The sequence below is a fragment of the Neoarius graeffei genome, chromosome 9 (genome assembly GCF_027579695.1).
Source record: "Neoarius graeffei isolate fNeoGra1 chromosome 9, fNeoGra1.pri, whole genome shotgun sequence".
Lineage (NCBI taxonomy): Eukaryota > Metazoa > Chordata > Actinopteri > Siluriformes > Ariidae > Neoarius > Neoarius graeffei.
Window position 1 is genome coordinate 77,963,105 of NC_083577.1, and position 144,179 is coordinate 78,107,283.

The 144,179-nt window shown below is 42.2% G+C and overlaps 2 protein-coding genes across 3 annotated transcripts in view; both read left to right on the forward strand.

Moving 5' to 3' along the window:
• The first annotated feature begins 484 nt into the window (after nt 1-484).
• trpm2 (transient receptor potential cation channel, subfamily M, member 2) lies at nt 485-80,292 on the forward strand. The gene is made up of 34 exons (XM_060930587.1): nt 485-922; nt 1,590-1,667; nt 10,846-11,001; nt 11,522-11,595; nt 11,825-11,993; nt 12,121-12,301; nt 13,371-13,537; nt 15,627-15,807; nt 16,545-16,606; nt 16,687-16,887; nt 25,288-25,390; nt 25,882-25,994; nt 27,980-28,318; nt 28,642-28,785; nt 33,987-34,119; nt 37,137-37,282; nt 37,385-37,497; nt 43,658-43,883; nt 47,339-47,457; nt 47,618-47,756; nt 48,026-48,197; nt 56,264-56,444; nt 62,031-62,212; nt 62,439-62,571; nt 64,520-64,607; nt 65,454-65,541; nt 65,747-65,901; nt 66,046-66,098; nt 66,230-66,259; nt 66,395-66,481; nt 68,452-68,521; nt 70,355-70,462; nt 75,747-75,866; nt 80,176-80,292. The coding sequence occupies exons 1-34, from the start codon at nt 485-487 to the stop codon at nt 80,290-80,292; spliced, it is 4,866 nt and encodes a 1,621-aa protein (XP_060786570.1).
• A 14,511-nt stretch (nt 80,293-94,803) lies between these two features.
• Nucleotides 94,804-144,179, forward strand: part of si:ch211-45c16.2 (mitogen-activated protein kinase kinase kinase 13) — a 178,107-nt gene continuing 128,731 nt past the window's right edge. Inside the window, exon 1 of one of the 2 annotated variants that reach the window (XM_060930328.1) lies at nt 94,804-94,925. The gene's annotated coding sequence lies outside the window, so the exon portion shown is untranslated. Of the gene's footprint in view, nt 94,926-129,908; nt 129,958-144,179 lie in introns of those variants that run through there. The other variant, XM_060930329.1, reaches the window with a different exon arrangement.

Consider the following 144,179-nt stretch of genomic DNA (forward strand, 5'->3'; position numbering starts at 1 on the left):
ATGCTTTGGTCCTGGTGGCAGGATGACAGCACCTTCATGGCTGGGCAGCAGCGGGGCGACAACGCCTTCATGGCTGGGTGGCAGCAGGACAATGACGTCATCATAACCAGCTGAGGCAGCTCCATCATCCTTGGATGCTGGTTCTGGAGCAGGCTCAGGTTCCAGCATGGACTCAGACTCTGGTGCTGGCACTGGTTCTGGAACAGACACTGGCACTGACTCTGGAACAGACACTGGCACTGACTCTGATTCTGGTGCACTGGTACTGGTTCAGGAGCTGGTGCTGGCTCTGATGCTCGTGTTGGCTCTGGCACTGGAGCTGACTCAGACTCAGGCACTGAAACTGGCTCTGGTTCAGGAGCTGACTTTGATTCTGGCTCTGATGCTGGAAGTGGCATTGGCTCTGGCCTTGACGCTGACAGTGGCACTGGAACTGACTCTGACTCTGACACTAGTTCTGGAGTAGACACTAGTGCAGGCTCTGATGCTGGCTCTGGCATTGGAGCAGACACTGGCACAGATGCTGACACTAGCATTGGCTCAGGCTTGGGTTCATGCACTGGCTCTTGCTCAGGCTCAGGTTCTGGCTCTGGTGGTGACAGTGACTCTGGCTGGTGCTCTGGTTCAGATACTGGCTCTGATGCAGGCTGAGGAGTTGGTTCTGGTTCAGGTGCTGGTTCTGGTTCTAGCTCAGGTTCAGGTGCTGACTCTGACTGCGGAACAGGCTGTGGGACTGGCTCTGGAACAACAGCCTCTAGGAGGGAGCTCTGGAGCAATGGCCTCCTCTGCTGCTGCTGCATCAGCCATTGGAGGGATCTCTGGAGCAAAGGCCTCCTCCGCTACCACTGCATCAGCCTCAGACATGATAGTCCCCTCCCAAAAGATTTCATGGGAGTCCTCTTCTTCTACTGATTCATATACAGTATGAGCGTGAGCATGTTTAGGAAAGTCTGTGAGCTCCGAATGCATGGGTGCTCTATACTGATGAGGTACTCCACCCATCAGCAAGCTCATCCAGCTATCCAAGTGAGCATGCAGCTCACCCAAATCAGTTCTGGTGGCTTGGGTTCTTCAAGGTTCTCATAGAACAGGTTACACTGCAGCCTGAATCCCCTAGGGTGATATATTCCATAGTACAGTGCCGGGAAGCCCATTCCAGAATGCTACCGGGAATAAGAAGCTTGGGGCTGAGATAAGGGAACCCGGTAGATGCGTGGAATGGCAAACAGTATAACTTCCCACTACATCCATTGCTGTCAAAGTATTCTGTCAGGTGTGAGGTAGGAGGCGGATATAAGTGCAGAAGTATATTTATTATGATAGTGTAAACACAGGTAAACAGTCCAAATCAGCAGGCAAACTCATAAACATTAAGACATGCAAAAAGTTGGGCGAGGCACAAACAGGCTATCACAGGCAAAAAGCAAAATGTAAACTGGGAATAGGCACAGAGATCAGGAAACCAGGAAATCAGACACAGGTAATATAAGGCTCAGTAATATGTGCTGATGTCACGTAATACTTCACACTAGGCATGCGTCGAAGCAGTCCTTATATAGATGCACATATTGTTCCTCAATCATGTGCAGGTGCGCATCATTAATGCCGTGCGTGTGAGAGGTCACTCGATGCGTTCGCAGTCCGGGATGTGCCAGAGAGTTCTTCAGGTGTGTGTGCCAAAGCGCACCAGACTGACAATGTCACTGTGTTGTGGAGAATAGACCAGTGACCTATAATATTTATAAATATAGCTGGATTAAAAAGTAGTGGAGATAGAGAGTTGTGATAAATCTGTGGGCTACAGAGAGCTGGCAAGTCATTAAAATGTTGTGGGAGACCTAATTTGTATACCGGTCATGTATCTGTTGCCTGTGTGTATTGGAGCAAGCAAAGTGTGAGCGACTCTGATTCTGGGTTAGCCTGGCAAGCTAGACTAAATGTGAATATTTAGTCTGGCCTCAATCCGTAGACATTTCCGAAGGGGGTGGGAGGAACAAACTGCTGTCTTTCAAACTGTCTCTGTGCGTATAGGCCAACGCTCTGACCAATCAGCGCAACAGTGACTGTGACGTAGTCAGAGCGACAGAAAGCAGTGGGGGAGACCTTGAAATAAATAATTTTTCAAAATGCGTATTAATTAATAAACAGGTTCTAGATATGGGCGGCACGGTGGTGTAGTGGTTAGCGCTGTCGCCTCACAGCAAGAAGGTCCGGGTTCGAGCCCCGTGGCCGGTGAGGGCCTTTCTGTGCGGAGTTTGCATGTTCTCCCCGTGTCCGCGTGGGTTTCCTCCGGGTGCTCCGGTTTCCCCCACAGTCCAAAGACATGCAGGTTAGGTTAACTGGTGACTCTAAATTGACCGTAGGTGTGAATGTGAGTGTGAATGGTTGTCTGTGTCTATGTGTCAGCCCTGTGATGACCTGGCGACTTGTCCAGGGTGTACCCCGCCTTTCGCCCGTAGTCAGCTGGGATAGGGTCCAGCTTGCCTGCGACCCTGTAGAAGGATAAAGCGGCTAGAGATAATGAGATGAGATGAGGTTCTAGATATTAAGAAGTTTGGAGATAATGACCACAAGTTTGGAGTCTGTACCACATACACTCATTTTTTTTCCAAGTGTTTTTCAAGGGATTGCTTAAACTGTTTTTGAGAGTTTTTATTTAGTGGTGTTTGGTGAAATAATTTCCCTTAAATTTCAAATAACGGGAAAATAAGAAACAATCAAAAAGTAATGTTTCAAAGCTGTTTATTAATTCTTCGTACTGCAGAAACTAGCCCCATCCTTTTGGCTACGAGCGGAGCTACAGTGGTGCTTGAAAGTTTGTGAACCCTTTAGAATTTTCTATAGTTCTGCATAAGTATGACCTAAAACATCATCAGATTTTCACACAAGTCCTAAAAGTAGATAAAGAGAACCCACTTAAACAAATGAGACAAAAATATTATACTTGGTCATTTATTTATTGAGGAAAATGATCCAATATTACATATCTGTGAGTGGCAAAAGTATGTGAACCTTTGCTTTCAGTATCTGATGTGACCCCCTTGTGCAGCAATAACTGCAACTAAACATTTCCGGTAACTGTTGATCAGACCTGCACACTGGTTTGGAGGAATTTTAGCCCATTCCTCCATACAGAACAGCTTCAACCCTGGGATGTTGGTGGGTTTCCTCACATGAACTGCTCGCTTCAGGTCCTTCCACAACATTTCGATTGGATTAAGGTCAGGACTTTGACTTGGCCATTCCAAAACATTAACTTTATTCTTCTTTAACCATTCTTTGGTCGAACAATTTGTGTGCTTAGGGTCGTTGTCTTGCTGCATGACCCACCTTCTCTTGAGATTCAGTTCATGGACAGATGTCCTGACATTTTCCTTTAGAATTCGCTGCTATAATTCAGAATTCATTGTTCCATCAGTGACGGCAAGCCATCCTGGCCCAGATGCAGCAAAACAGGCCCAAACCATGATACTACCACCACCATGTTTCACAGATGGGATAAGGTTCTTATGCTGGAATGCAGTGTTTTCCTTTCTCCAAACATAACACTTCTCATTTAAACCAAAAAGTTCTATTTTGGTCTCATCCGTCCACAAAATATTTTTCCAATAGGCTTCTGGCTTGTCCACATGATCTTTAGCAAATTGCAGACAAACAGCAATGTTCTTTTTGGAGAGCAGTGGCTTTCTCCTTGCAACCTTGCCATGCACACCATTTGTTGTTCAGTGTTCTCCTGATGGTGTATTCATGAACATTAACATTAGCCAATGTGAGAGAGGCCTTCAGTTGCTTAGAAGTTACCCTGGGGTCCTTTGTGACCTCGTCGACCATTACATGCCTTGTTCTTGGAGTGATCTTTTTTGGTTGACCACTCCTGGGGAGGGCAACAATGGTCTTGAATTTCCTCCATTTATACACAATCTGTCTGACTATGGATTGGTGGAGTCCAAACTCTTTAGAGATGGTTTTGTAACCTTTTCCAGCCTGATGAGCATCAACAATGCTTTTTCTGAGGTCCTCAGAAATCTCCTTTGTTCGTGCCATGATACACTTCCACAAACATGTGTTGTAAAGATCAGACTTTGATAGATCCCTGTTCTTTAAATAAAACAGGGTGCCCACTCACACATGATTGTCATCCCATTGATTGAAAACATCTGACTCTAATTTCACCTTCAAATTAACTGCTAATCCTAGAGGTTCACATACTTTTGCCACTCACAGATATGTAATATTGGATAATTTTCCTCAATAAATAAATGACCAAGTATAATATTTGTGTCTCATTTGATTAACTGGGTTCTCTTTATCTACTTTTAGGACTTGTGTGAAAATCTGATGATGTTTTAGGTCATATTTATGCAGAAATATAGAAAATTCTAAAGGGTTCACAAACTTTCAAGCACCACTGTAGCTGGTAGATCAGACTTTTGCCATAGCTGGTCGGCAAAACAGCAAAAATGTCCTTCTTGAAAAGGAATGAGTGGAGAGCCTCTTCCTGCTCATGTTTCAACGAAAACTCCAAGTCTAATTCTTCTAAAACTGATTCCAAAGCGGAGTCAAACGCGCGCTGTTCACTAGCCCGTAGCCATCTTTCCTGCTGTGCTTTCTCCAGCGTCGCGCAGCTTTGTCGTCACTCCTGCAAAAGCCCGCCCAAAGAATCCAAACAAAAACCTTGCGTTGTGATTGGTGGGCACAATTTGATGCCCGGGGTGTTTTTGTTTATATGGTGCAAGGCTAGACCCACTCGCTAGGCAAAAATATTTTTGGCCGCTAGGCGGGTGGGTCTAGTTTACTAGGCTAATTCTGGGTGTTAAAAGTAGCTAGAGTTGGTTGTGGTGGTAAAAACTTATGTTGAAAAGCAAAGTGCTGGTATAAAGGTCATAGATTTTACAGAAGGTGAATTTAACCTGGTCCTCTCATCCAAAAGGTGAGAAAATGAGAAAAGCTGAGATGTACTCTCTTTAGTGAAGCATTCAGAGAAGAATAACAGAACAACTTTATCATACGTACACTTAAGCACAGCAAAATTCCTCTCTGCATTTAGCCCATCTGAAGCAGTGAACACACACACACTCAGAGCAGTGTAGCCATGCTACAGCACCCAGGGAGCAGTTCAATGCTCAATGCGGTTAATCTAGCCACATGTCTTTGAACTGTGGGGGAAACCAGAACACCCAGAGGAAACCCAAGCAGACACAGGGAGAACATGCAAACTCCACACAGAAAGGTCCCCATCAGCTGCTGGACTTGAACCCAGAACCTTCTTGCTATGAGGCGACAGTGCTAACCACTATACCACCGTGCTGCCCAAGATTACAGCGGTGTGAATGTCTTGTCTTGTCTCATCTTCTTCCACTTATCCGGGGCCGGGTCGTGGAGGCAGCAGTCTGAGCATGGAAGCCCAAACTTCCCTTTCCCCAGACACCTCGGCCAGCTCCTCGGGAAGAACACCGAGGCGTTCCCAGGCCAGCCAAGAGACATAGTCCCTCCAGCGTGTTGGTGTGGGTCACTGGGGGCTGGTTGTAAATGGCCTCGAGAGTCATTAGGATGATCAGTGGATTGCCCGTTAGGGTGATCAATGGAATGCTGATTCTCTCTGTCCTCCTGTGAGTCACTGAAAACAGCTGGGTTTTGGGGTGCATTCAGTTGTCTGGGAAGTGTGCCAAGGACTGCATTGTAGGTGGCTGATAAATTATGTCTTAGACCCCCACCTCTGTTCAGTGATGGCCATTCCAGGTTGACAAAAATGGCTTCTTTAACTCCTCGCTCATACCAACGATCCTCTCTGGCTAAAATGCATATGTTGCAATCCTGAAATGAGTGTCCTTTGTTGTTAAGATGAAGGTAGACAGCAGAGTCCTGGCCTGAGGAACTGGCTCTCCTGTGTTGAGCCATACACCTGTGAAGCGGTTTTTTTGTTTCCCCAATATACGAGTCCGTGCATTCCTCACTGCACTGAATTGCATACACTATGTTGTCCTGTTTGTGTCTGGCTATTCTGTCCTTAGGGTGGACCAGTTTCTGCTTCAGGGTGTTACTGGGTCTGAAATGTACCAGAATGTTGTGTTTGTAGAAGATCCTCCTGAGTTTCTCAGATAGACCAGAAATGTAGGGAATGACAATGTTCTTGCTTTTGTTCCTGTTATCCTCCTTGTCCGTTATGTTCCTTTTTCTGCTCTTGAAGAAAGACCAGTTGGGATGCCCGCAGTTCTGAAGTGCTTTCTTGATGTGATTCTGCTCCTTCTCTTTTCCCTCTACCATTGTAGGGATGTTCTGAGCCCTGTGTTGCAAGGTCCTAATGACCCCTAATTTGTGTTCCAGTGGGTGGTGAGAGTCGAAGAGTAGGTACTGGTCTGTGTGTGTGAGTTTCCAGTAGACCTCGATGCTAAGGCTTCTGTCTTGTCTAATGTGTACATCACAATCCAAGAAGGCTAGATTATTCCCACTGACATCCTCCCGAGTGAAATTGATGTTGATATCCACTGCATTGATGTGCTTAGAGAAGGCTTCCACTTCATGGGTTTTGATTTTAACCCAGGTGTCCTCCACATATCTGAACCAGTGGCTGGGAGCAACTCCTGAAAAGTGGTCAAAGCTTTATGTTCCACTTCCTCCATGTAAAGATTGGCCACAATAGGGGACACCGGTGAGCCCATGGAGCATTCATGCTTCTGTCTGTAGAAACTTTCATTAAACTGGAAATAAGTGGTAGTCAGGCAGAGGTCAAGCAGGGTGCAAATCTGGTCCGTGGTGAGGTTCGTTCTATCCAGTAAGGTGTTGTCTTGAAGAAGTCGTTTTCTAACAGATTTGACTGCTTCTGTGGTGGGAATGCAGGTGAAAAGAGAAGTGACATCATAAGAAACCATGGTTTCATCTAAGTCTAGTTTGAGGTCTGCAACTTTAGTAGCAAAATCTTGGGAGTTTTTGATGTGATGTAGCGTATTTCCAACTGCTTCACAGGCATATGGCTCAACACAGGAGAGCCAGTTCCACAGGCCAGGACTCTGCTGTCTACCTTCATCTTAACAATGAAGGACACTCATTTCAGGATTGCAACGTACGCATTTTAGCCAGAGAGGATCGTTGGTATGAGCGAGGAGTTAAAGAAGCCATTTTTGTCAACCTGGAATGGCCATCATTGAACAGAGGTGGGGGTCTAATGGCCCTTTTCCACTACCCTTTTTCAGCTCACTTCAGCTCGCTTCAGCCCGACACGGCTCGCGTTTCGACTATCTCGGAGCAGCACGACTCAGCTCGCTTCAGCCCTGCTTAGCACCCAAAACTCGCACCGTTTTGGAGTGGGGCTGAAGCGAGCCAAACCGAGCTGAGTGGGGCTAGGGGCGTGAGGAGACACTCCCCTGTGCACTGATTGGTGAGGAGGAGTGTCCTCACATGCCCACACATGCCCCGCGAGCACGCTGGGATCTGTAAACACCGTAAACCCGGAAGAAGAAGAATTACGAATTACGAGAATTTCTAAAGCCTTATGCGCCTCGCCTCATCTATACACTCTTGCCAGTATCTGTTGGCGTTGTCAGTGACAACAAGCCACAGCACCAAGACCAGCAACACTAACGACAACATATCCTCCATGTTTATTGTTTACTATCTGGGTCATGAGACTACCGCTTAAAACATCACTGATGTCACTGTTTGTGCTGCCTAACGACATCACGTGACGTCCACCCACTTTCGCTAACTCCACCCAATGTGTCCACCCACTTCCAGCCAGCACGGTTCAGCGCGGTTGTAGTCGAAATGCAACCCCAACAGCCCCACTCAGCTCAAGTCAGCCCAACTCAGCACGGCACGGCTCAGCCCAGCTCAGCCGCGTTGGTAGTGGAAAAGCGGCATAAGACATCATTTATCAGCCACCTACAATGCAGTCCTTGGCACACTTCCCAGACAACTGAATGCACACCAAAACCCAGCTGTTTTCAGTGACTACGTGTACATGCACATCCAAATCGTGCTGCTGTCGGTAATCGAGCTGAAGGTCCCAGCAGGGTGCCAGAGAAATCCAATCCTACATGCACACAATGAAATCGGGCTATTGTGTGAGGTGCTTTGTGCACCCGAGCCACAGGTGGCGCAACACACCCCATCGTGTTGGTACACTTCCGGTTGTCGTCATGAAGAAGAGCTATTCAAGAGTGTAAACAAAGTTATCAGTTCCGTGTTCTCCATTGCGCGTTTTTCTCCCGTCCATGAATTTTAATATATTCAACTCCTTAAGCTGAATGAGCATGAACTCTGTCTCCTCATTGCTCCATAAGTGCACGTTTCTGCTTGCCTGTGGCAGTGGGGGCGTGGTCAAGCGCCGGCCTGTGACAGGAGGGCGGAGCCAGGGAAGGTGAGTGGCAGAATCACTTCACCTGACAGTAATTAACCTGTGTTTGTGTGTCTTCCCAGTAACCGCGCCCTATTTAAGGAGGCAGAGGGAGAGCAGAGGGGAGAGCTCATCCCAGGACTAGAACACAGCGCGCGTGTGTGTTTTTCTCTCAAGAATAAAAGTAGGCTGTTAAACTGAAAAGTCTGACAATAAAAAGCCTATTAGTACCAGAAGCTTTGTCCTGCCGTCCTCTGTGCTCCACCCACACTTCAGAGAGCTCTACATCACCATTTTCTCTTCTTCGTTTGTTCCTCCTGACCTCTTCTGCTGCTCGCTACTACTGTTGTCATGCCGACCGAGGCTGTTGTGTTTCCCGCTTGTGGTCTCGTCACTCATCACTTCCGGAAGTAGCTCGACAACTAGCTCGATAGGGTATACATGCACAAAGTAGCTCGGCAGAAATCGCATAAACTAGGTCGTGTAGCTCGATTCCGAGAAATCAAGTTCGGTTCAATTTCAGCCGAATTAAGGTGTATACATGGCATTTTGAACTTCGATTTCAGTCGAGCAACGGCAGAAATTCGATTCTCTCTATGTGCATGTAAACGTAGTGAGTGACTCACAGGAGGACAGAGAGAATCAGCATTCCATTGATCACCTTAATGGGCAATCCATTGATCACCCTAACGACTCTCGAGGCCATTCACATCCAGCCCCCAGTGACCCACACCAACAGGATAACTCAACGACACCTTAGATGAGCTTTTCATCCATGAGAGGATAAATACCTGATACTCCCTACTAGTCAGACAGAACTGAAGAAGCATGAAAATGTCTTCAAGAATCTTCAAGCAAGTCCAATTGCTCTCTTTTACCACCCACAGCTGTAGGTTTTACTGAGCATCTTGCAGAACCAGCCACAGTTGGTCTGGACACTTTTGGTGCTTTTCCACTACCAACGCAGCTGAGTTGGGCTGAGCCGTGCGGTGCTGAGTTGGGCTGAGTCAAGCTGAGTGGGGCTGTTGGCATTGCATTTCAACTACAACCGCGCTGAACCGTGCTGGCTGGAAGTGGGTGGACACATTGGGTGGAGTTAGCGAAAGTGGGTGGACATCACGTGATGTCATTAGGCGGCTCAAACAGTGACATCAGTGACCTTTTAAGCGGTAGTCTCACGACCCGGATAGTAAACAATAAACATAGAGGACATGGAGTCGTTAGTGTTGCTGGTCTTGGTGCTGTGGCTTGTTGTCACCGACAACGCCAACAGATACTGGCAAGAGTGTATAGATGAGGCAAGGCGCCATAATTTGTCGTAATTCTTCTTCTTCCGGGTTTACGGTGTTTACAGATGGTGGTTCCCAGCGTGCTCGCGGGGCATGTGTGGGCATGTGAGGACACTCCTCCTCACCAATCAGTGCACAGGGGAGTGTCTCCTCACGCCCCTAGCCCCACTGGGCTCGGTTTGGCTCGCTTCAGCCTCACTGCAAAACCATGCGAGTTTTGGGTGCTGAGTGAGGGTGAAGTGAGCTGAGTCGTGCTGCTCTGAGGTAGTCGAAATGCGTGCCGTGTTGGGCTGAAGTGAGCTGAAGTGAGCTGAAAAAGGGTAGTGGAAAAGGGCCATTTGACTGTCACACTTGGTTCTTAATTTTGCAGCAAAACCCAGTAGCCTTCATTGTTTTCTTTTTTAATCTGAAAAATGGTTTCTTATGTAATATGCTGCCCAGATACAAACATTTTTTTCTGAGACATTTAATTTTCATCTCATCTCATTATCTCTAGCCGCTTTATCCTGTCCTACAGGGTCGCAGGCAAACTGGAGCCTATTCCACCTGACTACGGGCGAAAGGCACGGTACACCCTGGACAAGTCGCCAGGTCATCACAGGGCTGACACATAGATACAGACAACCATTCACACCTACGGTCAGTTTAGAGTCACCAGTTAACCTAACTTGCATGTCTTTGGACTGTGGGGGAAACCGGAGCACCCGGAGGAAACCCACGTGGACACAGGGAGAACATGCAAACTCCGCACAGAAAGGCCCTCGTCGGCCACGGGGCTCGAACCCGGACCTTCTTGCTGTGAGGCAACAACGCTAACCACTACACCACCGTGCTGCCCCACATTTAATTTTGTGCTGGAAAACAAACTTTTGGAACTCTAAAATGTTTTTGTACTGACTCAATAATGTAGAAGTTATAAAATAGAAATCTACTGTATAACAAAATTTGTATGAAAAAATTCAGATGCCTAAGACTTTTGCACAGTACTCTATATGATTATGTGACTCTCATTATTAGCGTTGTACTGTATGTGAATTCAATTCTCTGAGGCATCAAAGTGAGATAATTCATAGCAACTAGAAATGAATTGTGTGTGCAAAAAAGAAAATAATCCTTGGAAGAGCAGTCCTTACTATTTTAGATGGAATTCTTCAGATATATTTAGTGGCTTTTGTCCTTGTTTGAGTTTTTGCATGTGGTTTCATTTCCTGTCATAATTATAAGCATGATAATGATGTTTATGCATCTCTGACTTCCAAATTTTGTGTAAATAACTTCACAGAACTACCCAGAAGAGAGAGTAAAGTACATCAAAGTAAGGTGGAAAAGCTGCAGTTAGGAAAAATAGAACTTGACACCCTGATGGCACAAATACACAAGGTGAGGCAATCATTTTATGTTTGGAAACTGTTTTTGAATATTTAATAATATGTGATGTTGAATTCTTATTTCATATCATTTGATTTATTACACAATCCTGACACAGAAACCTTTATTTTTCTTCATTTTTGTCTTTATATCTTCAAGCACTTTAGGTTCAGATTAATGAAAATGCTTTAAATGTCTTCTTTTGTAATGAAAATGTAAGTGAGCTCATTTTAACCAAGCTAAGTGCTTTCTCCATTTGGAAAGTTACATTTTTATTGACACATGAGACATTAATGGAGTGTTCTTATCCTGACCCGCATCGTTCTCCGCAGTCTCCTGCTGACTGTGCTCACATCTCATTGTAGTGACGTTATGACTGAGAGCACAGCTCGATGCACTCGCTCCACTGCAGTGTCTCTGTGTGTGTTAATGTGTCTGTGTCTGTGTGAGTATGCCAATGGAAGACGGTATACAGGCTCTAGCTACATGTGAGGCTAAAAGTAGATATCTCTCTCTGTCGTCTTATTTCCAGCGATGCTCGTTCTCCACCTGGATTAAAGAAAACATCAAGAAAAAAGAGTGCTGCTTCTATGTAGAAGATGGCAGGTATACATCAGCAAATATGCATCCCTATTCTGCTGAGTCAAGCCAGTCCTGTGTAGTTAGAGAAATATGCATTTTAGGCGCTAGATATATTATTATATGTACTACTATTTAAATTTTTCAGTCACTAACCATGTGTCCATATTCCTTCCTTCTCCATTTAAGTTTTAACTGTTGTGATAGTAGGTCAGTGCCTGACTATGAACGTGTCTTTGTGGGTTTTTGCAATCAGAGAGGGGATCTGTATGTGTGGCTATCCAAAGAACCAACACAAAGATGAAGCCATCAAGCTGAATGACTACACAGGGCAGCAGTATGACAAACATAGGCACATCAAAGAGGTTCCTACTGATGCTTTTGGAGACATTAGCTTTACAGGAATTGGACAGAAAACAAGCAGGGTAAATGGGAATTGGATTTCTCTGTGAAAGCATGTTTGTCTATGCTCTTGATTTATCATGGAGACATTGGAATTTGTTCTTTAATCTGTTTGTTTTTGTGTGATTCCATGCTTTTGTGTGGGAACAGTACGTCCGTGTATCCTCTGATACGCCTGTTGAGAAGCTGTACCAACTGATGACCGAGCATTGGAAGCTCCAGCCCCCTAACTTGTTAATATCAGTGACAGGAGGAGCCAAAAATTTCTACATAAACAATGACCTGAAGAACAAGTTCCGTAGAGGACTAATTAAAGTGGCCGAAACCACAGGTACACAACCTTTGCAAGAACACTGCTCTAGAACTAGTACCGGTATTAGAACAAGAGATGATGGGTATTATTATTATTATTATTATTATTATTGGCAGTAGCAATAGTATTACCTCCGCCAGCTTTGTTGGAGAAGGTTATATTTTCGCCTCCATTTCTTTGTTTGTCTGTTCCCAACATAAATCCAAAATGTAGTGAACAGATTTTGATGAACTTTTGAGGAAAGGTGACCCATGGGTTAAGGAGCAATTGATTAGACTTGGATGCAAATCTGGATATTCATGTGGATCCAAGATCCAGATATGGTGCCAGATCCAGGATTTATTTATTTTTGTCTGTTCCCAATGTAACTCAAAGTATTGAATGGATTTTGATGAAAGTTGGTGTACAGCTTTAGTATTATCCAAGGTTCAAGTGATTTTGATGTTGATAATATGTGGCTTGGCAAAGGCACACACTCTACTGAGTGTCCTTCTTGATGTTGTTGTTGCTATTATTATTATTATTATTATTATTATTATTATTATTATTATGCCATAGTTTCCCAGAGGAGGACTGATGTGCCTCTGCCTTCTCTCAAAATCTCTTGCTTATGTCACCTCATGTATGTTTTTACTTACTACTGTTGCCTTTGCCTTGCTTATTAGGGGTCGAGACATACATTTCTGTTAAAGCTGCTTTGGCTGAATTGCAAAATTATGCCACATTGTTCAGCTGGTTCAGCTGATAATTGATATGAGATGTTATGACATAGCAGTGTTACAGGAATACAAATGTAGATTTGGAGCCATTATGAGCAGGAAAGAGGTGACAGTGACAAGGCAAAAACCCCTGAGAGGACATGAAAAATAAACCTTTAGAGGAATCAGACTCAACATTAAACACACCTTCTTATAATCCCAGTAGTGGGATTATAAATCATCTACAGATTCTATGACTGTATATCGTAAAGCCAAAGTGTACTCAATGTGTGGTAAGAGTTTGTGAATATGAGTCCTGGAATGAGCACAACAGTCTTTATGATTACAGCAGCAGTTATACCAAAACAATTCAATTCTGTCTGTTACAGGTGCATGGATCCTGACTGGGGGAACACACACAGGTGTGATGAAACATGTTGGGAGAGCAGTACGGGACTATAATCTAAGCAGTGTTGCTGCAGGGGGGCAGATTGTGGCTATTGGAATGGCCACGTGGGGGGTCATTCACAACCGCCAGGCTCTGGTTCACCAAGACGTAATTACCTTTTCAATTCATTTGACAAGATTTTTGTATTTAGAGCAATTTCACATGGTGATGGAAGCAGTTAGCATGGCAGTTTCAGGGTCCCCAGTTAGATTCTGAGCTGAAGTTACTGTCTGTAAGGAGATTCTGTGCATGTTCTCCTCATGTCAGGTCATGTGACAGGGTCTAAAATCATCTATTTGTTTTAGTTAGACTTTTATAGCACATTGTTTTTTTTTTATTTTATAGACCATTATTTATTTTGGTTCCTGACAGGTCAAATGACCAGAATATAATCTCTGTAAAATTAATATGATTTAATTCATGACTGGACTACTGCAACTTGCTTCTGGCAGGTCTGCCTCTGAGTGCCATGCGACATCTGCAAGTGATCCAGAATGCAGCTGCACAATTTGCTTTCAACCTCCCTAAGTCCTCCCACAGCACCCCATTGCTACGCTCCCTCGAATAGCGTCGTTTAGCTGCCCGCATCAGATTTAAAACACTCATGCTTGCCTACAAAGCTAAAAATGGACCAGCGCCAATGTGGCAGCGGGGGCATGGTCAAGTGTTAGGCCAAGTTTACATTAGACCGTATCTGTCTCGTTTTCTTCGCGGATGCACTGTCCGTTTACATTAAAACGCCTGGAAACGCCGGGAAACGGGAATCCGCCAGTGTCCACGTATTCAATCCAGATCGTGTCTGGTCCGGTGCTGTGTAAACATTGAGAATACGTGGATACGCTGTGCTGAGCTCTAGCTGGCGTCGTCATTGGACAACGTCACTGTGACATCCACCTTCCTGATTCGCTGGCGTTGGTCATGTGACGCGACTGCTGAAAAACGGCGCGGACTTCCGCCTTGTATCACCTTTCATTAAAGAGTATAAAAGTATGAAAATACTGCAAATACTGATGCAAATACTGCCCATTGTGTAGTTATGATTGTCTTTAGGCTTGCCATCCTTCCATTTGCAAGTGGTAAGTGACTTGCGCACAGCGGCTCAGTCCCGAATCACTGCTCGTGCACTACACTCGCGCGCTCTGTGAGCTGAGCAGGGCTGGAGTGCACACCCTCCAGAGGGCACTCGCTGTTCAGGGCGGAGTGATTTGGAGCGCAGCCGCTGAGGAGGAAGCGATGAGCCGCACTGACACATTTCAACTTACGTGCCGAATTAGTCATGTGATTAGCGTATCCGTGTATTGGCGTTGCTGTGTGCACGCGAATCGTGTATTGGCGTTGCTGTGTGCACGCTAATCGTTTTTAAAAACGTTAATCTGATGATCCGCTGATACGGTCTAATGTAAACCCCACCTTAGCTGTAGGCAGTGAGGAGTCAGGTAGAACTGGCAGAGAGCATGTGATAAGTTTCACCTGTGTTTGATTACTGGCAATTTACTCTTGTGTGTTTACTCTTGTGTCTTGTGTGTTTAATTTGTGAGAGTATTACAACCAACTCAAAGCACTTATCACACCCCGCTCTGCACCACGCTCCCTCTGATCCTCTAGCAATGCTCAAATGGTTCCACCATTTCTCAGGGTACAAGAAAGGCATGCATCAAGACTCTTCTCTGTACTGGCACCTAGATGGTGGAATGAACATCCCCTAGATGTCCAAACAGCTGAATCACCAGCTGTCTTCAAACAATGACTAAAGACTGACGTCTTCCTGAAGTACTTAAATTAGCACTTAAAAATGTGTTTTGTGTGCTTTTCTTGACATATAACCTCCCCAACAGAGTTTTAGACTGATGGTATTCTTAGTCCATGACCTAGTGAATCAGAATCAGGATCTATTTATTGATCAAGACTTCAAAGCGCTTCTGTAAGTTGCTCTGGAGAAGGACATCTACCAAAGGTCATAAATGTAAATTTAAATGCATCTGTAGTAAGCACTTTATCCTGGTCGGGAAGCCTATCCTGGTAACACTGGATGCATTGGATGAGATACCAATCCATTGCAGGACACTGTGCATGTACACATTTCCACACTCATCCAAACCTAGGGGGCAATTTAGAATAACCAATCCACCTGACATGCTTTTGGGGAGTAGGAGGAAACAGGAGAGCTCTATTTCACTTTGTCTATTGCATTTTTCAGGGTCGCTTTCCTGCTCATTATTATCTGGATGAACAAGGTCAGGGCCGCTTATCCTGCCTGGATGTTAATCACTCTCACTTCCTGCTGGTGGATGATGGAACATCTGGCAAATATGGGGCTGAGATTCAACTTCGTGGGCAATTGGAGAAACTGATCTCAGAACAACCGCTAGGAAACTCAGGTGAGTGTGCAGATTTGTTTTGCTGAGTGACACACACACACATACATATATATATATGGACACAAGTGTTTTACTGGGAAATACACCACTCATAATTTTCATACGAGCTACATCCAGGACATAGAGAAGCAAAACCGTGACAAATCTCTATATGTCACTCGTGAGAAAATTGATGAATTGTTTTGATAAATTTGGGTACTTTGTTTGTGAATGTGTCTATATATTAAAAGGAAAATCATACGTGAGCTTGAAGATATGAAATTTATCTTCTCATGTTGAAAGGCTTGCGTTTTACATGCAAAATACATCACAGACCTGAGTGACATTTTTTTCCAATATTTGACTCCGATGATGTCACTCCTAGTGTTTTCCAGTTGGCTTGACAGAAATTGTCAAAATGGTTAACTGGTTCAAAATTAAAATTCTTTTGATGAACTTGCATTTTTTGTGGATGTGTCCATATAATATAAAGAACATTACACGGTGGTGCAAAGATATAAAGTTTATCCTCTTGCATTGAAAAGATTTTCACTCGTTTGCTTTGCTCGCTTGTGATATATATTCACCACTCGAAGATAAACTTCATATCTTCACGCAACTGTATAATATCCTCTATATATTATTGAGGTTCTTCGTTAAATGACTTTGTAACCTTTTAGCAAAGTACAGTCTTTAAATACTGTATCTAGTAGTGTTATAGCAGTTTTGCCTAATTGACTGATAATCATTCTTACCAGAGAGTGAACTGAAGATTCCAGTTGTGTGTGTGGTACTAGATGGTGGAGTTGGAACCCTAAATGTGAGCTCAAATTCATGTTCTCTTTCTAACCCAACATATACAGTCCATTTTATTCAGAAGCCACCTATCACTTCCCACAGACAATCTACAACTCCATGCTGAATGGCACTCCATGCATTGTTCTGGAAGGTTCTGGGCGCTTGGCTGATGTCATCGCCAACGTGGCTGGCCTACCTTCGTCCAAAATCACAATAGAGCTCGTCCAGAGACTGATGAAGAAGTTTTTTGCAGAAGAGTATGAGACCTTTTCTGAGCTGAAGATCATTAAGTGGACCAAAAAGGTTGGAACAAAACAATTCTGTCCCTAGACAGGAAATTACAAAATATACTGCAGTTTCTGAGGGTTTAAAAAAGAAATAAAATTAAAGCTGAGCTATAACTTACCACAAAAATAGTGATATTTCGGTTACAGCATAAAAAGTAGTTTTTTGCCAATGTGTATACAGTATTTATTATTATAGAATTAAGATCAAACTGGACTGTATTGGTTTTACATAGGGATATGGGGAAATTTAATTATCCATGGTATTGATTACTGTTTACATAACTGTGCAGGAACCTTAATTTTAATTGTTATCGATAATTGTAATATGAATTTACTGTTAACACACTATCGTCAATTTTTTCCATACCTGTTGGACATTGATAAGTGGGACTTATTAGTAGAACAATTTCAGTAACATTTTATTAATGATCAAAGAGTCAGAAAAAAAAAGCCAAAACAGCAGCTATTTTGGAGAATCTGGTAGCACCAACAATACAAGGTATGAACACAAGAAAACTAAACAAAGCACTAATAGCTGTAAATGTTGTTGAATATGAAAACATTAGCTACAAATTAACTTCTAATATGTGACACCATGGGGCAGCATGGTGGTGCAGTGGTTAGCACTGTTGCTTCACAACAAGAAGGTTCTTGATTCGAACTTTGCAGCAGACTGGGGTCTTTCTGTGTGGAGAGTCATGTTCTCCCCTTGCCTGCATGGGTTTCCTCCAGGTGCTCTGGTTTCCTCCCACAGTAATAAGACATGAAGATTCAGGCCAAGTTTACATTAGACCGTATCTGTCTCGTTTTCTTCGCGGATGCACTGTCCGTTTACATTAAACCGCCTGGAAACGCCGGGAAACGGGAATCCGCCAGCGTCCACGTATTCAATCCAGATCGTGTCAGCTCCGGTGCTGTGTAAACATTGAGAATATGCAGATACGCTGTGCTGAGCTCTAGCTGGCGTCGTCATTGGACAACGTCACTGTGACATCCACCTTCCTGATTCGCTGGCGTTGGTCATGTGACGCGACTGCTGAAAAACGGCGCGGACTTCCGCCTTGTATCACCTTTCATTAAAGAGTGTAAAAGTATGAAAATACTGCAAATACTGATGCAAATACTGCCCATTGTGTAGTTATGATTGTCTTTAGGCTTGCCATCCTTCCACTTGCAAGTGGTAAGTGATATGCGCTGGGATCACACACACAGCGGCTCAGTCCCGAATCACAGCTTGGCACTTCACTCGCGTGCTCTGTGAGCTGCGCAGGGCCGGAGTGCGCACCCTCCAGAGGGCACTCGCTGTTCAGGGCGGAGTGATTTGGAGCGCAGGATGCCTGCGGAGCCGAGCGTATCTGTGTATTGGTGTTGCTGTGTGCACGCAAATCGTGTATTGGTGTTGCTGTGTGCACACTAATCGTTTTAAAAACGTTAATCTGATGATCCGCTGATACGGTCTAATGTAAACATGGGCTCAGTCAACTAGCTACCCTAAATTGCCAAGAGGTGTGAATAGCCCCCAAGCATAACTACGTCATCACTTGTTTACCACAATGCATTATGGGTGATAGCCGGGGTCAGTAGTTGAGCGATATAGTGGATGTTAGATTAATTTTACATTAGAGTGATGGGAGAGGAGCAATTTTGCCGTGCTCTGTCATGGAAGACAATGAAATTGGTGATTTAAAGAGGTCGATAATGTCAGGGTGCAGGCACTTAAGGATGTATGTGCAGGGAAGAGCAGGGAAATCAAATAAGAAACGAAGCCAAAATGCTAGATGAGAATCATGGTCAAAATGCAGGCGAGGGTCGGTCGATCGGCAAACAGAGCAATGCAGGCAAGAGTAGAGAATAATGAAGTGTAAACGAGAACGAGGGTCGAAGAAACTAGAGCTAGGCAGGAAGGAACCAGCTTGGTATGACGGGGTAAACACTGAACAATACTTCAGAATGGGAGTGAGTGAGAGAGGGGATTAAGTAGCATGACTGATGAGTGGAAAACGAGAGACAGGTGTAATTAATAAGCAGGTGATGGAGGGTGCTGTGGTTCTTGGGCTTTGTAGTTTTGAGAAGCCATGCTTGTACACTGCAAAAAACTGAATTTTGAAGAGAAAATTCCTTAATACTAGTGAAATTATCATGCTGCATGGACAGATAATTTTACTTGACAAGACATCTTGGAATAAGTTGGTTACAATCTATGACCAGATTTAATAATCTCAGAGTTGGTGTCTTGTATTTTTCTAATAGGAAATGCTAGATCGTTTCAACTATATTCAATATATTCTAACTTATGATATAATTTTTGCAGTGGAGAGGACACCAACTCTGGTATTATTAAAACTAGTTCGAGATTGTAACCAACTTATTCCAAGATGTCTTGTCAAATAAAATGATCTGTCCATGCAGCAAGATGATTTCACTAGTATTAAGGAATTTTCTCCTCAAATTCAGTTTTTTGCAGTGTCGTCTGTTTCAAACTGTTGCTCTCAATACCATTACTGATAGAACCAACCCTCCAAGGAGCTCCCTCCAGGAGCTACAGTCCTTCTTGGATGCCTTCTCCCCCTGGGTGCAGGCTTGTTGGGATGTTGGATGTGGAACTCCTGTGTTAGGAGAGGGTCCAGAATGTCCTTAGCTCCCACCCAGCTTTGTTCCTCTGGTCCATAGCCTTCCCAATCTACCAGGTACTCTAGTTGTCCTCTTCTGCATCTAGAGTCTAGGATCCTGTTTACCTGGTAGATGGGTTCCCCTTCTAGGCTTATGGAAGGGTAATCTTGGGTGGGAGCGTTTCCTGATAGAGGACCTTAGATAACAGGGATAACAGGTTCTAGGCAAGAAACATAAAATGTAGGCACTATATGGCTGTGAGGTGGGAGCTCAAGTCTGTATGAGACCTCATTAATGCGCCAAAGTACCGTGTAAGGTCCGATGAAATGTGCCTGTAGTTTCCTGCACATGTTGGGTTCCTTGAGGTCTCAAGTGGGGACCAATACTCAGTCACCTGGAGAAAATTCTGGGTTGCTGCTTCTGTGCTTGTCAGCATACTCCTTATACTTTGCATTGACTGACTCGATGCATTGGTGAACCTCCTCCCATGTCACTTGGCTCTGAGAAAACCAATCCTCCACTGCCTGTACCCATGCAGGTGAGTCATTCCAGGGGAACAGGGGAGGTTGGTAACCGAGTGTGCACTGAAATGGTGTTAGTTGCGTTGCTGGATGCTTCAGAGAGTTCTGTGCATACTCGGCCCACAGGATGAAATGGGCCCATGAAGTCTCCCTAGTTCCTCATGCAAAAAATCCTGAGGAAACATCCTATTTCCTGATTGGCCCGTTCTACCTGACCCAGACGTGAGACTCACTGAGACTCCTAACCGTTCCATGAAACAAGTCCATAAACGAGAGATGAACTGAGGACCACGGTCACTGACTATGTCCTCTGGGATACCAAAGTATCTGCACACATACTGAAATAACAGGTCAGCTGTCTGGAAGGCAGGGGGGATGCCAGGTAATGGGATGTGTCTCAGTGCCTTGGAAAATCTGTCCACAGTTACCATAATGGTTGTGTTGCCTTGGGACGAAAGGGGTCTGTGATGAAATCTACGGCCAGGTGGGACCAGGTTCTCTAAGGTACTGGGAGAGGGCAGAGCTTCCCAGCTGGAGGGGTTTGTGGAACTTTGGCCTAGGTGCACTCAGAGCAAGAGGAAATTAAACAATTGGCTTCTGTCAGCATGTTCTCCCACCAGTACTTGTTTCTCAATATTTGGAGAGTTCAATGTCTGCTTGGCTGTCCAGTGGCCAGAGATGCATGCGCCCATGTGATGAGTTTTCCTCTTAGGTGGTTTGGGGCCAGGTGGACAACTCTCTAGAAGTATTTGAGGTTGTGACTCCCTTATTCCTTTGTCTAGGTCCCATGTAATAGCCTGGATGAAGCAGTCAGGTGTGAGAATGGGATGAGGTTCAGGGTTGTGAGAAGATGAGCGGAAGGTCCAAGATAGGGCATCTGCCTTTGTGTTCTTGGTGCCTGGGCAATATGATATCATGAAGTGGAAGCGTGTGAAAAACAAAGCCCATCTGGCTTGGCATGGGTTAAGTCTTTTCACCTTTTTGAGATATTCAAGGTTCTTATGGTTGGTTAATTTGACAAAGGGATGCATAGCTCCCTCCAGCCAGTACCTCCATTCCTCCAGAGCGAGCTTGATAGCTAATAGTTCTCTATTCCCAATGTCATAGTTTCTCTCTGCAGAGGTGAGTTTCCTTGAGAAGAATGCCACTGGATGGAGCTTGGGTCTATCCCCAAAGCGCTGTGAGAGGATCCCTCCTACACCAGTCTCAGAGGTTGACCTTGGCAATGAATGGTCTGGCTGGGTCAGGATGTTGCAGTATTGGGGCCGTGGTGAAAGCAGTCTTGAGTTTATTGAAGGCCTCTTCGGCCGAGGGACTCCAGTGGAGGCACTTAGGTCCCTTCTTTAACAGAGAAGTCAAGGGTGCAGCGATAGTGCTAAAACCTCTAATAAAGCTATGATAGAGGTCGGCGAAACCGAGGAAACGTTGGAGTTCTTTGACTGACATGGGTACCGGCCAGGACGTAACCGCAGACACCTTGGAGGGGTCCATACTGACCCCATCTGCACTGATGATGTAACCCAAAAAGGAGATCTGATGCATGTGGAATTCGTACTTCTTGGCCTTGACATAAAGGTGATTCTCTAACAGGCATTGGAGAACTTACCTGACATGCCTTGAACTGACCTGACAAGCCACCTTGGCTTGCGACCGCTCATGGGAAGAAAGTTCGGATTTAAGTGCGAGGAGAGATAGCAGAGCCCATCTCGTCAGTAACTAATGAAGAGGACCTAACAGCAAGTTGAAAACATGTCTGAACAAGTGACTTTTCAAACTTCGGTGCCTTCAGTAGTGGTTTTGTGTCGAGGTTGTTTTTAATACCTGGATCTGTACCGTCAAGACGATCGACCACCAGCTCACAAGCTGTAAGTAAAACATGAACTTTTTGTTCGAAGGGTTTTGTTACAAAATAGCATGTTCATATTCTCCACGTTAGCATGCATGACATGGTCACAAGCTAGGCAGGGATGAGAGTTTTCCGCTTTTCGGTGGATTTCCGCTTTTTCTGAGTAAAAAACGACCTTTTTTTTTGCCAAATCTGTTGATAAATTTTTTTTTTATTAATTTCAGGGGGTTGGGGTATCTTCCTTCATGCTGTTCAAACTTTATTAACTCCAACGATGTTTACACATTATTTGTAAGTCACCATCTTTAGTCACGCTTAAATCTCGTTGAATGTGATGTAAAATTCGTGTTATCTACATTGTTATTGGTCAAAACATTGATGTCGAGACCATAATAGCCAATCAAAACAGTTTTTACAAAGACACCCACATCCGCTTGTTCTGACCCACTGGAGGTAGCGTCACAGTGCTGTTAGCCAATCAGAGGTAACACGTTTACATGTCATGAATATTAATGAGTAAGAGCTGAAATCCTGTCATTCTCCCGCCACCCACTCCTCCACCAAACTAGAACAGCCTGAAACAGGAGAACCACAGCATTTTTTTCACCAAAACCGGCTCACAGGGCATTCATTCATACTAGAGACCACTGCACAATTAATGAAAAAACGATGCAATGAGACCTTTAAACTTAAGTCTAAATTTGTTTCTTTTAATCTTCAGTTATTCCTTACCATTTTCTAAGAAGGTTTGTTCGAATGAAATCTTCGCCTTTATACTTAATCTTGATCCAGCACAATGAAAGTTACAGATGCAGCAAGGGAAACTATTATGCAAAATCAACTTGTGACTTAAGTCTAAGATTGCTTTGTGATCCCGAGCCCAGATGAACAGTATCAAAACTTTTATAAATGAGTGATTAGTTAAAGAAAACTTGATATCAGGAAACATTACAGAAAAAAACCTTTGGAAACTCGCTGATCTGCTGTGTTAGGTTCAGTATAAAGGTATACTTCAATAAATGCTACTAGTGAGGTACACTGAACATTATACATACCCGAAAGAGAACCCTTCATGGTTTGGGAGTTTTATCGGTCCGACAGGCTCGTTCAGCTGCCAAGTGCTTCAGTATGTTGAGAGGCAAAGGCCAAAGAATGCTTCTTTATTTTACAGGCTTTGGAATATCACTAGTTTCAGATGATGAACAGTGTTGATTGTTATAATCTTCTATAACCGAAGGCCCTTCTGCAGACCATGGAAATATTGCTGGGTCACAGTTTAAGTCCATCTTTTTCCCACCAGAGAAATGTATGCTACTGTACAAACACTTGTCCATTTTGATTCAGTACAAAGGTTTTTGTTGCGGATTAAACTTACCCATTTCTTTCTTCTCTTCTTCTCGACTGGCAAGTGATAAAAGCTTGAATTAGGTGTTTTCTTTGTTGTGGAAACACAGTTACACACAGCAATTCACTTTAGGCATGGTTAAAACCGGTGAGACAGAACAATGCAGTGTTCAACAAAGGTGAAATTAAACAATACAGCAGAGCTGACCCCTGGTATCGCCCATAATGCATACAAGCAATGACGTAGTTATGGGTGTAGGTGCAAGGTGTAGGCTTATCAAATCAGTCTCATGTAAAAAGGGATCAGTCTCATAAATTCATTAATCATTAATTCAAGTGTCTAATAGTTTATAGCTAAACTATTAAAATCAATGGAATAACTTAGTGGTGATGTTGCTATAGTTTTAGTGAGTATTGTAGCTCTGATGTAATATGTTTAGTCTAGATCTATAACATTCATATATCAACCAAATGGGCGAAGGCAATTAGAATACTTGTTTGGCAGAGGTTGGCACTCAGTGAATGTTGTAGCAATAGACAGGACAGAGTTTATTCCAAAGATGCCATTTATTGAAATAGCTGACATGAATTAGCAAACTAATACTGTTCAGATATAGCAACAATAGCAGCCAAGGAATAATTCAATATAAATGGTGATACAGTGTATACAAATAATAATCAGTAGTGAATATGATGATAACTAAGGCAATAATGGTGATCAGAAGTAATAAGCTATATGCAAGTTTACAGTGTAGGGGCGAGTGGATGTTAAAATGTGAGAGAGAAATCACGTGTGTGTGTGTGTGTGTGTGTGTGTGTGTGTGTGTGTGTGTGTGTGTGTGTGAGTATGTGAATGTAATGCACGAGCCTTGTGCTAGGCCTCGCCTAAAAGGGAATGGGCAACAAGGAGAGCGCACGAGGGAGAGAGAGAGACAAAGGATCTGTAGTTTAAAAACTAGTCTCGGCTAGGCCTTAAACCCAACTTCTACTCAACCCTTAGCTACTCCTGAAATCCCAATGTTGAGGGGTGTAGTGTGACGGAGGGAGTTAAAAACAGAGAGAGAGAGAGAGAGAAAGAGAGAGAGAATGCATGCATGATCTAACTAAATACAGATAGTAAACAAAGGAAATCAAACAACACGCGGTCTAAGACCGATTTTCATGTGAATCAAAATGCGTGCATTTAAACCATAAATGAATTCAAATAAACAACACTCTTCACATTAACTAGCCACAACTAAGACTAACAATTGCCCAGATGCCAGCCTTACTTGAGATCATTCTTGCTTGGCGACTGAAAGTGGGCCATCTGTTATCCGAAGACAGCGCGGAGCGCAGATCCAGGGTGAAAACAGTTCTGTTCCTTTTGCTTTTACAGCTCGTCAGCTGAAGATCTTTGGTGTCCCGTCGGTCGTCCAATGATCTGGAAGGAATCTTGTTTGTAGTTAATCGACGTTGCAAAAGGGAAAAGGGATCTGGTTGCCTTTCCTCTTTAAAATACTGCGTGGGCTGCAGTAACTAACCGGTTCAGTTATTATTACAACTATACGAAGATCAAATACATTGAACTTTGGCTAAAGGTCCGGTATCAATAGCTCGTTTTTTGTTCTCTGTTCTTTGTTCTTTAGCACAGATGCAACGATGTCTCTTTCACACTTGGAAACCCACCGCCAGAGAGAAGGAATTTCGATTTCGCCGGGGGTTTTAAGCACAGTTGTGACGTCACTGCATTTGGTATCCGGTATCATCTCTGTATCCAATACAATTACAGGGAGTCAGAAGAATGGGCGGAGATAGAACATGGCATCGAGTACAGGGATTGGTGTGTTCAATGCTGTAAAGTGAAAGGGAATTGGTTACTATGGCTACGGCATGGCAGCCTATCCCTACGTGGGTTAGGATTATTGAGTGTGATTGGTTGTTCATCTCTGTGTGAGCCTTGTGATAGATTGGTAACTTTGCCTGGGGCGTACCCCACCTCTTGCCCAGTGTCACCTGGGATTGGCTCCAGTTTCCCTGTGACCTTGACGGATAACTGCCATAGATAATGGATGGATGTGCCACTCCCACTAATGTATTACCATATTTTGCACAGATTCAAGATATTATCCAGTTCCCACAGCTGCTGACGGTGTTCCGCATTGACGAGGAGAAAAACAATGATGTGGATGTAGCTATTCTGCAAGCTTTTCTAAAAGGTGCAATTTGATCTAATTTCTCCATTGGTAACTATCTTTCCTTTCATTAGCTGGAAATACTCAGTGATTAATACTCAGAGAAATTCATGACCGTAAGGTATAGAGTACCCTTATGGAAAATTTGGCAAGCAAAGTCTGGTACAGCTTTACGCTTCCATTAGTGGCTATGGATTTAACATAGTCTGTTATCTGCTAGCTTTCCACTAGGTCTGGTGAATGGCTTATTCATATTACGTGAAATTATCGAACCTCATACTATAAACTCCCAGGATTTATTGATGGATGGCACTTATACTTCACCAGACCTTCATTTTCAGTTTCATAGTAGACCCTGAATAATGCTTTAAAACAATTAGTTCTACATTAAGATGATCAAAGTGATGATGTGTAACCTGCATGAATTCTTTACACAGTACAAGTTTTTCTTCAAATTTTTTTTGTGTTGGTAATTGATAAACAACACAAGAGGAAAACTAGCTTTATCTCCACAGCCCCCCTGTGCAGTGATAGTGTGAACAGAGAGAGACAGCTGGACCTGGCTGTGGCCTGGAACCGGGTTGACATTGCACAGAGTGAGATCTTCACTGAAGAAAGTAAATGGAAGGTCTGTTAAATATTTATACCTCAGCGCTATTGAAGTCTCTGCTCTAATTTTTTTTTTTTTAATTGAACAAAATCTAATCATACAAGCCTTGTTTATTTAAATGTCTGGGTTTTTTTTTCATATTTTATGTGAAAGGAACATTCTATAGAATAATTCAGAACAGCTCTGTATTAATCTATTCTTGTAACTAATGTGTACTATTAGTCCTGACAGAATACTGAGTATTGAGTAATGACCAGTGGCGGCTGGTAGTCTTTCAAACAGGGGAGGCTGGTCGGTTACGATATTTCCAGATTTTAAAAGAAAGAAGAAAAAACACATCAATTTTGCCCATACTCTTGCCTCTGATCTGGCTGATTGTTGGCAGGGTCACAAACTGTGAAATAACAGGTTCTTTTGGCCCATTAGCCTACTGTCCAATATACATGATGGTGGTGTTGGGGGGAGGGGGGTATATTTTAACATTTTATATTTTAAAATTGTGGCATGTGGCATGTTGTTTAAAAATTGATCACGATTGAAAGCAGCTCTTTGGCAGGAACCTCAGCAGTAACAGCAGAGTGTTCTGGAATATGCACAAGCACTGACCTTGGGGAGCCAAAGACAGAGCTGGGTGTCAATGACACTTTCCCTATATTTTACTTATTGACAATTTTGATAACCCTTCACTTTTAATCCAGGTCTGTAGTGTGAAATGTTCTCGGCTGTGTTTTTGTTTAAAAATGTTTTACAAATTGTAGCTATGTTTAATTCATATCCAGAAATATATATATATATTCCAATATAATATACTCAGCATAAACATTTTAAATAGATTCTATATTTTTGGTCCATCCATGACATAAGTAGCCTATTTACTGTTGTTGATGTGGGTCACGTATCCCTACCTTTTTCACCAAGTCAATTTGAGGCGTTGGTCTACCCTGCTCTTTAATTTTAATTTTTTCCTCGAAAGGAAGACTGGCAAATGGCTTCGCCAAAATTAAATCAACAATGCTTGGCATCTGTGCACAGCTTTCTTGCTAGCTGACTAGCCCCCTCAAGTTCAAGTTCAGTCACTCAAATAAATGAAATTTCTGGAACTAAGATAGCAAACTTGACAACACTATATTTACACTTTATTTACAATGAAAATATATACAAACTAAAAAAGCTGGTAGAAACCGTATGTAATGAATGAAATCGAAATGTAAGCTGATCTCTTACAATACGCCACACCACTTGCGAATCCGCATGGGACTGAACTGAAATTCACTGCTACCTGTCTATAGTTGAAACAAGCTGTCAATCAAAGAAAATATCTGGCCGCTTTCACCAATCACCAGTCTCCTCGCAGAAAGCTTTGCCATGTCCCTCCCACTGTGAGGCTGGGAGTCCGTGGGCAGGTGTTTTCGCAGTATTTGTCCAATAATTGTCTTGCATTTTGATATTGAAAAGCACATCGCTCCCAAATGCCATTGAAGTCCACTGAGGCTGGGAGTCCGTGGGACTCTGTGGGCGGGCGTTTTCACAGTATTTGTCCAATAATCGTCTTGCATTTTGATACTGAAAAGCGCAGAGCTCCCAAATGCCATTGAAGTCCACTGAGGCTGGGCTGCATCGCGTTGTCACGAGGGGGAAAAACTCATGTGCACATTAGGCGAACTGGGGAAAGTTATAACGGAATGATTTCGCACTGTAGTTGGGTTGAGCACATATATTTCTATGATTCTGGATCTGAAATAGCAATGTTATAAGGTCGGCTATAACATAAGCCTAGCGCAATTCATCCTACACGATGTTTGTCATTTTTAGAAGAGGCTGAACCTCCCTCGTTGTCTTAGAGCAATCGCCCGTGGTAATGACCTATTAAGGTCTATCTCACCCATCCTTTAAGTACAGTCCTTCTTGGATTGGATTCTGCAGCTTTACTTCAGATAAAAACATTAGCCAAATAAATAAATAAATAAATTATGGTAACTATTCCATGTGCTACTTTCCCTCAGTCCAGTGATCTGCACCAGGCCATGTTTTCCGCCCTGGTGGGCCATAAGGCTGAGTTTGTACGTCTGCTGCTGGAGAATGGGCTATGCTTCATCCAGTTCCTCAAACATGAAGATACACTGTGTGATCTGTATAATCATCTTCCCAGCTGTCTGTTTTCGCACAAAGTGGCCAAGCAAGCTAAGGACAGCACAAAGATTACCCTGAGGCATGTAGCTATTGAAGTGCGGCACCTGCTGGGCAGCTTCACTCAACCGCTCTACCCCATGGAGGGGTTATCCTATCAAAATAGAGCTTACCCTCACAAAATAGAGATGCCCAGTGACAACAAGGGTTTTACAGTGAGTTTGAATGAGACCACAGAGACTTATATCTCACATTATATCCCACATACCTTTTTTCAGTGCAGTTAATAATGTAATTATCAAGTAATTATGTATTATACTTATGGAAGAATATGCTTTAAGGTGGATAACTACTTAATAAGCTTAGACAATAATTTTATCAAGTGCAAAACATCTGTATGTCTTCATATCTCAGATTAGAGTAGAGTAAGTGCAAGTGTGTGCATGCTTATCAACATTTTCAAACAAAACATACCGTATCAGTGAAATCTACTTCAATTTAAAAAATAATAATAATAAATTTTCCTTTGGCTTTACAGAACACGCGCAAAAACCAGTTTCAAGAGCTGACCTGGCCAGAGGAGGAGACGGTCCCAGACACAATGTCTCAGGCAGATAGAGATCTGTTCCTTTGGAGTGTGCTGCAGAATCAGAAAGACTTGGCACAAATCACTTGGGAACAGGTTCTAATATAAATACATTCTCGGGTTCTTTGGTTATTTTTCCTGGAGAATAACTCAGTAGTCCACTTAACAGCAAATTAGCCTAGTAATAGATGTTCAGTATAATGGGCAGTCCATAATTTTTAGAACTCTCTGCTACCTACAAGTTAAATTCAATTCTCCACAATTTTGATCAACAATTATCGTCAGGCATGAATGTCACAGTCCACACTGCCAGAAGCATGCAAAGCAATCTTACAAGGTTTTCCCTGAGGCACGAGATTAGAGAGCCCAGGCTTCAAGACTCCAATCCCCTCCAAAGACCCACAGGCCACAATGGAGCCACAGGCATACTGAACCCCACATCCAAGGCCCTATCAAAAAAAATATAAAAAAAAGAGTCCCTGATCCACCTCTAAATGCCTGAAATCTGAGAAAACCTGTGAAGAGTGAAGTTTGTGAATAGCAAATACATCAGGGGTATAAATCCTGATGACCTTGTCATGGGGGTATGAATTCTAGTTCCACCATCAGTCCCCAACTTTTTCGAGGCTGCAGGCCTCATTAATTCCAGATCCTGAAAAGGGTGCTGCTCTGACCAAAGAATTTTGTTCCCTTTTGGACAGAGATGCAAACGAAACACTAGACCCAACCATTAAGAACAACAGGTTCTATTAATGGTATTTTTTTTTTTGGGGGGGGGTGCACAAAAAGGAAGGGTTTTTTCCTACTGTTCTAGCTCCAAGAGGACTGATATTTCTGAAAGTTCTCCCTTTTCACTTGGTAGTTATCCAATCTTATTCATGCCATCATTCATCACAAGAATGGTTTACTTTGGTAGACCTGCGTGGTGCATATTTTCTTGTTCCTGTCTCTCTAGAACACAGGTCTCTTTTGAGATTTACCTTCATGAGACAGGTGTACCTGTTCAAGGTCCTACCCTTCAAGCTGTCTCTAGCCAACAGATGTTCCACAAGCAGGCTTCCCTGTCACACCCAGAGGTCACAAAAGTACACACATTCTTTACTTAAGTAGAAGTACAGATACCTATGTAAAAAATACTCCAGCAAAAGAAGTACTGATTTAACTTTGTTACTCAATTAAAACTGTAAAAGTACAGGTTCTAAAATCAATGTAAAATGTAGCCCTCTGAAGGACATTTCAACTGGCTGTTTCTGTACATAGCTAACTGAACCTCACAGCAAGAAGGTCTGGGTTTGAGCCCCATGGCCAGCGAGGGCCTTTTTGTGTGGAGTTTGCATGTTCTCCCTGTGTCCGCGTGGGTTTCCTCCGGGTGCTCCGGTTTCCCCCACAGTCCAAAGACATGCAGGTTAGGTTAACTGGTGACTCTAAATTGACCATAGGTGTGAATGTGAGTGTGAATGGTTGTCTGTGTCTATGTGTCAGCCCTGTGATGACCTGGCGACTTGTCCAGGGTGTACCCCGCCTTTCGCCCATAGTCAGCTGGGATAGACTCCAGCTTGCCTGCGACCCTGTAGAACAGGATAAAGCAGCTAGAGATAATGAGATGAGAGAATATATAACTGCAGAACAATTTCTTAAATTAATTATTAATTAATACTGTATAGGGTGCTCCACTGCAAATATTTCAAATGCCAAATAAATAATCCACTTGCATGTGCAATCGATATTGATTAGCTATGTACAGCATGCTAACTGACAACCCAGCTCTATATAATGGTAACTATCCTTACCTTCCTAGGCGTCCATGCTTGCTAATAACTTATTTGAAAATTTTGAAGAACATACAGCACATACAGCTGAAGGGTTAGGTATTTCAAACAAACAATTTGGTATGTTTCCACAAAAACATTTAAAATTCAAAGAAAACCCATTCACATCAGTTTACTGAATTTGAATGAAGCTCATGTTTTAGTTTACAGTCAAGATTGCCAGATTAGCTTGGTTTAAATGGTCATCTTTTCTCTGTGTTATTGTGCCATTCATTTAGGTTAAAATTGGTCTTGATGTTGGGAAGGTGTGCAATAATGCAAAATAAAAATAATTGAGAAATCCCATCAAATGCATTTAAAACTACAGTAACAAGCCTGATTTGAAAATGTAAGGACTCAAAAGTACAGATATTTGTGTTAAAATGCAGGGAATAAAAGTAAATTGTTGCCAGAAAAATAAATACTCAAGTCAAGTACAGATACCTGAAAACTCTCCAAAAGTACCGTAACGAAGTATTTGTACTTCCCACCTCTGGTCACCTCTGATAACCAGAGGTAGCAGGATCCTCCCACCTGTAGCCAACTAGCCTCTTTATGCCTCCACCACAGAACAGGTTGTTCAGGACACATATAATCTTGTTTCACACACATCTCAAAGCTTGCCTAGAAAAGCATTCTTACAAAGAGGGGATTCACTTAGTTTATCAGTGTAGAGCTTGATTCAGTGAGCACAATATCTACCCTCACACCTTACCACATGAAAAACATCGTAATGAGTGCAAATAGCATGAGAGCAGGCTACTGTATCAGATTTCAGTTTCTACTAAGAATGCTGTGGCTCTTGATGGTGCTGGCAACAACATAGAGATAGCCACCTGCAAAAATCACCAGAATTCACCAGACATCTACCATGACCACAAAATTGCCAGTGAGACTCTGGTTTCCACTGTTACCACTGCCCTGATGACTTCTTCCCTGGGCTGGACTCCGAGATGAAAAGGGAGGTGTGGTGTCCCTGGGTAGACTATCTATATCTGTGTGTTTGGCCCTTGGCGTGATGAACAGCTCAATGACTAATGTTGCAGTCCACAAGATAATGTTGAAAGTTAGAGTCAAGCCATGAGGTCTTCACCCCGCTGGATCAGGGCATGTCCTGATGGTTCTAGGGAGCATGTACTGACAGAATCGGGAGAGGTTCAATCCAATGCTTGAGCAGGTTAACATGATCCAACCAAGAATTCCTCAGCGAAGTTGTTGGCAATAATTGATGGGGCCAACTCGTTCTGAGACCTTGCTAACCTGTGAGGGAGGTAGGATGTGGTCATCAGGCAGGAACTCCCAGGGCTGTGCAGGGCAATTGTAGATCCTGCTCTGCTTGGCCTGGGCCTCGAGCATGTGTTGTCAGACAATGGGGGCCACCTTGTTAATGTATTCCTGCATCTCTCTTACATTCTTGATGGTGGTACAGAAAGGGGATGGCTGTTCTTCCCAGGGCTCCTTTGCTACATCTAGGGTCTCCTCCTAAACATGACCTTCAATGGCATGAGCTCAGTGGAGGCCAGTGGGGTCTCATGCACTACGAACAGTACACAGCAGAGAAGAAGGTCCCAATTCCTGCTTTCCTCATCCACCACATGCCATAGCATCCTCTTCAAGGTCTGGTTGAACCTTTCTACCAGACCGTTAGTTTGGGGATGGTAGACTGAGATGCGGATGTGCTTCACCTGCAACAACTGGCACACATCTGTCTTGATGCCTTGAGACAAATGATATACCTTGGTCAGTGAGGAGGTCTTTAGGGAGACTCATATTGGTAAACAGCAGAACAAGCTCAATAGCGATGTTCCTTGATGTGGCCTTCTGCATTGGGACAGCCTTGAGGTAGTGGTTTCTTCGGGGCAGTGCATTGACACTGCGGGCCAGAAGTTTTTGACCTCCATGTTCATCCCTGGCCAGAGGAAATGGTCTTGGATTTTCATGGTGTTGCAGCTCTCTATATAGCTGCCCAAAGTATGGGAATGGGCAAGGTGCATCACCACATGAACTTTAGAGCAGGGAACCACTAGCAGGTCAGAGGCTTGGCTCTGGTGTTCCACATGGAAATACAAAGGCCCTTGACAGATAAAGAAGTAATAAGCCAGGAGAGGTTGCCCTGGCTGCGGGTCTTAACCCTCAATGATGTACACTTGACCCCAACAGTGTTTCAGCAGCTCATCTTGCTTTTGTTTCCACCCGAAATTCCCCTTTCAGGTCACCTCCTGATACACAAGAGAGTGGGTTATTGGTGATGTTAAATTCGCCTTCAGTGGCTTGGTCAGCATTGTCCTCATGCTTGCAAGCCAGGTACACATAGCGGAGTGACGTGGAGCGGGATCCAGACCTCGGTTCAACCTCCACATGGTGGGCAGTTCTTTCAGGAAACCAGGCTAGTCTCTGCCTAAGAGGAGAGGGACAGGAAGGTCAGGAACCACCTCAATGGTCAATACCCTCTCACCTCGCTCATGAATGACCCAGACGTGGCTAGAGCATACTCCAAGGCCTCAATGAGCTCAGCAGGCATTTGGGGAGCACTCATCCCAACAGCCATGCATTCACCAGAAGGAAGAGCCTGTAGGAACCTAACTGACCTGTGCCAAGTTTCCTAAAAGCATCGTAGCACAAAGATCATCATTAAATGGTGGCGCGAGCAACACAATGAACACTCTCTCTCCTAGTTAAGATGCTCTGAGCATTAAGAGGCTTTTGGGAAACCCACTACGGTTGGTGGCGCCTTTTTATACTCCCCTGGCTGCTTGAGGAGACAGGTGTCACTTAAGCTGCTCCAGCTGTGTGCACTTAGCTGGCTGTGTATCCTGGCCACACTGCCTCTTGTGATCCAGAACACCGGAGCTGAAGTAGAGCTGTCCCTTCAGCATGATTGGAGTGGTAGTGTGAAGAGCTATGCCCTGGTTAAACGGGGGTTTTCTGAGCTGGTGTGATTGATAGATTCTCTCTATTTTAATAAACTATATGATAACCTCACCTTATTTTCCAGGTGTTTGTGTGTACAAATATGTATGAAATTAAGCAATTGATCCACAATTCAAAGAAATTCTTCTCTGTGAGAACAAATCTTCAATTACTGTATAAGCCCCTCCCCAAAACAAGCCCAAAATCAGTTCTGGGTTCAGACATAAGTAACAGGCCAAGTCTCTGCTGACTGTTGATTATTTTCCTTTGCTGCTGTGACATAAGGAGCAAAGTGAACAGCAGACCTTCTGCTGAGCCCTGTAAAAAGAAAAAACTAAGCTCTGTTGCTTTATTATTGCAAAAGGAACAAAATGAGCAGAAGGCTCAGCTACACAACCCTATAGAAAGCCCAGCCTGACAGCAGAAACTAATGTGCAGCAGACTAGAATTAAGACTGCTTTGGCATACATAAAAATTAACCAACAGAACTGATCAAAGACATAATGTGTGTGTGTGTGTGTGTGTGTGTGTGTGTGTGTGTGTGTGTGTGTGTGTGTGTGTGTGTGTGTGTGAGCACAGTGCAGTGATTGTATTGCTGCTGCTCTGGCTGCCAGTAAAATTCTGAAGAAGCTTGCTCAGGGAGCAGGAGATAATGGGGAAGATGCTGAATCGATGAGAGAGCTTGCTGATCACTATGAGAAACAAGCCATTGGTATAGTATATACACACTTCAGCATATATACCCTTTTCATATAACTACCGATTTCATATAGTGGCACTTTTCATGAAAATTAGGAATAATAATAATAATAATAATAATAATAATAATAATGTGTAATGACATTTTTAAATTTAACAAATACAGTCACAGTACAGTTTTACTTCAATATTAACTGCTGCTTTTTGTCTGCCAACAATTTATATTTGGTTAAGCCTCCTCTGGATAGAATAATAGGATTTAGCCTTTTCCTGAATTATTTAACAAGGTGGAAACACTTAGGGGGATCTTGTATGCTCATTCATTTAGATAACTGCAAGCTCTAAGGTTTCATAGGTTTGTGCATGTTCTTCAGTGGAGGTCAGATTTGCAGACTGAGATGACCCATGCAAAACATACTGTACATTTTACAAGACATTATTTTGATTATTTGGCTAGATACATAAGACAGATACATACTCATTATTGTGGTGATGCTATATTTTCAGTTAAAGCTTCCCCTGACAAAAGCAACCAGACAAAAATGTAACATATGGCATATCTGTCCAATCAAACACATATTAGAGTAAGCAAATGTGAGCATGTACAAACTCAACAACCTCAAAAATACTTGCAAAATACCTGTAGGTGAGGTTGGAGAACAGATTAGTTATACCTGATTATGACACAATGACTTTATACACTGAGCAGCCATAGCATTAAAACCACTGACAAGTGAAATGAATAACATTTGATTGTCTCATTACAGTGGCACCTGTCAAGGGGTGGGATACATTAGGCAGCAAGAGAACAGTCAGTTTTTGAAGTTGATGTTTTGGAAACAGGAAAACTGGACAAGTATAAGGATCTGAGTGATTTTGACAAGGGCCAAATTATGATTTCTAGATGACTGGGATCTCCAAAATGGCACATCTTGTGGAGTGTTCCTGGTATGCAGTGGTTAGTACCTACCAAAAGTGGTTCAAGGAAGGACAACCGGTGAACTGGCAACAGGGTCATATGTGGCCAAGGCTCACTAATTTGCATAGGGCACGAAGGCTAGCCCAAATGGTCCAATCCCACAGAAGAGCTACTGTAGGACAAACTGCTGAAAAATTAATGCTGGCTAAAACAGAAAGATGTCAGGATTAACTTTTTCAGCAGTTTGTGCTACAGTAATTATTAACCTTCGCTAAAACTCAAAGTACAATACTGTGCAAAAGTCTTGAGCAAAGAAATAAAAACAATAATAATAGCTACAAGCAGTGATGAGGGGGCCAAGGAACACAGCAGGACATACTTTCCATGGAAACTTTGTCATTTTGTTAAGGGTATGGCTGTATCCACTCACAGCAAGTTTCGTGTAAGTTGACCAAAGATTGGCCTAGATGTGAGCTCACCTCTTGTTTGTTGGCTTTGCTGCCGAATTTAATAGCCGGTAACAGGCAAACGGTTTTGAAAATTAAAAACCATCTGAGAACTTTTGTGAGGCTTAGTCCATAGATTATCTGTGCAAAGACTGGACTAAATTTGTGACCTGTGAACATTTTTTAAACCTTTCAAAAAAATCCAAAAGATTTTTTCCATAGTTTTATTTATGTATTTATTTATTAATCCAATCCTGTAGGTTGACATAACCAATTGCCGTGTCTCAGCCCTTGGGTCTCCCATGGTATTACCAGACACAAGAATTATTTTATAAGGCACACATCAACAGTTACTCGCCAGAATGCATCTTGCTTATTGCAACGTCCTCTAGTGGTCAAATTACATTTTTTGTGCTTCCTCAAAATGGATCCACAGTCCATGTATCAAGTTTGGTTTGGTACATCAAAACATTGCTGGGATATGACCTCACTTCCTATCTGCTGATTTCATTGCTGATTTTGATTAACTATAATGAGTGAATGCATTCACAAATCAAAAAGACACCAAATAACATTTTGTGAGGCTTAGTCAAAAAATAATCTTTGCCAATTTTTGTGAAGACTGGACAAAATATGTGGACTGTAAAAACTTTTTGGAGTTTTTGATAAAATCCAGTATGGCAGAAAATCCAATATGGTGAACATTGACCTCATGGGGTGCTTTGAACTTGGCTTGAGCCAAGGAATCCAGTGTTATTAATTCCATTGGAAAATCAGGCATAGAGTAACCTGCATAAACGCACCTCCAACTTTGACTCTTTGGTGGTGCTAGAGCATTCGAGATGCAAACATGAAACTTGGTGAAAAGAATCAGGGGACTGTCCCCAATCACTGTGCCAAATTTTGAAGAAGAAGAAGAGGTAGAACCACAATGGGTACCTATGCAGATTCTCTGTTTTTGGGTGCCTATGCAGATTCTCATTATGTTTTTGTCTAAAAAGTGGTTTCTTAGATAATATGCTGCTTTCTTTACTGTCATACAAACATTGTGTAACATTAAATTGTATACTAGAAAACAAATGTTTGTAAATCTAAAATGTTTTTGTTCTGACTCGATACTGTAGAAGTCATGAAATAAAAATATAATCAAAAATAAAAGTTTGCACTAAAAAAAAAAAAATAGGATGCCTAAGACTTTTGCACAGTAGCTTGTTAGGTTAGGCAGTCACTCTGCTTAAACTGACTCCCCTGATAGAATGAGCGGCTCACATTTGTCAGTTCTGATGAGTAACTGCACATAATGGTAAAGTCAATCTATTTATGTAAATTATACAACTACAATTTAGCATTTTACATAGTAATTAATAATGCTGTGCTTAATATTTATAACAATAGCATTTGATGTGCCATTTTAAGTTGTTCTTCAGGCAATAACTTTCAACATACATACTACTGGCATGAAGCAGTAGTATGTACTACTGCACAAATTCAGTCAAAAAGGCAACTTTCAATTCAGCCTAAAAGAATTTGTCATGTTGTTCACTCATATATGCAGTCGTTGTTATGGCCTTAAATCAGTATTGAAAAAAAAAATCAAACCGTAACCTCAAACATAAGTATTTCTAACTCAGGTTCACTGAAGTATATTCCTGTTTTCTATCACAGGTGTGTTCAGTGAGTGCCATCGCCATGACAAGCAGCGAGCACAGAAACTGCTGACCCGTGTGTCTCCATCATGGGGTAAAACAACCAGTCTGTGTCTCGCTCTTGAAGCCCATGACAAGACTTTCATAGCTCACTCAGGGGTTCAGGTAAACACAGTGTGGCTTAAAATTCTCAACAAAAACGATATCATTATGTTGGGAAAATATTATATTCGATATAATGTGGTTGAGTAAATCCTGTTTTCTCAGGCTTTGCTAACTCAGATCTGGTGTGGGGAGTTAGCAGTGGAAAACCCACTCTGGAAGTTGCTGCTCTGCATGTTTTTCTTTCCTCTTGTCTGCACTGATTTTCTGGTCTATAGGTAACACCAATTATTATTATTATCTCATCTCGTCTCATTATCTCTAGCCGCTTTATCCTTCTACAGGGTCGCAGGCAAGCTGGAGCCTATCCCAGCTGACTACGGGCGAAAGGCGGGGTACACCCTGGACAAGTCGCCAGGTCATCACAGGGCTGACACATAGACACAGACAACCATTCACACTCACATTCACACCTACGGTCAATTTAGCGTCACCAGTTAACCTAACCTGCATGTCTTTGGACTGTGGGGGAAACCGGAGCACCCGGAGGAAACCCACGCGGACACGGGGAGAACATGCAAACTCCACACAGAAAGGCCCTCGCCGGCCCCGGGGCTCGAACCCAGGACCTTCTTGCTGTGAGGCGACAGCGCTAACCACTACACCACCGTGCCGCCTATTATTATTATTATTATGGACAATACGGTGGTGTAGTGGTTAGCACTGTCACCTCACAGCAAGAAGGTTCTGGGTTCGAGCCCAGTGGCCGATGGGGGCCTTTCTATGCGGAGTTTGCATGTTCTCCCTCTGTCTGTGTGGGTTTCCTCCGGGTGCTCCGGTTTCCCCCACAGTCCAAAGACATGCAGGTTAGGCTAATTGGTGGCTCTAAATTGACTGTAGGTGTGAATGTGAGTGTGAATGGTTGTTTGTCTCTATGTGCCAGCCTTGCTATGATCTGGTGACTTGTCCAGGGTGTACCCCACCTCTCACCCATAGTAGGCTGGGATAGGCTCCAGCTTGCGTGCGACCCTGCACAGGATAAGCGTTCACGGATAATGGATGGATTATTATTATTATTATTATTATTATTATTATTATAGCCAAGTGCCTGATAAATGATCTTGAAATGGGAGAAAGTTTGTTTTCCCATGGTCTTGAATGAAAGAAGAAATATAAGAAATACATTTTAAAATTTATCTACAAATATAAAGAAATTGGTGAAGTTAAACATGAATTGTGGGTGTATCCTAGAAAAAGACAACTATTTTAAATATAAAAAATCTGAAATATTCTGGAGAAAACAACAGAGACAGCCTCTTTCTCGAGAACATTTTGGCCCAGACTTTTTTTTTAATACTTTCTCAATATTAAAAATACACAGTACTCCAACATGCACCAAATAATTGTGGTTGTTAATTGTAATAATGAAGGAATATTCCTGAAACATAAACTATATGTTAGTATCAAATACATTTGTTGTCTTTTTTATTTTTTTCAAAGCGTATGCCAATTAATTTGTTAATATTTATATTTGTATGCTGTAAATCGTCCACTATATGGCTAAAGGTATGTGGACACTTTACCATCACACCCATGTGTGCTTGCTAAACATCCCATTCCAGATTTAGCCCTGCCCTTTCTTTTATAATAACCTCCACTCTTTTGGGAAGGCTTTCTGCTAGATTTTGGAGAGTTTCTGTGGGTATTTGTGTTCATTCAGCCACAAGAGCATTAGTGAGGTCAGGCGCTGTGATGATGTTAGGTGATGAGGGTGCAGTCAGTGTTTCAGTTTATCCCAATGGTGTTCAGTGGGTTTGCGGTCAGGGCTTTGTGTAGTCTGATCAAGTTCTTCCATTCTAACCTTGGCAAACAATGTTTTCATGCGCAGGCACATTGTCATGCTGGAACAGGTTTGGGCCTTTTAGTTCCAGTGTAGGGAAATTGCAATGCTACAGCAAGCAAAGACATTCTATACAATTCTGTGCCTCCAACTTTGTGACAACAGTTTGGGGAAGGACCAGAACATATGAGTGTGATAGTCGGGTGTCCATATACTTTTGGACATATAGTGTATATTACATTGGTTGCCTTTTAAAATATAAGTAGTTTGATCTGGTGTTCACAGAAAGGTATTAAACAAAAACATTTGCAAAAACAATGTAAAATGGCATATTTTACCTATAATACTGTAAGTTCAATGTGTAAATTATAGTGTTCTTATTTATTCAGTTGTGAACTATCAGTGCAAAGATCCATCACAAGGTAGCAATGTTCCTTTGAGAATGGTGATGACATATTCATATTTGTAAGAAATTTGTATGGAGAAGGCTAGGAAGCAGAGTCAGTTCAGTTCATTAATGGAATAGACATTATCAGGCATCCTTTATATTATATAATTATAATGATGGTGATAAATGTGTGTCTGTGTGTCCCTTTTAGGCATAATGAGGTTTTCCGCAAGAATAGAGAGAGGACAGATGGGGTGGTCACGGCTGGGATGTCTACCGGTACTAATGGCGGGAAGAAACCTGATGTTTGGTAATGTAATGCCTTAATGCCTTAGATTATGTCTTAGTATCTGAGTAGTTTAACATCATTAAATCTAAAACTTCCTCTTCTTCTTCTTCTTCTTCTTCTTTCTCCAGCTTTTTCCTGTTAGGGGTCACCACAGCGTATAATGTTCCTTCATCTCCTCCCGTCCTCCATATATTTTTCTGTAGCACCAACGGTCCTCTATCCTCCTTCACCACATCCATAAATCTCATCTTTGCTCTTCCTCTTTTCCTTCTACCTGGCAACTCCATCTCCAGCATTCTTTTTCCAAAATACCCTGGATCTGTACGTGTCCAAACCATCTCAATCTCACCTCTCTCACTTTGTCTCCAAATCATCCTACATGTCCTGTCCCTCTAATATATTAATTTCTAAGTCTGTCCAACTTTGTCACTCCCGATGAAAATCTCAGCATCTTTAACTCCTCTACCTCCAGTTCAGCCTTCTGTCTTTTTGTCAATGCCACTGTCTCCAAACCATACAACATAGTTGCTCTTACTACTGTCTTATACAGGCTTGTAGTACTCAAGTCCAGGACTCGGATTTGAGTCCGACTCGTGCCCTAATTTTAAGGACTTGTGACTCGACTTGGACTTGAGCACTGATGACTCGGACTTGGACTCGGACTCATGCATTAACTGCATTCGGACTCATAAACTGGAGACGAGGACTCGGATTTCTTCTTTATTTTTTGTAACATGCCATAATAATTTGGCATAAGATAGTTATATCTGCATTAATTTTGTACTAATTTTGTGCAAGAGTGTCACACCTGCGCGCCTTGGCACATGCATCAGATAGACTCTTGGGCGTGCTCCGGACAGCGCGCATGCCAAGCGGACTCTCATGCGTATGCTGTAAGCGACTCACACCTGCATGGGATTAAGGCGCAATCAGCACACCGATATAAAAACTGTGAAAACACATTTACTTTGGGAAGTATTGAGTTGCGTTACTGATGCATTACCGAGCCTTATTTCCTTGTTTGGTTTCCTGATTCCTGATTTCCTGTTTTTCATCTTTGATTCTACCAAGTCTACGATAGCCTGTTTGTGCCTTGCTCAACCTATTGCCTGTTTCACCATTTTACGATTTTGCCTGCCATTCTGGATTGTTTACCTGTCGTGACTTGTATTAATAAACACACCTTCTGCATTTACATCCATCTCCCAACCAAGTCTGACAGAATACTTCACACTCCCTGACAAAGAGAATACATATTCACCTGTTCATACATCATGTTCAGGAACAAACTAATGCTCATGGTGCTAAAACAGCCACTGTGAAATGATGCGGTTTTTGTATCGTATAGTAAACTTTATTATCCCCGTGAGGGGCAATTTGTTGTACAGCCAGCAGAGAATAAAACATAATACAACAAAACATACAGCATACAATCACAATGAAAACAAGGTGCACAGATATTACAGGGAAACCGATCATGACAGACTCTTATTTATGAGGCCAGTAGTTACAGTGACAAACTTTTAAATCTGTTCATCCTACATTTTGGTACCAAGTACCGACGACCAGAAGGCAGCAGCCTATATTCAGAGAACAGCGGGTGACTGGGGTCAGCCAGGATAGCTTCTGCTTTCCTGGTGGCTCTAACTTTGTACAAGACAGAGAGCTCCTCAAAGTTGATCACAGCAGTCTTACCACACATTTTAACAATGCTGTTCAACCTGTTCCTATCTTTCAATGTGAGGGACCCAAACCAGCAAATAAAAGAAAAGGTTAAAACAGACTCAATAAAACAACAATAAAACATCTTCATAAAAGAGGTATCCACACTAAAACTTTTCAACTTTTGATAAAAGTAGATGCGCTGGTGGGCCTTTGCACAAACTGCATCAGTGTTTGCCTCGAACGTCAGGTTACTGTCAATGATAGTACCTAGGTATTTGTACTACTGTACAATTTTGACCGCCTGGCCATGAATAAAAACAGGGGAATTTGGTGGAGGCTTCTTCCTAAAATCAATAATCATCTCCTTAGTTTTTGAGACATTAATGCTCAGAGATGAGCACTCACACCAATCAATAAAATCACTCACCACTGGACCGTGATTGGTGTCTTAATTGCTGAGAAGCGACATGATCACAGAGTCATCAGCAAATTTAATGATGTGTCTATCAGAATGCTGACTTTTGCACTCATTTGTATATAAAATAAATAAAAGTGGTGAAAGGACACAGCCCTGAGGGGAGCCGGTAGAGGATAAAAGTACGTTGGATAAAACGCCATTAACCTTCACCCTTTGTGGTTGGTCAGTTAAAAAGTCAACTAACCAGCTTACTATACCCTGGTCAAGATTGTGTGTGTTGTTAAGACGATCAGCTAAAATGTGTGGTTGTATACAGTTAAAAGCAGAAGAAAAGTCAATAAAAAGCAAATGAGCAAAAGTATGTACCCACTCAAGATGGCCCAGTACCAGGTTGAGTAGGGTGTTAACAGCATCATCAATGCCCCTCCCCTCTCTGTAAGCAAATTGCAGAGGGTCAAAACTGCTCTGAGTTGTGCCCAAGATCTCCGCCTTTATAATCCACATGTTGGAGTCTTGTTCTCGGACTCGACTCAGATAGTGGACTCAACTCGGACTCGACTCAGATTAATAGTGGACTTGACTCGGACTCAACTCGAAATTTTTTTTTAATGACTCGGACTTGAACACTGGAGACTCAACACTGGACTTGAACTTGAGGTTTAGTGACTTGACTACAACACTTCTTATACACTTTCCCTTCCACTCTTGCTGGAAAACTTCTGTCACAAGTCCCTCTTAACACTCTCCTCCATCCATTCCAACCTGCTTGCACTCTCTTCTTCACTTCTCCTCCACACTTGCCATTGCTTTGTACAGTTGACCCCAGATATTTGAACTGCTCTGCTTTGACCACCTCTATTCCTTGTAGCTGTACTATTCCACTGTCCTCACCCTCATTCACACATATGTACTCCATTTCACTCCGACTGACTTTCATTCTCCTTCTCTCTAGTGCATACAGTATCTCCATGACTCTAAGTTTTCTTCCACTTGCTCCCTTTAGATCACTAAAACTATGTATCTATTCTATAGATCTACTATGTTACATTGATTATGTTTTATTGCTGGAAGGCAAGTGTTATTTGTTTTGTCTTGAGTATTTTATTATATTATCAAATATAATGTACCAAATGTACCAAAGCTCAGATTGTTTTAGTGTGCCAAGTCAAGGAGTCACTATCAATTTTGTTTTTGAATGCTTAGAGTTAAATACTAAAGACCAGAGTCATGGGATAATATTTACCCTTTCAGACAATATTCCTCCAAAATTGTATTACATTTACAACATTTAAAAATATATACCAAAGTACTGTATTACTTTCCCATTACTGAGCCTAATTAACACTGAAGATGGATTAAGGTTTTTATAGATTCAAAAGTCAAAGTCCCTTCCACGCCAGGAGCTGGTCTTCCCAGGCAGTCTCCTATCCCAATACTAACCAGCTCCTTTGAGGTACATGGGTGTGGTGCCGATCTCTGTTTCTATAGCCCTCGGCCTCTTGCCTATACAGCTAGGGTTACAGTGGGGGACTAGTCCTCTGGTAACTGCAAGAGTTTGACTTCCTTACTCGCATGTGTATTGCAGCGTGCCTTGCCAGATGGCAGTAGGTACCATGTTTATGATGGTCTTTGGTATGACCCGACTGAAAGTAGAACTTGTGATCTCCTGGTCGAGAGGTGACATGCTACCCACTAGGCCAACTCGCATTTTTTTTAATACATTAAGTACTCATTAATCACCAACAAAATGCTAATTTGTATTCTTTGGTTAAAAATGCATATTTGTGTTGTTTTAAGATAGACTGAATACGTCACAGCGTTATCCTTTCTCCAACTAGGGACCAGTGTGACACAAGCTCTGAATGTCCACTAAGCAACTGGATGAAATTGGTGGGTCTATACACCTGTCCTCAGGTCAAGTTCTACTGGAACATCCTGTCCTACTTTGGCTTCCTGCTTCTTTTTGCTCTGGTGTTGATGATGGACTTCCAGCCTATGCCATCTTGGAAGGAATTGCTCCTGTATGTCTGGCTCATGTCACTCATGTTTGAGGAGATCAGACAGGTAAGAGTGACACAGTAAATTCAATGAAATAATGCATATACATGTTCATCCATCAGTAGTAATATTCTTTCAGTAAATCCCAGCTGTTTGCAGAATGTCTAACCTTAGTATAGATATGTTTGCCAAATAGAACCTAATAATACTAAACCACATGAAATCTTCGGATTACTGTAAAATATCGACATAGAGAGAAAATATACGCCAATGCTTTAATCAAACAACCAGTGATCAGTGTTAGCATTATTACTACACAAAATATTGTATCTTGTTTAACATTTTAATCCAGAGACTCTGATAATAAAATGCTTCTCGAGCCTTAGTAATAGTAACAGCTATTTTGCAAGGGCTTGTCTAAGGACGGAGGATATCGCATGACGTGTTTTGTCAGTAATATGACATGCTGTGGGTTTTTGTTTTTTTTAATCAAGAGAAATTAAGGGAAGGCTGTTTATACATCCATCCAATCATCCATTATCTGTAGCCACTTATCCTGTTCTACAGGGTCGCAGGCAAGTTCGAGCCTATCCCAGCTGACTATGGGTGAGAAGCAGGGTGCACCCTGGACAAGTCGCCAGGTCATCGCAGGACTGCTGTTTATACACTATTAGCCAAAAGTTTGTGGACACCTGACCATCACTCCCATATGTGACACAATTTTCTAGAATGTCTTTGTATGCTGCAGCATTCACATTTCCCTTCACTGGAACTGCACAAAGTGAAGTCCATAAAGACATGGTTTGCAAAGGTTGGAGTAGAAACTTGAGTGTCCTGGACTGAGCCCTGAAGCTCAACCCTATTGAACACCTTTGGGATGAAGAAGAACACTGACTGCACCACAGACCTCCTCACCTGACATTAGTGCCTGAGCTTACTAATGCTCTTGTGACTGAATGAACACAAATCCCCAAAGCAACACTTCAAAATCTAATGGAAAACCTTCCCTGAAGAGTGGAAGTCATTATAACTGCAAAAGGGGGACTAAATCTGGAATGGGATGTTCAAGAAACAAATCTGGGTGTGAAGTTCAGGTGTCTGCATAATTTTGGCCATACAGTGTAACTGCAATAACATAAGTGATAACAAGAACTAACTTGTTTCACAGACTTTCCACAACATTAAATGTACTGTAGCTAAAATGGACAATGTGTCCATTAACTGAGAAAATATTAGTTGCTGGCAAATTGCATTGGTATAAGAGGAATAAAACTTTGGGACGTGCTGCTAAAGGAAAATAATCAACTTTAGGGTGGGAACAGTAACTCCACTTCACAATGGGCCACATCATACCACCCAGGTATTACTTATATTCATATAAGAACATGCTCCAGAGTGTTTTATTTCTCACTTATCTATTCATACTGGTCATAGATTTATACACTGTATGGCCAAAATTGGGCGGCACGGTGGTGTAGTGGTTAGCACTGTCGCCTCACAGCAAGAAGGTCCGCGTTCGAGCCCCGTGGCCAGCAAGGGCCTTTCTGTGCGGAGTTTGCATGTTCTCCCCGTGTCCGTGTGGGTTTCCTCCGGGTGCTCCGGTTTCCCCCACAGTCCAAAGACATGCAGGTTAGGTTAACTGGTGACTCTAAATTGACCGTAGGTGTGAATGGTTGTCTGTGTCTATGTGTCAGCCCTGTGATGACCTGGCGACTTGTCCAGGGTGTACCCCGCCTTTTGCCCGTAGTCAGCTGGGATAGGCTCCAGCTTGCCTGCGACCCTGTAGAACAGGATAAAGTGGCTAGAGATAATGAGATAAGATGAGATGGCCAAAATTATGTGGATACCTGTCTATTGTACCCATATGTGGACCTTCCCGAAAAATGTTTCCAGAACACTGGAAGCAAACAATTACCTAGAATCTCTTATATGCTCTTATATGTTCCAGCAAAACAATGCCCCTATGCACAAATCGAGATCCATAAAGACATAGTTTGCCAAGATTGATGTGAAAGAACTCAAGTGTTCTGCACAGAGCCCTGATCTCAACTGCACTGAACACCTTTGGGATGAGTTGGAATGCAAAGTGCACACCAGGCCTCCTCACCTAACATCAGTGCTGAAATTCTTGTGCTCTTTTGGCTGAATGAGCACAAATCCCCACAGCCACAGTTCAAAATCTAGGGGAAAGCCTTCCCAGAAAAGTGGAGGTGATTTATAACAGCAAAGTGGGAACAATTCAATATTAATTCCCATGGATTTGGAATGGGGTGGCATGGTGGTGGAGTGGTTAGCACTGTCGCCTCACAGCAAGAAGGTTCTGGGTTCGAGCCCAGTGGCCAACGAGGGCCTTTCTGTGTGGAGTTTACATTTTCTCCCCATGTCTGCTTGGGTTTCCTCTGGGTGCTCCAGTTTCCCCCACAGTCCAAAGACATGCAGGTTAAGCTAATTGGTGGCTCTAAATTCACCATAGGTGTGAATGTGAATGGTTGTTTGTCTCTATGTGTCAGCCCTGCGATGATCTGGCAACTTGTCCAGGATGTACCCTGCCTCTTGCCTGCGATAGGCTCCAGCTTGCCCACAACCCTGCATAAGATAAGCGGTTATGGATAATGGATGGGATTTGGAATGGGATGTTTAATAATCAGGTGTCTCCATCCTTTTGGACTAATGGTGTAAAATATATAACAAAGTGCATTTTTAAAACATGCTCCGAGAGATACCCTTGTCGAGGACATTGGGTTTGTATATCAGTATCATGGATGATACTGGCCTGAAATGTTGACTTGGCACTAAATTGACTGTTCTGTAAAATCACACCATCAATCAATAGTGTCACTGGTTACAGAGCATTGACCTATTCAAGTATCAGTTTTTCTGTAGAACAGCAAATAGTACTGGTATGTGTGGGATGCAATGGCTTGGCATCTTTGCTAAGGTTTATTAGCTCATCTGACTGACAGGAGATGAGCTTATGCCATCATGTGTTGTCCGTCATCTGTCTGTCGTCTGTCATCTGTCCGCCGTCATCCACATTTCACAAAAATCGCTTCTCCTCTCTCAATTCTTCACCGATTTTTATTCTTTTTGGCAGAAAGATGGGAGTACCTAGGATGCATATAACTTCTACCCAGATTTGCTTGATTACAATTATTAATGAAGTTATGGATTAATTAAGCCTTAGTGAGCAGTTCAACAAAAATCGCTTCTTCTCGGTCAATTCCTCGCCATTTTGGATTCTTTCTGGCAAATAACTGCGCTGGACTGGTTGAGAGTAGGACTGCGCAAGGTGGCCCACTTTAGATCATTTCTTCTGGACTAGACGGGGCCAGAGTGAGCCACGCCATCATTGACGGTCTCATTCTGCCTTTGGCCTAGTGTTCCCAGGATAGGTTGTAGATCAACCCCAACTCTGACCAGAATAAAGCACCTACTGAAAACAGATAAATGAATGTATATATGAGTATTTACAGAGGTTGCAACTTTTTTCCTCACTTGTTTTAATTTCTCCTTCTGCTTAGCTCTTCTATGATTTTGATGGATTTACATTTTGGAAGAAAATCAAAATGTACATTAAAGACTCATGGAACATTTTGGATATGTTGTCGATACTGCTCTTCATCACCGGCCTGGTTTGCAGGTCAGTTTCACAGACGCTAAAAGCAATTACATAATCATCTAGATGTTTTCCTTCCCCCAGTTATGGTAAAAAATTCTATTAGCTCATGCACACGTGATCATATCATTTCACAGCCTTAAGTTAAGTTGATATTCGATAAGACCTTTTATCTCTCCTCCAGGCTCCAAGCTTCGAGTACAGTGTTCTATGTGGGGAAAATCATCCTCTGCATTGACTTCATCATATTCAGTTTGCGCCTGATGGCTATCTTCACCATCAGCAAGACCTTAGGACCCAAGATTATTATTGTTAGGAGGATGGTGAGAATAACATAAGATTCAGTGTGATTTTATTTGTATAGCACTGGTATTATCACAAAACAGATTTACAGAAATCCAGATATAGATTTAGATGGTTAATCCAGCTGAAACAGTGGCAAGAACTCCATGAAAGTTTGTTCATCTGCTTTTCACAAAATCGAGTGATTCATTTATGTACTTCCAACATAAACCCAACTTATGGATATCTATACAGTACATGATGAAGTGATTGATTTACTCTTTCTTCACCTCTCTTACTCTCTCTGTAGATGATGGATATGTTCTTCTTCTTGTTTCTGCTCAGTATCTGGGTGGTCGCCTATGGAGTGGCGACTCAGGCTATCTTGATTGAGAATGAGGATCGAATTAATTGGCTTATACGTGGTGCTGTATATGAGCCCTACCTCGTCATATTTGGGAACATGCCTGACAATGTGGACAGTAAGTAAAAAGTTACAAATTCCATGCCAAAAGAGTTGTTAAAGAAGCAGTTAGGAATAGTTGACCAATTGCAAAGACTCTCCACAACTACAATTTTTACACACACTACATTTTTTAAATTAATATTATTAGTCAAAAGACTGACTTTCAGGTTCCAGAGATCCTACAGTGGAGTCTTATATTTGATTCTTACAGTGGTGCTTGAAAGTTTGTGAACCCTCTAGAATTTTCTATATTTCTGCATAAATATGAAATATTACATAAATACCAGCGAATTCTAAAGGAAAATGTCAGGACATCTGTCCATGAACTGAATCTCAAGAGAAGGTGGGTCATGCAGCAAGGCAACGACCTAAAGCACATTGTAGCGATCAGAGCGGGTGGGTGGAGCACAGAAGTACGGCAGGCCAGAACCGAGTTCCAAAAACTCTTTATTTTCAGCTTTAAACACTCTCCCAGCCACACACACGCGCGCGCGCGCACACACACACACACACACACACACACACACACAAGTCTTCTGGTTGGGGAGAGAGCTCCCTTCCTCTGTTCTCTCTCTGCTTTTATAGGGCGCGGTCACTGGGGAAGACACACAAACACAGGTTAACTAACATCAGGTGCAGTGATTCTGCCACTTACCTTCCCTGACTCCACCCTCCATTCACAGACCGACGCTTGACCATGCCCCCGCTGCCACATACCTCCACCTCCCGACTGAGGCTGGGCAGCCATCTGGCCCGCAGCCGACTCCCCCCCCCCCCCCCCCCCCCCTTGATGGGAGAGGAAATCCGTCACGAACATCTGCGCCCCCAGCCTGTGGACCACCTTGAAGTTAAAGGGCTGGAGTGCCAGATACCAACGGGTGATCTGCGCATTGGCATCCTTCATGTGGTGGAGCCACTGGAGGGGCGTGTGGTCCGATCAGAGGGTGAAAGGGCGTCCCAGTAGGTAGTAGCGGAGGGCGAGGACCACCCACTTGATGGCCAGGCACTCCTTTTCTATCGTGCTGTAGCGGCCCTCATGCACTGACAGTTTCCTGCTGATGTACAGCACTGGACGATCCTCCACCTCCTGGGACAGAACAGCCCCCAGCCCTCTGTCCGACGCGTCCGTCTGCAACATAAAGGGGAGAGAAAAGTCAGGGAAGTGTAAGGGCCTCTGCATGCTCTTGCGACAAGGCTTTCGCAGATAGCTTTTCGCGGACAGTTGTAATTTATCGTTGAGCGGGGAGTAATAGGCGTGCGCGATGTTATTCACCGCCACAATGCAAGGGGGCGCGAAGTCGCGAAATCACTAGGAGTAGTTGGTGGGTGTGGTTAGTGGAGTGTTTATCCTCCGGTTACTTATAATGACTAGAACTGGAGTCGTATAGATGTACGTACTTCCTCACTTCCTCGATCAACTGCTCTTCATGCTGCTCCATCTTCGCTCGTGTTTTTAAAAATGGTGGTAGTGAAAACAAACCAAACCGGGAAAGTAGGGAAGCGGAAGTGCATGTACAGCAGATGTAGAGTGGACCAATCAGAGCCCTCTTGTCTGCGACTCTGTCTGCGAGGCTTCTGCAGTGGTCACAATTTTTGGGAGGTGCGTGCAGAGCGTCTGCGAAGGGGGGGGGCTATGCAGATGCCATCTACGACACCATCTGCGAGGACTGGGTTGTCAGCATAAATTGGCCTTAACAGTGGCCCCCCACACAGTGCAGTCTTTACCTCAGAGAAATCCCGCTGGCATTGCTCCGTCCACTGGACCAGATCTGGTGCCCCCTTTTTAGTGAGATCAGTCAGTGGGCTGGTGTCGTCCGAATAATTAGGTATAAACCTATGATAGTAGCCAGCCAGCCCCAGGAACTGTCTCACCCCCTTTTTGGTCTTGGGCCTCGGGCAGGCCGCAATCGCTGCTGTCTTATTAATTTGGGGACGCACCTGCCCATTGCCCAAGTGGAAGCCCAGATACCATACTTCCACCCGCCCAATCGCACACTTCTTCGGGTTGGCTGTGAGACCCGCTCGCCTCAGCGACCTAAGGACGGCCCTTAGGTGTTGTAAATGCTGCGGCCAGTCATTACTATAGATTATAATATCGTCCAGGTATGCGGCCGCATAGGTGGCGTGGGGGCGGAGGACCCTATCCATAAGCCGCTGGAACGTAGCGGGCGCCCCAAACAGCCTAAAAGGAAGTGTGACAAACTAGTGTAAGCCAAACGGTGTGGAAAAGGCTGTTTTCTCTCAGGATAATGGAGTCAAGGGGATCTGCCAATATCCCTTTGTCAAATCCAGTGTCGAATAAAAACGAGCCGTGCCTCGTCGATCCAGCAACTCGTCAATATGAGGCATTGGGTATGCATCGAATTTGGACACCGCGTTGACTTTTCTATAGTCCACACAGAACCGGACCGACCCGTCGGCCTTGGGGACCAAGACCACCAGGCTGCTCCAGTCACTGTGGGACTCCTCGACGATGCCCATGTCGAGCATGGCCTCGAGTTCTTCCCAAACCACCTTTTTCTTGTGTTCGGGCAGCCTGTAAGGGCAGCTGTGCACTACCACCCCCGGGGGCGTCTCAATGTGGTGTTCTATGAGGCGGGTGCGGCCAGGCAGGGGCGAGAACACATCCAAAAATTCGGTCTGCAACTGGGCAACCTCTGTGAGTTGGGTCGGGGAGAGGTGGTCTCCACAGGGGACCGGAGAGGTAAGCAATGTCAATGTTCCCTTTTGAACCTCTGGCCCCAGCTCCGCCTTCTCCAGAACCAATGCCACCAACGCCACGGGGACCTCCTCGTTCCAAAGATTGAGGTGGTAGATCTGTAGCGCCCCACCCCGTCCGTTCGCCTCACCTCATAGTCGATGTCCCCGACTCGCCGTGTGACCTCAAAGGGTCCTTGCCACTTGGCAATCAATTTGGAGCTCGACGTGGGCAACAGCACGAATACTTTATCTCCCGGTGAGAACTCCCTAAGGCACGTGCCCCTGTCGTACAGGCGGATTTGCCATTCCTGGGCCTGTTGCAAATTCTCCTGGGTTAGGTGTGTGAGTGTGTGGAGTTTTGCGCGCAGGTCCATAACATATTGAATTTCGTTTTTGCTCGTTGAAGGCCCCTCCTCCCAATTTTCCCACAGTACATCTAGGATGTCGCGCGGCTTACGCCCATATAATAATTCGAATGGGGAGAACCCCGTGGAGGCTTGTGGGACCTCTCGTACTGTGAATAACGGGGGTTCGAGCTATTTATCCCAGTTGCGTGCGTCCTCGCGTACAAACTTTTTAATTGTTTTTGAGGGTGCGATTAAACCGTTCAACTAAGCCGTCCGTTTGTGGGTGATAAACGCTGGTGCGGATCGGCTTAATTCCCAGTAACCCATATAGTTCGCGCAGTGAACATAAATGTAGTGCCTTGATCAGTCAGAATCTCTTTGGGGATTCCAACTCGGGAGATGACGTGGAAGAGTGTTTCCGCAATACTACGTGCTGAGATATTGCGAAGGGGCACTGCTTCCGGATATTGCGTTGCATAGTCCACCAGAACTAAAATAAAGCAATACCCTCATGTTGACCTATCTAATGGCCCGACGAGATCTTTCCCAATTCTTTCGAACGGGGTCTCGATTAATGGCAGGGGGCACAAAGGCGCTTTTGGAATGGTCGCTGGATTTACTAACTGGCATTCGCGGCACGCCGTACACCACCTACGGACATCGCCGCAAATCCCTGGCCAATAGAACCGGGCCATTATTTGGGCTAGTGTCTTATCCTGCCCGAAGTGTCCAGCCATGGGACTAAAGTGAGCTGCCTGGAATATATATTCCCGGCAGCTCTTTGGGATCAAAAGCTGTGTGATCGGTTCCTTAGTCTGAGTGTCCTGCGTCACTCAGTATAATCTCTCCTTCATAATGGAAAAATAGGGGAAGGACAGGGTGGCGTTTGGCTGGAGTGTTTGACCATCGATTACTCTCACTTGGTCAAACGCATGCCGCAGAGTCTCGTCTTGCGACTGCTCTAACGGAAAATCTGCGAGGGATTCCCCGAGAGAGGGAAGAGGAGCCGGCAGCTCCTCACTCTGATGCGGTGATGACGTAGACGGCTCTGTGACAGCTGCTCACACCAATGCCACACCGGGACCTTCCCCTGCTGAACTATGGCAGGCCCCACTCTTCACTAAATGAGTCATTAATTCCCGAAATCCCGGCCAATCAGTCCCCAAAATTATTGAGTGGGTAAGGTGAGGATTAACCGCCGCCTTTACACTAAATTTCTACCCTCGAAATAGAATGTGGACCGACACTAAAGGGTAGTTGTGAACATCCCCGTGCACACACAACACCTTCACCAATTGTGCTCTCCCCAATGCCTCGTCTTGCACCAGGCTTTGGTGGATTGAGGTCTGATTACAGCCGGAGTCCACCAAATCCTGATACGTATCCCCTGGGATACTCACCGGTATGCGATAGGCTCCGGCCTGATCGAGGGCGGTCCCTGGTGTGTCGGGGATCCGGACCACCACGCCCACCTCCATCGCCGAGCACTGATGCTGGAGGTGCCCCGGCTCCCCGCAGCGGCAGCAAACCAGCCCGGGCTCTCTCTCTGCACCGGTGTTCCGGAGCTCACTCACCTGAGGGGTGGGAGAGACAGACACGGAAGTGGGAAACGATAGGGCACCGCAGGTGCGGCGGGTCGGCCTCCGCGGTGGGGGAACGGGGCGAGGACGAGGAACAGAAGGGGAGGGGGAGAGAGAGAGAGAGAGAGAGAGGAGAGGGGAGAAGAGGAGACATGCTGTCCTGCTGTCAGAACAGCCGCCAAATGGTCCTCCGCCAGCTCGATGGTCTGATCCAGCAACGCCGGGCGATGGCACTGGACCCACTCCGCTGTTCCATCAGGAAGTTGGGCGATGAATTGTTCCAGCGCCACCAGATCAACGATTCCCTTGGCGTTGCGGTTGTCGGCCCTCAGCCACCGCCGGCAGGCGTCCCGGAGTTGCTGGCCAAACATGAACGGCCGGCCGACTTCCTCCAGGCGCAGAGCGCAGAAGCGCTGTCGTTGTTGCTCCGGGGTGCGCCCCACATGCTGGAGGACGGCCCGGCAGAGGTTGGCATAGGCCAACTGGCTGTCAGCGGGGAGCTGTAGCACGGCCAGCTGCGCCTTGTCCATTAGCAGGGGGAGGAGGCGCACCGCGCACTGTTCCACCGGCCAGCCCCAGGCCTCTACTGCCTGCTCAAAGAGCATGAGGAAGGCCTCGGGGTCATCGTGCGGGCCCATCTTCGTTAGGGTGAGGTGGGGAGGGCCCGTGGCGGTAGAGGTGGTGGACCCCACCGACTCGAGTAGGTGCCGGAACGCCTGGCGATCTTCCTGCTGCGCCAGCACCAGGGCCTCGAACCTTTGCTCCTGCTCCTTCCGGAGGGCGACCAGCGCCTGGTGCTTGCTCTGTTGGGCCGTGGCGAGGGCATGGATCAGGTCCTGGAAGGGGGGAGGACTCCATGGGGCTGTGCTCCGATCCCAGGTTTCAGCACCACTGTAGCGATCAGAGTGGGTGGGTGGAGCACAGAAGTACGGCAGGCCAGAACTGAGTTCCAAAAACTCTTTTTATTTTCAGCTTTTCAGCTTTAAATACTCTCCCAGCCACACACGCACGCACACACACAAGTCTTCTGGTTGGGGAGAGAGCTCCCTTCCTCTGCTCTCTCTCTCCTTTTATAGTGTGCGGTCACTGGGGAAGACACAAACACAGGTTAACTAACATCAGGTGCAGTGATTCTGCCACTTACCTTCCCTGACTCCGCCTTCCGTTCACAGACTGACCCTTGACCACGCCCCCGCTGCCACACACATTCTTTAACCATTCTTTGATCGTTCTACCAAAGAATGGTTAAAGAAGAATAAAGTTAATGTTTTGGAATGGCCAAGTCAAAGTCCTGACCTTAATCCAATCGAAACATTATGGAAGGACCTGACGCGAGCAGTTCATGTGAGGAAACCCACCAACATCCCAGAGTTGAAGCCATTCTGTACAGAGGAATGGGCTAAAATTCCTCCAAGCCGGTGTGCAGGACTGATCAACAGTTACCGGAAACGTTTAGTTGCAGTTATTGCTGCACAAGGGGGTCGCCCCAGATACTGAAAGCAGAGGTTCACATATTTTTGCCACTCACAGATATGTAATATTGGATCATTTTCTTCAATAAATAAATGACCAAGTATAATATTTTTTGTCTCATTTGTTTAACTGGGTTCTCTTTATCTACTTTTAGGACTTGTGTGAAAATGTGATGATGTTTTCGGTCATATTTATGCAGAAATATAGAAAATTCTAAAGGGTTCACAAATTTTCAAGCACCACTGTATCATGTCCAGACCTGGATAGTCTTGGGTATGACTTTAAATTGCAACCGGTGGTGAGTCTCAGGTCCAGGAGGACTTGAGTATTGGGGAAAGTGGAGTTACCCCTTAATCACCATTGCTCCCAGGTCCACTCTGACCCGGAGTGGTAGCATCTGCCTGGGTTCCAGCTATGGGTTAAATAGTACATCACCAATAAGGCGCTGGCAGTAGGGTGCTTTTCGGTGCAATGTGGCAGATGAACCTGACAGGGTCAAAGGCACACCACCAGATGGCATGAGGAAGAGCCACTCAAATGGCCAATGGATCACATCACTTGGCAAGTCAGTTGTCACTGCAGGGTAGTTTCCATACCCATCAGGTCTGTGGCACTTTTGTGCACCACTTGGCATCAGGTCTGGAGGTCCAGAGAGACAACACGATGGGGGCACAACATCATTTGTCTTACCTTACTGTGCAAGGTGCTTCACTAGGAGAGGAGAATAGTATACGGGAGCTCACGAGGCCAAACATTCCGTGGCGGCTCATCCAGGCCATTAGTGCCACCGCTGCAGGTGACTCTGTCACTCTGGTGCAGGCCTCACAGCCCATCTGTGTTTCTGCGCATCCTAATGAAGTAGTCATCATCATGACGTCATGTCCACACCAGAATCTGCACTGAACTCCACTTCCTACAAAGCACCTCCGCCTACAAACATGGACACCATGGACTACAACATCCACACGCCATGTTCATTGTCACATTCACAGTCCCCTGATTACTGATTGCACACAGTAAGCAGTCATTTCCTTACCAGCCTCTTGTTTCTTTCCCTTGACAATAACACAAAACATACAGCTTGTCAAATTACAGAAAAATTGCAAAGCCCTCTGTCTTGAAGAGTTTCCCATGTAGGAAACATGCTTTATGTATGGCTATTAAAACCACTGACACTGGAGACTCCTTCCAAAAATGCTAAATAAATGTCTCTTTAGAGAAAGCTTCATCATATATTAACAACATGACTGTAATCCATTTGTTATTCAGCTTATATTAGCTGTGGATTGTCTTTTATCTTGTTCTTCTTTTCCCCATAAGCAGCAAGGGCTATAAGGGCACCACTGATGACATTTTAAACAGTCCATGATTGGTGTGTTTAGGGCATTTAAACTTGGCAGAGCCCATCCCTCTCCAAGCTTGATCAATGGACAATAGAGTCAGCCAGTTAGTCTAACTGGATGTGGGGCAAACCGGAGTACCCGGAGGAAACTCCGGTTTGCAGAATTCAGATGTGTATACAAGACAATGGCGGTGCACGTGTCTGTGTAGGTTTCCTCCAGGTACTCCGGTTTGACTGTGGGTAAACCAGAGTACCCAGAGGAAACCCTCACAGACACGTGCACCGCCATTGTCTTGTATACACATCTGAATTAGCTGTTACTCTAGAACCTATTAGAATGACTGCATTAATATAAAGCTGTGATTTGTACAAGAAAAAATAGCACACTCAAAAATTTATATATTGTTTTCAACCCCTACTTTGGACATTACATAATTCACACGATTACAATTCTTTGTAAATCACCCATAACACTCTCATTTATGCATGCAGTATATCTCTTTATATGCAAATTATTTGGGATCTTATTAAAATCCTATTAAATTGAGGTCAAAATATTTACAATTTGCTTCTTGGTAGATCATGTTAGAAGTGGTGAGTTCTGACATTCCTGAGTGCTGTTTGTGTTTGTGCGGTCCAGACACCAAATTTGACATGAACACTTGCAGTATAAATGGCACTGATCCTCTAAAGCCCAAGTGTCCAGTGCTGAATAGTGACAACAGCCCAGCCTTTCCTGATTGGCTGACCATCATCATGCTGTGTGTTTATCTTCTATTCGCCAACATCCTGCTGCTCAACCTCCTCATTGCTATCTTCAAGTGAGTACCAGTACTATACCCATGTAGTTATTTACAGAGTGCATGTCTTGTTATGTGTCATTACAATGGCCAGTCTGCCATATTGTTGCACAGTTAGCCTTGTCTTTTGAACATACTGTGTGTCTTCTAATGTTTTGCTGCACTCCATTCAACTCAGAATGTGAGAATATCCCACCTCATCATAGAAAAAGTGAAATGGAATACCACTTGATGTCAGATTTCCAACTAGTACATTCAGATTAAATTCAACAACCTAAACATCTTCAAGAAATGTTGATATGACCTCGCTCTGACATGATGACACAAAGGGAGTGTCAGACTGTTGTTATGGCCCTGTCAAAGGTCAGGTCATATAAAAAAAAGAAGATGAATGAGCTATACCCTTCTGGCTCCCAAAACTCCACAGACAACCAGGTTTACCACCACCAAGGAAGCCAAGAAGCCTTTATTTGTCACATGTACACTCAAGCACAGACTTAAGCACACAGTCAAATTTCACCTCTGCATTTAACCCATTTGAAGCAGCGAACGCACACATGTACACACAAGTGAGCAATGAGCACATACACATACTCCGAGCAGTGGGCAGCTGTGCAACAGTGTCCAGGGAGCAGTTGTGGGTTAGGTGCCCTTGCTCAAAGGCACTTCAGCCCAACCTTCAGCCCAAGGCTGCCCCATGTTAACCTAACCTGCATGTCTTTGAACTGTGGGGGAAAGCAGAGCACCCAGTGGACACTCACGCAGACATGGGGAGAACATGCAAACTCCATGCAAAAAGACCCCTGTTGGCTGCTGGGCCCAAACCCAGAACCTTCTTGCTGTGAGGCGACAGTGCTAACCACTACACCACCGTGTCGCCTGAAGGGGAACAATAAACCGGCATGACCGATACATGAGCATTCACATAGCCTGAGGCAAAGCAAGGCAAGGTCTGACAAGGTACTACAGCTGTTTTCCACCACCGAAGAGAATTATAACCTAACAATAGCTATATATGGTATAGCGTGGTCTAAGCTGGTCTGGGAACAGGGAATGCAGTGGAAGTCTGCCTCATAATTCTACCTCTTCCTCCTACGGTATAGGCAGTCTCTGTTTGTAACCATTCAAAATGCATTTCTCTGTCACTAATGGAGATGAAATACACACACTCCATAAGAGAGGAAGCCAGACAGTCAGGCATTCAACCAAGTTAACGATCTGTAGTTACACTTTACAGGCAGAGACAGCTCTCAGGAAAAAAAAAAACAACTGAGTAGATGGAGTTGATGGAAAATGGCCAAGGAGGCCTAAGGACTGCCTTCCCTGCAGAGTTACACAATTAAACCAAACTGTAATTACAGATAATTTAATTAACACTGCATTCATTAACAGATTATTAGCTTAATTAATGTCTTTAGTATGATAGCCATGACATGTTTTAAGTTCCCATGTGACTTCTTTGTCAGTTGTTGGTAGTGGAATAACCAGCAGTGAGCATATGTACAATGCACAACGTACTGTACTCATTGGGATTCCTCATGGTGCAGTGGTCAAGCATTTGTCATATAGTTGGAAGATCATAAATCCAAATGATGCCACAGCCATCCAAGATACTATCTCAGACTATAACTGGTACTGATCTCGAGATTGCAAGTTGATTCGAGCAACACTGGCAAATCGGGGCATCTCTGATCATGTACATGGACGAGAACAGTTTGTGCTCTCCTCCAAGCATGTCCAGCTATAGAGGTTTGAGAAGAACCAGTGATTTTAAGGGAAGATTGTGTTTGCTTTTGCTGTTCTCAGGGGATAGGGGAAAAAAGCATTTAAATACATTTATTTGGAATTTGATTTATTGTGGTGGTATGGTGGTACAGTGCTTAACTCTGTCACCTAAAAGCACACAGGTTCTGGGTTCAAACCTGTTGGTCAACTGGGGCCTGCGTGCGTGTGTGTATGTGTGTGCGTGTTTGCATGTTTTCCCCGTGCCTGTGTGGGTTTCCTCTGGGTGCTCCGGTTTCCTCCCACAGTCCAAAGACATGTAGATTAGGTCAACTGGCTACTTTAAATTACCCATAAGTGAGTGTGAATGGCTGTCTGTCTGTCTGTTTCTCTGCGTTAGATTGATGACCTGTTGAGGGTGTATGCCACTTCTCATCCAATATCAGCTGGGATTGGATGAAAGGTGGATAAGAGATTGGATTATCAATGGATAAGCAGCATAGAAAATGAATAAATAAAAAATGTATTGTAATATTAACATATCCATCCATCCATTTAACCGCTTATCCTGTGCAGGGTCTCAGGCAAGCTGGAGCCTATCCCAGCTGACTATGGGCGAGAGGCAGGGTACACCCTGGAAAAGTAGCCAGATCATTGCAGGGCTGACACATACAGACAAATAACCATTCACACTCACATCTATGGTCAATTTAGAGCCACCAATTAACCTAACCTGCATGTCTTTGGACTGTAGGGGAAACCGGAGCACCCAGAGGAAACCCACACAGACATGGGGAGAACATGCAAACTCCACACAGAAAGGCCCCCGTTGGCCACTGGGCTCGAACCCAGAACCTTCTTGCTGTGAGGCGACAGTGCTAACCACTACTGTACACCATCATGCCACCAATATTAACATACAATCCTGATTCCAAAAATGTTGGGACAAAGTACAAATTGTAAATAAAAACGGAATGCAATGATGTGGAAGTTTCAAAATTCCATATTTTATTCAGAATAGAACATTGATGACATATCAAATGTTTAAACTGAGAAAATGTATCATTTAAAGAGAAAAATTAGGTGATTTTTAAATTTCATGACAACAACACATCTCAAAGTTGGGACAAGGCCATTTTTACCACTGTGAGACATCCCCTTTTCTCTTTACAACAGTCTGTAAACGTCTGGGGACTGAGGAGACAAGTTGCTCAAGTTTAGGGATAGGAATGTTAATCCATTCTTGTCTAATGTAGGATTCTAGTTGCTCAACTGTCTTAGGTCTTTTTTGTCGTATCTTCCGTTTTATGATGCGCCAAATGTTTTCTATGGGTGAAAGATCTGGAATGCAGGCTGGCCAGTTCAGTACCCGGACCCTTCTTCTACGCAGCTATGATGCTGTAATTGATGCAGTATGTGGTTTGGCATTGTCATGTTGGAAAATGCAAGGTCTTCCCTGAAAGAGACGTTGTCTGGATGGGAGCATATGTTGCTCTAGAACCTGGATATACCGTACCTTTCAGCACTGATGGTGTCTTTCCAGATGTGTAAGCTGCCCATGCCACACGCACTAATGCAACCCCATAGCATCAGAGATGCAGGCTTCTGAACTGAGCGCTGATAACAACTTGGGTCGTCCTTCTCCTCTTTAGTCCGAATGACACGGCGTCCCTGATTTCCATAAAGAACTTCAAATTTTGATTCGTCTGACCACAGAACAGTTTTCCACTTTGCTACAGTCCATTTTAAATGAGCCTTGGCCCAGAGAAGACGTCTGCGCTTCTGGATCATGTTTAGATATGGCTTCTTCTTTGAACTATAGAGTTTTAGCTGGCAACGGCGGACGGCACGGTGAATTGTGTTCACAGATAATGTTCTCTGGAAATATTCCTGAGCCCATTTTGTGATTTTCAATACAGAAGCATGCCTGTATGTGATGCAGTGCCGTCTAAGGGCCCGAAGATCACAGGCACCCAGTATGGTTTTCCGGCCTTGACCCTTACGCACAGAGATTCTTCCAGATTCTCTGAATCTTTTGATGATATTATGCACTGTAGATGATGATATGTTCAAACTCTTTGCAATCGTACACTGTCGAACTCCTTTCTGATATTGCTCCACTATTTGTCGGCGCAGAATTAGGGGGATTGGTGATCCTCTTCCCATCTTTACTTCTGAGACCTGCTGCCACTCCAAGATGTTCTTTTTATACCCAGTCATGTTAATGACCTATTGCCAATTGACCTAATGAGTTGCAATTTGGTCCTCCAGCTGTTCCTTTTTTGTACCTTTAACTTTTCCAGCCTCTTATTGCCCCTGTCCCAACTTTTTTGAGATGTGTTGCTGTCATGAAATTTCAAATGAGCCAATATTTGGCATGAGATTTCAAAATGTCTCACTTTCGACATTTGATATGTTGTCTATGTTCTATTGTGAATACAATATCAGTTTTTGAGATTTGGAAATTATTGCATTCCGTTTTTATTTACAATTTGTACTTTGTCCCAACTTTTTTAGAATTGGGGTTGTATTACTCCATAATATTGCCATGAACAGTACAAGCTACAAGCTTTAATTTAAAGCAGACTGGTTTTCACATAACAACTAAGTCACTTACATTTGACAATTATTCGCTGAAGGTGAAGTGAATATCGGTGAATAATAAGCGAGATGAAGTCGGGGGGGGGGGGGGGGGGGCACGGTGGTGTAGTGGTTAGCGCTATTGCCTCACAGCAAGAAGGTCCGGGTTCGAGCCCCGTGGCTGGCGAGGGCCTTTCTGTGTGGAGTTTGCATGTTCTCCCCGTGTCCACGTGGGTTTCCTCCGGGTGCTCCGGTTTCCCCCACGGTCCAAAGACATGCAGGTTAGGTTAACTGGTGACTCTAAATTGACCGTAGGTGTGAATGTGAGTGTGAATGGTTGTCTGTGTCTATGTGTCAGCCCTGTGACGACCTGGCGACTTGTCCAGGGTGTACCCCGCCTCTCGCCCGTAGTCAGCTGGGATAGGCTCCAGCTTGCCTGCGACCCTGTAGGACAGGATAAAGCGGCTAGAGATAATGAGATGAGATGAAGTCGGGGTTATTATTCAGCGATATTCACTGAGTCTGAGGTGGATAATTGTTTTAGTATAAATACACAGGTGATTATTTAAAAAAATTGTCTTAAAAAGTAATTCATTTCAAACTTCAAAAGCAGGATGCAAATGTAATGTGTGCAGACTTGTATCACTTATCGACGCCGAGTCACATAAAATACTTTGTTTTGAAATCGATAAAATAAATCACAATTCCACCTTACCTTTAAATAGTTTTAGACCAAACTTCATAGCATCTTTAGTCCTTTTAGGTACCGTACAGCATTCTCTTTCTTAATTTGTAATTCTTCCTCACTCACGGTGACAAAGCACTTGGCCACCATTTTGCCGAGTCACTCGAGGTGATTATTGAAAAATCATCCTAATCTCTCGACCAATCAGCACACACAATTTTTTAGACTCACCTCCGTACTTATACTAAATACACATACAGATAGGAAGGGGTTTTGAAACTTCACATATCCCAAAAAACAGCTCAACATGACTCAAAACATCGCAGGTTCTGTTCTCAGCTTCTGTTTTTCTTTCGAATGATTTCTCTTCATCGTTTCATTTTCAAAGTGGTAATGATTCATTGTTTTATCTAATTAATGCCATACAATTGCTGTTGTGTAAAAGTAATAAAACAATTGTTTTATTTAGAAAAAAAGTAATTCTAAAGAAAAATATGATATCGACTTTTATATTAAACTGTGACTCAGAGACACCAAATTAAAGTTTTTATTTATTTATTTATTTAGGAGAAATACCTGAGTGTCTGTACTTTTAAAAATTGCTCTGCTCTGCTCCACAGCTACACATTTGAGGAGGTACAAGGCAATACAGATATTATCTGGAAGTTTCAACGTTATGAGCTGATAAAGGAGTACCACTGCCGCCCCTCTCTACCTCCACCCTTCATCCTCTTCAGCCACATTTACCTCTTCATCAGACGTGTGCTCCTGCGACGTCCTGCTCAGGAACATAAGATCTTCAGTGAGCACTTATTAAACTATTAAATACTTATAAATAATGATGAAAAGAGAAAATCTAAAGCCAGCTAACCTGTTTTGTTTATTTTTTCTGAACTCAAAGCTGTTACCTCCATATTATGATGGTGTTGCAATGTTTATAATGGTATACACAGACACAAAATGGACAAAGATGCTGGAATTCAAATGGACTTCAGTAATAAAGCTAAATGGTCGTGTGTTGTTTACAGGACAGGAGCTGGATAAGAGTGAAGAAGAGGAGCTCATGTCATGGGAGTCGTTTATGAAGGAAAACTATCTGGCATCTGTAAAGCAGGACAATTTCCAGAGTATGGAGTACCGCATGGAAGACACTGCAGCAAAGTAAAGCCTGTTACTCATCACACTTTTCTTTACTATGACTTTCAGCATTGTTCCTTTTATATGATTCAGAGTAAAACCTTACTTTCACCCATTTATTGAACCAACAGTGAATAATCTAATAATATAATATACACACACTGTACTGTATATACATTATAGGGCTGTGGTTTCAACTGAGGTCTGGATATTTACAAGACAGTTCTTTACTACAGTTATATTTATTTCACAAGCAATTTAATACATAAGTAATGGGGGGAATCATAAGTCCAGAGAACAATAAATGTTATTGATACTTGAGTTATTATGTTAATACTTAAAAGTAGACGGCCTTTCGATTTCATAAAATATGCGAAATTTAGTTCCCTCTGAAATTTGGACATTGTGATATATGTTTATTTTTGTAATATCTAAAAAAAACCCAGGTCATTCTATGGCTGGGAAGTTATTTAATTTGAGGAGATTAAAGCAAATAATGTGCATGAAATCGCTCGCTTCATGCAGTCAAGCAGACAGAGGAAGTCCATGTGTGCGCATGTGCAGGTTTACCTTCTTCTTTTGGGTTTTACGGCAGCTGGCATCCACAGTGTTGCATTACTGCCATCGACAGGTTTGCCTTGACCGTGCACTGACAGTTACATCATTCTGTCGTTAAACGAACAGCTGATCTCACCGAGGTGCTCGCTGAGCACCGATATTTATTAGTTTGGTCCTGCGTTTCCTTTCCTTCGCGACATAACGTCTTTTCTTCTCACTTTCCGTTTCTGTAGTCAGTCTTTCCAGTTTCATTCACATCCTCCATTTTTCTCTCATCTCATCTCATCTCATCTCATCTCATCTCATCTCATCTCATCTCATCTCATCTCATCTCATTATCTCTAGCCGCTTTATCCTGTTCTACAGGGTCGCAGGCAAGCTGGAGCCTATCCCAGCTGACTAAGGGCGAAAGGCGGGGTACACCCTGGACAAGTCGCCAGGTCATCACAGGGCTGACACATAGACACAGACAACCATTCATACTCACATTCACACCTACGGTCAATTTAGAGTCACCAGTTAACCTAACCTGCATGTCTTTGGACCGTGGGGAAAACCGGAGCACCCAGAGGAAACCCACGTGGACATTACAGATTGGTTATTTCATACAGATGATGCATGATTCATGGTGATTTCATACAGATGATGCATCATGGATAAAAAATTTGGACTGGCAAAGTTCATAATTAAAACATCTTACTTGCATTTATATGTTTACTTTATTAATTTACTATTGATTATTTCATGGAAAATCACATATCCGTGAATAAAAGAGCCGTACTTTGGAAAATATAGTTTTTATCTTCCGTGAATCTGTATTCCGTGACTTCACGATGCAACAAGGATGTACAAAGAGTCCCAGGAAAAATAGCATGTGCTCAGACAACGTCACATGTAAACAATGACCTGACTGGTCAGATGTTTTATCGGATCAGGTCCAGGCCTAAAAAAATGGCTCCAGAAGCAATCTCACCGATATGGATAAATCCAGGCCTGGGCTGTAGGTATCATTATCAGTCTGGTGAAACCACCAACCACATAAACTGCAGGGGACCGATTTATTTATAGTTATTGTGGGACAAGGCTTTTAACCTAAGCACATGTCTTTGGACTGTGGGGGAAACCGGAGCACCCGGAGGAAACCCACGCAGACACGGGGAGAACATGCAAACTCCACACAGAAAGGCCCCTGTCAGGCGCTGGGCTTGAAACCCAGAACCTTCTTGCTGTGAGGCGACAGCGCTAACCACTACACCACCGTGCCGCCCTGCCATGTATGCCATTTGCCATGAATATAACTATATGGAAAAACAAGCTAATTTATGATGAACCTCTGTAAGCCCTGTGAGTTTTGAAAGCAGTTTTACTTGGTAATGCTTTTTAGTCTAATATAAATTGCCATATTCTCTTTCAGAGTTGGAACCATGTCTGAAATAATAGAGCAAGAACGAGAATGGGGTTTTGTATCTATGGCAAAAAGACTGGACTGGTTGGAGGATCAGGTCTGAAATCAGTTTTATTTCAGAAATTGACCATTAGTGGATTAAATCAGTTGCATTCGAGAAAGAATATCCAGATCTGGACTTGATAACATTGTCAAGTATCATTAAACTCTATCAGTGTTTTTGCTTGTTTCTAATCACTAGCAACCAGATTATAAACTGAGGCATAGTGTAAACAAATCAAATGCTTTTTCTGTTGTAGTACTTTGGAAACTTTAATTTGAAAACCAGTAAGGGGTTCATTCAAAATTCTATAGAAATACACCATATGGCCAAACATTTGTGTACACCTGATCATCACACTCATATATGGGCCTTCATAAAATTGAAACCACAAAGTTGAAAGCATACATCCAATTGTATGGGATGTCTTTGTATGCTATAGCATTACAATTTCCCTCCACTGGAACTAAGAGGCCTAAGCACGTTACGGCATGACAATGCCCCTGTGCACAAAGCATGATCCATGAAGACATGGTTTGTCAAGTTTGGAATGGAAAAATCTGAATATCCCGTGCAGAATCCTGACCTCAACCCAACTGTGAACACTTTTGGGATGAACTGGTACACTGATTGCACTCCAGGCTTCCTTATTCAACATCATCATGCTTTTGTTGCTGAATGATCAAATTCCCTTCAGCCACAAAAATCTAATGGAAAACCTTCCCAGAAGAGTGGAGGTTATTAAAACAGGAACAAGGGGTCTAACTTACTTTTAATGCACATGGTTTTGGAATGGGACATTCAAAAAGCACATATGGTCGTGATCGTCAGGCGTCTGCAAACCTTTGGCTGTATAGTGTATGTGGATGTGTAAGAAGCTGTCCGTTTTTTTTTTTCTGATAGGTTTGTCAGTCAGCTAAAGCACTACAGTGGATCATGGACACACTTAAATCTCAGGGTTACCAATCCAAACATGATGCTCCGATAATGGGTAAGATTGTTGCTTTTCTTCTCTTTGAAAAGGCTTTGTACTTTTATACTCCTTACTAATCACATTCTTCTTTGAAAATACACAAAAGCCACATTTTCTTTTGACAATCTACATTCTCTTTATGTCTGATTTAGTTTGAATAGCACTTGAGTGTCATGAAGGAAGCAGATCAGATTTGTAAAGCTTCCCATCCTTTCCCTTTCAGCTGGTGTCATTATGAGCACTAACACTGACCCTTCAGAATCAACTGAGCAGGAAGCAGAATGGAAGAAAACTCATCACGTCTATGCCCGCCAGCTTTATTACCCTGGCAGCACTGTTAAACGCTTCCCTGTTCCTGAGGAGAAAGTACCCTGGGAGGTGCCTGAGCATAAATTCAGCTCCATGAGGACATCACTAAGCATATTTAATAGTGTTTATTTGACCATATTATTTACTTACTGTGTGTATTTGTGCAGGGGTATGTATGCGCTTGTAGTCATCATAAAAACTTTTCCGTTACAGGTGGACTTCTCCATTTATGCTCCTTCAATTTACAGTCAAGAGAATATGCAAGAGTAAGTCTTGACTGCACATCCTCCATGTTCAAGCCTGAAATAAACTGTTGATTGCTCTTGTATTGTCTTTTATATTTCATCTTGGCAAACCTTTTCAATGTTTTTAAAAATGCTTTTAATGCTCTCAACAGCTCGGACATTTTAACCATTGACACATACAGGTGAGACATTCTTCCTAAGCTAAATTAACTTCAAAATATGTCAACATTTAAGTCTATTAAACTTAGTTTTATCTGTTAATTTGCCTCTGTGTTGTTAATTTAATCTAACAAAAAATTTTCTAAATGAATTTCCAGGAACCCTAACGGACGGACAGGATTAAAGGGAAAAGGAGCTCTTAAAAGTCTTGGCCCGAACAATATTATAGATCCAGTTATCACAAGGTAAACATGAGGCATTAACACTCAGTAACACTTTACTGTTCGTTGAAGCTGGTGCGAGTACTTCAGAAATTGCCAGTTGTCTGGGATTTTCATGTATAATAGTCTCTAGACTTGACACAGAATGGTGATGGAAATAAAAAAAAAAACATCCAGGGAGCAGCAGTTATTCAGGAGTTTTATGCATTCTGAAATGCTTTTCTGTTTGTTATGGTTGCAAGGAGTGGTTCTTTCAGTTAGCATACCTTTCCTGTCAGTTCAAACCAGGCTAGCCTTCCTCTTTTGACCTCTCATCAACAAGGCATTTGCCCCCAGAACCACCGCTCACTGGATTGGTGTCCCAAATTTTGACGATGATAAGATTATGACCAGTGTTAGTTCTCAAAGGTGACTGAGCAATTTTTCCAGAGTTAAAAGTCTCTCATTTCATCTCATTATCTCTAGCCGCTTTATCTTGTTCTACAGGGTCGCAGGCGAGCTGGAGCCTATCCCAGCTGACTACGGGTGAAAGGCGGGGTACACTCTGGACAAGTCACCAGGTCATCACAGGGCTGACACATAGACACAGACAACCATTCACATTCACACCTACGGTCAATTTAGAGTCACCAGTTAACCTAACCTGCGTGTCTTTGGACTGTGGGGGAAACCGGAGCACCTGGAGGAAACCCACGCGGACACGGGGAGAACATGCAAACTCTGCACAGAAAGGCCCTTGCCGGCCACAGGGCTCGAACCCGGACCTTCTTGCTGTGAGGCGACAGCGCTAACCACTACACCACCGTGCTGCCCCAGAGTTAAAAGTATTTTCCTCAAAAAAGTAGTTAATTTTGCTCCATTTGGAGTTTAGAGAGTAAAATTTAGAGTTGGAGTGGGAGCAAAATTACAGAGTAATTGTGTAATAGAGTAACAGCATTGGTTGTTGCTCTGAACTGAGTAAAATAGTATAAGAATTAATTTCAAGACACACTGAAAAGAGTCAAATACCACCACAAAGAGTAAACAAGTGTTGCCAGGCAAAACAAACCTCACCCGGCAGCACTTATTTTATACCTATATGTTGATGATGATATATTTCTCAATCATCAGCTGTCAGGTTATAGTCCTGTGAAAATCCATGACCTTGAGTTTGACATTTCAAGGTCAAAAGTCATGGCAGCAACTGAAAGCTCATATGGGACTTCTTATATATTGATAATGGTAAACATCTGGCTATCATGAACCATTTTAAAGTTATAGTCCTTTGAAAACCCATGACCTTCAGTTTGACCTTTCAAGGTCACTCAAGGTCAAAGATCATGGTGCCAAATGAAAGCCCATATGGCACTCCCTATAAGTTGATAATGGTAAATCTCTGTCTACCATCAACCATTTTCAAGTTACAGCCCTCTGAAAATCCATGACCTTGAGTTTGATCTTTCAAGGTCACTCAAGGTCAAAGATCATGGTGCCAAATGAAAGGCCATATGTGAGTTCCTATATGCTCATAATAGTAAACATCTGTCTATCAGCAACTGTTTTTGAGTTATAATGGAAAATGTTATTTTGACCAAAAAGTTGATCTTTCCAGTGACCTTGACCTTCACCCGATTACCCCCAAAATTGAATCAGATAATCTACAGACCATTGCCCACCTACTCTGAAAATTTGAAGTCAATTGGTGCAACTGTCTAGACGCTAGATTGTTAGCAGACAGACACACAAACAAACAAACCCCACTGATTATAATACCTTGCCGTGCTTACTCTGTCGCGGGTGAGGTAAATATTAACACTGACTTGAGGAGAATTGACTCTGAAAAAACAGCTCTATCAAAAGAGTAACTTATACTCTTTTTAGAGAGGGACCAAATATTATCTGGCGTAGAGTAAAATTTTCTTCAATTTGAGTAAATTTTACTCAGGCAAATTTCCTGTGTATGTGTTGAAGTTTGGAGTATTGTACTGTAGTGCATGTTATTTTGCTTTCTGTAGAAATGAGGGCTCACAACTGGAGTTTTTGGCTGTGTGGGATGAGACAGCAGGGTGCTGGACATTACCTGGGGTGAGAAATTACAATCTAGTCTTGGAGGGCCATGGTACCTCACTTAACAAACCAGATTTAATTGCAAAGCAATTTATCATTGACTGAATATGAACTATTAGAATATAGGAATGTAAGATCTGGATTCTGCTATAATCTGCAAGTCCGTTTGTTTATGTAACAATTTGCAATTTCTATAATTTCATAGTGGAGTAACTGTATATTATATAAATTCATGAGAATGCCTACCTTTATGTTTATTGACTTATTTTTCAGGCCATTTTCAATCACAGCCCCAATTCCAAAAAAAAGTTGGGACACTGTGGAAAGTGGAAATAAACAGAATATGAAGATTTGCAAATCATGGAAGCCCTATATTTCACTGAAAATAGTAAAAAGACAACATATCAAATGTTGAAACTGAGAAATGTTCTTGGTTTTTTTTGAAAAATATATGCTCATTTTGAATTTGATGTCAGTAACATGTTTCAAAAATGTTGGAACAGGGGCACGTTTACCACTGTGTTGCATCACCAATTGCTATAGTTTTGAAAGAGAAATGTCCTGTTTTTGCCTGATATACAGTTTCAGTTGCTCAACACTTTGGGGTATCCTTTGTGATATTTTACGCTTCATAATGCGCCAAATGTTTTAAATGGGAAACAGGTCTGGACTACAGGCAGGCCAGTTTAGCACCCAGACTCTTTTACGACGGAGCCATGGAGTTTTAATCTGTGCAGAAAGTGGTTTGGCATTATCTTGCTGAAAGAAGGAAGACCTTTCTTGAAAAAGATTTTGTCTGGATGGCAGCATATTGCTCCAAAATGTGTATATATATCATTCAGTATTAATGATGCCTTCCCAGATGTACAAGCTGCCCATGGCATATGCACTAATGCACCCTCATACCATCACAGATGCTGGCTTTTGAACTGTGCACTGACAATAAGCCGGATGGTCCCTCTCCTCTTGAGCCTGGAGGATGTGGTGTCCATGATTTCTAAAAAGAATTTCTACTTTTGATTCATCATACCTCAGGACAATTTTCCACTTTGCCTCAGTCCATCGTAAAAGAGAAGGTGGCGGTGTTTCTGGATATTTTTTATATCTGGTTTTAACTTGCATTTGTGGATGCAGTAATGAAGTGTTTTCACAGACTATGGTTTTCTGAAGTGTTCCTGAGCCCATACAGTGATTTCCACTACAGACACATGTCTGCTTTTAATGCAGTGTTTCCTGAGGGCCTGAAGATCACAGGCAACCGATGTCAGTTTTCAGCCTTGTCTCTTGCAAACAGAGATTTCTCCAGATTCTCTGAATCTTTTAATGATATTATGGACCACAGATGCTGTGATCCCTAAATTCTTTGCAATTTTACATTGAGGAACCTTGTTATTAAATTGTTGCACTGTTTGTCTTTCACAGAGCGGTGAACCCCTCCCCAGCTTTACTTCTGAGAGACTCCGCCTCTCTGGGATGCTCTTTTTATACCCAGTCATGTTACTGACCTGTTGCCAATTAACCAAATTAGTTTTTTTTTTTTTTAGCATTACACAACTTTTTCAGTCTTTTGTTGCCGCTGTCCCAACTTTTCTGCAATGTGTTGCTGACATCAAATTCAAAATGAGTATATATTTTTCAAAAAATAATAACATTTCTCAGTTTCAACATCTGATATGTTGTCTTTATACTATTTTCAATGAAATATAGGGTTTCCAAGATTTGCGAATCATTATATTCTGTTTTTTATTTATGTTTTACACAGTGTCCCAAATTTATGGAATTGGGGTTGTATAATCGCTCCTGTAGGTTTTGGTGTGTAAACACTAAAATTCTGTGTGTGCTCTCTTCTAGGGCCCTGTCCAGCCTGGCAAGCTCTTACCTGAGAGACTGGAAAGAGCACTAGGAAAGAAATTATCCCAGCACATTAAAGCCAAAATAAAATCAAAAAGCCACACTGAGGTGAGCGTTACATAAATACTGTACTACGTTTAATGTATTGTATACACCACAAGCAATCAATACAAATCAGACCAAATACAGACTTGCTCGACTTGTCTGGTAAAGACCCTGCACAAATATAGCCTGTAATAATGTGGGTGAGGAATCACCATATACATGATATACACTCACCATCTGCTTTAATAGGGACACCCGTCCACCTGCACATTTATGCAGTTATGTAATGAGTCATGTGGCAGCAGCACAATGCATAAATTTTCACCATTCTCTCTTGAGACTGTTGCATGTGAAAATCCCAGGAGATCAACAGTTTCTGAAATACTCAAACCAATTCATGTGGCACCAACAACCACAGAAATCACCATCCATCCATCCATTATCTGTAACCGCTTATCCTGTGCAGGGTCGCAGGCAAGTTGGAGCCTATCCCAGCTGACTATGGGCGAGAGGCGGGGTACACCCTGGACAAGTCGCCTAATCATCGCAGGGCTGACGCATAGAGACAAACAACCATTCACACTCACATTCACACCTACAGCCAATTTAGAGACACCAATTAGCCTAACCTTTGGACTGCAGGGGAAACCAGAGCACCTGGAGGAAACCCATGCAGACACAGGGAGAACATGCAAATTCCAAACAGAAAGGCCCCCGCCAGCCACTGGGCTCGAACCCAGAACCTTCTTGCTGTGAGGCAACAGTGCTAACCACTACACCACTGTGTGTCGTGCCTCTCACTCATAGTCAGCTGGGATAGGCTCCAGCTTGCCTGCACAGGATAAGTGGTTACGGATAATGGAAGGATGGATGGATGTTGGGCCACCATGATTTGAGGATGCATTGGATGCCAAATTAATTACAGATACCCAATTCAACAGGAAATAGTCAATGTGAAATATGCCTTCATTCTTTCATCTTTAGTAAGCACTTTACTCTGGTCAAGATGAATCCAGAGAAGATCCCAGAAACACTGGGTGTAAACTGTATGTAAATACACAAGTCAGTGTTCTAATCCAGCCCTGACCTTATACAGTACTTATATGCCTTGAACATGTGTGTACATGATCCATATTGGGGTGTCAAACCCATTTTAGGTAACGGGCCACATTATGCATAGTCCAGTGTCGAGTGGGTCAGAAAACATACAAATTTGGTGTCCAATGTGTTCATTTATAAACATTTACCTGAAAGGTACATGCTCAATGTACAAATGGATTAAACATTTACATCACCTATCAAAGTTATTGATTACAATTCATTACCAAATTATGCTTTTACTATATACACTTGCTGGCCACTTTAATAGGAACTTGTTCTTGATACTAAGATTCCAGTTCTTGGCTACAGGAGTGGAACTCAATGTGGTCTTCTGCTGTTGCATGCTGAGATGCTTTTCTGCTCACCACGGTTGTAAAGAATTGCTATGAGTTACTATATCCTTCCTGGCAAAAATGCTCGAACCAATTTGTCCATTTTCCTCTGACCTCTCTTATCAACAAGGCATTTGTTTCCACCTACAGAACTGTCGCTCACTCTGTGTTTTTTGTTTTTCGCACCATTCTGTATAAACTCGAGAGACTGCTGTGTGTGAAAACCCCAGGAGATCAGACGTTTCTGAAATACTCAAACCAGTCCATCTGGCTCAAACCAACACCTATGCCTTAGTGAAAGAAAGTCACACTTTGAGATCAGTTTTTCCCATTCTGATGTTCGAATTGAACATTAGCTGAAGCTCTTGATTTTTATCTGCATGATTTGATGCACTGTGCTGCTCTCAAGGGATTGGCTGATTAGATAACTGCATGAAACAGCAGGTGGATGGGTGTTCCTAATAAAGTGGCCAGTGAGAGGATAATGGATATTGGGATTATCTGTTGTGGCAGCGGGGGCGTGGTCAAGCGTCGGTCTGTGGCCTGAGAGCGGAGTCAGGGAAGGTAAGTGGCAGAATCACTGCACCTGATGTTAATTAATGTGTGTTTGTGTGTCTTCCCCAGTGACCGCGCCCTATTTAAGGAGCGAGCGAGAGCAGAGGAGAGCTCTCTCCCGATCCAGACACCAGATGTGTGTGCGTGCGCAAGTGTCTGTACGTTAGTCTGAAAAGACCACTGAAAAGTGTATAAAATAAAAAAGGATTTCAAACTTAGTTCTGTCCTGCCATTGGGACAACCGCCAAATGGTCCTCCGCCAGCTCGATTGCCTGATCCAGCGATGCCGGGTGGTGGCACTGGACCCACTCTGCGGTTCCTGCTGGTAAGCGAGCGATGAACTGCTCCAGTACCACCTGATCGATGATTCCCTCGGCGTCACGGTTGTCAGCCCTCAACCACCGCCAGCAGGCGTCCCAGAGTTGCTGGCCAAACGCGAACGGCCGGCCGACTTCCTCCAAGCGCAAAGCGCGGAAGCGCTGTCGTTGTTGCTCAGGGGTGCGCCCCACACGCTGGAGGACGGCCCAGTGAAGGTCCGCGTAGGCCAGCCGGCGGTTGGCAGGGAGCTGTAGCGCGGCCAGCTGCGCCTCACCCGTTAGCAGGGGGAGGAGGCGTGCCGCGTGCTGTTCCACTGGCCATCCCGAGGTCTCTGCTACCTGCTCAAAGAGCGTGAGGAAGGCCTCGGGGTTGTCCTGCGGGCTTATCTTCGTTGGGGTGAGGTGGGAACGGCCCGCGGTGGTGGAGTTGGTGGACCCTGCCGACGCGAGGAGGTGCCGGAACGCCTGTCGATCTTCCTGCTGAGCCAACACCAGGGCCTCGAACCGTTGCTCCTGCTCCTTCCGGAGGGCGACTAGCGCCTGGTGCTGGCTCTGCTGGGCCGTGGCGAGGGCGTGGACCAGGTCAGCGAAAGGGGAGGACTTCATGGGGCTGTTCTGCTTCTGTGCTCCAGATCCTGGGTTTCCGCACCACTGTGGCAGTTCGTAAGAGTGGGCGGAGCACAGAAGACAGAACTAAGTTTGAAATCCTTTTTTATTTTATACACTTTTCAGTGGTCTTTTCAGACTAATATACAGACACTTGCGCATGCACACACATCTGGTGTCTGGATCGGGAGAGAGCTCTCCTCTGCTCTCGCTCGCTCCTTAAATACGGCGCGGTCACTGGGGAAGACACACAAACACACATTAATTAACATCAGGTGCAGTGATTCTGCCACTTACCTTCCCTGACTCCGCCCTCCGGCCACAGACCGACGCTTGACCACGCCCCCGCTGCCACATCTGTCTTTTAATGTAAACAAATAGTCCAAAAAAAAACCTCTAAGCGAGTTATTTTGGAAACAGACATTATATATATATATATATATATATATATATATATATATATATATATATATATATAATATTTTTTTTTTTTAGCTTGCTAATGAAGAACTACACATATTCAACCAATCTGAGTTTATGGCCCTGACTTTTTTGTGCTGTTTCACCCCCTAATGGAATAACAGAGATTTTCAGAAAACAATTTTAATTTAGAACATTTAGGATCATGAAGTGATTTAGTAGGCTGGATTACAGCCTTTTCATAGGTGTATATTTGTCACCTCTGATCTACAGTATATCATTTTTATGTGCACACATAACTGCATTCAAACACCAAACATTGATCTTGTTATTAAACTGACCTTTTATTGACTGTTTCCTTTACAAAATGAAGATACATTAGGTGGAAAGAAGGTAAAAAATAAATTTGGTTCACAAACCATTTATGTCTGTGAAAGTTCTCAGTCATCCAGGTCATCGTAAACCATAGGTGCTAAAGAAGGCCACTGGACTTGCTTGAAATCCTTGAAGACGTTTCACCTCTCGTCTGACTAGTGGGGAGTTCCAGGTATTTGTCCTCTAGTGGACCAAAAGCAACCCTAAGGAGAGTCGTTGAGGTCACATAGGTCGTTGACCCTCTCAGGCTACATCCACACGACAACGGCAACGAGATTTTTTTTTTAAAATATCGCATCCACATGGGCAACAGATCAGTAAAATTTCAGGTTCATATGGCAACGCTACACATGCCACACCACTACGTGCGCTGTAAGACGGTCCCATCGGAGACACCAGAACAATAGAAGTAGACGCATGCGCATAAACCCCTTCTTCTGTAGCATTAGCCACATAAAGTTTTGATTATTAATCAGTAGCATAAAACGAAAGACGCAGAAAGAGGAATGAATGGGGGTAGATGGAAGCTGGTACGCCAACATTCTGATATCCTCCAGAATTCTTTAATGGTCCGGAATAAATTGAATGCTACACGTTGATGGATTACTTTGTTCTTCTACGCCCTTTTTGAGGAATGTATTGTCGGACTTAAACCAACATCTGAAGAGGTGAGATCGCTCCTTTTTTTTCCCTATTTTTGCTGGCGGGATTGTTTTTGGAAAGCGCACGGGCGGTGCGCGGTTTGGTACTGCTTCCGCAGTGTTTGGACTAAAGACTCTGCCCTAAGGGCTATTCTCTCACTCTCTCTCTCTCTCTCTTTGCACCATTACACAATAAATATTCACAGTGAAAATATTTTGTAAGCGCGTTTCATGAACCAAGTTATAGGATTTGTTGACAACTCGCATCGAGTTCATTACACTTCTATCCGGCGTGAAGCACTGACAGTCATGTGGTTGTGACGTCATCGTAAACAAATTTGTTCTACTCATCCAGACGACTTCGCAACGGCGCCGTTGCCAGATTTTTTCACTCTGGAATCCATTCTCAAAAGATTTCGTTTTGGGGCACCCAAAACGCCGGTGCCGTGTGGACGCCAGGCCGAAACAGTAAACAATTTTATTAGATTCACCTGAATCCGTTGCCTTGTGGAGAGGGCCTCAGTCATCCTATAGGTTGTTAGGGTCACTGGAGGCCTGGTGTGAACGATGTTAGCAGCCTAGAGGGTCGTTAGGGTGATCTGTGGGTTGTTGGCTCTCTCTGTTATCATGTGAGTCATTGAAGTGTCAGCTTCTTGGTGTGGATGTGTATTCACATCCTAACACCCTAACCCTAACACCTACAGGATGACTGAGAGGGTCAACGACCTATGTGACCTCAACGATTCTCCTTAGTGTTGCTTTTGGTCCACTAGAGGATAAATAGCTGGAACTCCCTCCTACTCCGACAGAACTGAAGAAGCCTTTCGGATGAGAGGTGAAACATCTTCAAGGATTTCAAGCATGTCCAGTTGCCTTCTTTAACACCTACAGTTTACAAACCATGGTTTTGTAATTGATGCTGTACCAAAATGCATCATTTTGCTTAGTTTGATTGAAGCAGGTACTGTATATTAAGAAGGATGTCTGATGTGTGTTGTAGGTCTATAAGGGTTATGTAGATGACAGTCGGAACACTGATAATGCCTGGGTGGAAAGCACTGTTATAACAGTTCACCTCGATAATGAGTGGAATCTGATCATGCGAGATGGTGGTGGTGAGGTAGGGAGCTTTTACTCTCTTACGCTACACTGATTTACCTAAAGTTCAAGTTTAATTGTAATTTAAGTATAGAACATTGTACATACACTTTATACAGCTTTGCGATACAATGACATTCTTATTCACTTACAGACAATAATAGGTGTTGATGACATTTGTACGTGCAACAAAAATATACACTCCTCCAAGAGACATAGTGTAAGAGGAAGGGAGGGGGATACTGCATGTAGTTTAATGCATTTGGTACACAAACACCACACATAAATAATGAAAAAGGCTTGACAAACACAGAGTGATTATAGTAGAGCAGAGTGTATGGGTAAGTACACCAGACTGTAAAAGCATGTATTCATATCCAGTTCAATCAATGAAGTCAAAGGTTTGGACACACCTGCTAATAGAGGGGTTTTCTTTATATTTATTATCTTTCTCTATTTAGGGAATAATAATAATAATAAAAGCAGCTAGAGATAATGAGATTAGATGATGATGATGATAATAATAATAATAGGCGGCACGGTGGTGTAGTGGTTAGCGCTGTCGCCTCACAGCAAGAAGGTCCTGGGTTCGAGCCCCGGGGCCGGCGAGGGCCTTTCTGTGCGGAGTTTGCATGTTCTCCCCGTGTCCACGTGGGTTTCCTCCGGGTGCTCTGGTTTCCCCCACAGTCCAAAGACATGCAGATTAGGTTAACTGGTGACTCTAAATTGACCGTAGGTGTGAATGTGAGTGTGAATGGTTGTCTGTGTCTATGTGTCAGCCCTGTGATGACCTGGCGACTTGTCCAGGGTGTACCCGCCTTTCGCCCGTAGTCAGCTGGGATAGGCTCCAGCTTGCCTGCGACCCTGTAGAAGGATAAAGCGGCTAGAGATAATGAGATGAGATAATAATAATAATAATAATAGAGATTAGTATTATAAAATAGCATATAATCTGACAGTATTCGTGATTAAACTTTGTGCAGTTAGTATTTTCTCAACTAGCTACTTCATGAGGCAGCGTCTCAAATAGAAGCAGCCTTTATTTGTCACATTTACACTCAAATCTTCTGCATTTAACCCATCTGAAGCAGTGAACACACACACAAATCCAGAGTACTGTGCAGCTATGCTACAGCACTCAGGAAGCAGTTGGGGATTCAGTGTAACTCTGTATTCAGCCATGATATATGAGTTAGAGTTAAGTAAGTGCTGTTCATTCACTCAACTCCCCTGATATATTTCCTGCCAGTCCCGGGAATCAAACTGGCAACCCTTTGGGTCCAAGGCTGCTTCTCTAACCTTCAGGCCATAGGCTGAGCTCGTCACTGCTTTTCCTAAGTTTTTAATCAAAAATACTTATTTGGGGAAACAATTCATTTTAAGTTAAAAAAATAAGTAAAAGCTACTTATTTCAAAAATACACTTATATCAGTGTTTTAGTCAAGTCGCTAAACCTTGAGTCCGAGTCCAGTCTCGAGTCCCCAGTGTTCAAGTCCAAGTCATTAAAGAAAATTTTGAGTCGAGTCCAACTCGAGTCCATTACTGATCCGAGTTGAGTCCGACATAAGCCCCGCTATCAGCAGGGCAAATAACACGAAAGAAGGTTAACACGAGCTAGTTCATCGCTCAGCAAACAAGCCCCGCTATCAACAAAGCAATGAACATAGCATGTCACTTACTTCCCTGGGTGTACGCTTGCCAAATGATGGTTGAAGTTCGAGGTTGTCTCCGTCATCTCCTCGATAGTTCTTCTACATATGGAAGACATAGCGGTGCATTTTTTTCCCACTGCACGAGAAGTCTGTATAAGCAAAGCGGGCAATCCTAGGAGCGTTCTCCCCAGGCATTTTAGCACCATTAACGTTAATTTGTTCCTGAACATGACGTATGAAGAGGTGAATGTGCATTCTCTTGCATGAAATTAGTATAAAAATTAATGTACAGTGGTGCTTGAAAGTTTGTGAACCCTTTAGAATTTTCTATATTTTTGCATAAATATGACCTAAAACATTATCAGATTTTCACACAAGTCCTAAAAGTAGATAAAGAGAACCCAATTAAACAAATGAGTCAAAAATATTATACTTGGTCATTTATTTATTGAGGAAAATGATCCAATATTACATATCTGTGAGTGGCAAAAGTATGTGAACCTCTAGGATTAGCAGTTAATTTGAAGGTGAAATCAGAGTCAGGTGTTTGTCATCCCACTGATTGAAATCAGGTGTGAATGAGCACCCCATTTTATTTAAAGAACAGGGATCTATCAAAGTCTGATCTTCACAACACATGTTTGTGGAAGTGTATCATGGCAAGAACAAAGGAGATTTCTGAGGACCTCAGAAAAAGCCTTGTTGATGCTCATCGGGCTGGAAAAGATTACAAAACCATCTCTAAAGAGTTTGGACTCCACCAATCCACAGTCAGACAGATTGTGTACAAATGGAGGAAATTCAAGCCCATTGTTACCCTCCCCAGGAATGGTTGACCAACAAAGATCACTCCAAGAGCAGGGCATGTAATAGTCAGCGAGGTCACAAAGGACCCCAGGGTAACTTCTAAGCAACTGAAGGCCTCTCTCACGTTGGCTAATGTTAATGTTCATGAGTCCACCATAAGGAGAACACTGAACAACAATGATGTGCATGGCAGGCTTGCAAGGAGAAAGCCACTGCTCTCCAAAAAGAACATTGCTGCTCGTCTGCAGTTTTCTAAAGATCATGTGGACAAGCCAGAAGGCTATTGGAAAAATGTTTTGTGGATGGATGAGACCAAAATAGAACTTTTTGGTTTAAATGAGAAGCGTTATGTTTGGAGAAAGAAAAACACTGCATTCCATCATAAGAACCTTATCCCATCTGTGAAACATGATGGTGGTGGTAGTATCATGGTCTGTTTTGCTGCATCTGGGCCAGGACAGCTTGCCATTATTGATGGAACAATGAATTCTGAATTATACCAGAAAATTCTAAAGGAAAACATCAAGACATCTGTCCATGAACTGAATTTCAAGAGAAGGTGGGTCATGCAGCAAGACAAGGACCCTAAGCACACAAGTCATTCAACCAAAGAATGGTTAAAGAAGAACAAAGTTAATGTTTTGGAATGGCCAAGTCAAAGTCCTGACCTTAATCCAATCGAAATGTTGTGGAAGGACCTGAAGCGAGCAGTTCATGTGAGGAAACCCACCAACATCCCAGAGTTGAAGCTGTTCTGTACAGAGGAATGGGCTAAAATTCCTCCAAGCCGGTGTGCAGGACTGATCAACAGTTACCGGAAACGTTTAGTTGCAGTTATTGCTGCACAAGGGGGTCACACCAGATACTGAAAGCAAAGGTTCACATACTTTTGCCACTCACAGATATGTAATATTGGATCATTTTCCTCAATAAATAAATGACCGAGTATAATATTTTTGTCTTATTTGTTTAACTGGGTTCTCTTTATCTACTTTTAGGACTTGGGTGAAAATCTGATGATGTTTTAGGCCATATTTATGCAGAAATATAGAAAATTCTAAAGGGTTCACAAACTTTCAAGCACCACTGTAGATATAAATGTCTTTTGCCAAATTATTATGGCATGTTACAAAAAATAAAGAAGAAATCTGAGTCCTCGTCTCCAAATTACGAGTCCGAATGCAGTTAATGCACGAGTCCAAGTCCGAGTCATCAGCACTCAAGTCAAGTCACGAGTCCTTAAAATTAGGGCATGAGTCAGACTTGAGTACTACAAGCCTGATTTCATCTCATTATCTCATCTCATCTCATCTCATCTCATTATCTCTAGCCGCTTTATCCTGTTCTGCAAGGTCGCAGGCAAGCTGGAGCCTATCCCAGCTGACTACGGGCGAAAGGCGGGGTACACCCTGGACAAGTCGCCAGGTCATCACAGGGCTGACACATAGACACAGACAACCATTCACACTCACACCTACGGTCAATTTAGAGTCACCAGTTAACCTAACCTGCATGTCTTTGGACTGTGGGGGAAACCGGAGCACCCGGAGGAAACCCACGCGGACATGGGGAGAACATGCAAACTCCACACAGAAAGGCCCTCGCCGGCCACGGGGCTTGAACCCGGACCTTCTTGCTGTGAGGCGACAGCGCTAACCACTACACCACCGTGCCGCCCCAAGCCTGATTTATATTCAGAAATAAATTCATACACAGACATACTATATATTTCACATTTGTCTTCACAACAAATTTCAACCATCAGCCTTTAATTTATAATATATTTACAACAATATAAAATATCTATTCAATTTCTTGTAGCCAAATTGTTTGACTGTGTATACAGAATATAATGTTGTACTCTCTCTTTAGTCTCTCAGCAGCACTGAGAAGCTTCAGTGGCACAAGTTGAGCAGCCAAATACAAATGCATCCATACCAACGAGAAGCTCTCCGTGCCACTGCCCAAAAACACAACATAAAGTTCTAAGGAAACTTCTGACTCTCAGGAAAATGGACAAGCAGATGCTTCACTCTCCAAACTACTGTATGTACCTGTCATGGAGATTCAATAATACCAAATCTATACTTCTACAATACTGTAATGAGGAGTTATGCAACCGTTTGCGCATTTGCTAATGAACTAATCATTCACTCATTCATCTTTAGAGACCGTATTAATAATAATCATCAAAATGATCATCATCATCACCATCATAAAATGTGAATAAATAAAATCTAAAATGTTCAGGTCATATACAGAGAGGAATACAGTTATTTAAACCCACATAAAAGCCACATTATAATAACCCAGTATACTCAACACAGAAGAATTAATCTCTCAGATTATGTGAGATTACAGATACTATAGAGGTTCTAGCATGACATTTTACAGCATTACTAGCAGGATCTTTTGGCATTTAGGGACACTGAGGCTCAGTATTGAGTCTATATTTTCCCTTTTGTTTTATCTCATCTCATCTCATTATCTCTAGCCGCTTTATCCTTCTACAGGGTCGCAGGCAAGCTGGAGCCTATCCCAGCTGACTTTCCAATAAAAAGAAACTGACTTTGCGGACAGACTGTTGTGACATCCTCCAGTTCAATGTCATCTATGCATTAGTCATAAGTATCTAGTGCGGCATCGTCTTCACGATCACATACTGTAAGCAGGATCTGAACTGTGACTTTGTTCTTCAGCTAATCAGGTAGAATCTTTTTCTCATCTGGATCATAAGCAGAACTGAGATGTAAGCTAAACTGCAGATGTGAGCATTAACGGACCTCAAACCATCATTTCAAATCATTTTAGTGCTATGAGAAGCTGGAAAACCTGAGAAAAATGTTTCACTAATGTTTTATTTATGTTAAGATAATCATTTAACAAAATCATTGTTGTTCTTCTTCAGTTTTATTATTGTTTTATTCAGACCACTATTATGCCACACTTCATCTCAAACTGTTTTCAAGATATTGAACCCAAACCAATGTCACCTCATTTGTCCTGTCTGGGAATAGTGCTTGTATACAGCTTTAGAGAAGATGCACTCGTTCTCTCATTCTTCTTGTTTTTATGTCTTTTTTTTTCTCCATTGAAATGTTTCGGAATTAAACTCTTCCTGCTCAGGAAAGCTTCATCAGAGAGCCAGCATGCTTCAAGGCGGCTCACCCAACATATCCATGAGCTGAACTCTGACACACTCATCTTTTTCTTGCTTTTTGGCCATCCCTTTTTCTCCCATTGATGGCAATACATTTTTGGCCCATTGAAATGAATGGGGTTTCGGAATCAGTGTTCCTGCCGGATCATATTTCCTCTGAGAGCCACCAAACTTCATTTCCTAGCTCTGACCAACTCATCTGATGCACACATCCATCCATCCATCCATCCATCATGAGCCACACTCATCTTTTTACCTTTCTTCATGTTTTCTTGCAGAAATGCAGCTTCTAATTTTTTCTAGAATGTAAAGTTATACATTGATCACACAGTGTACAGCAAGGTTACATTTTTTTCCCCAATCAGAAGCTTTACAACAGCAGTTTTGAGAATAAACTTGATGCTATTGATTATCGGTATGGCATTATTCAGCATGTTCACTGATAAAGAACTGAAAATGAGACGTGATTGACTGATGCATTTTTCTGTACTCAGCATTATTCACCTGGTCTACTGTAATCAGACATGAATGCAACAATGCGCAATCCACAGAGTATCTCCTGTAACTGAACTTAATAAAATCACTCTGAACGAATGGAAATGGAAACTAATTAGCATATATAATATGCAAAAAAAAAAAAAATTCATGAATCCAATTCAGTGTTGCTTCATTTTTGTTATAGTTGCATTATAGGGTTGGGTTTTTTTGTTTGTTTTTTAATCAGTGAAGTTTTGCTTGATTACTTTAAACTGACAAATAAAATTCAGCTGGGTTATAAAGCTAAAAAATTACCACTGGCTACTTTATGTAAATATCGAGTCCTGTATTGGGGTTATTTCCACTTACAGAGCAACATGTCCAGTGTTGGGAATTAACATCTGCAATGTTGAATTGATGTTTAATTAACATTTATATTTAGCCATTTAGCAGACAGTCTTATCCAGAACAACTTTCACAACATGCAAAGAGTTGAAGGAGCAGCAACACAAAGCATCTATCAAATCAGTTTTCTCAATTTTTTCAGGTTCCCCTCCCCAAGACAGTGGGTTATCTTTCAGGAAGAACTGTTAGAAAGGAAGTCTCTTATCTTCTGAGAAAGAGAACAGATGTAAACTTGTGCATCATTGGCATAGCTGTGTTAAGAGAAGCCATGAGAGCTGACAACTATTAAGAGTGGACTAAGAACTGATCCCTGAGGGACTCCAGTAGTATTTCCGGAGACAAGAAAGTAACAACTTTTTTCCCAGGGGATGTTGGTGTAACAGCCTGACATTATGACAATTCCCTGGGGCCATGCAGCTCTGAATAGGACTTTCTGTTTGGCTTCAATTTTACATGACTTTTATGTCAAATCAATTTTATTTGTGTAGTACTTTTAACAATAGACATTGTCACAAACCAGTTTTACAGAATATTTAGATCCTGAACAACAAGCCAGTGGCAATGGTGGCACAGAAAAGTCAAGTCAGGTCAAGTTTATCTGTATAGCACTTTTAACAACAGACATTGTCGCAAAGCAGCTTTACAGAAAAATAAAAAGACTTTAAACATGAGTGAATTTTATCCCTAATTTATCCCTGAAGAGCAAACCTGTGGTGAAGGTAGCAAGGAAAAACTCCCTCAGACGACATGAGGAAGAAACCTCGAGAGGAAGCAGACTCAAAAGGGAACCCATCCTCATTTGGGTGATAACAGATAGCATGATTATAAATAACTTTCTTCTATAACTGTGTGCTATATAGTCATAAAGTGCAACTGTGTAACCAGGAAATTCAATATTGTTTTAACATGAAGTCTGTTTTGTTGGAGTTATAAACTGTTCATTAATGGAAACTTGAGTGCAAGATTGTTCATGACAACTGCAGTCCGAAAGTTATCATGTCAATTGTAGCCTCAACCATAATAGCAAAACTGTAGGTGTCCTGAGCCAACTTTGAAGTGCGACTTTCGACTGTCCATACAGTGGTGCTTGAAAGTTTGTGAACCCTTTAGAATTTTCTATATTTCTGCATAAATATGACCGAAAACATCATCAGATTTTCACACAAGTCCTAAAAGTAGATAAAGAGAACCCAGTTAAACAAATGAGACAAAAATATTAGACTTGGTCATTTATTTATTGAGGAAAATGATCCAATATTACATATCTGTGAGTGGCAAAAATATGTGAACCTTTGCTTTCAGTATCTGGTGTGACCCCCTTGTGCAGCAATAACTGCAACTAAACGTTTCCGGTAACTGTTGATCAGTCCTGCACACCGGCTTGGAGGAATTTTAGTCTATTCCTCCATACAGAACAGCTTCAACTCTGGGATGTTGGTGGGTTTCCTCACATGAACTGCTTGCTTCAGGTCCTTCCACAACATTTCGATTGGATTAAGGTCAGGACTTTGACTTGGCCATTCCAAAACATTAACTTTATTCTTCTTTAACCATTCTTTGGTAGAACGACTTGTGTGCTTCGGGTCGTTGTCTTGCTGCATGACCCACCTTCTCTTGAGATTCAGTTCATGGACAGATGTCCTGACATTTTCCTTTAGAATTCGCTGGTATAGTTCAGAATTCATTGTTCCATCAATGATGGCAAGCTGTCCTGGCCCAGATGCAGCAAAACAGGCCCAAACCATGATACTACCACCACCATGTTTCACAGATGGGATAAGGTTCTCATGATGGAATGCAGGGTTTTCCTTTCTCCAAACATAACACTTCTCATTTAAACCAAAAAGTTCTATTTTGGTCTCATCTGTCCACAAAACATTTTTCCAATAGGCTTCTGGCTTGTCCACGTGATCTTTAGCAAACTGCAGATGAGCAGCAATGTTCTTTTTGGAGAGCAGTTGCTTTCTCCTTGTAACCCTGCCATGCACACCATTGTTGTTCAGTGTTCTCCTGATGGTGGACTCATGAACATTAACATTAGCCAATGTGAGAGAGGCCTTCAGTTGCTTAGAAGTTACCCTGGGGTCCTTTGTGACCTCGCTGACTATTACACGCCTTGCTCTTGGAGTGATCTTTGTTCTCTCCTGGGGAGGGTAACAATGGTCTTGAATTTCCTCCATTTGTACACAATCTGTCTGACTGTGGATTGGTGGAGTCCAAACTCTTTAGAGATGGTTTTGTAACCTTTTCCAGCCTGATGAGCATCAACATTCATCGACTTTTTCTGAGGTCCTCCAAACATGTGTTGTGAAGATCAGACTTTGATAGATCCCTGTTTTTTAAATAAAACAGGGTGCCCACTCACTACTGTTTGTCATCCCATTGATTGAAAACACCTGACTCTAATTTCACCTTCATAGTAACTGCTAATCCTCGAGGTTCACATACTTTTGCCACTCACAGATATGAAATATTGGATCATTTTCCTCAATAAATAAATGACCCAATATAATATTTTTGTCTCATTTGTTTACCTGGGTTCTCTTTATCTACTTTTAGGACTTGTGTGGAAATCTGATGATGTTTCAGGTCATATTTATGCAAAAATGTAGAAAATTCTAAAGGGTTCACAAACTTTCAAGCACCATTGTAGGGTCTGTATGATTAGTTGTATGATTAGATTAGTGGTTTCATGAATATCTACGTGTGGTTTCTATTTGCCCCGACTAAGTTTATTTCACAGGTCAACAACAATTTGTGTTCATGTAGACACCAATAATAGTTGCCCTGACATAATTTAATCATATGTTTTAATGCTACATGTCGCCTACACAGAACCAGCCAGCCGACCATCCCATAGCCAGCGGTTGGCATATTAGTCACATATAGGGATAAAAAAAAATTTTTGTTTTGCCACGCAATATTAATATCAACATAAATTTGTGTTGACACTACAAATGAGCTGCTGCAGTCAATTGAGCCTGGGTGCATTGGAGAAAATGTGTATGAGGGAAACTTGGAAGACAATTTTATATGGTCATAGTCTTGTGAGATGGGATGTCATTTGGGATTTTGAATGTTGTAATATAATAATGTAGCTTAGAATTTTGTTTCTTTGTAGTCCTAAAGGAGAGATATGTGGGGGAAAAATTATCTAATTTTATTAAACTGATGATAAATTTTACTACTGATATTGAATAGTCAATTGGCACATGCCTCAGTTTCCTGAGACTAATGGGTGTTGATAATAACTTAATAATAATGAGACAGAATCTGAACTGAACTAGAGCAGCAGCTACAATTATTGACAGTCCATAATTATCGACACTGTTTCAGATTTACCAATAAAAAACAATTTTACAAAAGTGAGTTTCAGTTCCAACAGTTATTATTGGTTAATTAATCAACCAGAAGACCCTCCTCACCCTTTTGATCTTGTCGTCTGATGATGCAGCTCGTTACCTGAGATGGAATTTTTTTTAGCGCGATCAGCAATTTGAGGAAAACCCGGACGTTAGCATCGCAGGTAAGCATGGTGGAAAGATCCTGGACATGTTTTTACTGATCAAATTCACCGATATTTCATGATCTCCTTGTTGAAACCTGCTTTGTTTCTTACTCTTTTATTTGACGGTTGCCATTTTGTATCTAAACGCGTGTTTGAGAAGTCACGTGAGGTGTCGATAATAGTGATCACTTTCACCGGTGTCCACCATTATCGACACCCTGTGGAATTAAGTGACATTTACAACTGTTATGGATAAATCTTTGTGTAACATTGTTGAAGTAGATGAAGTACTTTAAAAAAATAAAAGTGCTGTGATTTATAATACTTTTTTTTCTGATTCATAACAGAATGGAATGTTTATAGAGTATTTGGAATCCTACTGCAATAAATAGAATTAGACCAGAATTAAATTCCTAGCATGTAAAAAAAAAATACATGCTTGAAATATTCAGATTTTTCTATTCTGTGCAAAAAAAATTTTGTGCAGTTTGTTGTAAATATCTACCACATATTACAATATCAGTAGACATTTAATATTTTGGTTTGAGGAATGATATGCGACCTTTGACCTGGATTTTCATGTGGTTACAATATCAACTGCCTGTTGACATTTATTGGTAAACAACAAAACTAGAAATTAATACAAACAACAACGAATGGTTAACAAAATGTGATCTACAAAAATACTTAGAAAGCGGGTAGAAAGTGAAACAAAAAGATTTTCTGACACAGGTTAACATTATCAGTTCATTTGTTTACAAACATTCGAATTACTTCCTCATTTACATAAACACCAACATCCATATATTTATATAAAAGATATTTCATACTAAACATAAGTATCTGTAAAACAAATTTTGAATAAAAACTGTTTTGTTAACTTCATGCCACATACAGATTATTTATTATAAATAATCATCTGGATGTCAATAATTGTGGAACGGTGTCGATAATTGTGGAACGGTGTCGATAACCATGGACAAAGGTGTCAATAATTGTGGAACGGTGCCAATAACCGTGGACAAAGGTGTCGATAATAGTGGAATGGTGTCGATAACCGTGGACAAAGGTGTCGATAATAGTGGAAAGGTGTTGATAACCGCAGACAAAGGTGTCGATAATAGTGGAAAGGTGTCGATAACCGCAGACAAAGGTGTCGATAATTGTGGAACGGTGTCGATAACTGTGGACAAAGGTGTTGATAATTGTGGAACGGTGCCGATAACCGTGGAAAAAGGTGTCGATAATTGTGGAACAGTGTCGATAACCGCTGACAAAAGGTGTCGATAATTGTGGAATGGTGCCGATAATTGTGGAACGGTGTCGATAACCGCGGACAAAGGTGTCGATAATAGTGGAATGGTGTCGATAACCGTGGACAAAGGTGTCGATAATAGTGGAAAGGTGTCGATAACCGCAGACAAAGGTGTCGATAATTGTGGAACGGTGTCGATAACCGTGGACAAAGGTGTTGATAATTGTGGAACGGTGCCGATAACCGTGGACAAAGGTGTTGATAACCGTGGAAAAAGGTGTCGATAATTGTGGAACAGTGTCGATAACCACGGACAAAGGTGTTGATAATTGTGGAACAGTGTTGATAACCGCGGACAAAAGGTGTCGATAATTGTGGAACGGTGTCGATAATTGTGGAACGGTGTCGATAACCACGGACAAAGGTGTCGATAATAGTGGAATGGTGTCGATAACTGTGGACAAAGGTGTCGATAATAGTGAAAAGGTGTCGATAACCGCAGACAAAGGTGTCGATAATAGTGGAAAGGTGTCGATAACCGCAGACAAAGGTGTCGATAATTGTGGAATGGTGTCGATAACCGTGGACAAAGGTGTTGATAATTGTGGAACGGTGCCGATAACCGTGGATAAAGGTGTCGATAACCGTGGAAAAAGGTGTCGATAATTGTGGAACAGTGTCAATAACCGCGGACAAAAGGTGTCGATAATTGTGGAACGGTGCCGATAATTGTGGAACGGTGTCGATAACCATGGACAAAGGTGTCGATAATTGTGGAACAGTGCCGATAACTATGGACAAAGGTGTTGATAATTGTGGAACAGTGCCGATAACCATGGACAAAGGTGTCGATAATTGTGGAACGGTGCCGATAACCATGGACAAAGGTGTCGATAATTGTGGAACGGTGCCGATAACCGTGGACAAAGGTGTTGATAACCGTGGAAAAAGGTGTCGATAATTGTGGAACAGTGTCGATAACCGCGGACAAAGGTGTTGATAATTGTGGAACAGTGTCGATAACCGCGGACAAAAGGTGTCGATAATTGTGGAACGGTGCCGATAATTGTGGAACGGTGTCGATAACCACGGACAAAGGTGTCGATAATAGTGGAATGGTGTCGATAACTGTGGACAAAGGTGTCGATAATAGTGAAAAGGTGTCGATAACCGCAGACAAAGGTGTCGATAATAGTGGAAAGGTGTCGATAACCGCAGACAAAGGTGTCGATAATTGTGGAATGGTGTCGATAACCGTGGACAAAGGTGTTGATAATTGTGGAACGGTGCCGATAACCATGGATAAAGGTGTCGATAACCGTGGAAAAAGGTGTCGATAATTGTGGAACAGTGTCGATAACCGCGGACAAAAGGTGTCGATAATTGTGGAACGGTGTCGATAACCATGGACAAAGGTGTCGATAATTGTGGAACAGTGCCGATAATTGTGGAACGGTGTCGATAACCATGGACAAAGGTGTCGATAATTGTGGAACAGTGCCGATAACTATGGACAAAGGTGTGGATAATTGTGGAACAGTGCCGATAACCATGGACAAAGGTGTCGATAATTGTGGAACGGTGCCGATAACCATGGACAAAGGTGTCGATAATTGTGGAACGGTGCCGATAACCGTGGACAAAGGTGTCGATAATTGTGGAACGGTGTTGATAACCGCGGACAAAGTTGTCAATAATTGTGGAACGGTGCCAATAACCGCGGACAAAGGTGTCGATAATAGTGGAATGGTGTCGATAACCGTGGAAAAAGGTGTCGATAATTGTGGAACAGTGTCGATAACCGTGGACAAAGGTGTCGATAATTGTGGAACAGTGTCGATAACCGCTGACAAAAGGTGTCGATAATTGTGGAATGGTGCCGATAACTGTGGAACGGTGCCGATAACCGTGGACAAAGGTGTCGATAACCGTGGAAAAAGGTGTCGATAATTGTGGAACAGTGTCGATAACCGTGGAAAAAGGTGTCGATAATTGTGGAACAGTGTCGATAACCGCTGACAAAAGGTGTCGATAATTGTGGAATGGTGCCGATAATTGTGGAACGGTGTCGATAACCGCGGACAAAGGTGTCGATAATAGTGGAATGGTGTCAATAACCATGGACAAAGGTGTCGACAATAGTGGAAAGGTGTCGATAATAGTGGAAAGGTGTCGATAACCGCAGACAAAGGTGTCGATAATTGTGGAACGGTGTCGATAACCGTGGACAAAGGTGTTGATAATTGTGGAATGGTGCCGATAACCGTGGACAAAGGTGTCGATAACCGTGGAAAAAGGTGTCAATAATTGTGGAACAGTGTCGATAACCGCGGACAAAGGTGTCGATAATTGTGGAACAGTGTCGATAACCGCTGACAAAAGGTGTCGATAATTGTGGAATGGTGCCGATAATTGTGGAACGGTGTCGATAACCGCGGACAAAGGTGTCAATAATTGTGGAACGGTGCCAATAACCGCGGACAAAGGTGTCGATAATTGTGGAACAGTGTCGATAACCATGGACAAAGGTGTCGATAATTGTGGAACGGTGTCGATAACCGTGGACAAAGGTGTCGATAATTGTGGAACGGTGCCGATAACTGTGGACAAAGGTGTCAATAATTGTGGAACGTTGTTGATAACCGCGGACAAAGGTGTCAATAATTGTGGAACGGTGTCGATAACCGTGGACAAAGGTGTCGATAATTGTGGAACGGTGTTGATAACCATGGACAAAGGTGTCGATAATTGTGGAATGGTGCCGATAATTGTGGAACGGTGTCGATAACCGTGGACAAAGGTGTCGATAATTGTGGAACGGTGTCGATAACCGCGGACAAAGGTGTCGATAATTGTGGAACGGTGTCGATAACCGCGGACAAAGGTGTCGATAATTGTGGAACGGTGTCGATAACCGCGGACAAAGGTGTCGATAATTGTGGAACGGTGTCGATAACCGCGGACAAAGGTGTCGATAATTGTGGAACGGTGCCGATAACCGCGGACAAAGGTGTCGATAATTGTGGAACGGTGTCGATAACCGCGGACAAAGGTGTCGATAATTGTGGAACGGTGTCGATAACTGTGGACAAAGGTGTCGATAATTGTGGAACGGTGCCGATAACTGTGGACAAAGGTGTCGATAATTGTGGAACGGTGTCGATAACCGTGGAAAAAGGTGTCGATAACTGCAGACAAAGGTGTCGATAATTGTGGAACGGTGTCGATAACCGTGGACAAAGGTGTCGATAATTGTGGAACGGTGCCGATAACTGTGGACAAAGGTGTCAATAATTGTGGAACGGTGTTGATAACCGCGGACAAAGGTGTCAATAATTGTGGAACGGTGTCGATAACCGTGGACAAAGGTGTCGATAATTGTGGAACGGTGTTGATAACCATGGACAAAGGTGTCGATAATTGTGGAATGGTGCCGATAATTGTGGAACGGTGTCGATAACCGCGGACAAAGGTGTCGATAATTGTGGAACGGTGTCGATAACCGCGGACAAAGGTGTCGATAATTGTGGAACGGTGCCGATAACCGCGGACAAAGGTGTCGATAATTGTGGAACAGTGTCGATAACCATGGACAAAGGTGTCGATAATTGTGGAACGGTGTCGATAACCGTGGACAAAGGTGTCGATAATTGTGGAACGGTGCCGATAACTGTGGACAAAGGTGTCAATAATTGTGGAACGGTGCCGATAACCGCGGACAAAGGTGTCGATAATTGTGGAACGGTGTCGATAACCGTGGACAAAGGTGTCGATAATTGTGGAACGGTGTCAATAACTGTGGACAAAGGTGTCGATAATTGTGGAACCGTGTCGATAACTGTGGACAAAGGTGTCGATAATTGTGGAACGGTGTCACGTGATCTGATACACTAAGTAATCAGGAATCAACGTTTTTTTTCCAGTGGAAGTTTGAGTAATTATTCATGCACAATTTATGTATTGAAAGTCTTTTCTACTTTTGCAACGGCCAAAAGATCGTTAAGGTGTCAATAATTGTAACCGCCGCTCTACATAAATTTAAAAAGAGCAGTGCAAAAAACTGTGATAAAGATGTCATAACCTTTGAATGTGTGTGGGTGATAATATTTCTTGTAAAGTTAGATATCACCTCCCCAACCTATCAGTCAATCTCCCTTTAAAAATACAAGCCCGAGGAAAACTTGATGTAGCCCCTGGTCTTTTCAATAGACAAACGCCCTTGGGTGAGACTTGGGTGTAAACTGGTTTGGGGAAGTGCAGAAGAAGTATCAAGATTCATCAGGTAGGTCCAGAGTTTATTTATTTCCTTCCTTTCTGAGTGTTTATCCTCATACTGTAACTTTATGCTGCCCTCTAGTGTATATAATACGAATAATTCCTTTCTGAATTTTTTTTTCCACCCAGGGATATTTATTATTTGAGTACAATTATATAATTCACATGAAGATGAGTCATATAATAACTTCGAGAATATGCAGTCGAAGTTTCCTGTAGTGATGCACCAAAGAATTGTTTTGATATGTTGAACATCCGGGCTCTAGTTGCCAAAACAAGGAACAAGTTGTACGTGCGTCCTCTGATTGGTCCGCAATATGCCAAGACACGCCTCCTTTCAGTCCCAACATACAGTTGTGAATGAAACTGAAAACAGAGTCAATATTGTACACTATTTAGTAATATTAACAGTGGAGCTGTATTATGTGTGTGTGTGTGTGTGTGTGTGTGTGTGTGTGGGATGAGATTAAACGCTTATATGTTGTTGCACTTAGTCTTTTACAAAATATTAAAGTGTATGAAATGAGGGAAAATCAAACCATTGGCATAAAAATCCCCAGTCAGTTGCTCGTTAGTGAATAAAAATGGAGCTCTAATATCCTGTCACATTGTTACATGGTAGTGATGCACTTCCTTGCTGTAATTTAATTAAAATAATTAGGCTCCAAAACATTTATTCATGAGAGAAATTAGTTTCCAGGGTGTAGCTGAAACTGTTTCAACCACTCGGATGTTGTAGAAATTATGGTGTTACAGACGGATAAAATATTCTTGCATTTTGAAACCAGAATGAATGATTTTAGATTAGGGCTTTTCAAAGTGTGGGAGAGTCAGCCCCCTCTCAGAGAGCAAATAAACAACAGCGCCCCCTTACAATTTTTGTTGTTGCTATACTTAATGTTCCATTCGCATTTTTAAAAAAAAAATGGTTGTACACATTTTCTTTTACACATTTTAAACATCTGTGCTTTTTTAAAACCTATTTAACACATTTTAAACATCTGTGCTTTTTTAAAACCTATTTAACACATTTTAAACATCTGTGCTTTTTAAAACTTTTTTTTTACACATTTTAAACGTGCTTTTTTAAAACCTCTTTTTTTACACATTTTAAACATGTGCTTTTTTAAAACCTTTTTTTTACACATTTTAAAAATCTGTGCTTTTTAAAAACCTCTTTTTTTTACACATTTTAAAAATCTGTGCTTTTTTAAAACCTTTTTTTTTACACATTTTAAACATGAGCGTTATTAAAACTTTTTTTACACATTTTAAACATCTGTGCTTTTTAAAACCTCTTTTTTACACATTTTAAACATCTGTGCTTTTTAAAACCTCTTTTTTACACATTTTAAACATCTGTGCTTTTTAAAACCTCTTTTTTTTTACACATTTTAAACATCTGTGTTTTTTAAAACCTCTTTTTTTACACATTTTAAACATCTGTGCTTTTTAAAACCTCTTTTTTACACATTTTAAACATCTGTGCTTTTTTAAAACCTATTTAACACATTTTAAACATCTGTGCTTTTTAAAACTTTTTTTTTACACATTTTAAACGTGCTTTTTTAAAACCTCTTTTTTTACACATTTTAAACATGTGCTTTTTTAAAACCTTTTTTTTACACATTTTAAAAATCTGTGCTTTTTAAAAACCTCTTTTTTTTACACATTTTAAAGATCTGTGCTTTTTTAAAACCTTTTTTTTTTTTTACACATTTTAAACATGAGCGTTATTAAAACTTTTTTTACACATTTTAAACATCTGTGCTTTTTAAAACCTCTTTTTTACACATTTTAAACATCTGTGCTTTTTAAAACCTCTTTTTTACACATTTTAAACATCTGTGCTTTTTAAAACCTCTTTTTTTTACACATTTTAAACATCTGTGTTTTTTAAAACCTCTTTTTTTACACATTTTAAACATCTGTGCTTTTTAAAACCTCTTTTTTACACATTTTAAACATCTGTGCTTTTTTAAAACCTATTTAACACATTTTAAACATCTGTGCTTTTTAAAACTTTTTTTTTACACATTTTAAACGTGCTTTTTTAAAACCTCTTTTTTTACACATTTTAAACATGTGCTTTTTTAAAACCTTTTTTTTACACATTTTAAAAATCTGTGCTTTTTAAAAACCTCTTTTTTTTACACATTTTAAAAATCTGTGCTTTTTTAAAACCTTTTTTTTTTACACATTTTAAACATGAGCGTTATTAAAACTTTTTTTACACATTTTAAACATCTGTGCTTTTTAAAACCTCTTTTTTACACATTTTAAACATCTGTGCTTTTTAAAACCTCTTTTTTACACATTTTAAACATCTGTGCTTTTTAAAACCTCTTTTTTACACATTTTAAACATCTGTGCTTTTTAAAACCTCTTTTTTTTTACACATTTTAAACATCTGTGTTTTTTAAAACCTCTTTTTTTACACATTTTAAACATCTGTGCTTTTTAAAACCTCTTTTTTACACATTTTAAACATCTGTGCTTTTTAAAACCTCTTTTTTACACATTTTAAAACATCTGTGCTTTTTAAAACCTCTTTTTTTACACATTTTAAACATCTGTGTTTTTTAAAACCTCTTTTTTACACATTTTAAACATCTGTGCTTTTTAAAACATCTTTTTTTTACACATTTTAAAAATCTGTGCTTTTTTAAAACCTCTTTTTTACACATTTTAAACATCTGTGCTTTTTAAAACCTCTTTTTTTTTTTTTTTTTACACATTTTAAACATCTGTGCTTTTTTTTTTTTAAACATCTTGTTTTACACATTTTAAACATCTCACAGCATCGTTAGCTAGCACCTCTTGGCAGACAACACACTGTGGCAGTGGAGCATCTTCAGATCCAGTCCATGAAAATCCAAACTTTAAATAATCGTGATCATACTTCCTTCTTTTTTTGCTTGGCCCAGACAAAAAGAGGTTTTAAAAAAGCACAGATGTTTAAAATGTGAAAAAACAGAGGTTTTAAAAAAGCACAGATGTTTAAAATGTCTCCTCACTCACTGTAGCTTTAGGTACTAAAAATCGATCGATTTTGTCTGTGGTAAAGGCTAGCTGAAGTTTGCTAAATGTCCGCAATAGTAACTTATTCTGGTTTATTTTTCCTGACGTTGCGCCCCCCCTGAAGACCTCTGGCGCCCCCTAGGGGAGGCGCGCCCCACACTTTGAAAAGCCCTGTTTTAGATGGACCAGTGGATTGAATCCCAAATAGCTCCTTTTAAACACTTTAGTGCACTCGGTAGGGTGTATCAGTGACTCATTATTATGTATTTCACCTCCTATGTAGTGCGCTCGTGTAGGGAATAGGGTACTATTTGGTTCACAGGCATCGTCGCGCTCGCGCAAGGTTACAGGTGTATGTATTCACGTCAGGAGAGGAGGAAAAAAAACACGGAAGTGACGTACGCGCTCACGAGACTCGGAATCAGATTAAACCATCCCGTAAAATAAAAAAATAAATCAATCTAAGCCCTGAGCAGGACAGAGCAGCTTTCAGAGGACGGCAGAGCAGCAGGAATTAACCGGTATGGACGCGTTTTTACTTTATAGACCTCATTGTTTGAGGTTTGAATGTTTGTGCGGCTCCCATTTGTGGGTTTTGTGTTGCTCTTGGCCGGTTTTACACCATCACAGCACCGGCAGAGCAGGGAGACGTGGAGCTGGGGTGTTTTGCATGTTCCTGCTCTGTGTCTCTCTCCTTTCTAAATCACTAATATTACCCTTTAGGACGCTTTTAAGATTGTAAATACAAAGTAATGTGTTTGTGTGCTTATGGAGCTGCAGCATTAATAGAGTAATCCTCACATCCGAGTCTTAATTGGTCGATATTCATGTAGCGTTACTGATAGTAAAGGCTCGCCGATATGACCGAAAATATCGCGATAACTCGCGGCACGATATTTCGCTTTCGATATGGGTTATTTTACAATCAGGGTACAAAGTTTGTGTCATAGGGGTCCAAAATAAAAAAAAAAAAAACTATCAAATCTGCACTTTTGTTAAGTAATATGAACATAGGCATAGATTAGATTCACTTTATTCATCCCACATCGGGGAAATTCACATGTTACAGTAGCAAGAAAATGTCAGACAGATAACAAATAAAAATTAGACAAATGAAGGATTAAATACAGAGGGCTATTTGCATTATCTACCGTGAAAAAGTATAGAAAAATTGCCTTATTGAGAGGCTCGGAAAAATTGCACATTACAGGTAGACTCTGTGTATATATACACACATATACATAAATAATATAAAGTATGCATAAAAATAGTTTAGGGCCTATATTAATTGCACATAATAATTGCATTGATGGCGGCACGGCGGCGTAGTGGTTAGCGCTGTCGCCTCACAGCAAGAAGGTCCGGGTTCGAGCCCCGTAGCCGGCGAGGGCCTTTCTGTGTGGAGTTTGCATGTTCTCCCCGTGTCCGCGTGGGTTTCCTCCGGGTGCTCCGGTTTCCCCCACAGTCCAAAGACATGCAGGTTAGGCTAACTGGTGACTCTAAATTGACCGTAGGTGTGAATGTGAGTGTGAATGGTTGTCTGTGTCTATGTGTCAGCCCTGTGATGACCTGGCGACTTGTCCAGGGTGTACCCCGCCTTTCGCCCGTAGTCAGCTGGGATAGGCTCCAGCTCGCCTGCGACCCTGTAGAACAGGATAAAGCGGCTAGAGATAATGAGATGAGATGAAAAATTAGACAAACTAAGGATTAAATACAGAGGGCTATTTGCATTATCTACCGTGAAAAAGTTTAGAAAAATTGCCTTATTGAGAGGCTCGGAAAAATTGCACATTACAGGTAGACTCTGTGCATATACCGTACACACGTATATACATAAATAATATTTTTATATATAAATATAAGTATGCATAAAAATAGTTTAGGGCCTATATTAATTGCATCGATGAGAGATGGCAGAGGTAGTAGTGGTGAAGTAGTGCAAATATAATGACAAAAAGGTTATTGGTTATACAGTCTGACAGCAGTAGGTATGAATGACCTGCGGTATCTCTCCTTCTTACACCGTGGGTGTAGCAGTCTACTACTAAACGAGCTGCTTAAAGCCCCAACAGCCTCATGTTGGGGGTGAGAGGGGTTCTCCATGATTGAGGTCAGCTTGGCTAACATCCTCCTCTCACCCACCACCTCAATGGAGTCCAGAGGACAGTCCAAGACTGAGCCAGCCCTTCTGACCAGTTTATTAAGTTTCTTCCTGTCCCTCTCTGAACTTCCGCAGCCCCAGCAGACCACAGCGTAGAAAATCGCTGATGCTACCACAGAGTCATAAAAAGTCCTAAGCAGTGTCCTGCACACACCGAAAGACCTCAGTCTTCTCAGGAGGTGGAGACGACTTTGGCCCTTCTTGTACAGGACATCTGTGTTGTTAGTCCAGTCCAGTTTGTTGTTGAGGTGAACACCCAGGTATTTGTACTCCTCCACGATCTCAATGTCCAAACCCTGGATGCTCATGTGTAATAGTTTGTATTATAACAAGATTAAGTGTAGCTTTAAGCAGGGCTGGGAGAAACAAATGAAGTGATTCTTGGAGAGGACTTTTTTTTTTTTTGACAATTCAGAATCCACTACTTCCATAGTGCTTTTAAATACAAGGCTGTAAGCTTTGTGTTAGTTGTCTCTAATATTTATGTCCCAATATCTCGACCACATTTTAGGATGAAAATAATCATTTTAGATATGTTATTTTATATTGAAAAATTAGCTGTGGGCGGCACGGTGGTGTAGTGGTTAGCGCTGTCGCCTCACAGCAAGAAGGTCCTGGGTTCGAGCCCCGGGGCCCGCGAGGGCCTTTCTGTGTGGAGTTTGCATGTTCTCCCCGTGTCCGCGTGGGTTTCCTCCGGGTGCTCCGATTTCCCCCACAGTCCAAAGACATGCAGGTTAGGCTAACTGGTGACTCTAAATTGACCGTAGGTGTGAATGTGAATGGTTGTCTGTGTCTATGTGTCAGCCCTGTGATGACCTGGCGACTTGTCCAGGGTGTACCCCGCCTTTCGCCCGTAGTCAGCTGGGATAGGCTCCAGCTTGCCTGCGACCCTGTAGAAGGATAAAGCGGCTAGAGATAATGAGATGAGATGAGATGAAATTAGCTGTCTCGGAGAGGACATTTTTTTTGACAATTAGATATTAATTTGATCAAAATAGTCTGAAAACTTACTGGCATTCAACATTAAAACTTAACTATGTTTCCAATGATATGGAACCAAATATGTGTGGTATAAAGAATGATTTAAGCGCATCCCTTTTGGAGCTACCTGTGGTCAAAAAAGCACTTTTTCTAAATGACACGAGTAATTTTGCTAAATATGACACGTATTGCCTAGCCTGGGAAATCCCATGCTGCTTTGCACAATCGTTCCGATCTGAAAAGACAGCATGGAAACTATGGTCTAAAGGCTCGCCTGAGTTAGGGAGCCAATCGGAGAGTGGGGAGGGGTGGAAAGACGGTGACGCGTACTACTCGACAAACGGAAGCTTGTGGTTTATTTGGGACTGTTTACGGATCACATTTAACATGGCGGCGAGCGATACGAACTAAACTTTCGATCAAGCTTTAGACACTGTTCTGAATAGTTTAGAGCAGTTATCGTTTGGTGCCATTGTTTTCCTATTTTTGTTTTGCCTTCTCTTTCTCTTTCCTTCTCTTCTTCGTCGCTCTAACTACGTCACCGGGTACAACTGCCATGATTGGCCATGGGCTACGTATACGCCAAATGATAGACATTCGCAACGTCCAATAAACGGCCGTTGACAATCGTAAACCACACCTCCCCTACGAGAAATTCAATAGGCGGATTCCAGACCATATTTCACTTGTGATATGGTCTGGTGATAGCCAGACTACGTATTGCCATACATTCACCAAAAATAACGTTATCACCAAATTTTTATTTTTTTTTTGCATGGTAAATAGAGCTATCACAGGGCTACAATAAACAACCAAGTTTATTTAATCAAGCCTTTTGATATTGAAGATAATAAGTGTTAAATGTGATTTTTAGCTTGCGTACCCTGATTGTAAAGCAACCCTTAACGTTCCTGTCCCTAACCTATGCAAAGTGGATAATTCTCATGCTCTCGTGGATGAAGTTATGCGAGGAATAGGTCAACGAGACGGAAAACACATCCCAGTCCCCAAAAAATGTATTGTTGGCATTTGGGCTTTTAATGCATGCTGATGCTAAACGTGTCACCTCAACTCTCACGATTCACGGACTTAGCTGGTTAGTTATGACTGACTAGCACATAGCCTCCAACCTTAATCTTACCTCTCTCACCCTCCTCCTCATCTGTCACTGTTTCCCTGCCCCTGTCTCTGCTTCGTGAGAAGAATTGTCTGATATCCATCTGGAAAAGTAATTTAATATCGTTTAATTCGATGTAGTTTAATGGGTTTGCTAGAATATGGTTTGCTTAGTTTTGTTGCAAAAACTTCGCGCGACCTTAACTCATCCAGAGCCCGTTCTCTGACTCATCCAAAGAGTAGACTCATCTCTCCAGTAGGCTAAGTGGACTCATGGCACGCCGCACGCACGCTATGTTTACAGTGAGAATCTCCCAGACCAATCAGAAAATTAGTTAGAAAGAAGAGGTGATCGAAGTTTGAAACACACTCTGTCCTACAGCTTACAGTAGATATATGATCTGCCAAAGAAACTAGTTTGTTACGGAAATCTTTCAACATTTTCTTACTGGGGCACAGCTGATTTTTACTGGGGCACGTGCCCCAGTAAAAAAGGCCTAGTGATGCCCCTGGGACAGACCCCGATTTTAATGACCTGTCCCTGAAAATGTCCCCGATTTTGGCCGCGAACCCCCGGTTCCGATCGAGTAATAGAGGTCTTTGAAAGCAGCCTAGGAGAAGATGTGCGTGGGTTGCTTTGACAGTAATCCTATTTTAGAACGACACTGGCTTTCAAGTGCCCTTATAGGTGGATCACGCCATGTGATCATCTCATCTCATTATCTCTAGCCGCTTTATCCTGTTCTACAGGGTCGCAGGCAAGCTGGAGCCTATCCCAACTGACTACGGGCGAAAGGCGGGGTACACCCTGGACAAGTCGCCAGGTCATCACAGGGCTGACACATAGACACAGACAACCATTCACATTCACATTCACACCTACGGTCAATTTAGAGTCACCAGTTAACCTAACCTGCATGTCTTTGGACTGTGGGGGAAACCGGAGCACCCGGAGGAAACCCACGCGGACACGGGGAGAACATGCAAACTCTGCACAGAAAGCTCGAACCCGGACCTTCTTGCTGTGAGGCGACAGCGCTAACCACTACACCACCGTGCCACCACCATGTGATCATTACATCAGATAATGCTTCATAACATTTGACAGAACCGCGTGCTTCTAGAGATCTGTGAGAAGCATATCTGTGTTGAGTAAAGCTAAGCACATCCTGGACTATAATTCACTCCGCATTCTTTACCGTTCCCTGGTTTTACTGTACTTAAATTACTGCTCGGTGGTGTGGGGAAATGCGTATAAATGTTCACTTCATCCAATAACTATACTTCAAAAAAGAGCGATAAGAATAATTCATAGTGCTGGTTACCGTGATCATACTAATTCACTATTCTTAAATTCAAAATGTTTAAAATTCAGGGATATTATAGAATATAAAACTGCCTTAATAATGTATAAAGTAAGGAATTCTAAAGTACCAAGGAATATCCAAATAATGTTCTCGGATAGAGAGGGGGGCTATAATTTTAGGGGGAAATTGAAATTTAAAAATCGCAGTGCTAGGACAACATTAAAAATGTTCAGTATTTCTATTTGTGGAGTAAAGCTGTGGAACAGTTTGAATGTGGAGCTCATGAAATGTACAACTATAAACCAGTTCAAAAAAAGGTATAAGGAACAGATCTTTGAGATATAGGGTCATTCCACGTCAATTCAACCCGGGGCCCGCGCACTTAGGTCTCAAAAGGGGTGTTCACACAGCACATGTTTGCATCGATGCTGCACCGATGTATTTTGTTGCGATATATCTTACACCGGTAGGGCTGGGCGATATGGAGAAAAAAAAATATCTCGATATATTTTTGCTATATCTCGATATACGATATATATCTCGATATCTATGCAGGAAAAACAACCCCCAAAAAACAGACACACCAAATTCAGCAAGGTGTTTTTTTTATTTTTTTATTTTTATTGAAGTGCAAACAGGTAGGCAGCCAAGTGCCTAGAGGTAGACAGGTACTAGTAACAAAGTGCTTGTGCACCATTTTTAACATGAATTATCAAACCAAGGAAGTAGTATATTGCCTTATTTTAATTACAAACATAAAACCTGAGGGTAGGCAGTTCCTATAAAGTGCGTCTTAAACATTTAAGATAACAAAAAAAAACCTCATTTCATAAATAATAATTTGACTTATGTGTTGTTCGTCCGATGGTTTAAAACCAAAATATCTCCATATAATGGAGCCATTTGTCCTTTTTTTGGTACGAGTTCTGCCGCCTCCGGGCTTTCTGTAGGCGCCGCCATGTTGAATGAGTTAACGCCGCCTACACGCAAGGGGAGGGGGTACAAACACACGAAGGAGGCGGGGCGGGCAGCACCATAGCACAGTAAAGGAAATTAAGCACAGTGGCGAAATCATATTAATTTAGAGCATTATCTCGATATGTACAATATGCCAAAATCTTTTTCGTGTTCATAAAACATATCGATATATCGCCCACCCTTATACATCGGTGTAAATTTTGTGGAGCGTTCACGTCACAAACCTGCTTACTAGAGAGAAGCATGTTAGCACCGGTGCAGCCCCACTTGCGTTCACACGGCAGTTTTTGCGACCGTGCTGTACGATAGTAATAATGCGGAAATTAAATATGCGCATGCGTGAAAATGTACTTCCTTTTCCCGGTTGTCATGGCATCACCAAGCGCCGGGAAAACAGCGTGGATGAAGACACCAGTGTTGTCAGATACTGCTGACGTTTTCCAGCCCAAAATATGTTCAAATCCACCAAAATGCACTTAAAACCGCCCAATCTGGCAACACTGGAAGACACGCAGTTCTGTTGTTGATATTTGCCATTTTGGAAGCACAAAATACCAGGATGCAAATTATGCAATGGCTATATGTAATCAACTCTCCTCACGCGTAGCGAGTCTACCCCTGTAGCGTTCAGACGTCCCATTTTATATCGGTGCTGCCCCGCAAACTAGCATTTACTCCGGAGTAAATTTCTTAAGCCACCTCCCGAGCAGGGTTAGATTTGCACCACGGGCGATTGCTCTAAGACAACGAGGGAGGCTCAGCCTCCTCTAAAAATGACGAACATCGTGTAGGATGAATTGCGCTAGGCTTATGTTATAGCCGACCTTATAACATTGCTATTTCAGATCCAGAATCATAGAAATATGTGTTCAACCCACTACAGTGCGAAATCATTCCGTTATAACTTTCCCCAGTTCGCCTAATGTGTGCGTGAGTTTTTCCCCCTCGTGACAGCGCGATGCAGCGCAGCCTCAGTGGACTTCAATGGCATTTGGGAGCTCTGCGCTTTTCAATATCAAAATGCAAGATGGTTATTGGACAAATACTGCGAAAATGCCCGCCCACGGACTCCGAGCCTCACAGTGGGAGGGACATGGCAGTTTCTGCGAGGAGACTGGTGATTGGTGAAAGCGGCTGGATATTTTCTTTGATTGACAGCTCGTTTCAAATATAGACAGGCAGCGGTGAATTTCAGTTCAGTCCCATGCGGATTCGCAAGTGCTGTGGTGTATTGTAAGAGATCTGCTTACATTTCGATTTCATTCATTACATACGGTTTCTACCAGCTTTTTTAGTTTGTATATATTTTCATTGTAAATAAAGTGTAAATATAGTGTTGTCAAGTTTGCTATCTTAGTTCCAGAAATTTCGTTTATTTGAGTGACTGAACTTGAACTTGAGGGGGCTAGTCAGCTAGCAAGAAAGCTGCGCACGGATGCCAAGCATTGCTGATTTAATTTTGGCGAAGCCATTTGCCAGTCTTCCTTTCGAGGAAAAAATTAAAATTAAAGAGCAGGATAGACCAATGCCTCAAATTGACTTGGTGAAAAAGGTAGGGAATAATACTCATTCCTTTCAGCTCTCCTGGTACGAGAAAGTGAATTGGCTAACAGCAAGTGACCCACATCAACAACAGTAAATAGGCTACTTTAGTAATATGTCATGGATGGACCAAAAATATAGAATCTATTTAAAATGTTTATGCTGAGTATATTATATTGGAATATATGTTTTTCTGGATATGAATTAAACACAGCTACAATTTGGAAAACATTTTTAAACAAAAACACAGCCGAGAACATTTCACACTACAGACCTGGATTAAAAGTGAAGGGTTATCAAAATTGTCAATAAAACATTTCTCAGTCAAAATAAGTAAAATATAGGGAAAGTGTCATTGAATGAAATGTGTGGCACCCAGCTCTATGTTTGGCTCCCCAAGGTCAGTGCTTGTGCCTATTCCAGAACACTCTGCTGTTACTGCTGAGGTTCCTGACAAAGAGCTGCTTTCAATAATGATCAATTTTTAAACAACATGCCACAATTTTAAAATATAAAATGTTAAAATATACCCCCTCCCCCCAACACCACCATCATGTATATTGGACAGTAGGCTAATGGGCCAAAAGAACCTGTTATTTCACAGTTTGTGACGCTGCCAACAATCAGCCAGATCAGAGGCAAGAGTATGGGCAAAATTGATGTGTTTTTTCTTTTAAAATCTGGAAATATCGTAACCGACCAGCCTCCCCTGTTTGAAAGACTACCAGCCGCCACTGATTTGCACTGGTTTAAGCAGCTTTTAGGGGCTACACCGGTATAACTTTGTACCATGTAAACGCTCTACCGGGGCAGCCCCGGTGCTACACCAGAGTAAAAGTTGCCGTGTGAACACCCCTAAATTCTGAAAAAATCACCAGATGTACCCATGTTACCTAGGAGAAACACTGTAAATGTATTTGAATGTAAGATGTACCGGTATACTTTCCATGTTACAGCCAGTTTTACTGAGGGAGGGGGGGGTCAATTTTGTTCAGATTTTTTTTTTTTTTTTGTCGTCAAAGTTCACAAGCCCACAGCTCAAGAACTAAACCATGTAGGAGGCTCAAATTTTGTATGCTGGTACATAAATAGGAATAGTACGTAGCAAAACTGTCATTTTTGGGTCTGGATGATCCTGCATGGTCATAGCACTCCCTCAAAGATGATCAAAATTTTATTGGAGTTTTTGGCTGTGCTCTGTTTAGGCCTTCAGAAGACATATTTTTACCCAACATAGGCTCGAGTTTTTTTTTTTTTTCCGTTATTGAGATAAGTAGAAACACTCTCAAAAAAAGCAATAAACAGAAAGGAAACTCTATCAGTGTTTGAACAGAAGACCTCACAAGTCTGACACATCATTTTGGATGTCATTTTCAGAGCACCGTAACACCTTGTGGGAATGTGCGCAGATTTTAAAAATATTTTTTCCTTTATTCTCCATGATCCCTTCTTTTTAAAAACACCAATTTGGCTTGTCTTACTCGAATCTTTCTTTTTTATTTTCCACCCTGAACATGGGCAAAATGCACCATTGAGAGCAATATGTTTTCTATAACATTTAATGTAAAGAGTAAATAACCAAAGGCCAATTTTGCCCACCTGAGAGCGCCTGTGCAGGGGTGGAGGGATCCTTTTCAATTTCAATGATTCAGTGATTTTCGGGGCACCTGTGGTTACTCGAGTAAATCCAGTGTACACTCATCCAGAAGGGTAATTTTGCACAAGGCCATCTGTCTACAGCAGAAAAAAATAAAACAAAACGCGTCTGGAAAAATCCCGAGGTAGTCTGGAGCCAGAATCGTGACGTCACCTGCGGAAGCGCCAGCAGGCTGCGCGAGCTTTGCACGGTTTCAGTGCACAGCCTGTGTAGACCAAGCGCTCCCATTTCTCTCTCACTGTCCGGTCTTTTGGAAAACGTTGAGTACTAATCCCATCAAGATTGGTGTTGCTACACCCTCCTACGATACATCTGTTAACCATTTTAATAATTACGCGATAACGTTGAAGAAATTTGCAGAAAACCACCAGGTCGTTTTCTCATAAACAAACCAGCGCTGATGTAGGATTCAGAAGGAGGCGTCCCGCACGCGACGTCACGAAAATCAATGTTTGCCGCGAAATCCAAATGGCAAGTTTTTTCAGAGGTGGACCAATTCGCCTCAAATGGCTTGATTTCAACTGAATTTTTCTGGTATTGCGCAAGGTAAAAAAAATTGCAGAGAATGCAGAATGTTACAGATATTTGACCAAAGTTTAATATAAAATGGGAGAATTGCATTGATCTTGCTCCTGAATTTACCCGTGATATGCACTTTAAGTCATTATCTCACTGGGCTGCGACAGCTTGCGAATGTAATTCGCGAGAGAATTTCAAAAGTCTTGAAACATCCGCGGGGCTTCTCAGTTTCCTCGCATGAGTCGCAAAGTGTCGCTCCAATTTTGAACATGTTAAAAAAATCCGTGTGACAAAATTTCTCTCAAAATAGCCGCAAATGCGTCGCTGGTGTCGCAAAGCCATCACGAACCCTCCTCAAGTCAGTTTCTGTGACGTGAGGTACTGGCTGAAGTGCGAGAACTGAATTTGCATATTTTATCGCAATTGTTGTCTCCAACTAGTCGCAGGCTGTCGCAGCCCAGTGAGATACTGGCTTTACCCCAAAAGTTCTTTCTAATAAATAAGACCAAACCGGTCTCATTGAAGTTGCTCCGTAGATTTTATGCTGCAAAAGTCCCCCCCCCCCCCACACACACACACGTTGTTTTAAGTGTGACCTCGACGTGATTTGTTCTTTTTTCACCCTGAAACTGTCTCACTTATTTTGGTCTTGTTAATTCTCACACACACTTTTTGGAAAAACATTAACTCCTTTATTGTTAAAGGAGATACGTGGAACCTTTATTTTTAAATAAATTTCTGAACGGATAGTATCTCCATCCTTGACTCTTGTATGCTGCATAAATGGGAATAAAAAAATATATTTTTGAGATTTAAAATCGACCGCAAAGTTGGCATTCGAGCTGCCCCGCTGAGCCAGCCAGCCCTGAGCGCGTGACGTCACTGCAGGAACCGGTTTTAAGGCCGAGGCCTTTGACAGCTATAGACCCTTTTCACTCACGTGACCTTCGTAAACGCGACCGCCATTTTGGACATGAAGAAATAACGGTTTATGGCACAGACCCTTTCGGTTCTCGCTCATCTAGCTGCTACAATGACTGGTTAGACTGCAACAATAATACCTAACACACATTTAAGTATCCGTCGTAAAGACGTGAAACTCATCGAGTGACGAGTGTGTTCGTTGATAAGCTAACACAATCTAAAAGTAGACATACCATCACACTGCCCTGGCGCTGTGTACAGTTTACCTTCTATGGTTTGTGCACTCACTATTTGCCATTACTTTCTCCAACCCAGTGTTCGAACTATGCCGATATTTTCGGGGGGTCCCTTTTTTTCCCCTTGGGGGGGTGCTTGCGCTTGTCTCAGAGCGCGGATCTCCAAACACATGAGAAGCCTATCTTACGCACCTATCACGCGGACTCCACACCTCCACACACGCATCGCGTCTGAAGTCATAACTCATCAACAATGATACCACACGCAAGAAAAAAAAAAACAGTCAGGCTACTCAACACATCTGATCCACAGCAGCACCAAAGCATCACTGGAAATCATGTCAACAACCAATCTTCCATTTCAACACGCGTCAACAAACAAATGGCACCACAAACATGAACGAATCGGTCAGGCTACCGATTCCAAACCCACAGCAGACGAATAATTAAATGCATCTTTCCTTAAAGCAGAATCGACCACTAAGGAAGTCTGTTGGCACACTTCCTTTCTACTAGTTTGTCCCCCCCCAACCTGGCAGCAGCAGTCGTTGTCATATTGGTTTATTTTATCTTTGATGTAAACACAACACTTCGGATATGCAAATGCTTCCCGTTACACACGATTGCTATTTCAATAAACATCATTTTGCCAATATTTTAGAGACCATCCATCTTCTCCGTCGGTCAGCATCTGTTGGGATCCGATGAAATGATAAATCTTGCCTTGTGTGTTGATGGTTGCTACATCCAGGTGCACAACAATATAATGGAATGATGGAAGTCTTGCTGAAAGTAAAAACTTTCTTTGATGGCTATATTCCTTTCGATGCTTCGCCGTCGTTCCTTGTTGTTGGCTGTGGTAGACTACTGGTAGTTCATGTCCAAAATGGCGGCCGCGTTTGTCGTGACGTCACGTGAAAAGGGTCTATAGACCGAAGTCATATAAATAAAAAAAAATTATGGTGAAAGTAAGAAATACCATTACCGACTCGCTCAACTAAGACTGATTTGACTTCATTGATTGTGGGTTGACTCTCATTAAAACAGGATAGGTGTGATAAGTTATGCAACACATGCATGCATTTTCACTGATAAAACGTAAAAGGCTAATTAAATAATCAGATGAACTGAGACAATCACATTCTGAAGCAAATTAAATAATCTTATACCGGTAACTTAAACACACAATACAAGTTACATGTATTAATCTAAATGCAGGTAAACAACGTGTTTTGTATCCAAATGAGAGTCGGAGCTTACCCGTCTGTGTTCTCGCTTCTTGAAGGCCGATCTTGTGGCCGATTTGTTTTGAAACAATCTGACTTTCAGTTGTCGTTCAGTTCTCCGTTCATTCGCTTCTTCCATGTAAGGGCGAGATGGCAGCAATATCCAGTTTAGAAATCAGATGGCTGCTCCACTCATTCTCTCCATACTGAGTACTCCGCCATTACTGCTCGGCTCAGGCAATTACTAAAACCCGGGACGGAACGGGATGTCACCGTTTTTAGTAACAACCGCGGGGAGGTCACTGCCCGAGTGATATGTTCCGTCCCAGGTTTTAGCACCCACCCTCGGCTAACGCTCCAGGAGAACTGGTGCAACTGAACTCACTTTAAAAAAATTAATACTTTCCTTTTCTTGTTTTTTCTTTAATTGTTGATACTGCACCCTCTTTCAGTACAGGCTTATAGCAAACGCTACTCAACAGATCCGAGGTTTCGTACGAGTCTTCAGTCAAATGTGCAGAGCAGAGGAGAGACCCCTTCATAGCTGCCCAACGTGTACATGGATTTCTCGCAAAACGTGTCCAAATCTTTGCAGTTTGAACATTCTTGGGCCATAAATGCAATGTAAATCCACCTTCTGTCGTGTTGCTGCACCCGCCAGCAACACATCTATGTGGCATGGCGATAAATTAGCTCAACATGGAGGATCGGAGTTGCAGTCAGCTCTGTTTTTTAGTATAGCGGAAATGGCGACAAGACCGATAGCCTTCCTGCGGTGATGTTACGGACGTCAAGGTCATTCACTCAGACCGCTACCTATATGAATCACTTTAATCGTAGGTAAAAATGACTATATTAGAGTTATTGTTAGCGCTTAAAACTATTCCTGTGCCATTCTTGAGGTCTCAAGGCATTTATAAACGAAAGCGAGGCCACGGCTCTGCATATATGCTTTAACAACGTTTTCTCTGACTTTATTCTTTACTAATAGAAATGTTATATTTGGTTGTTACGATCACAGTAATGCATTTTTCCTCATCAGTCTGATCTTGCCAAATTTCGCATTCAGAAATGCAAATTCTTTCTGTGTGGGGTTTGCATGTTCTCCCCGTGTCTGTGTGGGTTTCATCCGGGTGCTCCAGTTTCCTCTACAGTTCAAAGACCTGCAGATTAGGTACAATACCCAGCCACTGGGGCTGTACGAGACGGTGCATTCTTGGCGTCGGTCCCAAGCCCGGATAGATGGGGAGGGTTGCGTCAGGAAGGGCATCCAGTGTAAAACCTATGCCAAATCAAACATGCGGAACAGATCTGTTGTGGCGACCACTAATGTATGGGAGCAGCCAAAAGAAGAAGAAGAAGAGGACTATACAAAATTCAAGATTCCTTTGTCACTGCATTGTACGGTACAGTGAAATTGAAGCAAGCAATCCAGTCGGTGTATTCATACAAACACTTAATATGAAGAAGGGGGGGAGTTATTCTATGTTTCTAGGTTGTGACCCATGATACAGCATGACGATCAGTCAGTGGGTTATTGCACAGTGATAAGTGAAATTTATTTTTTTCGCGGTCCGGTTTCCATTAAATCCTGCGCTCTGATTGGCTGGCGAGCGGGTCTGTATCCTATGATATGGACCTCTGGCGACTCGCTCGTTCACAACAACAAACATAGTAGCATTTTTTGTCAATTTTTTTTTTTTTTTTTTAAATAAGATTTATTTATGAGGGTCAGTCCATGAAATGGGGTTACCAAAATGTGACATAGAGGGAGTCACTTAAAACAATTTACAACTGAAAACAACTTTTATTTCCATGAAGCATTGACCATATAAGGAAATTTAACATACCGTATTTTCCGGACTATACGTCGCTCCGGAGTTTAAGTCGCATCAGCCAAAAAATGCATTATGAAGACGAAAAAAACATATATATATATATATATATATATATATATATATATATATATATATATATATATATATATATATATATATATATATATATACATCGCACCGGACTATAAGTCGCACTTTTTTGAAGGGTTATTCTATCCATGGAATCTGTGATTGTATCTGATAAGCGGCGCGTGGTTACTGCGCGACTGCATTGTTTATTTAATAAACGAACAGCTGAGCAGTGATAACGCGCCCTTTGCCCTGTAAGTAGCCTAGTCTGATTATTTTAAATATCTACTACTATCTTTAATACTATCACTATCGTTATTACTAATAGCCTATATTATTATTATAACTAATATTAGTAGCCTATTACTGATGCATTATAATCAGTTTGCTTTTAGAATATTTTTACCGGTAGGGCTTATTATCGCCCCATGGCTCTTTCATCTGTGTTATTAAAGCTGTAGTCATCATCGAGGAGTGTCATTCTTCATTTTTGTCGAATTTTATTTCATCAAATCAGAGGTCAAGTAGGCTATAGGTATATCATCTCCAAAGACAGGTACGGTAGTAAAAACAACCGTCTAGTGAAAAAAAAAAACCAACAATCGCTTTTAAATCCCCTACTTAAATCCTTAAAATGAGTCATTTAACTCATGTCTTGTGTGATCTGATCTCCAATGGTGAAATAAACCGGTTGTGATGAGTACAGTCTGTTATTTTAGAAGATAAATGTAATATATAATTTAATATATAGACTAATAAAAATTAATATTTTATAATATAATATCACGACATATTACTGTCTGTAACTGTTTGTCACTAAAGTGTTTTCTAAGATCATAATGTCTGATATTATTATTATTATTATTATTTTACACACACAATAAGCGCATGTGCGTAAAGTTATAGGAAACCATCCCCCGCCTTTTTTTTTTTTTTTTTTTTTTTGAGTCGCCGGACCCACCCACCTCCTGCGTTCTGGGACCTCCCACTTCACAAATTAAGCACTGCCTAAAATCATTACATAACTTATTTAAATAACTATAGGCCTATCATTAATAATAAAACACAGGTCAATCAAGTTTATCAAGCTGATGATTTCACTCCAAATCAGCAAATCCATTGAATTCCTCATCCTCGGTGTCGCTTCTGAACAACTCTGCCAACTCCAGCGGCAGACGAAGCGCCGTTTCCTCTTCTTCTGCGTGGCTGTCGTCAGACTCAGCATCAGCTCCAGTTATTCCGCGGTGAAAAAAAAACAAAAACATATATACATCGCACCGGAGTATAAGTCGCATGGCCAGCCGAACCATGAAAAAAAGTGCGACTTATAGTCCGAAAAATACGGTAGTTAAGATAACTCCTGCTGTACAATGTATGATAAAATCCATAAATATTTACCCGGTTGCTAATGTAACAAGGACACGAACAAGCTTTTAAAAATAAAGGAAAAATATTGATAAAATCAATTTTTTGCTTTTATTTGCTTACTTTAACACTGAATAAGAATTCATTAGAAATATTAGTTCAGCATCATAAACACTGAAAATATGAAATACCAGTATTTCACAAACTTCATAAAATCTCTAAGATTTGAACAATAACAACAGTCATCAACAGGAAACAGTTTCATCCTATATGTGGTAAATGAGATTATTGAATTCATTACTTTACTTAGTCACACTTATATCTGCACTTCTCTAGAGCACGTGTTGTGGTGTGTGAGATCCCGCGAGAAGTTCTCTCGCGTCAGTTCAGCTGACCTAGATTGAGTAAACAGGTCTCGCAGGTTGTGAACGAACCAGGAAGTGAGTGGACGCCAAGTTAGGATGTGAGAAAAAAACATCGATAATTTCTTTTATTGCCATTTGTTTAAATTTCTTTCTACCTACATCATTTTATAGTATATTCTTCTTTATATTAAAAACATCAATCATGATTTCAACTCGTTTTATCATTTTTTATAAGCCTGGTTTCTAACGTAACACGGTAGGACATCACAATGTTATGTTCACAACCTATTTTTAGTGGATGAATTCGAAGCTAAATAGTTTATAGAACCTTCTTAACTTTATTATGTGAGTGTAAAACTAAATTGCAAGTACCATGAAACTAATTTTATTGAAATTCTCAGAAAGTAATGAAGGTTTATTTAAGCTCAAAGTCAGCAAATATTCCATGTCACAAAAAAAACGTGTCATCCGTGTCCAGTCACAGGGGAAGAAAAGGTTTCACATTTCTTTATTTCAAAAGAAAACTTCATTTTTTTTATTTATTTTATTTCTTCAAACAATATTTATGGATAATCTGCTAAATATTTCTTTAAATCATGGAAATTAAAGATGAAATGATTATGTAAACCCGGACCAATGAAAAGTAACATCGTTTCATGGACTGACCCTTATCAAAAATCTAGTAAATTTTTGCCAGCATTTCTCAGGAGAATAGCATTAATTTTACAGCATGGATAGCGATAACGACAGTGTTCACAGCGAAAGCGAGTTTTACTACCCTGAGGAAGAAGAAATAAAAGAAAACATTTCAGGAGAAAGCTAAAAACCTCTAACTTGCTAACACCGAGCAAAAACATGGCTGAATCCTGAATGACTCCTATTTGTATAAATAGGGGACTACATAGGCGGCAAAATGTAGTTTTTTCCTGCCATAGAAGTGCACTTGTATACCGAGGAGGAAGCCATTTGCATTACAACCGTGAATGAGGGTTCAAAATGGTGTCTCGGCTCGGGTCCCCGTTCGGGCGCTCTTGTTTTCTGTTAGAATTTGGTAAAGAAAAAAATAAACACATTATTTACCAGCTTAAAGGAACAGTCCACCGTATTTCCATAATGAAATATGTTCTTCTCTGAATTGAGACGAGCTGCTCCGTACCTCTCCGAGCTTTGTGCGACCTCTCAGTCAGTGAGACGCGCTGTCACTCCTGTTAGCAATGTAGCTTGGCTCAGCATGGCCAATGGTATTTTTTGGGGCTGTAGTTAGATGCGACCAAACTCTTCCGTGTTTTTCCTGTTTACATAGGTTTATATGACCAGTGACATGAAACAAGTTCAGTTACACAAATTGAAACATGGCGATTTTCTATGCTATGGAAAGTCCGCACTATAATGACCGGCGTACTAACACCTTCGAAGGTATCAATGCGCTGTCGAAGCGCGCAGAAGGTGTTAGTACGCCTGTCATTATAGTGCGGACTTTCCATAGCATAGAAAATCGCCACATTTCGATTTGTGTAACTGAACTTTGTTTCATGTCACTGGTCATATAAACCTATGTAAACAGGAAAAACGCGGAAGAGTTTGGTCGCATCTAACTACAGCCCCAAAAAATACCATTGGCCATGCTGAGCCTAGCTACATTGCTAACAGGAGTGACAGCGCGTCTGACTGACTGGGAGGTCGCACAAAGCTCGGAGAGGTACGGATCAGCTCGTCTCAATTCAGAGAAGAACATATTTCATTATGGAAGCACGGTGGACTGTTCCTTTAAGGTCGGTCCGTATGGTGAAATACCGTGACCTCGGCCTTGAATACTGACCTCGGCCCAGAGGGCCTCGCTCCAGTACTTTTCAAGACCTCGGTCACGGTATTTCACCATACGGACCTCCCAGCTGGTAAATAGCATATATGTATTGCGCAATTAGGCGTGATAATTGCACATTTGCCCATGTTAACAGAGTGCAATATAAATAAATAAATAAATACGTGATCGAGAGAATAAGGTGCATGTGGTTGTAAAAACATACTATTCAGGTAAGAGGTAGGCATGTAGACGTGTAGACAGTTTGTGCTACTGTTCGGTCCTGTACCGCTGCCATCTGACTGGCTTTGTTCCGTTCACGTATGATGCTCGGGTAAAAGCTGTTCTTTAGTCTATTTGTCCGTGATGCAATGGACCTGAACCGTCTACCAGAGGGCAGTGGTTCAAGAAGCTGGTGTCCAGGGTAGGAAGGGTCTCTTAAGACGTTGGTGGCTCTGCTGAGGCGACGGGTGGTGTCGAGTTGCTCTAGAGAGGGCAGTGGGCAGCCAATGATCTTCTGTGCAGAGTCGATGACCCTTTGACGGGCTTTCTTGTCTGCCTCAGAGATGCTGGTGTACCACGTAGCGATACAGTATGTCAGCGCACACTCGATTGAGCAACGGTAGAAGGTCACTAGCAGCTGCTCGTGGAGGTTGTTGTTCTTGAGGATCCTCAGGAAGTACAGTCGCTGCTGTGCCTTTTTCACTGCCGCTGTGGAGTTTGTGGTCCAGGTGAGGTCCTCTGCAATGTGTGCGCCCAGGAATTTGAAAGGGAGCGCTTTTTCCACTCTGACCCCGCTGATTAGCAATGGCGTGTAGTCCTTGTTGTGGTTTCGGAAGTCTATTATGAGTTCAGAGAATAGCGTGCAGGAAAGAGTAATAAGTAAAACAAAGTCAATGTTTGGTGTGACAACCCTTCGCTTTAAAATATTAGTAGTTTCTGGTACAGTGAGTGCAGTTTTAGAGGGAAATGAGCTGGAGGTTTTACTGAGCATCTTGCAGAACCAGCCTCAGTTCTTCCACAGGTTTTGACGATGACACTTGCTTCTTATTTGTGTCAGAAAACAGAATCCAGGGACACATGTCGGCCCGGGGGCATTTTGAGTTATTGACAGATTCAGAAAGTACAGTTTCTAAGCTTTCCAATGATGCCTTCCATGTGGAGATCTGACAATATTTGAAGAATGTGTGGCCTTTTGAAAGTGTATACCTCTTAAAACAGAAAAGGGAGAAAATCGCCCTCAAAGTTTTCCATCTCAGCTAGTAGGGTGTAGGGAGGGCACATAATGCTGCTCATTTGCATGATATTAAGGAAAGCCCTACCCCCTACGAGCTAGCACGATACTACTTTCATGTAAACAAAGATCACCACGTCAATTTTCCTTCCATGCAAAGTATGCCCAACACAATTATGAAGTACAAAAATAAGTCCTAAAGTATACTTTAACGTTTTGTGGTTGAAAAATTACTCACACCGTAAGAAAGAAAGATAGCACAATGATGACACAACTAACACAACGCTAGTTTCATGTAAAGCCTCGGTCACAACCAGCTGTACAGTACGCGCTCCTACGGCCGGTCTACATGCAAGAAACGCACGGAGGGCGCGTGTGAAACGCACGGAGGGCGCGTGTGATGTGCTGATTTTCGAGCCACAGACTGGCCGCAGAGGTTCTTTGTCATGTCAAACAAACTCTACGGGCGCTTACGTTTTTTTCAGGTTGCAAGACAAACTTACGGCCAACGCGCGTCTTTCTCCATGAACAAAAAAAAAACGCAGCGATTTGGGGAAACGCCAAAAATCGCACGGCCAAAAAATCGTATGTCCGGTTGTGACCCAGGCTTAACCAAACCACAACACTCTCCGTTACATGCAAAAATAACCACACAGCCTTAGATTAATAAACTCACCCCATCAGAAAGAGAAACGGCGCCTTGCACACACCAATGCCTCCGATGGAATGTAATCCTAGAACGGTCCGTGTATCATCCAATCATTCAAGTATTCCATTCAATCTGGAAAACGAGGTTGTTTTTTTTTGCTAGAAATGGTTATCTCCGATGTAACTACCGTGTGTCTGTTTGCTTCGCGGTGTGTCAGCTCCTCTGCGCTCTGTTTAGCTTCCTCATTCCATAGTGAAATTACATGCCTGTATGCAGGTTAAGTAGCCACGAGCTCAGCCCGTATCATACAGCTGATTCGCGAAAAAAAACAAAACAAAAGACTTAAATCATCATGTGAATGGCCCATATGGTAATTTACCCCCCCCCCCCCCAAGCAGGCTACAGTCCTGACAAAAACAAGACAATTTGCAACAAAAAATGTATGCTTTTCCAACAAAACAATCTATTATCTGAAATACTGATTGCATTCTTCAAGATCTCAACTTGCACATGATGGAAAAAAACAAAAATCACAAATTTCGAAAAAAAATGCTTCTTTTGCGATTATCTCGGATTCGTTTCGGCCGACATGTGTCCCTGGATTCGGTGAGGGGTTACATTTTTGTAGCAAAACCCAGCAGCCTTTGTTTTTGTGTAACATTTGTGGTGTGTGTGTGTGTGTGTGTGTGTGTGTGTAAAATAAATAAAATAAATAAATTGCAAATATATCATCTTTCAGTTTCACCTCACAGCTCCAGTGTCCTTGGCTCAATCCTGAGCTCAAGCTCTGTATGGAGTCCTGTGCATGCTTTCTCCATGAACTTGAGTTTCCTTTGGGTTCTCCGGTGTCCTCTAACCTTCCAGAAACTATACAGCAGTGGGTTTCCCAAGAGTGCCTTAACTAGGAGAGAGAGCATTCATTGTGCTGCTCGCACTACCATTTAACGATCATCTTTGTGCTGCGATGTTTTTGGGGAAACCCACCCCAGATTGGTGACGCCAAATTACCCCAGCTGTAAGTAAGTGTGTGTGCACACGCGCATGGTGCCGTGATGCCCTGACATCCTGTGCGTATTCCCGTCTCGCACCCATTGTTCCTGGGATCCACCATAAAGTCCGTTCTTCGGTTCTGCTGCAACCCTGACCGTTATGATGAATGATAATGGTGGGAAAAACATTTAGCTCAATCCGAATATTCGACTTGAGAGACTAAGCTGATGTTAAATGACGTTGGGGCGCCACGGTGGAGTAGTGGTTGGCACTGTTGCCTCACAGCAAGAAGGTTCTGGGTTCAAGCCCAGCGGCTGACAGGGACCTTTCTGTGCGGAGTTTGCATGTTCTCCTCGTGTCTGTGTGGGTTTCCTCTGGGTGCTCTGGTTTCCCTCACAGTCCAGAGACATGCAGGTTAGGTTAACATGGGGCATCCCTGGCCAAAGGTTGGGCTGAAGTGCCCTTCAGCAAGGCACCTAACCCCCAACTGTTCCTCGGGCGCTGTAGTATAGCTGCCCACTGGTGTGTGTGTTCACTGCTTCAGATGGGTTAAATGCAGAGGAGGAATTTCACTGTGCTTGTGTGCATGTGACAAAGTCTTCTTAAAGGAGAACTGAAGTAATTTTTAAACTTGCTTTATTTCTTAACGTGTTCTTCAATTACATTTTTGGTTTTAGTAACCCTATATCGTGACTCGTATTGGCAACTAATTGCAATTAAATATTATACTTATCGGCCTATTCGGTTTTTAGCCGTGTTGAATTTAGTTCGTTTGGTCCACGGCAGGCGTCGCTTATCCGCACGATCTTCACGAGACTTGTGCGAGACTTCGAAACGTGAAGTGTCAGCCAGGTGTCAGTGCCGCCATTTTGAAAACTGTTTTCCAAACGAAATATTGCACAAAAACGAGTTTTAATGACGATTACTGCCTACTCTTTTCAAACTTTCCTGATTTGCTATCAAAACAAACACAACTTCCGGCTTGATTACATCAGCGTTTGAAAGGGGGCATGTGCGTCTTTTGACGACGTTGGCAGACGTCGGTCACTTTGATTTCCGCTGTACGTTTTACTTCCGTTCTACGATGTCTCGCACAGGTCTCAACGAATCTCGTTTACGGCCGTCGCTTTGACATATGGAGTGATATATTACAGAGCATATTTCAAACACTCAGAACTTGCTATAGCAGCGACAAAATAGCGATCAAAAATGCATTCTGATACACTGGCAGTCAATGAAAAAGTCCAGGTCAATAATTCAACATATTATGCAATACGGAGTTGGGGAAATGTTTGTTTTGAGATGTTTCTATTGAATAGCGTGCACAGAAGTCATTAATGAGTTCTCCTCAATCCAAACATTTTTCAATAGTCTTCAGGGAGTGGTCTTTAGGAATCAGCTCAAAGTGCTGTTTTGGAGAAAAACAAAAATTTGTACACCGTTGAAAGGATGGGTTGGATAGCCTTTATTAAGGCCATGAAAAAGCCGACTTTTGTATTCCTTATGTCCAAGATGCCACGGTTAAATCCAGATGACAGATGGCGGGCCCTCGGCATGGTGCAAGCCGGCCTAAGTTTTTCAGAAGTTGGGCGTCGATTGAATGTCCAAACCCTGCCATGGCTTGCGTATTCACCTGATCTCAATCCCATTGAGCATTTATGGGATCACCTTGGTGTTCAGATCCAGAACCGTGTTTCTCGTCCCATGAACAGAGGTCAACTGATCCAGGCTCTTCAAGAGGAGTGGCAGGCCATTCCACAAGACAGGATTCGCCGTTTGATACGCAGTATGCGTCGCAGACTGACGGCTTGTATTGCTGTTGGTGGGGACAATACTCGGTACTGAAGCTGCAACTTTCCAATTACAGGGTATCCATTTTGTTCGGACTGTACGTTATCAAAGCTCACAACAATTGTGATTTTTTTTTTTTTGTTTGTTTGTTTATTCATCTCGAGTTAAATGTCAGTATATTGATCTGTAAGCTTCTAGTACATGATTTCATAGCTTATGAATAAAATTATTTTCATAAATGTCACCTGGACATTTTCATTGACTGTCAGTGTATTTAATAAAATGAGAAATCGAATTTTGATGATAAATTTGCCTTCAGTTCTCCTTTAAATATGTTAATTTTCTGAATGAGCAACTAGTTCATGGAACAGCCCAGTCCCCTGTTTCTGAATAAACTCTTTTGTAATGTTCATTTGTGTCCAGTTGGACATCACCTGCGGGGCTTTTTCTTTACTCAGCGATTCGGTTATCTTCATTACAAGCAAATAGATTTCCTTTAGGAGCAGCTGCACAAAACGCCACTTCATGCCTCCTTGTTTATTGCGTTGTCGTGCTGACGCGGTGGCCCGGCCTGTATAATTGTAACCTGCATTGTCAGCAGTTGATGGGAGCCACTTTCAGGCTCATACATCCTGTACGTTTTTTATTTTTTTTAATTTAAAAATCTCCATAAATATACTATACTCTCCAGATGACTTTGAGAAGGTGCATTGCATTTTAATAAGGCATTTATAACCCCCAGGAGCTCTGGATTAGGTTTTAACTGCTTTCGCTTTAACACAGTGATGGTTCCTGGAACTGGAGGAATATTATTTTTAGTTTGTTCATTGAAGTTTCTTCTTTTTTTTTGCTTTTCTTGTAAGCCTCTTTTTTAGCTCGTATCATATAATTTTATAGATTTCCTTTTACCTCCGACTTTTCAAATGAGAAGTCTGGGAAGATTCATTGTTTTGGTTTGTGTGTGATCTGTTCAGCAGAAGCACAATTACAGTGATTTTGGGAAAAAGGGAATTTAAGAGGATTACAGTCTGAGGCATGGCTCAGCAAAACACACTTCAATGCTGATTTCTGTATTATTTTTAATTCGATGTTTGACTGCTTTGTATAGGGCACCCCCGATTCCAAAAAATTTGGGACACTTTTGGTGTAAAACATAAATAAAAACAGAATATTGAGATTTGCAGATCTTGAAAACCCTATATTTCATTGAAAATAGTATGAAGACAACATATCAAATGTTGAAACTGAGAAATTTTCTTGTTTTTTGAAAAATGTATGCTCATTTTGAATTTGATGTCCGCAACACGTTTTGGAAAAGTTGGGATGGGGCAAGAAAAAATTGTGTAAAATGCTTTTTAAAAAAAAAATTGGTTAATTGACAACAGGTCAGTAACATGATTGGGTCTAAAAAGAGCGTCCCAGAGTCCCAGAGTCTCTCAGACGTAAAGATGGGGAGGGGTTCACCGCTCTGTGAAAGACTGCGTGGGCAAACCGTGCAACAATTTAAGAATAACGTTCCTCAATGTAAAATTGTAAAGAATTTGGGGATCACAGCATCTATGGTCCATAATATCATTAAAAGATTCCGAGAATCTGGAGAAATCTCTGTATGCAAGAGACAAGGCTGAAAACTGACATTGGATGCCTGTGATCTTCAGGCCCTCAGGAGACACTGCATTAAAAGCAGACATGTGTCTGTTGTGGAAATCACTGTATGGGCTCAGGAACACTTCAGAAAACTATAGTCTGTGAGAACACTTCAGTACTGCATCCACAAATGCAAGTTAAAACCAGATATAAACAATATCCAGAAACACCACCACCTTCTCTGGGCCTGAGCTCTTTTACGATGGACTGAGGCGAAGTGGAAAACTTTCCCGAGGTCTGACGAATCAAAAGTAGAAATTCTTTGTAGAAATCACGTCCTCCAGGCTCAAGAGGAGAGGGACCATCCGGCTTGTTATCAGTGCACGGTTCAAAAGCCAGCATCGGTGATTGGTATGAGGGTGCATTCGTGTACATGACATGGGTAGCTTGTACATCTGGGAAAGCATCATTAATGTTGAATGATGCATATATACCCGTTTCAGAGCAATATGCTGCCATCCAGACAAAATCTTTTTCAGGGAAGGCCTTCCTTCTTTCAGCAAGACAATGCCAAACTGCTTTCTGCACAGATTAAAACTCCATGGCTCCGTAGTAAGAGTCCGGGTGCTAAACTGGCCTGCCTGCAGTCCAGACCTGTCTCCCATTTAAAACATTTGGCGCACTATGAAGTGCAAAATACCACAAAGGAGACTCCGAACTGTTGAGCAACTGAAATTGTATATCAGGCAAGAATGGGAAAACATTTCTCTTTCAGAACTACAGCAATTGGTCTCCTCAGTTCTCAAACGTTTACAGAGTGTTGCTTAAAGTAGAGGTGATGCAACACAGTGGTAAACATACCCCATCCCAAATTTTCTGAAACATGTTGCTGACATCAAATTCCTAATGAGCATATATTTTTCAAAAAAAAAATCTCAGTTTCAACATTTAATACAGTGGTGCTTGAAAGTTTGTGAACCCTTTAGAATTTTCTATAAGTATTTCTGCATAAATATGACCTAAAACATGATCAGATTTTCACCCAAGTCCTAAAAGTAGATAAAGAGAACCCAGTTAAACAAATGAGACAAAAATATTATACTTGGTCATTTATTTATTGAGGAAAAGAATCCAATATTACATATCTGTGAGTGGCAAAAGTATGTGAACCTTTTGCTTTCAGTATCTGGTGTGACCCCCTTGTGCAGCAATAACTGCAACTAAACGTTTGCAGTAACTGTTGATCAGTCCTGCACACTGGCTTGGAGGAATTTTAGCCCATTCCTCCATACAGAACAGCTTCAACTCTGGGATGTTGGTGGGTTTCCTCACATGAACTGCTCGCTTCAGGTCCTTCCACAACATTTCGATTGGATTAAGGTCAGGACTTTGACTTGGCCATTCCAAAACATGAATTTGATTCTTCTTTAACCATTCTTTGGTAGAACGCCTTGTGTGCTTAGGGTCGTTGTCTTGCTGCATGACCCACCTTCTCTTGAGATTCAGTTCATGGACAGATGTCCTGACATTTTCCTTTAGAATTCGCTGGTATAATTCAGAATTCATTGTTCCATCAATGGCAAGCTGTCTTGGCCCAGATGTAGCAAAACAGGCCCAAACCATGATACTACCACCACCACCATGTTTCACAAATGGGATAAGGTTCTTATGCTGGAATGCAGGGTTTTCCTTTCTCCAAACAGAACGCTTCTCATTTAAACCAACAAGTTCTATTTTGGTCTCATCTGTCCACAAAACATTTTTCCAATAGCCTTCTGGCTTGTCCATGTGATCTTTAGCAAACTGCAGACGAGCAGCAATGTTCTTTTTGGAGAGCGGTGGCTTTCTCCTTGCAACCCTGCTATGCGCACCATTGTTGTTCAGTGTTCTCCTGGTGGTGGACTCATGAACATTAACATTAGCCAATGTGAGAGAGGCCTTCAGTTGCTTAGAAGTTACCCTGGAGTCCTTTGTGACCTCGCCGACTCTTACACGCCTTGCTCTTGGAGTGATCTTTGTTGGTTGACCACTCCTGGGGAGGGTAACAATGGTCTTGAATTTCCTCCATTTGTACACAATCTATCTGACTGTGGATTGGTGAAGTCCAAACTCTTTAGAGATGGTTTTATAACCTTTTCCAGCTTGATGAGCATCAACAATGCTTTTTCTGAGGTCCTCAGAAATCTCCTTTGTTCGTGCCATGATACACTTCCACAAACGTGCTGTGAAGATCAGACTTTGATAGATCCCTGTTCTTTAAATAAAACAGGGTGCCCACTCACACCTGATTGTCATCCCATTGATTGAAAACACCTGACTCTAATTTCACCTTCAAATTAACTGCTAATCCTAGAGGTTCACATACTTTTGCCACTCACAGATATGTAATATTGGATAATTTTCCTCAATAAATAAATGACCAAGTATAATATTTTTTATTTCATTTGTTTAACTGGGTTCTCTTTATCTACTTTTAGGACTTGTGTGAAAATCTGATGATGTTTTAGGTCATATTTATGCAGAAATATAGAAAATTCTAAAGGGTTCACAAACTTTCAAGCACCACTGTATGTCGTCTTTCAGTGAAATATAGGATTTCCAAGATTTGCAAATTATTGCATTCTGTTATGTACAGTTTATACTGGTACAGTGTCCCAACTTTTTTGGAATTGGGGTAGTACGTTACGTGCAGTGCTAGTGTGTGTGTGTGTGGTTTTTGTTGTCGGCAGAATAAAAACGCACTTCACTTCACTTCTCTTCTAACACAATGCCACTCAATTACCTGGGAACTAAACTCTTCTCAGAATTTGCGCCTTTGACTCGGCTGATTTTTTTTTTTTTGTTTTTTGTTTTTTTCAGTCGTGGATTGGTTGGCAGGTTGTTGGTTGTGATGTACACTTTGGAAGAGCTGTAGGAGTTTGTCTGACTGGGCGAGTTAGCAACTCGAGCCATGAGGTCAGTCAAGATTGTTGACCGTAACAAGATGCTGCCTCTCTGGGTCGAGTCCATGTCCAGTTTGCACAGAACGTACATGATAACTACAAGGCCGTTTTCAGAGTATGACTGTGTATGCGCTGGGTTGTGTACCATATACATTGTCTCCATCATAAGAGATGCTCTGGTTTCTCTCCTGGTTTGCAGGGCCTAGAAGTTATTTATTTTATATATATATATATATATATATATATATATATATATATATATATATATATATATATATATATATATATATAGTGATTCCACGCTTATGGGTACTGAAATGGGGACATGAGCTTCACACACATCACATTATCTCTAGCCGCTTTATCCTGTTCTACAGGGTCGCAGGCAAGCTGGAGCCTATCCCAGCTGACTACGGGCGAAAGGCGGGGTACACCCTGGACAAGTCGCCAGGTCATCACAGGGCTGACACATAGACACAGACAACCATTCACACCTACAGTCAATTTAGAGTCACCAGTTAACCTAACCTGCATGTCTTTGGACTGTGGGGGAAACCGGAGCACCCGGAGGAAACCCACGCGGACACGGGGAGAACATGCAAACTCCACACAGAAAGGCCCTCGCCGGCCACGGGGCTCGAACCCGGACCTTCTTGCTGTGAGGCGACAGCGCTAACCACTACACCACCGTGCTGCCCTCAATCTCATTGTACACAGCTTATAGTCGACTCGGTGCTACGCGCCTCATCGGCTATCAGCTCATGTACGACTCGACTTCGTGGAATAACCGTTAAATATAATTATGATTGAAATTAGAGACAGAGAGAGACACGAATCTTTTCCTCATATTTCTGTGTTCACATGAATATGCATCTGATTTATTATGTAATGACTTTTTTTTTCCTGCACTTCACTGAGTGGTTTGTAAATAGGACATGTAACAGACTGCTCGCATGCTGACCTGATGTCCAGGAGCAGCTCTGCTTTTGAAAAAAAAATCTGAAAACCTGCATCTTTGCGTACCACGTAAATCTTGGAGGTGAGCACACGAGCACAAGACTGGTGTCAGGCGTGCGAGGGACTGTAGTTAATCACAAAGATTCGTCATCAAACACGAACAGGGATAAGATTTTATATTCAGCTTGTGCAAAAAGCAACATCAGTTTCCATCATTTCCATGCACTGGCAACCGAGACCAGTTCACTAATCTCCCCCCGGAGACACAACGTCCTCCTGCCTGTCTCTCTCTCACCGTCTGCTGCTTTCGTTTTCCGGATTTGAAAATGGCGGACGCTTTCTGTCCTGGACTGTTGATTTTTAAACGCCGCCTTCGGTATGATGTTGATACCTGATTATGATGTCGTCATGTCACCTATGTTGAACTTTTTCTCAGTAACAGGAAGTAGTAATGTCACGCCGCAGGAATTAATCAGTGTGTACACTACACTTCATTGCGTTTAATGTTCCCGATCAGGCTGAGAGGAAACGCTGAATGTATTCTATGCTGATGTATAAATCTCAAAAAGCTTGATTAAATGATCAATAAAGCACCGTTGACTGGAACTGATGATATTTTGGCAGGCGTTGTGTGTCCACACACACACACGTACTGGTACTGTAGGTTCTGGTGCTGTGTAGCTACTCATGTGTTTTTAAGTGGAAACCAAACAAAAGCATGGCGTAAAATGGTGGGGTGGGGTTCCTTACCCCTCTGTGTGTCTCACTTCCTCTCCTCCCCTCCATGGGTTATAGCTCTCGTGCTCTCTCTCTCTCTCTCTCTCTCTCGCGCACCCCCCCCCGCCTTTGCTGAGTGATATTTCAGTAATGATGCTGTTTCTCCCCAGGGTCAGGGCTGTGTAGGGTTTCTCCTGTCGAGCCTTCCCTCAAACCGATTTGCTCATCCGCTTGTTTCCAGTCCTCACCAGAGACCAGGACTTTCTTGGAAACCTCTTATCTGATTGATTTTATATACGGTTAGTCAGAATTACGTGAACACTTCAATGGTAGAAGCCATTTATTCACAAAACGTACATCATATGTGCAAGACGATTTACAGGATGGTCTTGTCGTGTTCAACGCACAAAAAACAGCGAGCAACGGTACCATTTAAAGCCCGGACACACATTTCATGGAGAAAAGATGATGCTACAGTCCTTATTCTGTCCTTGAGGTTCTTGATATCACGACCTTTCCTACTATGCACGCGCTCTTTCACCATACCCCATAACCAGAAATCATATGGCATCAAATCAGGGGAGTATGGAGGCCATGGCAATGGCCCACCGCGACCTGTCCGTCGACCTGGAAACGTGCGGTCGAGATAAGCACGAACCAGTACGGCCAAAACACAGCGGTGCGCCATCCTCTTGGAAATACTCCGCCAATCAGATCTGTAGCGGAAGTTCATCAATGGCGTACCCCTGCACCATCCATAAGTAGACGTCTGGTCTTTGAAAAGGAGCTATGCTATGCATGATCTCTAAGATGCTGACCTCTTCTGCTCCTCGGACCTGCCTGATCCATCCTGGTGCCCTGTGTCTGGCTGGAGTCTCATCACATCACTCCTGTGAAGGACGGCCCCATATGGACTGTTGAAAGTCACACCTGGAGGACGCTCTGGACACTTACAGTAATGCTTTTATGGCTGAGGACTACAGCTAACTTTACGACTGCAGCTGTCATGAACAGTTTTGCTCTCAAGTTTCCGTCAACCGAAGAGTTTATAACGTCAACGAAACTGACTTCATGTTAAAACTGTTAATGTTATAGTCAGGCTGTCTGTTGTTGCCCAAATGAGGATGGGTTCCCTTTTGAGTCTGGTTCCTCTCGAGGTTTCTTCCTCATGTCGTCTGAGGGAGTTTTTCCTTGCCACTGTCGCCACAGGCTTGCTCATTGGGGATAGATTAGGGATAAAATTAGCTTATGTTTAAAGTCATTCAAATTCTGTAAAGCTGCTTTGCGACAATGTTTATTGTTAAAAGCGCTATAGAAATGTCGTGGCTTGACGTCTGACGTCACTGTTGGGGTGTCAAAAAAAAAAAAAAAAGTAGGGCCCAATTACGCCTGCAGCGGTCACAGCGCACCACACGTTCAGGAGAAAAATAATCCGAGTGTTCACATAATTTTGACTAACCCTGTGTGTGTGATGTATAAAAAAATGTCATGAATACAAAATAGGTGCTTCTTCACTAGCGGATGCACTTCTGTTTCTGGAGTTAAGGCTCTTCATAATGAACTGAATTTTAATTTCTGTTGTCCCAAATGGAAAACGTCTCTGCATCTGCCGTCTAGTAAGTTCTGCGTACTCAAACTCCCCTCATTTCTGCTTGCTACCGCCTAGTCATGGCCAGACATGGAACGGTTCACCAGATTCGATTCATGATTTTTGATTTTCCCACCATTAATTTATTTTTTTAATTTTTCCCCTACCTGATTCAACATAGCGGTGTAGTGGTTAGCACGGTCACCTCACAGTTCCAGGTTCAGACTTCACGGCTAACGAGGGGGACGGCCTTTCTGTGTGGAGTTTGCGTGTTCTCCCCGTGTCTCTGTGGGTTTCGTCCCATTTCAAAGACGTGCAGACAAAGTAAAAATTGTTGAACTTGCTGTACATTGTTCTGGATAAGAGCGTCTACGAAGTGTCTGGAAACGTAATGTTTTTTTATCAACTGAAATATATTCCTTTTGTTAAATAAAAATGTTTTGCTTCATTTTCTTAATAGCCAGCAATTTATTTTTGTACATTTGCAAAGGTTGAAGTAAAATATTGAAGTTATTCCACGAAATCGAGTCGTACATGAGCTGAGAGCCAATGAGGCGCGTAGCACCGAGTCGGCTGTAAGCCGTGTACGATGAGATTGAGTGGACGGGGCAAAGACAGGTTTTTAATTTGGGCACCATGGCGAGTGTAGCGAGCCTAATTATTATTTTTTTTAAACTATTTTTGCACGTAGCATGCCGAAAATTTTTGACGTATCATTTTTAGTAATTTTTTTTAACCAATTATAAATACCGTATTTTCTGGACTATAAGCCGCTACTTTTTTCCTAGGTTTTGAACCATGCGGCTTATACAAAGGTGCGGCTATTCTGTGGATTTTTCTTCCACCGCTAGGGGCGCTCTAACCAGAAGTAGAATCAAAAATAAGATATAGACGAAAAATCAATGCAAAGAAGAATTAGCAGATCTTTAGCAGATAGAACACGCACGACAAATTACTAACTGGTAATTATTTTCAAATCCAGCGAAGATGATTAAAGTGACTTGTGGTTTCAAACACAGGAGAAATGAAGGTAAATAAATACCGGTTATTTTCTCTTGGTTCTGTTCCGTTTTAATCAGCAAAGTTGCTGCCGTGTTAAAAGGCACTGTTCGGAAAGAATCTGTTCAGGTACATACATGTACATTTACAGTACAAAATCGTTCTGTACATGCAGTAAATATCTAATTTTTCAACATAGATATCTGCGGCTTATAGCCCGGTGCGGCTTGTATATCTTTTTTTTTTAATTTTTTTTTAAAAATAGAGCGGATGCGGCTTATATACAGGTGCGCTCTATAGTCCAGAAAATACGGTATATTGAGCAATAAAAGTAATAGAAATTACATAATCATGTGCAAGTATAAAGTAGTGCTGTATCTAAAAAAGTCAAAAGTTTTCTCCAACATTCTGAATAAATAAAGATGAATATAGTTCATGAATTTTTTTTTTTTTTTTTTTTTTTTTTAATATGCATGAAAAATGGGAAACAATATGTAATATCAATCTATTTGCACAAGAGTATGGGCAGCAGAGAACTTTAAAATCTCAAACAGTGAAACAATCTAGAACAATCAAAATCTCAAAAATAAATAAACTAATAACTGGATTTTTAATTGTGTGCAGCCCTTAAAGAATAATTATTATTATAATTAAATGTATGAGTTAAGCCATATTTTTAAACATGAAAAGTAAAAAAAAAAAAATCAAGTACTAGATATAATAGCTTATGCTATATTTTGTAAGCCTAATTATGATCACAGCATCTATTTGGGCGCACATTTATTTCAGTTCAACTTCCAATATAATTTGGTATGAATTAATTTGGGCATAAATATGATGATGATTTTCACTTAAGTTTAAAAATAAGCTGGTACAAAGCAGATTACATAAAAGTCTCTCACACAAAATATGTAATAAAAATCCATAGCGTACCTGGCAACTGTAAGGCAGCTGTTGCAGACGACAAGCCAATGACCTCGACCTTGTCAACAATATCGTCTGATGTCTTCTGACTGTTCTGTTGTGTGATAAACCTCCCCATTCCCCCGCCTGGAGACTTAATAATGCCATCGATCGTGCGTTTTCCATGAATATATGAAGAACTGCTGTTCTTATGTGATTCACCAGTTGTCTAAGGTCTACCACGACCCGGCATGACGACCACTTGTCAATCTATGCCATCAACAGTATCACAAACCGACAGCCACATGTTATCATGAATCGTTGAGAATTTCACAACATAAACAAAGGAAGTATATTTTACGACATTCAGACGTCAGGGACTCGGACACGGTTTACGGTAATCGCTAGCCGCATTTCATGTTCACTTCATGTTATGAAGCGACTGAACAACAAATTGAAATATATATGCCAAAAAATGACATTTAACAATAATTTAAAAATATTTTGGGTTCTCCACCCTTATGAAACAGGATATTTTCTTCTAATTTCGGCGATTTTTCCTACGTTCTATTTTGGGCCTTTTGACAAGTCCGTAATTTGAGCGCCGTTATACGGGATGTAATTGGGGCTGTATTTGCCAGTGGTGGAATAACTGTTTCATTCTATCCACATTCACTGGATTTTGAGAAACGGAGCATTTTTATTTTTTGCAAATACGATAAATAATAACTTGATACAAAATAATTTCCGCTTAGAATGTAAACAAACTGACGAAATGACCTGGAGCGATTTGTGAAAAATGCTATAATAATAATTTTTGAAAAATAAAGATGCGTTCTTTACCATAAAATACTTTCCATTCTATATTTTGTTGCTTTGTTTTGGTTTCGAGTCGAGTTTTTATTTCGTCCTCAGTTGGTTCAGCAACACGATCTGCCATTTTCTTCTTCTTTAGGATTTTTTGGTGGTTGGTATCTTGCATCAATAGTTTAAAAGTAATGACTTATGGAAGTTAGGTCCGTTTTCTGTAGCACGCGTTTTTACAGTGAAATTGGGGCCACGCCCCTTTTTTTAAAAGCCTCTATATCTCAGAAACTAACGAAGGTACAAGCCTAAAATTTTGTACACTATTTATTGGGCACACTGACAATCTTTCCAGAAAGTATGAAGCAAATCTGAGATGGTCAGTGGCGAGGCCTCTGGTGATTTCACATGGATTGACCCTTAGGTGGATATTTGTTGGGTTAAGCTTGAAGTCTTTAGGGTTGGTTCTACTGTTTTGCCAAGATTTGAGCAGAAACCTGGACTGTGCTAGTGTGTGCAGTGTTTCACTACGTTCAGACTGCAACCTAAAACGACCCATATCCGATTTGTTGTGAAATCCGATTTTTTTGTTAGGCTGTTCACATTACCAATTATGAGACTTGTATGCGATCTCCAATATGAACGGAAAACGACCCAAAAGTGTCCCGCATGCGCAAAGTGACACGTAATAAGCACATCTATTGTACGTAATACGTAAACAAAAAAAAAAGCGCACTCCAAGTTTGCAAGTAAAGCATGGAGATGAGGCGAGACCTGGCAATGTGGTTTTTGTGGCGGCGGCGGAACTCACACAATAATCTGATTAATGTGGGCAGCAGACTAATGAGACCGAAGGTGTCAAATTACTGGAAATTTCCAGAACAATCTTATAATCTTGTAATACAGGATGGTTTAAGTTATAAATCAGTTATAGAAACTGTTTTATTTAATCAGGCTAACAGATCAACATCCAGGTCCCTACCAAATCCACCATTAGCTTGATCAATTCTATAAAAGTCTATTTAAATTCTGAAAACTGTACAAATGTTGTTGTTTTCCACCAAAGAGGCGGGATTAGCCAACGCAGAATAGTGACGTTTGTCTCTTGTTGATGACGTGTAGGTCGCATGAATGCGACCTGTCCGGTCAGACTGCAGTCGCATGTGAAAATAACGGATATGCATCGGAATTAGGACCACATATCCAAGCGGCCTGGGTCGCATGTGAAAAAAATCGGATCTGTGTCGTTCAGATTGTCAATAACAAATCGGATACAGGTCGCATATGGGCAAAAAAAATCGGATATGGGTCGTTTCAGGGTGCAGTCTGAACGTAGTCTTTGTTTTACTCTGCTTTATTTTGAAGTCAAGGCTGAGTATGCAAAGCTTACCAGAAACTTGTTTTTGTTTTATTTATTTGGTGAATAGAAAGATCTGTATTTGGGGGAGAATGGAGCAGGAGTGCGTTATTACATCATAAGATATCCGAGCCAATCATGTTCCAGTATGCAAATATGCCTTCTGGTATTATACCGGTTTCGCAGGGTAAATGGATGGGAGGTTTCTGATATTTTTTTTTTTCCTTCTCTATTTAATCCTGATTTATTGATCAGGTAAAAGTGCTTCTCTTCTGTTGTGGAATTGTGAAACCGCCATGACAAGCAACCTATTAAAAATAAAGCGAATCTGTTTTGTACACTGAGTGTTTGTTTTTGGGGTTATTACAGTCGTAGCACTGAAACCTGGAAGAAGGATGACGTGTGTGTGTGTGTTTTTGCACCATGTGGAGATCTGTATCTTGATGTCTCGGTGATGTAGATGTGCGTATTCTCCTGTGCTGGTGGTTGGATGGTGCTGTCGATGCTGTAGCGTTCGTCACAGGTCAGTGTGCTGCTATAATTACTCCTGCCTGCAGCGCCTCCTAGGGAGTGTATTAACAAGTGCGCACGCACACTCTCTCTCTCATGGGCTGTTTCCCATCCATCCCTTTCCTGTCTCTCTCTTTCTCTCCTCGACTGTCCTTTCCTTTTCCATTAGCATTCATCCCATCGCTGTCGCTGCCTCATCTACCCCCCCCCCCCCCCCCCCCCAAAAAGGCATGGTCCATTCTCCAGATTGATCTTTCCTTTGCACTCTCAAAACAGCATCGTCCTCACCCTGCGGTGTTCTGAATTGTTCCATGTAGGTCAAGATTGCTTCTCCTGCATACTCCTCTCATTTAGTTGCTGACACAGAGGTTGGACTTGAGATTGGATTCTCATGTTATCTCCGTGTGGGGAAATAAGGCCAGACCGGCGGACATTGACCGGTAACTTTTTCGCATTTTGTCTGTCTGTATTTCAAAAGCATCGGACTGGATGACCCATGAAAAATTTAAAGATATGGGTCTAATCTGCTTCTAATTTATAATTTTCTTCCAAATATTACGGCAATATGTATTCGCCCAGTGTAACACGGCCTGTGAAACAGGAGCCCCTGCAGACCCGAATTTAAAAATTCATAACTCTGCCAACGATGGCCCAGCCCGGCCAAACTTTTTACAGGCACCTCCCACTCCTCAAGCCCTTTCAAACCAGCCCAGGCACTGCCCGCTACGACCCCCGCCTTGGCCCGTTATTCACCCCCACATGAGCGCTGCTCACCGAAAACTTTTAATATGAGCCCTGGCTGGATCCAGGGCTCATATTAAGCATTTAAAAATTCATAACTCAGCCACGGACTGGCCCAATTTTACAGGCGCGTCCCTCTCCCCCAGACCAATTGAACAAGTCCAGACTCAGCCCGATCCAACATCAAGAGTGCGCGGGGCTCACAGAAAGCTTTAGCACAAGCTCTAGTTCCAGGTGCTCACGCGCATGGGGTTTAAAAATTCATAATTCGGCCACCGAAGGTCCGAGCCCCATCACAATTTACAGGCACCTCGTTCTCCCTGAGTGGCACACGAAATAAGACCAGAATAATCCATTGTCGTTTTTATCGCACGATGCATTTGAACTAGTGTTTTAGGGTTGACCGTATCTGATTTGATCCAGTCAGTTGATTGAGAGTTGAATTTACATGAAACTTTGCGGTACAGTATGATAAGTGCCAAACTGCCAATCAGTAGTTGTTTTGCATTTTTTTTAATTCATAATAAGAATGACTGACTGACTGACTGACTGACTGACTGACTGACTGACAGTCGTAGTCATATGCGTTGGAGGATGTAGATTTATATTTTAAGAGTTTTCATTTTCTTCTATTTTCTAAGTTTGAGTCCAGCAAAGTTTAGTCGGAATGCCGAATGATAGTTTAGTCATTTTAAGTCATTTTGTTATAAAGTTACTTGGAATCTTGGACTCAATTTTAACTCTATGATGTAAGAATAGTTGTACTGTTAATTACATATCTCATCTCATTATCTCTAGCCGCTTTATCCTGTTCTACAGGGTCGCAGGCAAGCTGGAGCCTATCCCAGCTGACTACGGGCGAAAGGCGGGGTACACCCTGGACAAGTCGCCAGGTCATCACAGGGCTGACACATAGACACAGACAACCATTCACACTCCCATTCACACCTACGCTCAATTTAGAGTCACCAGTTAACCTAACCTGCATGTCTTTGGACTGTGGGGGAAACCGGAGCACCCGGAGGAAACCCACGCGGACACGGGGAGAACATGCAAACTCCGCACAGAAAGGCCCTCGCCGGCCACGGGGCTCGAACCCGGACCTTCTTGCTGTGAGGCGACAGCACTAACCACTACACCACCGTGCTGCCTAATTACATTTCTTATAGACTTATAAAACTAGTCATTGTTGACATGTTTCATGAGTGTTATTATGGTGTCTGTCTGTCTGTCTGTCTGTCTGTCTGTCTGTCTGTCTATCTATCTATCTATCTATCTATCTATCTATCTATCTATCTATCTATCTATCTATCTCATAATAAAGTTGTAACCAACTGGACCATCCTTTCCGCCTGCCCTTATTTTTTTTTCTATAGGAATCCATCCCATCCTTTCCGCCTGCCCTTATTTATTTTATTTTTTTCCTTTCTAGATATGGAACGGGCCTGTGTGTGCTACTGTTTTCTTGGGTAGAACTTTCAGCATGTTTTTCTTGAATCTTCTGACATATTTTCTTGTAAATTATATTCAATTTGTAGTGTAATTGGCAACTAATGTCTAGTGTAATTTGGCCTTTTGAAGATCTCAAAAATGTGCCTGGAAATAGCCGAGAAGCCATCTCCAGACATCTAAAGCCCTTTAGCACCCTCAGCCGCATTCTTCCGGGCCTTTGGCCTGTCATTCAGACGGCTGAAATTTGGACAAGTCTGAAATGTTGTCTGTCCTGTGGCGGTCTGCTTTAAATTCCTCATTTCCCACGCTGCTATCTGGTATTGGACACGCTCTCGCCTGAGGACGGTTTATAACCTACTTGTATAACTCGCATTCCAGTCTGTAAGCAGCGTATCCGACTCCTGCATGTCTAAAGAGGCTGTGCTACCAGTTACCAGTGTTGAACCACCAATGAACACCAGAGTTCTTGATTTGCACTTGTATTGTGCATGTCTGAGTGTGGGATTGATAAGTGTGTGATGGCCATTGTCCTTATGGTCTGGAAATCAGATTGGAGATGATCACTGAAGTGCACTGAATGCAGTGCTTGTTTGTTTGCTTGCTTGCTTCACGGTGCTTGTTACAGTTGATCATGGCCTGGTTAATTTAACACGCGTTCACCACCAGACAGTCAATGGATCAGATGGGGAGAATGTCGAGTTCAGTTCAGTACTAATCCAGTGCTTCAAGCTGCTACTGGCCCTGATTATAATAGTACCCTGATACCCCCTTACCACCAACACCAACCAGGTGCTAGTTCTGGGCTGGTGCTAGTGCTGCTTTGGAGTTCGTTCAAACTGCAGACCTTTGAAGAACTGGCTTGCTTTTTGACCGGCTAGAGAGCCACATCGTTGCATCACTATATGTGTCTCGCACCGCTAGCCAGCCCCAGTAGCGTCGAGCACAAAAACAATGGTGGACTCCCTTTCTGTCTGTCTGTCTCCCTGTCTCTCTTTCTGTCTGTCTCTGTCTGTCTGTCTGTCTGTCTGTCTGTCTGTGTCTCCCTGTCTGTCTGTCTGTCTGTGTCTCCCTGTCTGTCTGTATCTCTTTCTGTCTGTCTCTGTCTGTATCTCTTTCTCTCTGTCTGTCTCTCTGTCTGTCTCTCTGTCTGTCTCTTTCTGTCTGTCTCTCTGTCTGTCTGTCTTTCTTTGTGTCTGTCTCTTTCTTTCTGTCTGTCTCTCTGTCTGTCTCTTTCTTTCTGTCTCTCTGTCTGTCTTTCTTTCTGTCTGTCTCTTTCTTTCTGTCTGTCTCTTTCTTTCTGTCTGTCTCTACCTACTCTGGACTACTTGAACAAGATGCTACTTCGGAGTGGGGGTATACTGGTTTACCTCCGTCCATCCGAAACACCCTTTTTCTCAGCAGCCACAAACCATAGCCACTTGGTACCAAACTTCAGCTTGGGGTTCTATAGCGCGTATACCGTTTTCAGGTCTGTCCCACATTGGCTTCCTGTTTACCGACTGAATGCATTTACGAAACACACAGGGTGGATTTTGATGCGATTTCAAAATGACAGTTTACCAGGATGCTGTTTGAAATCCCTGGGGAGAGACACTGCTCTTTATTTACTTGTTTCAGGGTTCATTATTTGTCAAAGTCAACCTTCATAATAAGTGTCGTATTCCTTTGATTGCTTGCATTCTGATATAAGCGAGAGCGGGGGGGATACGTAAGTGAGCAGGAGCTCACAGTTTATTTTTTATTTTATTTTTAATAAAAGTGGGGTCACAGCTTTATCTGGTCCTGTTCATGATAATCCCATCCCTAGCCCCTAACCTAAGTGGTTCTTGGTTCTAGACCAGCAAAGTGTTGGTGCCAGTGAGTGCTGGGAGCTGGTTCTTTGGCTGTCGAAACGCGGAGAACTGTTTTTCAAGATAAGGCACCGGCTCTGAACCAGCCCTGGAGCTGTTGAGGTGGAAGAGGGGTACGTGGAAACCAGCAGAGCAGTAGAAGAGTATAAGATGTGGCAAGAACATGTTCAATGTACCATTTTAATGTATTTTTTTTTTCAGAACTAGTACTCGTAGCCCCCCCCCCCCAAAAAAAAAAAAATTTAGGTTCTTTCTTTTTCATCCTATCAGTTACCTAATCCTCTGTTACGGCAAACAACACTGGAACTGATACCGGTTTAATAAAAGTCATAGTGATTTGTAATTTATTGTCATGCTGATATTTATAATGGAGCAGGGCAAATCCCCTCCATTCTGGTTTTGTCTTCTTCATGCAGGGGCCACAGGACCTGTCCGGTGTGTGTGTGTGTGTGTGTTAGTTAATTTCATGCAAGGGACACAGGAGCTGTCGGTACGCGTGTCCGATCTTGCTGAAATAGTAATGAGAGAGTGTAACGGAGCTGGCACATGGCCGTCTCTCTTTCAGCCGGTGACTGCAGCCTGAAGTGAGGGAGACAGCTTTTTGACCGTTCCTGGGCTCAGGCCACCTTTACCTCCAAATAAAAGCTGAATCAAAGCCGTATTTGATTTCGGCGGTGTGAGGACTGAGATTACTGTTCGAGAAGTTGTTAAGGTGGATTAGACACGGCTTGCGGTTTTCAGGACGGCCTGGAGCGTAAAGCACGTAATAAACAGAAACAAGCTGGAAAGTCCCGGATACACTGACACTGTTACACAACAGGCTGCATGTCAGGTTGTCAAAACCGAACACCTGAATGGATGCAAGGGCCTGTGTGTTTTTTTTTTTTTTTTTTTTTTTTTCCTTTTTAAATTATATAATTTTGATATCAGTGTTTTATTGCTGATGGTGCATTTTGGATCAAAATATCTTTGGAATCTTGGCCATGTTGTGCAGCAGGACAAGCTTGCCCATTGACACTCTCGCACCACAGACAAGTTCCTGGAGTACTTTAGCCAATATTCAGCTACAGGTTCTACTCTTGTACAGCGCTCAGCGTAAATTAGTGCACCTCCTTTGAAAAGTAACATTTTAAACAATATCCCAATGAACGCAAACAATTTCCAAAATGTTGACAAGTTTAATATAACATCTGTTTAACCTGTAACGTGAAAGTAAGGTTAATAATATAAACTTAGATTACACATTTTTCAGTTTTACTCAAATTAGGGTGGTGCAAAAATGAGTACACCCCACAACAACAACTACATCTAGTACTTTGTATGGCCTCCATGATTTTTAATGACAGCACCAAGTCTTCTAGGCATGGAATGAACAAGTTGGCGACATTTTGCAACATCAATCTTTTTCCATTCTTCAACAATGACCTCTTTTAGTGACTGGATGCTGGATGGAGAGTGATGCTCAACTTGTCTCTTCAGAATTCCCCATAGGTGTTCGATTGGGTTCAGATCAGGAGACATACTTGGCCACTGAATCACTTTCACCCTGTTCTTCTTCAGAAATCCAACAGTGGCCTTAAGACCAATTTATGCTGACAACCCAGTCCTCGCAGATGGCGTTGCAGATGGCATCTGCGAAGCCCCCCCCCCCCCCCCCCTTCGCAGACGCTCTGCGCGCACGTCACAAAAATTGTGACCACCGCAGACGGCGTCGCAGACAAGAGGGCTCTGATTGGTCCACTCTACATCCGCTGTACACGCACTTCCGCTTCCCTACTTTCCCGGTTTGGTTTGTTTTCACGACCGCCATTTTTAAAAACACGAGCGAAGATGGAGCAGCACGAAGAGCGGTTGATCGAGGAAGTGAGGAAGTACGTACATCTATACGACTCCAGTTCTAGTCATTATAAGTAACCGGAGGATAAACACTCCACTAACCACACCCACCAACTACTCCTAGCGATTTCACGACTTCGCGCCCCCTTGCGTTGTGGCGGTGAATAACATCGCGCACGCCTATTACTCCCCGCTCAACGATAAATTACAACTGTCTGCGAAAAGCTATCTGCGAAAGCCTTGTCGCAAGAGCATGCAGAGGCCTTTAGATGTGTGTTTAGTCATGTTGGAAAAGTGCACGATGACCAAGGGCACGGAGTGATGGTAGCATCTTCTCTTTCAGTATAGAGCAATACATCTGTGAATTCATGATGCCATCAGTGAAATGCAGCTCCCCGACACCAGCAGCACTCATGCAGCCCCACATAAGGACACTGCCACCACCATGTTTCACTGTAGGCACCATGCGTTTTTCTTTGTATTCCTCACCTTTGTGACGCCATACAGTTTTGAAGCCATCAGTTCCAAAAACATTTATCTTGGTCTCATCACTCCAGAGTATAGAGTCCCAGTAGACTTCATCTTTGTCAGCATGGGCCCTGGCAAACTCTAGACGGGCTTTTTTGTGCCTGGGCTTTAGGAGAGGCTTCTTTCGTGGACGGCATCCATGCACGCCATTCCTCTGCAGTGTACGCCGTATTGTGTCACGGGAAATAGTCACCCCAGTTTGGCTTTCTACTTCTTTAGATAACTGCAGTGAACTTGCGTGCCGATTTTCTTCAACCCTTCTCATCAGAAGACGCTCCTGTCGAGGTGTTAACTTCCGTGGACGACCTGGACGTCTCTGTGAGATGGTTGCAGTTCCATCTTTCTTAAATTTTTGTACCACTTTTGCTACAGTATTCTGACTGATAAGTAAAACTTTGCTGATCTTCTTGTAGCCTTCACCTTTGTGGTGTAAAGAAATTATTTCCTTTGGGGAATTCTGAAGAGACAAGTTGAGCATCACTCTCCATCCAGCATCCAGTCACTAAAAGAGGTCATTGCTGAAGAATGGAAAAAGATTGATGTTGCAAAATGTCGCCAACTTGTTCATTCCATGCCTAGAAGACTTGGTGCTGTCATTAAAAATCATGGAGGCCATACAAAGTACTAGATGTCGTAGTTTTTGTTGTGGGGTGTACTCATTTACGCTGAGCACTGTACCTGTAATGTCGTCGTCCCCCTCCCCGATATGAACTGTTTTGGGGACTTTTGTTGCCGTCAACATTAGGGCTGCACGATTATGGAAAAAATGATAATCACGATTATCTTGATCAAAATTGTAATCGCGATTATTAATCACGATTATTCTTGATGTTAGGGAAATCACTTAAATTGTATTTCACTATATTCAAACAAACAATATGAACAGCTTTCAGTGCAGAATGAAATTTAAAAGAGAAATTCTGATTTCCAAATGACAAATGAAATTTATCCAAGAAATTACCAAAGGATGAAGGAACTGAAAACTCAGTTGCAACAATTACATAGCATTATACTGAGGCCTACAAGTTTTTAGCTAGAAAGACCAGCCTATCAACATGCTCTGGCTTTAAACATGAGCGAAGGCAGGTCACAGCATTGCCTCCAGTGCTAAATAGTCTGTTGTTCCGACATAGTTAGCTTTTCTCTCTCACCTCAATCTGCTATCACCCCTTGAAGAAGATACCGCTGCACTGAAGCTCTGCGCACTTGGCCAGTGTTGCCAGATGCTGCTGACGTTTTCCAGCCCAAAATATGTTCAAAACCCGCCAAAATGCACTTAAAACCGCCCAATCTGGCAACACTGCACTTGGCTTGCTTGCTTATTTAGGCGGAGTAATGAAACCTTACATGCGTCGGTTCGCCCCCTAATGGTTTGGCGGAGTACTGGTCAAAAAGTGCTTGATCAGATATACAGCAGAGCTCGCATTTTAAATGGAAATAAATCGCGATTTTAATTTAATTGTGGCAGCCAAAATTGCGATTTTCGATTAAATTCGATTAATTGTGCAGCCCTAATCAACATGCTTTTAGTTCAATAATAATGTGTGCCTATGCAGGGTTAAAAATCCTCATCTGTGGATGTCTTTTTCTTCAAAGTGCTAATCTTATGAAAATTACATCATAAAATCCCAGGTTTTCTGTGTGATATGCTCAAATAGGTAGTAAAGTTTACTGATTTAGATAAAAATTGGTTTTAAAAATTTTTTTATGATACCCCTGCTCCGAAGGGGGGCAAACTGGTTTGCCTCTGTCCGTCCGTCGGTCTGTATCTCCATCCGTCTGAAACGCACCCTTTTTCTCAGCGACCACAAATCATAGCCACTTGGTACCAAGCTTCAGCTTGGGGTTCTATACGGTACTGTGTATACCGTTTTCAGGTCTGTTCCACATCGACTTCCTGTTTACCGACAATGTATTTATGAAACCTATAGCGTGGATTTACAAAATTTTCATCCCACTTTTCTCAGCAACTACAAATCACAACTGCTTGATATTTGGTACCGAGCTTCAGCTTGGGGTTCTATACCGTTTATACCGTTTTCAGGTCTGTCGCACATCAACTTCCTGTTTACCGACCATGTATTTCCGAAACACACGGTGGATTTTAATGCTATTTCAAAATGACAGTTTACCAGGATGCGATTTGAAATCCCTGGGGACAGACACTGCTCTTTATTTACTTGTTTCAGGGTTCATTATTTGTCAAAGTCAACGTTCATAATTAAATGTCCCATTCCTTCGATCACTTGCATTCTGATACAAGCGAGAGTGGGGGGGGGATACGCAAGTGACCAGTAGCGAACAGTTGATCTTGTTGCGTCTGAATTCTGTTCCAAATCGTAGGAACTGCTCCACGTACCAGATGTCACTTAAATTCTCTGCCTCTCAAAAGTGATCTTTTTCAAAACGTATGGAGCAGACACCAAACCGTCCTATCAGCTTGAAGGTACCTTTCTTTGTTTGTACAAATCAAACCCATTTGTTCCGCTGACTTTGGGCGATTTTATATAATGCAGGGGTTCTCAACCTTTCCTGCTTTAAGGCCCACCTATTCATACTTGTACCAATTCGGGGGCCCATTACAAAAAGATTCCCAATTATTTTGGCTCATCTATTCTCATCTCATCTCATATCTCATTATCTCTAGCCGCTTTATCCTGTTCTACAGGGTCGCAGGCAAGCTGGAGCCTATCCCAGCTGACTACGGGCGAAAGGCGGGGTACACCCTGGACAAGTCGCCAGGTCATCACAGGGCTGACACATAGACACAGACAACCATTCACACTCACATTCACACCTACGGTCAATTTAGAGTCACCAGTTAACCTAACCTGCATGTCTTTGGACTGTGGGGGAAACCGGAGCACCCGGAGGAAACCCACGCGGACACGGGGAGAACATGCAAACTCCGCACAGAAAGGCCCTCGCCGGCCACGTGGCTCGAGCCCGGACCTTCTTGCTGTGAGGCGACAGCGCTAACCACTACACCACCGTGCCGCCTGCTCATCTATTCTATTATAATATAATAATCTATTGTAAAGTGTATTAATGGGATGCAGCATCACTCCCTGTTACAGATGCAGAATTAAATAAATGCAATAAAAACAAATTTTTAGATTGTAGGTATTTTATTTAAAACTGTATGGATGTGCGGGTCATTCTCAGTCAAAAGGGATTAATGACCCAAAAGTGGAGTCTGGTCCATTAACACAAGAACTTATTGCCATGTTTGTGTACAGCAAGCAAGCAAGTTATTAAAACCAAGAAGTGGATACAGAAACCATTCAATGGGATTAGATCCTTACACGCTAACAAAGGATTTTTCCTATGAAAGAAAAATTTACGAGCTAAATTTGACATTAGTAGAATAAAGTTTGATCATGTTGTAACCATAACTAAATACAAAGCCAATAGTTATGCAGACTATTAACGTGAAGATAATTTAACCCTTAAATCTGTTGATTATCTATCTGTGTTTTATTTTTAGTCTTTTGTTTGTTATTATTTGTATCTGTACATGCACGACCCCACCAGCTCTGCTGATCAACTTATGTTTTAAATGAATTCATTCATTAGGAATTGGAAAATTATCCATCCATTGAGTTCCCTGATATATCAAACGACCTGGTGCTGCAGACATTCTACACAGATGAAAACCAGGAAGAGCATGGAGGAGGAGAACTTTTTTATATGTGGCTGGGTTAAGGATCTGGGGATCAGGACACAAGATAAATCCTGGATCGTTTTTGCCTGGGTAAACAGGAGTTTCTGGGCTTTTTGTACACGCGTCTTTTGAGAAGGCTGCTCGGGTGCTACAAATTTTAGTATTGGATGTAAACAAATGACAGCCGCTTGATTCCCAATCCTTCCAGCAGGCATCACAGATCTATATACAATGGGGCAAAAAAGTATTTAGTCAGGCACCAATTGTGCAAGTTCTCCCACTTAAAAAGATGAGAGAGGCCTGTAATTTTCATCATAGGTACACCTCAACTATGAAGACAGAATGGGGGGAAAGAATCCAGGAAATCACATTGTAGGATTTTTAATGAATTAATTGGTAAATTCCTCGGTAAAATAAGTATTTATTTGGTCACCTACAAACAAGCAAGATTTCTGGCTCTCACAGACCTGTAACTTCTTCTTTAAGAGGTTCCTCTGTCCTCCACTCGTTACCTGTATTAATGGCACCTGTTTGAACTCGTTATCAGTATAAAAGACACCTGTCCACAACCTCAAACAGTCACACTCCAAACTCCACTATGGCCAAGACCAAAGAGCTGTCAAAGCACACCAGAAACAAAATTGTAGACCTGCACCAGGCTGGGAAGACTGAATCTGCAATAGGTAAGCAGTTTGGTGTGAAGAAATCAACTGTGGGAGCAATTATTAGAAAATGGAAGACATACAAGACCACTGATAATCTCCCTCGATCTGGGGCTCCACGCAAGATCTCACCCCGTGGGGTCAAAATGATCACAAGAACGGTGAGCAAAAATCCCAGAACCACACGGGGGGACCTAGTGAATGACCTGCAGAGAGCTGGGACCAAAGTAACAAAGGCTACCATCAGTAACACACTACGCCGCCAGGGACTCAAATCCTGCAGTGCCAGACGTGTCCAGGCCCGTCTGAAGTTTGCTAGAGAGCATTTGGATGATCCAGAAGAGGATTGGGAGAATGTCATATGGTCAGATGAAACCAAAATAGAACTTTTTGGTAAAAACTCAACTTGTGTTTGGAGGAGAAAGAATGCTGAGTTGCATCCAAAGAACACCATACCTACTGTGAAGCATGGGGGTGGAAACATCATGCTTTGGGGCTGTTTTTCTGCAAAGGGACCAGGACGACTGATCCGTATAAAGGAAAGAATGTATGGGGCCATGTATCGTGAGATTTTGAGTGAAAACCTCCTTCCATCAGCAAGGGCATTGAAGATGAAACGTGGCTGGGTCTTTCAGCATGACAATGACCCCAAACACACCGCCCGGGCAACAAAGGAGTGGCTTCGTAAGAAGCATTTTAAGGTCCTGGAGTGGCCTAGCCAGTCTCCAGATCTCAACCCCATAGAAAATCTTTGGAGGGAGTTGAAAGCTGTGTTGCCCAGCGACAGCCCCAAAACATCACTGCTCTAGAGGAGATCTGCATGGAGGAATGGGCCAAAATACCAGCAACAGTGTGTGAAAACCTTGTGAAGACTTACAGAAAACGTTTGACCTCTGTCACTGCCAACAAAGGGTATATAACAAAGCATTGAGATGAACTTTTGTTATTGACCAAATACTTATTTTCCACCATAATTTGCAAATAAATTCTTTAAAAATCAGACAATGTGATTTTCTGGATTTTTTTTCTCATTTTGTCTCTCATAGTTGAGGTACACCTGTGATGAAAATTACAGGCCTCTCTCATCTTTTTAAGTGGGAGAACTTGCACAATTAGTGACTGACTAAATACTTTTTTGCCCCACTGTAATTTATCCACAAATGTATTTATTTATATCTCGCGCGCTCTCTCTATGCGTGTGCATGGGCATGTTCATCATAATTTACCCGCAAATGTATTTATTCCACTTGAAAAGTGTTCGGCAAACCAGCTACCGGATTTGGGACCCTATGATATCCTATTTGGCTTCAAACTTGAAAAAAATTCACAGCCCACTAGATGGCCCAGCGGTTGAGAAACACTGATATAATGGATCGAAATCCCCCCCCCGCCATTTATTTATGTATTTATTTATTTAATTGCCTAAAGTTGAACAACCTTGAATGACACACCTTTTAAGAGGCATGCTTTTGGTTTTAATTTTGTTTTGGGATAAAAATATTGTTAACGTGCTCCAGTCTGCAAAGCAGACGAAGCCAGGAATGCAGCGAACTTTCAAGCGTTGCGCGTGTGACGTGACTTGCTTTGAATTAACAATAACTTGCCAAAAACGCATTCGTGTAATGGCGGACTCAAAGAACCAAACTTTACCGGCAAACTAGAACATTAGAACATGTTCTCGGTCTTGTATTAAAATACAATTTAGACAGTAAACTATTTAACATGTCTAATTTTATAAGGTATAATCTCAAGGGGTGATGTCATTTTCGGAAGACCAACACTTTAAGAACCATTTGAGCTTTAAAAAAAAAAGGGCGGGGGGTGTTTTTTAAAACTGTAGATGTTAAATATAGGACAAAATGCAAAGCTAAAAATATGACTTGGACAGAACCGCAGCTTTCACACACATCACTTCTTGCAAGTCTTTTCCAAATGCAGTTCAAGTAACGTCAAGTAACATTTGTTACAAGATCAGATCAGACACCTCACCCCAATGATATTCGAGCCACTGTGGGTTCCCCCACACTGTTGACCCCGCTTGTATACCAAAACTGATCCTAGGTATTGATATCTATCTATCTATCTATCTATCTATCTATCTATCTATCTATCTATCTATCTATCTATCTATCTCAAAAAATTTGAATTCCATGAAAAAGTTCCTTTTTTTCATAATTTAATTCAAAAAGGTAAACTTTCATATATTCTATATTCATTACATGTAAAGTGAAATATTTAAAGCCTTTTTTGTTTTAATTTTGATGATTATGGCTTATAGCTCATGAAAATCAGAAATCCAGTATCTCAAATTATTAGAATATTCCCCAAGATCAATCAAAAAAAGGATTTACAATACAGAAATGTCCAACTTCTGAAAAGTATATTCATTTATACACTCAATACTTGGTTGGGGCTCCTTTACCATGAATTACTGTATCAATGCAGTGTGGCATGGAGGTGATCAGTCTGTGGCACTGCTGAGGTGTTATTGAAGCCCAGGTTGCTTTGATAGTGGCCTTCAGCATATCTGTATTTTTGGGTCGGGTGTTTCTCATCTTCCTCTTGACAATACCCCATAGATTCTCTGTGGGGTTCAGGTCAGGCAAGTTGGCTGGCCAATCAAACACAGTAATATCATGGTCAGCTAACCATTTGGTAGTAGTTTTGGCACTGTGGGTAGGTGCTAAGTCCTGCTGGAAAATGAAATCAGCATCTCCAAAAAGCTCGTCAGCAGATGGAAGCATGAAGTGCTCTAAAATCTCCTGGTAGATGGCTGTGTTGACTCTGGACTTGATAAAACACAGTGGACCGACACCAGCAGATGACATGGCACCCCAAATCATCACAGACTGTGGAAACTTCACACTGGGCTTCAAACACCTTGGATTCTGTGCCTCTCCACTCTTCCTCCAGACTCTAGAACCGTGATTTCCAAATGAAATGCAAAATGTACTTTCATCTGAAAAGAGGACTTTGGACCACTGAGCAACAGTCCATTTCTTTCTCTCCTTAGCCCAGATAAGACACTTCTGACATTGTCTCTGGCTCAGGAGTAGCTTGATATTAGGAATGCAAAAGTTGTATCCCCTTTCTTGAAGATGTCTGTTCGTGATGGGTCTTGATACACTGACACCAGCCTCAGTCCACTCCTTGTGAAGCTCTCCCAAGTTCTTGAATCGACTTTTCTTGACAATCCTCTCAAGACTGCGGCCGTCCCTGTTGCTTGCGCACCTTTTCCAGCCACCCTTTTCAGCAATGACCTTTTGTGGCTTACCCTCCTTGTGGAGGGCATCAGTGATCATCTTCTGGACAACAGTCAAGTCAGCAGTCTTCCCCATGATTGTGGTTGTGTGTACTGAAGTAGACCGAGAGATACACTGTGTTCATACTGTTTTACTCAAACTCGAAATGAAATATTCTAATATTTTGAGATGGGTTTTTTGTTTTTCTACTGTATGCCATACTAATTAAAATAGAAAAATGCTTGAAACATTTTAGTTTGTGTAATGAGTCTATAATATATAACACTTTCACTTTTCTTAAATAACTGATGGAAAATATTGAACTTTTTCACAATATTCTAATTTTTTGAGATGCACTAGTGTGTATTATCTCTATCTATCTATCTATCTATCTATCTATCTATCTATCTATGGATCTATCTATGGATCTATCTATGGCATGCCGATCAGGAAATTAATCTTTGAATATATGGAATGAAACTTCGAATATATGGAATGAAACTTTGTATTCTGCCCCCACTCCCATAGCTCAGCAGATAGACAACAGGTCCCAAGAAAAACTCTGACTCAGAGGAGAGTATTAGAGTATATTGAGAATCTCTGTAAAACTTAACAAACAAAATTTACAAATTAGTTTTATATACAGAAAATATCGTTATGCAAATATGCGTTAGCTTCCGGCTAATG

Coding starts and splice junctions, on each gene's coding strand:
- trpm2 (XM_060930587.1), top strand. CDS start 485: ATGCTGGCTCTGGCATTGGAGCAGACACTGGCACAGATGCTGACACTA. Junction 16,888..25,287: donor TCATTAAGTGGACCAAAAAG/GTTGGAACAAAA, acceptor TATTTTGCACAG/ATTCAAGATATTATCCAGTT. Junction 47,458..47,617: donor ATCACCGGCCTGGTTTGCAG/GTCAGTTTCACA, acceptor TCTCTCCTCCAG/GCTCCAAGCTTCGAGTACAG.